General features: G+C 46.8%; 2 protein-coding genes across 4 annotated transcripts; one reads left to right on the top strand and one right to left on the bottom strand.

Annotated features, from left to right (window-relative positions):
- Nucleotides 1-27,539: 27,539 nt before the first annotated feature.
- Nucleotides 27,540-51,462, bottom strand: Dbo (Kelch-like protein diablo). The gene is made up of 9 exons (XM_077682298.1): nt 50,742-51,462; nt 47,040-47,312; nt 41,870-42,028; nt 38,404-38,614; nt 36,442-36,625; nt 34,464-34,607; nt 33,003-33,136; nt 31,461-31,669; nt 27,540-28,542 (listed from the first exon to the last, which is right to left on the bottom strand). Exons 1-9 carry the CDS (start codon nt 51,018-51,020, stop codon nt 28,351-28,353), a joined length of 1,785 nt encoding a protein of 594 aa, XP_077538424.1. The 5' UTR covers nt 51,021-51,462; the 3' UTR covers nt 27,540-28,350.
- A 142-nt stretch (nt 51,463-51,604) lies between these two features.
- Alpha-spec (alpha spectrin) lies at nt 51,605-125,923 on the top strand. Of its 3 annotated transcripts, XM_077682295.1 has the most exons (48): nt 51,605-51,746; nt 59,186-59,469; nt 59,967-60,092; nt 61,074-61,214; nt 62,019-62,102; nt 62,225-62,329; nt 64,292-64,383; nt 64,596-64,740; nt 64,856-64,972; nt 69,202-69,375; nt 69,449-69,550; nt 69,667-69,915; nt 70,049-70,126; nt 70,265-70,420; nt 71,143-71,285; nt 73,528-73,702; nt 74,751-74,819; nt 76,169-76,412; nt 79,926-80,116; nt 81,185-81,334; nt 86,399-86,491; nt 86,632-86,766; nt 87,186-87,446; nt 87,532-87,723; nt 89,025-89,261; nt 92,145-92,326; nt 92,756-92,855; nt 93,692-93,733; nt 98,221-98,369; nt 100,002-100,191; nt 100,701-100,804; nt 104,745-104,907; nt 107,417-107,686; nt 109,030-109,343; nt 109,853-110,081; nt 110,912-111,058; nt 115,172-115,430; nt 116,158-116,234; nt 116,318-116,454; nt 117,508-117,580; nt 118,125-118,421; nt 119,176-119,288; nt 119,402-119,419; nt 120,920-120,974; nt 121,045-121,241; nt 122,622-122,675; nt 123,281-123,575; nt 125,304-125,923. In XM_077682295.1, the coding sequence occupies exons 2-48, from the start codon at nt 59,227-59,229 to the stop codon at nt 125,430-125,432; spliced, it is 7,296 nt and encodes a 2,431-aa protein (XP_077538421.1). In that variant the 5' UTR covers nt 51,605-51,746; nt 59,186-59,226; the 3' UTR covers nt 125,433-125,923. The 3 variants fall into 3 exon arrangements, with proteins under 3 accessions (XP_077538421.1, XP_077538422.1, XP_077538423.1); XM_077682296.1 differs by lacking the exon at nt 93,692-93,733; XM_077682297.1 differs by lacking the exons at nt 93,692-93,733; nt 123,281-123,575; nt 125,304-125,923 and having other exon boundaries at nt 122,622-122,679.
- The last annotated feature ends 16,915 nt before the right edge of the window (nt 125,924-142,838 follow it).

The following is a 142,838-nucleotide window of genomic DNA, read 5'->3' as shown; positions in this document are numbered from 1 at the left end:
ACAGTGTGCTAAAGCCAGTGGCTTCCAGTACACACGTAACAATTCTCAGCTCCTTGTCGTCCGCCCTCACGACAAACGACACCCCAAAGAACAAATTCAAATACTCCTTGATGGCCAGGCCATCACTCCAAGCCCCAGCATCAAGATACTGGGCCTACATTTTCAGACCAACACCAAGAGTGACGGATCCTTGCAGCGCCTCAAACACACTCTCAGTGAAATCATACACATGATCAGGCGAGTTGACACCAAGAAGCGAGGCCTCAAGAAATACCATACCTTTCGATTAGTTCAAGCATTTGTCCTCTCGAGAATCACTGCGACGTCAACCCTCTGTCTTCTTCTCGGCAAGGAGGACTTAAGATGCTTTATATAATCATTAGAAAGGCGGTTCAGCAAGCCATTGGTTTGCCCATGAGTGCGTCCACCGAAAGGCTGCTTAACACGGGGCTCTACAACACGGTGGAAGAGCTGATAGAGGGCCAACTTTCTAACCAGAAGCTCCGGATGAGCAGAACGGCGGCGGGTCGCAGCATCCTTCCCCAGATTAGCTTGCCAGCACAGAATGCCAATCCGCTTGATATACTCCTGGACTTTTGGCGACAAGAACTAAACATGCTCCCTTTGCTGAGAAATATGAATCCCTCACATGACGAGGGTCGCCGACAAGCACGGGCTCAAGCGCTCAACACCAGCCTCGGTGGGCATCATGCAGTTATCTACACAGACGCCTCCAAACATCGAGGGCAGCAGAACGCCATCATCGTGGCTACCTCCAGAACCAACGTTCTTGCGTGTGCCTCACTAGAGACCGAAGAAATGACGGCAGCAGAAAAGGCAGCTGGTTCTCACTCAACTAGGGATTCGGAAGGTAGTAACCGATTCCCAACGAGCCTACCAGAATAACCAGTCGGGTTTCGTGTCCTGACCTGCACTGCGCGTGCTAAGAAACCACTCAGGAAATGGTTCCAATCAGCTCATCTGGACACCAGCTCACGCTTCCATGGAGGGCAACGAATACGCCCCCCAAGCCTGCACTTTTACCTCCCGTGCTATGGAGCTGCACGAGGGCAGTCACCCGCTTCTCTCCTTCAGGGAGATAACCCAGCATTATCGCCTTCTGAGACAGACCCTACCTTCGCCTTAAACTGACCTCTCCATAGAAAAACAAACTACCCTACGGCTCATACAATCTGGCTCCTTCCCACACCCTACGCGCCTTCACTTAATAAACCCGAATCGCTACGACGCTGAAAGTAAATTTTGCTCAGAAGTAGGAACACTCTGTCGCATAATCGGGGTGTGCGACTTCAGAACTGAGCACCCTCCTGTCTTTCCTTCAATTACAGAGCGAGAGCAATGTGAGATGCTGCTGTCCAGCCCCTCTCTGCCTACCCAGTTTCGGCTGGTGGGCAGAGCACATGCGGCGCGGACTGAATATGCGCTACAGTGAAGAAGGAACTACTCCCCTGGACGGCACTCTATGCCGTTCAGAAATTTGAATAGAAGTATTTCCTTATGCTCTCCCTCCTCCTCTTGCTCCTCCCCCGTCTCTGCAGCCGATCTCACCGATTCCGTCCGCGACGGCAGAGACGGAGAATTCCGGTCGTCTAACCGGGTTTGAGCTTTAATTTTATAAAAAAAGAGTTTCCACTCATGTGCTACACCAATACAACTCAACCAACCACCGTTCATGCATCGTGCATTAATTTAACCTTACCAAGAATATCTCTTTCAAGTAATAGAGGGTGTGGTTAAGTGCATTCCACTTCTCTTTGGTTTCACTATTTGTAGAGCGACGTTAGTGATTTAAGTGACGTCGCATGGGTAATCATTGTGGGTGTCATTTACAGCTTTGCTTTGCAACCACATTCACAGTGTGGATTGGCGCTAATTTTTTTCTGCATCCGAAGTTTTGGGTGATTAGCACCGTGTGTCCTGAATAAAAGGTTGGCGGCAAGATATTATGATCAGAGACAGCCGTAAATACGTCCAAGAGAACTGGAGCAAGGATACTAGAAAACGTTTGATAGAACTCCCCACCAAGGCCATCTGGCCCTGGGGTCTTGTTAGTCTTAAGCGCGGAGATGGTGTAATAGGCCCTGACACCATCATGCACTCGTCCTCTGTAAGCCTGGGAAGTAAGTCAATGAGGGAATGGAACTTTAATTGCCGAGTATTAATACTGGACCCCCCAAATAACGTGCTGTAATGTGCGTGGAAAGCACTATTTCATGAGCTTCAGTATACCTAACACCGTTATAATAAATTTCAATTATCTCCTTTGCAAGTGCGGATAGGCGCTCATCACTAAGACACCGGCGAGAAGGATAACTATCAAAGAACCTTTCAGTTCTGGACCGAATTAAGGCACCATGATACTTTTCAGTTACATATTTTTGCAATTGTTCTTTAAAAATCCCAATTTCTTCCAAAGTTGATCCCGCATTGACTGCTTCCAGTTCGTGAAGCGCCACCAATGTACGGGAAAGTTCACGTACATGAAAGCGTTTTAAAAACGAAAGCCGAGCTGACTCCTCTATTGCGTCATTCCTAATTTCCTGTTAAAGAGATCCCATTTCTGATAAAGAGAGAGAGAGAGGGACATAAACTTTATTGTAAAATGCAGTTAAGAGGGCGGGGTGGCCGGTGGCATGAGCCTGGCGGCGACAGCGGTGGCTCGGTTCACCAGGGAGATTTGGATCCCCGGATCCGAGCTACCCAGCGCCCCCTCCCACTGCTCGTCACACGCTATGGAGGGGAAGGGATCATTAGGACATGCCCACATGGAGTGCGACACGGTGGCTAGAGCACCGCACGAAGGGCAGTTGGGGGAGGGAAATAGAGAGGGGTGAATATGGTGCAGCACTGCACGACATGGAAGAGTGTCGGTCTGCAAGAGCCGCCACGTGCGTTCCTGGGAGTTATTAAGGCTGACATGAGCGGGGGGAAACGCGCGGCGGGAGAGACGGTAGTGTAGGACCAAGTCGTGATAGCTGAGGAGGCTATCTCGAGCCGATCTGGCACCGTGGGAGGGGACAAGGCTGGGGCCCGCTCGGATAGTGAGTTCTCGAGCAGTAGCGTGGGCCGCCTCGTTACCCCCCACACCGATGTGGGCTGGGGTCCAGATCAGTTCTATCGGGGTGGTGGGTGGATTTTTGGAGAGAATTTGGAGGGCCTGCGGGGTTATTAGACCCCGGGCGAAATTTTGAACGGCCGTCTTCGAATCAGAGATTACGATTGCGGGGGCTGGCCGTTGAGTTAAGGCTAGTGCAATTGCCGTCTCTTCCGCCATCGCGGGACAGGTGGTACGGACGGAGAGGGAGGTGACAGGGGGGGCATTTGGTCGGTCGACTACTGCCACTGAGTATGCGGCGTGGTGTCGATAGTCGCCCGCGTCGACATAAAGTATGCCTGGATTTATTGGAAAGCGCCGGCACAGCTCTCGTGCTCTATGCTCCCTGCGACCCTTGTGATGAATGGGGTGCATATTGCGCGGTATGGGGCGGTCTATAAGACACGCATGCGGATCGCGGGGAATGGGGAGTCTCTTATCAGTAATTAAATGGGCGTGCAGCTTCAGACGATCTAGTATGTGCCTTCCGGTGGAGGTGGCCGAAAGCCTCCGCAGTTGATTAATATGATGGGCTTCCACGAGTTCCTCCGCGGTATTATAGACCCCCAGACGTTCGAGTCGAGCAGTGGATGCGTGCATGGGCACTTGTAACGCCGCCTTATAAGCTTTTCTAATGAGGCAATCAATTTTCTGCAGTTCGGTTTTTGTTACATAAAGATAAGGGGTTGAGTAGGTGATGCGGCTTATCACGAAAGCTTGTATCAGATGGAGTCTTTCTGTCTCCTTAAGTTCTTTGTGACGGGTGGTTATTCGTCGAATTAGACCGATAGTTTGGTTTACATGCGATGTAATTTGCGATATAAATTGAGTGTTTGATCTGTTACGCTGTATGAAAAGAACAAGAATTTTAACACTTTCTACTGTTGGGACGGTGTTGGTCCCAATCTGAATTTTTATGTCCGGTGGGGCTTCCGATCTACGCTTCGCGGGTAGAAGAAGGAGCTGAGATTTCTTAGGTGAACAGTTGAGTCCTGCCGCACCCGCCTCCTCGACAACCACCTGTGCACCAGCTTGTAGGGTTTCTTCTATGAGGGCATCGCTACCACTCGGTACCCAGAGTGTAATGTCATCCGCGTACAGGCTAAAGTGAAGGTGCGGGATTCTTTCTAACCTCTTGGGGATGTTGAGGAGGGCGAGATTAAACAAAAGCGGAGACAGTACGGCGCCCTGCGGAGTGCCAACTGAGGGGAGTTCAACAACGTCTGATGTGACGTCTCCGACCTGAATAATTGCAGTGCGAGACGTGAGGAAGTCCCTGACGTAGTTGTACGTACGTTCTCCAGGGGATGCTGTTGGTAGCCCTTGCAAGATTGCCTTGTGTGATACCCGGTCAAATGCCTTCGTGAGGTCTAGGGCAAGTACAGCGGCCGTGTCCATTTTTGACGGAGGGGTAATTACTTCCCGGGATAGTTGAAGAAGAATATCCTGAGTGGACAATCCTGATCTAAAGCCAATCATGGAGTGAGGAAGAAAATTAGTAGAGTTGAGATAATTCGTAAGGCGAACATGGATGATCTGCTCTAGTACTTTTCCAATGCATGAAGTGAGGGAGATGGGCCGATGATGTTCAATATTGAGCGGCTTCCCTGGTTTAGGTGTCAGGGCAATTTTTGCGTGCTTCCAGGACTGGGGTAGAACGCCGAGTTTCCAAAAATGGTTATAGTATTTTGTAAGGGTTGAAATAGATCGGTCGTCTAGATTACGGAGCATCTTATTTGTGATGCCGTCTGGTCCTGGGGCCGACCCTGGGCGAATGTGGAGGAGGGCGGCTCGTACCTCCGCTTCCGTTATTTCAGCATCTAGTTCAGCATTAGCTTCCCCTGAATAGGACGGAAGAGCCTGTCTATCACCTCTCGGGATGTAAAGAGAGCGTACCTTATTGAGGAGTTGCTGATTTATGCCCGGGAAATTATGAACTATGGCGGATAGTCGATTCAACTGAGTTGTCTTGGACCGTACGGGATCTAGAAGATGTCTGAGAAGTGACCATGTGCGTTTCATACTTAAGTTTCCCTTCATCTGATCACAGATCTGGCCCCATTGATCTCGCGCTATTTCGGCAGCGTGGTTTTGTATGGACTCGGTTAACTCAGCCAGCTTCAGGCGGAGTTTGCGGTTGTGCTTATTGTTGCGCCAGCGGCGTTGTATGCTTTTGAATGCTTCCCACATGTGCTGTAGCCGGGAATGTACTACATCCGAAGGAATTTCTGGGTCTAAGCGAGTGCTTACAAGTCGGGCATCGGAGATGATTCTGTCTACCCAGTCCTGGAAGTTGTCGGTGCTAACTTCTTGCGAGGGGTTATTAGCACGGACGTTGCGGAATTCATCCCAATTAGTAAAATAGGTTTGTCTGGTTCGCGGCGGAATGGTAACGTCAAGGAAGATATCCGTTTGAATAATTAAGTGATCGCTGCCCAGCGATGAATCAGTCCAGGTCCAACGGCAGCGCTTGATTTTGTGAGTGAGAGTGAGGTCTGGGGGGAGTCTTTTTGGACGCTATTGCCAATTCTGGTGGGGATCGAGGAATCTGACTCAATAACAAGCCTGTGTGCTTGTATTTGTTCCCATAGCAGGTGACCCTTCTTTGTGCAATGAGAGTATCCCCAAGCAGTATCAGGGGCATTGAAGTCCCCTGCTATGATCAGCATGTGATTCTGGGCTGCCTGCTTAGGGAGAGAAAATAAGTGACCAAATTTGTGCCCAGTATCTTTGGGGCTGCTACATACGATAAGTATATGTATATCCTAAGTGTATCTCGTTTAGGGGGAAATAAGACGACAAGATCATGTGCGATATCAACACTATCGAGCTGGCACATTGAGCTGGCACATTTGAGCTGGCACATTCCGTTGAACCAAGACGCCGTTTTTGGATTGGTTATACATTGGAACGCCTTGTAGCCCGGGAGCTTAACTGCAGTGCCTGTTTCCTGTAAGACAATAACTACAGGGGGTAACTCTGTAGACTGAATGAGCATCTGCAGATTGGGGCGTTTCCTGCGGTACCCTCTGCAGTTCCACTGCCAGACTCGGAGCAACTCCTTATTGTTGCTCATACGTGGTGTCATAAGGGGGCTGGTTCACCGCAGGAGGGGCTGTGGAAGCGTTAATACGGGCAAAAATTTCCCTCATGAAATTGTGCAGTTCTGTTCGTAGTTCTTCAATGTTGGCCTGAACAACGGAGACATTGCCTTGCAGAGCTTGATAAAAGTTGGAGTATTCTGCCTTTTGCTCCAGGAGCGCCTGCTTACATGAGTCTTCTATAGCGGCAAGGTGCTTGCCCACCAGTTCCTCTCTGTCCGACAAGGCGGGAGCGGACTGGGAGTCGTCTGAAACTGCCTTACGCTTGGGTGGTGGGGGATTGGGAGAGGGAGAGGGAGCTTCTTCCACGTGAGGAGTAATTCTGTTTCAGAGATTGGTTTTCCTGCCTGAGTGCTGCGTTCTCCTGGCGAAGGAGAGTAATTTCCGCCCTAATGGCGTTAAGCTCTTTAAGGATGTCATGGGAGGGAGGGAGGGGCGGGAGCGCGTTTGACGAGCCAGGGTGGGAGGCGCTCGGGTAGCTTTGCGGGCCGTGTGCTTTGCGGGCCGTGTGCAAAGCACTATTCGCCGCGAGATCAACATATAGGTGGCGACCAGTGGCGTTGCTGGGTAAACTTGCACCCGGGGCCCAGAAAATTTGTCACCCCCTCACATATACAAAACAATTATTAACAATAAAATCAGTGTTATTGTTGTTATTAATAATATGAATGTATTCCATTGTTACGATATTAAAGCTTGTGCACACTTACGACTGGAGCTACCGAAAGCGATTTCTGTCGCTCTTATCGCTCGGCATCGCTCTCGTCGCGCGAAAAGAGCGATTGGTCTCGACAAATTTCGTATCTTTCATTTAGATAAAAAAAAAAAAACTTTTCACAAATACTGAATGCGTGGGCTTCAAAATGTCAATGCAAGCATGCATAATATGCAACATGCGATGCGAAATGAAGCCGCAGGATAATTGATGTGTAGTTATTTATAAAGAACTGGCAATATATCAGAAAAGTAAGCAGAAAGATAAGAAGCCGTGTGTTATTTAGGCAAACTAAATTATAGCTATGCGAGCTTGGTTTAGAGAACCCCAGACGCCGACTCATGTGCGTAAAAAAAGCCACGTGGAAAGCCGCCGAGGACACATAACCAAAGTCTCGTTGGCCCTTCACCCCTCCCTTGTCCCCCACCCGTACTGCTCTCGACCGCCGCCCCAACAGTGGTCCTGGACGTGATGAAGGGGCTTTGTTAGCCCCCTGTCGTCCCATTAAAAAACAATTCTTGCTCGCTGCACCCCTCCGAGCGTCGCAGTCATACCGACGGCACCCCCTCTCCAGGAATCGTTCCTTGTTCGCCTCCGCTCACCCTGCAGCCAATTAACTCCCCAAGCCGCGCCCATCCTCGACTACCGCGACATTCCTGGATGCCAAAATTATACTCGCTTTCTTCCATTGCACCAGGAAACAAATTTGAATAGACTGGTGGGGACGCAAACTGAACAGGCCAAAGCTGTGGTCTCGTTACAGTCGTCTTCCTGTTTTCGACGTCAGCATTACACATTGTAGGGGCACAAGTGGCACCCCCCCCCCCCCCCCCAACCCCTTAGCGACGCCACTGGTGGCGACAGCGTCGCTTAAGAACGGCACCAGAAGTTGCCGCTGTGCCTTATCACCGTAGCCGGATGTTTCTCCGCGCGGCGCAAGTAGGGCGTTACTGGGAATATTTTGAACATGGCGTGAACCGTTCCCGTGATTTTTTGGACTTAATATGCTTATAAACGACTGTAGTGACGACAAACAAACTGCGTGAGACAAGGCAGACGATATCACGCATTCATAGCAAACACCTTTCAAAACGCGCGCGCACTGACGTCACGGGTCACGTCACGGCGCTTTGGCGGAGTGATACACTACATGAGGTGGTGCCGTTCTTGAGTTGTAACCGAGTATAGTGTGGATGCTCCGCTGAGCGGCCTTGGAGGAGTGCACACTGTGGGCACACTTCGTGCTTTTTACGCGCCATATGTGAGCATGGAATTAAGGCGCAAACAAGAGTGGTATGCTGTAGTTCGGTTCCTCAACGTTGAACGTATTGCATGGAAGCGGCAATAAGTTTTCATTACTAGGCCAAAAAAGCGGCGACCGATCGGGAATTCCAGAACGGCCGAAATAATAATGAACTTGTACGCCGTGGCTCGTAGCAAGCTCGATCTTTCCAGACTATGGCATCGAGCCTTCAAAAAAAGCATGAATAGAAACAAATCAGGAGGCGATCGATCTCTGGAATTCAGTTTATAACAGCAGTTTCAATCGCTTTCATTGGTAGCATGACGCATTCTTGCATATGTGGGATGATATGGTAACACCACTTAACTGCCCCGACATTTTTTTTTAAAGCTTACGATATTTTTTGTGTGTTCGAAAGACAACATAAAATTAATGGATTTTAACCAGCGCAGATATAAATGCTACCGTTCTAACGGGTCTTTTGCGCGCAGCTTTAGATTAATGAAATTTTAGTGACTCTGAAGGCAGGTTTGATGAATAACGGTGCCGGGTCATTTATTTAAGGCTTTCATCGCAAGTGAACTTGCTAATTAAATTGCTAATGCGCGCAGTACAATCAACCTCTCATGTTTATCTTGACTTGCAAAGTGACAAGCAGGTTTACAGTGTGTAAACCAAGCTTCCGGGACTTGACAGTGCGCACAGATTTTCTGTTACGGCTGCACTGTTGACCATTTGCGTTCCTTTTAAAATCTAACAGGTGCCTATAGAACAGCGAGATGTGTTTGCATTCTTGCGTAATGTCGCTTACGAACCATAAATATGGCAAATGAAGTTGCCCTGTTGCAGATGTAGTAAAACGTTTCTTTTTATTTCTCGTTGCGAAACAGCGCAACGGGTTCCCGGTAACTGCTTTGTGTTGTTAACTGAAACTCGCCTTTGTCTTGGCATTTAATTCTTGAGGATTGGTTAAAAAAGGCACGGATAAAAGTCTTCCGTGCATTTCGATTTTTTTTTTCAAACGCAGCGGGAAGAGAACGCATGTAATGCGAAAAGCCAAACGTTGGCTATCAGTATTACTTGCAATTGAAAGCACACTAGGCGTCGTCTTGCGTAGCGGTGAAAAAGCAGTACTTCAACAAGTAGCCGCCAGTATTTTCAAAACTGACCGCCAGCGTATAGCGGCTAGCGGAGGCTGACGCCACGGCGGCGGGTTACCGGGACTATAGTGCCTAGAATAGTATAGTGCCTAGAATAGTATATTCTAGGCACTATACCGGGACCCGACTGCGCGCGCGGGCATTGCGAGAGCCGGCCCGCGGAACTAATCCACCCTACCGGAACGAATCCGCAAGTGCCCAGTCGAGTCCCGGTACCCGCCGCCGTAGCGTTAGCGGACGCTACCCGCTATGCTGAAACTATCTTCACTCTACTATCTTCATTCGATTGACGGGATCGGATCCTGCTGTTGCTCTGTTCGAGTCATGCTGTAAGCTCGCCCGGAAGGGTGTTTCCAAACGCCTTAGAGTTCCGGGAGAACTCTAAAACGCTTCGCTGCCCAGCGCCCCACGTAACGTGTGATATCACTGCCCGTGCTATTCTACTGAACTGCTGCTAAAACGATCCCGCCGTTCGGCCACTGTGGCTTCGATGTAGGGTTCTGGGTACTTGCACTTAGTTCGAGCCTCAGCGGGTCTAATTGAATTTTTTATTGCAAATTTGTTCTAAACTCAATTCTTTTTTTTATATAGCGGAATAATCCAATTCGTGTTGTTTTTGTTGTTTAGGGGCACAGCCTATAACCACGTTTATTTAACATTCTGTATCGCGCGAGGACATGTCACGTGGGGCGATGTGCAGTAAAGCGTTTGGAAATACGCTGCCCGGCCGCGCTTCTGCTCCGGCCAGGCCACGGTCGCCGTTGCCTAGAAAATTTTGGCAAAGACTGTACGCCCAAAGCTCGAATACGTATCGTCCATTTGGAATCCATCCCAGGCATATTTCGCTAACGAACTAGCATCAATCCAAAACCGCGCAGTTCGCTTTATAACCTCATAGTTCTCTAGAGAAATCAGCGTCACTGCACTAAAACACTCAATCCAACTGCCGTCTCTCGTGTCACGCCGCCTCATTTCACGCCTGTGCCTCCTGCCCAGTTTCTTTCTGCCCGCCATCAAGACACGAACTTTTAAAGCCCCCAAACAGAACTTCTTCCTGCGTTAACCATTCCAACCTCATTGCACGAATCGACGGCCGTACATCGGTAATGAACGACTCCTTTTTCCCCCATGCAATTAAAATCACCTCCCCGAGAGCATTGTTGCCACACCTGACCGCATATCATTCCGCGTAAAACTGGAATCCCACAATGATTCCATCCAATAACCCGTGACTGTAGATATATTCTACCCGCGTACTGTATATGTATATATGTTTTAAGTTGTTTATGTTCTTCAAGCTCTAATTCCCAGTTCAAGCGTTTTTGTTTGTTTGTGTCATCCTTGACCAAACTACCATATGCGTATTTATTACTGTAATGTGTATAATTTGTTCACATTGAATTGTACACCCTCACAGAGTAATTGTTGCCCCCCCCCCCCTTTTGCAATGCCAACGGCCCTTTAAGGATGCAATAAATGAAAAAAAGCACCCTAGGAGCTCGGGCTGTCGGCGTCTCCTGTCGTCACGGTATATCAAGTTGTCAAATATGCTAAAAAAACGAGTGTTTAATATAAAACCGGTTCAAAATAGACTAACAGAATTTCAACTAATTTAAATACAGGAATAATAAAGATTTAATTGCATTAATAGCACAAATTTGTTAAATTCTGTCTCAAAATTGGTTTCGAACGCCAGGTTTTCTCCTGTAAAGCATGCTTCGTACCAAGCAGCGGCGCGTGACACGAAGACAGCTTACGGCCAGTCTGTCTCTCATTTAATTGCTTAAATCCAGATCAACACAAGAGAGGGCGCCACCGCCTCAGCAAACGCGCGATTGCTCCTTCCACCGGCGTTTCTCCGGCGCCCAATCAGCGCGCGCTGTGTGGCAAGGGAGAAACTTAAAATCTTTGAATACACTTATACACTGCATGGTTCGCCCTTCCCCAGGTCTCACGTTAGTGGAGATCACCCGGGATTTTTGAGGAACACAAATTTCTGCGGGGCCGGAATAGCGCGGAACGAGTTGCCAAACGCTATTACTTTCAAATAAAACAAAGGCACGGTCGGTTTATGTTGCTTTCATGGTTGCTTTGTACTCCCATGCAGAGCGTGTAAGTAGACGCAGCAGGGGAATCGTGCCAACCATAAACTTAGGCTACTTCAGTGTGGAGCTGCCTTTCCCGCCCAGAAAAAGCAAATTCTACCGGCATTTTTATACCACTAACAATCTACAAAAATGGTACACAATTTGTGACAGTTGTCTACTAATGCATTGTCTACTAATTTTTGCCCGTACAGAAAAATTCAAATCATCTCCTCTTGTCTTGTCAATTAATAATTGGAACCAGTTACCGGGCAGTATTTTATCTGTAAGGGATCCACCTTTATTTGAGGCCGCTTTACTCAAATACCTTCACGGGGGAAGTGTTGCATAATTTCTTTTTTTCAGATGGTTCTTTCCGAAAAAATTTGTCGTACTGCGTTGTTCGCCTTGTTTACTGTTTTTGTACTCACACAGCACAGACACGCAACACATACACACACAACACACGCACACACACTTCTATGACATCATGTTTCATGGTTTTTTGACAACTTAGTCCCAGTGTGCAATATATTGCACATCAGATAACTTTTCAACGAGACGTCATAGCAAATAAAGAATGACATCAGTATTATCTCTGTACTCTAATAAATTGAATTATTTAGAAAAAATAACTGGTTTTTACTACGTCATGTCTCGGGTCTCAGACGGGTAAAAATATTCGGTAAAATACAGTTACACTGTTTGTTCAGAACGGGAAGGATATTTCGTTACATTTCCCACAGTCGTGTCTTCCCAGTATTCAGATATGCGTTACTGGAAAGCTGCACTCAAGAGGAGGAGGAGGAGGAGCAAACTTTATTTAACCGTAAAATCGAGATGATTAGTGGGCCGGGTTAGCCGGCCCACTAATTAGCCGCCTTATCATTAGCCGCCTTATTTCCTGCTGTGCGATGCGCGTGTAGGGGTCCGCTGCTTGGCACGCATAGCAGTGGACTGTTGAGTCTTCAAAGAGCATTTCAAAAATACTGCAGGGGAGCCGACGCATTTCGAATACTTATCGAGGAGTTCTGAGCGCTGAACTTCGCGAATAAGCTAGAAAGGACGAGTTACACATGGTCTTCTGACCGATGCTCTGAAGAAAGTTGTTGTCTCTCTCTTCTTGGGTTGCAAACTTGTGGAGAATACAGCTTGAAATTATTCAGATGGGTCAGAAGCCGGCAAAAATTACTGAATTACTAGAAATGCGATTTCAATGCACTAAAGCATCAAAGCGGGGGATTTCTAGTGCAGGCACTGCTGCCTCTCGCTAGCGGAGTGTAGCAGACGACAGCGGCGCGAATCCCTAAGCCGACGTCAAAGCCAGGGGGCGCCACTCGAACATCTCACCGCCAATAGAGTCGGCTTCGCCTCTATACAGAAGTGAAATGGCGGCACGACATTTTACGAAGAGTTATGCAAGCAGTTTGATACCATAGTATGAAAGCACTATGTATCCCTCTGTGTTCCCATGAATTTTAAAATGCGACAAGTAGGCACCGGCAGGTTCTGAACCTTTTCTGTCAACCGTGCCTTTCTGACCTTTTTTGCCAACCGCGGGCAGTAGGTGCGCTTCTCACTGAGATAGGCCAGGGAACGCAGGAAAATGTACCATGAGATAGTTCTGCACTACTGCCTGGACATATGTGAATATCCCTGTGCATCTTTCTTCGATTCGCTTCTGCGCGAAGAACTACAGCTAGCTCCCTGTTTCGTGTATGACATGGAAGCAGGCTGGAACTCTTTTTTTTCTTGGGCCCCTGGCCAATAGGGATGATAGTACCTTGGGGAATAAAGCTAGCTGCTCTGCTTCCTACGTAGTTCTGAACTGGATAAATCTCTTTAGATCTGAAACACTGCAAGTGTATCGAGATATGTACTCGTTCGGGCTGTGATATTTATATTGTTCTTTTTCTTGGCTTGGTGTTCTTCCCTTTCTTTGCCCCGTTTACTTTCCTTTTCACATTCACCACTCATCACCGCGGCCATTGCCCATCTGGCGTAGCAAGTCCTGTCACTAGCAGGATTGACCTCACCAGTTAACCTTAAAGATCTCTCTCTCTCTCTCTCTCTCTCTCTCTCTCTCTCTCTCTCTCTCTCTCTCTCTCTCTCTCTCTCTCTCTCTCTCTCTCTCTCTATCTCTCTCTCTCTCTCTCTCTCTCTCTCTCTCTCTCTCTCTCTCTCTCTCTCTCTCTCCATATAAATCCCCCAGCAATGTTCATCGAGCCACCTGGAGGCCAGCTCCAAAATAATAAAATCTATACCGCCTGTAAATGCCCATTGATTTATCCAGCAGCTTACTGACCCTAATTCTCCCTATGTAAGGCCAAAAGAGCAGATTTAGTTCATATATTTCATGGAGGCCCCGAAGGCCCCCCTTCTAGAGGTTTGCAGCACCTACCCGCTGATGCAAGTTTGACCTGTGTCAAGAGCGCTGGATGTTGCTGATAGTCTTGTCACCACCCCACATGACCATAACCCACCATCCCTTGCCCCTTTTTGACGAAATTAGTTTTATTCTTTTATCCATTAAGAGGGCCAATACACAAAACACCATTGCCCTGCCAACAAAGCCTAACGGGTGAAGTAAAATGGAATCTTAAAATTTCCTTTTTTTGGGGTATGCATAAAATTAAAATATTACGCAAAATGGTTACCAAAAACATATTCTTTTTTTATTTTAGCGTTGGATTTGTGTTGATGCACAATGCTTGTATAGTGGCAGCGAGACCTGCACCTGGAAGCGCAAAGCATATGTTTTATATCGCCTGCACGCAGCCAGTAGTGGGATATTCTGCGCGCGGCCAGCAGCAGCACCATACATTTCAATATTGGTGGGCATTTCTTTCCCCGAGTTGCGACCACGAATAGTAATGGCGTTGATGATGTCGTGATTGGTGTAAGGGGTAAAAGTCCGTGCATGATTACTAAGCTGATGGTACGTGAAGGAAAATCCTCGAATGACAGTTACCGCGCTGTATCAACAACGGATGGTCGAATGGCTTCGTCGTGAACCGGTAGCCATCATTTATTTTTCGATTCAGTCCAGGTTCGGATTCAGCGTGCTAAAAAAGGGTTCGGGTTCGGGTTCAGTTCCGGAAAACATATAGGTTCGGTTCCAGTTCGATACCCTATATACAGTGAACTCCCGTTAAGATGAACTCGGTTAAGACGAATTCTCGGTTATGCCGAACAACGTGGGAACGTTTGTTTGGTTTTCCATAGACCCAATGCAAAAAAAAAAAAAATCCGCTTAAGTCTAACAGCCTTGCATGTAGTCTTCGGTTAAGACAAGCAGCTTTCGGGTGACCACAACTGCTGGCGATTCTGGGTAGCGAACATGGCAGTCTCGGTGGGGTGCGGCGGTGCGTTCACGCGACCAGAGGGAGGAGGAGGAGAAAACTTCATTCCAGCAAGTGGTCACAGACGCGCGGTGGCCACCGGCCTAAGGCTGGTGGCGATTTCGGTGGCTCTTTTGACCAGGGCTTCTTGTGTAGTCCGGTCGGAGCTACCCAACACCTTTCTCCACTGCTTTCTCCACTGCTTGCTGCTGGTGATTAGAGGGCAGGGGTCTTGGGGGCACTCCCATAAGGAATGCTCTCCACACAGGGGGCATGCTTTCGAAGGGAATTCTGTTGGATGGATGTGATGGAGGCGAGCTCTGCATGGGAAGGCGTCTGTATTTACGCGCCTGGCTTATCGTAAGGGATGGACGAAGCGGGGGAAATTGTCGACGCGAGAGGCGGTAGTGCTCTGTTATGTCAATGTGATTAGTCGGTCTCTGACGGAGCGCGCCCCGTGGTGACAAACGATACTCACCCCGGCTCGGTGTGAGTTCGCGAGCCATAGCGTGTGCGGTTTCATTCCCCTCCATGCCAGTGTGGGCTGGGGTCCATATGAGCTCCCCTGAGTCCTCTGGTGGATTTTGCTGGATAATTTTGAGCGCCGTGGGTGAGATATGTCCCCGGAAAAAAATTTGAAGGGTCGTTTTCGAATCTGTGAATATAATATACGGGACGTGGCCCATGTGTGAGGGTTCTGTCACACGGGCACTTTCAATGGCGGTTGAAGTGAATCGCGATCGAGTTTTCGAGCGCGCTCGACGCACTGCCGCTGCTACACGACCCGCTTCAATCGCGATCGAAAAGTTGCACCGGTTGCACTCGTGTACGCTAGATGGCGCTAACATTGTACTTGCGGCTAGGGTGCCTGGATGTTCCTCCTCGCCGCCCGGAGGGGCGGGCGAGGAGGAACATTCAGGCACCCTAACTTGCGGCCGGCGTCTGGTAACTTCTCGCGGTCGTAGGTATACGTAACTATGTAAATCTTACCTCACACTTATTTGGGTGAAGTTATTTGACACAGTTGGTAGCGTTAGTTGAAGTTTTCACCTTCTGTGTCATTACTGAGCGGGGACGAGAGTATCGCCGCTTTCGTTCGATCGCGCTTGGAAGCCTCGATTGCGCTTGAGAAACCAGGATTGAGTTCGAGCGGGATCGAGCTCAATCGCGATTGAAACTGCCGTGTAGCACGCGCCCGATACGGATTGAGCTCGATCCGGATCGACTCAATCGCGATTGAAAGTGCCCGTGTGACAGGGGTATTATAAGGCAGCTGCCGCCTCTTCCGCCACAGATAGGGGAGGTGGTTATGACTGTGAGGGTGTTGAGTGGAGCACTGCTTTTTTGCCTGTACTCCGCTGAGTCAGAGTATACTACTTCCGAAATATTTAATTCTGACCTGCCTGGCGAGAGACCGGGCTCTTGCTTGGCGTCGTGCCGAATTATGAACCGGATGCATGTGCCTTGGCAGAGGCTTTATGATTATTTGCTCTAGTATATCATCAGGGATAGGCAATGAGTCCTTAGTCTGCTGCAAGACCGCGATGTTTTGCCGCGAGAGAATCTCCTGTCCCGTCCGAGTGAGCTCTAAGCGTCTTCTGAGCACAAATGAGCTTCAATGAGCTCTTCAGCGGTATTATACACTCCGAGTTTGTTCAGCTTGTCGGTGGACACGAGGGGGGGGGGGGGGGGGAGTTTAAGGGTAGCCCTATGCGCTTTCCTAATGAGGCTATTAATTTTATCCAGTTCTCTTTTGCTGGCTTGAATTTAGGGTAAAGTGTACAGTAGTCGGCTAATAAAGAAGGCTTGGATAAGCCGAAGTCGGTCACTTTCGTCCATCCCGCGATTTCGATTTGTGATTCTTTTGAGGAGTGCAATGAGCTGGTCCACGGGGGATCTCAGCTGCTTAATGAGCTCCGAGTTAGACCTGGTCTGCTGCATGGTAAGACCCAAGACTTAATTTTAGGGACCCGCGGGACCGTGTGCCCCTGCACCTTGGAGTGTCATAGCCGTTGTTTTCTTTGGTGAAAGCACCAGTAACTCGAATTTGGTAGGTGAGCACTAAAGGCCAGCCAGGGCTGCCTGCCTGTTGGGATACCACATCGGCTTCTGCTTGGAGGGTGCTCTCAATGTGACCATCGCTTCCCCCAGCCACTTAGAGGGTGATATCGCCCGCGTAAATACCAAAACGGAGATGCGGGATCCGACTTAGTGCATCGGCGACCGGCAGGAGGGCCAAGTTGAAGAGAAGGGGGGAAATGACCGCCCCTTGAGGAGTGCCCCTACTAGCCAGGTCGTACGGTCCACCCTCGTTTTGGCCCATACGGATAGTAGCGGTGCGGTCGGTCAGAAACGCCCTTACATAGACCCTGCGACCCGGGTTGATGGAGGTTAGACCATTCATAATTAATGGCCGTGTGGTCTACCGTATCAAAGGCATTCTGTAAGTCTAGTGCAAGCAGTGCTGTGTTATCAACTTGACTGGTCGCCCGTATGACTTCACTCGAGAATTGCAGAAATAGGTCTTGCGTCGACAACTTAGGGTGAAAGCCTACAATTTCACATGATAGTGCATCCGTCTGGTTGATGTGCCGGGTAAGCCGAGCTAAGATAATATGTTCGAGGACTTTGCCAACGTAGGACGTAGGGGATATTGGTCTGAGGTGTTCTAGAGCTATGGGCTTACCCGGCTTGGGAAGGAAGGATATTTTGGCTGTGCGCCACTGCTTTGGTAGGGTGCCCATTCGCCTATAGTGATTGTAATACTCAGTTAATTTGGCCACAGATTTATCGTCTATAGGTTCGTCAGCATTTTATTAGTGACTAAATCTGGACCGGGAGCCGAGCCTGTTCTGAGATTTTGTAGGGCACCTCTAATTTCCACTTCGGTTATGTCCGCATCTAGGGCTTCAGTTTCATCTCCCTTGTAGTCTGGGAGAACCACTCGCGCACCAGCTGGGATGTAGATAGGCGTTCCATGAGTTTGGAGATTGTGCCAGGGGTTTGTTGGACGAGGTTTTGGATGTTATGGGTCTGATATATTTTATTATTTTGGTGGTTGATGAGGTGTCGCAGGGAAGTCCAGGTTGTCCTCGTACTTAGCGCGCCGTTGAGCTGGTCGCAGATGTGGTGCTATTGCTCTCTGGCCAACTGTTTGGTGTAATTTTGTATTGTAATTTCCAATTCGGCGATCTTTCGGCGGAGGACTCTGTTGCGTTTGTTGCGCCGCCATATCTTTTGCATGCTGCGGTAGGCCATCCATAGATGCTGCAGGTGAGAGTCCACTCTTCCTGACGGTACACCGGGATCAATTTTACTACTGTCTGCTTTGGTATCCTTAATTAACTGTTGCGTCCAGCTCTCTAAATCCGTCTGCTATAAGAGGTCTTCGGATGTTTGCTGATCTCTGATTTTGCGAAATTTGTCCCAGTCGGTGATGCGGGTGTGTCTGATCGGAGCTGCGTATTGACTTCACGGAAAGGATGTCAGACTATAGTGATCACTAGCCAGCGTGTGCTCCGTGCACGTCCACTGCATTTGCTAGATTCCGGTAGATAGCGTGAGGTCTGTGGAGGTGTCTCTTTACACGCTAGTGCCGATTCTGGTGGCCGTGTATACGGGCCAGACTCACGAGTGAGGTGGAACTTCTGGATCTGCTCCCATAGTAGCCTTCCCTTTCTGGTCGTATATGAGTAGCCCCAAGGCGTGTGAAGAGCGTTGAAGTCCCCAACTATTAAGAGAGGGAAAGAGAAGTAAAGGAAAACCACAACGCGCAGCGAATTCGCGCCACGGGGGAATGGAGGGAACGGGGCAAGAAGACACGCTGATAAAGATCTTCTCCCACCTTTCAACCCGCGGATCCTGCGGCAGCAACGGAAAAAAAGAGTGAAGGCGAGTTTGTGGCCGCTCTGCTCTGGAGGAGACAGGCGCAAAACTAGGAGAATAAAGAACGTAAAAAAAATCACGCCATATCCACGGAATGAATGATGATAAGTGGGGCGAAGCTCGAGAGGGGGAGATCATCGGTAACCGTAACTCTCCCGTGAAAGTTCGCCCATTACATCATTAAGAAAGACGTAAGACTGTGTGCGTACATTGTACAAATCAACTTTTATTTTCGGAGTCAATGCTCCCAGGCCCAGACCTGGTGAAAGACCCCGCGCCATCGAGGACTACCCCGCACCTCCACCACAATTTGTCACGTAGGATGGGACACAACGGTAAAGAAGGAACTTTTATTTAGGGCGAACTTGTGCCCGAACAAGACGAGAGGAAACGAGCAAAGGTCCTTGCGTCTCGTTCGATCTCCGAGAACGACTGCCTGCGTTCGTGGCGTGATCTCTTGCGTGATCTCCCCCTCGCAGTGAACGTGCGCTCGCGCCTCCGTTGGCGAACACAGACAAGCTCGCGCTCCCGGGGCCGAGTTTGCGCTGCCGGTTGCAGCCGGTTCTTGCGCGTGCAACGCGGCCCACTTTGCGACATCTCCGAAAGCATGCGGCGGTCACGTACCACGAGACACAAGGGATGGACAGACCCATGGCTTTAGGAGCTTCGCCCCTAAAAAAGCGACGACGGAGGCTTCCTGTTCGCGAACGTAGCAGCTCTCCTGACCAATGCCGTTTCTCAGCCGGAGCATGTGAGTTCACGTCGGTTCGCGTCGTGAGTCCCACCGCGTCACCACCGATAAAGCCAGTAGTTCCCTCTGTCTCTGCTGCGTTGTCAATTGAGGCAGCTGGTGTACGCTCTCCGCCACCGCTTGGGCTGGATAAAACCAGGCAAGAGAACTTGAAGACAGTCTTCTGTCAAGTTGCGCACTCAAATAAAGTTTTTTTTTCCTTTTCTTCCATTGAAAGTCTACTTTAGTCACCGTCTTGAAGAAATATATTTGCATGCACCTGGGCATGTTGCCGATTCTTTTTTTGGAAGGGCTTCTGATAAGACGAACAACCCATCACGGTCTCTTCAAGTTCGTCTTAACGGGAGATATATACAATTTAAAATTAGGGAGGGGGGGAGGGGGGCGTTATGGTGAAACTTTGCTCCCGCTAATAACCCTGCGCACGCTTACGGGGAGAAATGACTGGGAGAGGTGAATGGGAGAAGGGGTATGAGAGGAGAGAGGAGGCGTCCATCATTTGCAGCGAAGCAGGCAGACACGCGGCCAGTCCTTCTTGCACCGTGGCGGCCGGTGATGATCCACTCTGCTGATGCCTGCGCAGACCCCACCTTCGTGACGTCAAATTTTGGCGTTTGTTTATATGTGGCACGTGGTAGAAAGGCCTGAACTAGCGTCACTAAATAAAGGCTGAAGCTAGCCTGAACTGCAGTGTTCAGTGAAAAAAAAAAACTTAGGAGGTCCTGACGCCACCTCTACTGAAGCCGGAAACGCCATTTTAGGCAGCCTCCTTTAAAAAGCGGAGCTGTTTAAGCTTGAGTTCCAGCCGTGCCGGGCGTCGCTCAAAACTCGACGCAGAAAAGTGGAGAGGGCGAAAATGCTAGGCCAAGTGTGAGGGGAAGAGGCGAGGAAGAGTGCGCGTCGTGGCACAGATGCCATGAGGAGGCGGGCGTCAGGGTGTGGCTGAGCCTAGCGATGACGTAAGCTCTAACGTGCAGGTGTTGTCCTAGTTCAGACAGACGGCGTGCGCTCGGTGGCATCAGTGTCAGATCTACAGATAAGACGGGCAGACCTAAGAAAAGCCAACTTAAAGCTAGTAGAGACCACCAGCTCCGCTGTTTGCTGTCTTAATTCGCATCTCAATTGCGAAGGTGGCCGATTTCTTTTTCTTTGTATTTTGCGCAAGTTCGCCACCTTTTCCTTCTCTAGCTGATCGCACCGCTGTCATCTGCTCCGGCTGCGCCATGTCACGCCATGTGGACGATTGGATATCGGCTGGGCCGCGCCGTAACGTAGGGCCTCGGTGGTCGGCCTTCGCCGCAGTTGCTACGGCGCGGTTTCCAGTGTCATCCTGAGTGCGTGAAAAGCCACGTGACTTCCTACGCACTTCTCCCAATGAGCCGATGACTAGCGGGGTCTTTATTAAACTTTCTTTCCTCCTTGACCTCAACTCATTGTTTGTCTTACACAATTGTCCTCTTCTCACGAAAAACACTTCTACGATTTCCCTTTGTCTGGTTTTGGAGAACAACAGCCGTGCTTTAAGGGAGAGAAAGAAAAAAATAGAGGCCTTCCACTACTGTGAAGATAAGAGACAAGCGAAACTGCTATAATTCTTTCGAATTAATTTCGAATTAATTGTCACATAACAATTTAAAGCTGTTTTCTGTAACAATACTCGATCCCTCCATAGGTGGTCGTATATTGGCAGCTGGGAATTCTGTGACTTTTACAACTTTCTGCGAACTACCTAATTATGACAAGTAAATGAAACTCGGCGTAACAATAGAGTCGTCTTAGCGGCCGGCCAATGTAAGTGTGATTTTCTTCCAATATACCTATATATTACACCAGCTCTGGAGCAAGCGCGTCCGATTCTTTGTCGACGCCACCTGATAGACGCACGCATTTTTGGTAAGAACCTGGCGCAACACAGAGTCGCTGTAAAATATATTCACGTAGGTCTCCTGTTTCGAGGTACTTTGAATTACATCGACGTGCTGGATGAGACATTACCACCATTTCTTCTCATTCTCTGGTGGTGGGACGAGCCATGCAGCTCTGCCAAGAAGGGGCAAAGGCGCACGGAAGTTGAGGGTGTGGTATCTGGAGGTGCTAAAAACTGGGCTATGCGCTGCATTGTTCTGTAAGGCGAGCTCACGAGGTTTCAGGGGAGCATATCTTAACTGGGATACCGTGCAACTGGACCACCTATTCAGCGCCGCCCTCTTCAGCCCCATGCTCGTCCACCGGTGGTGTGGCAAGTGGATTGAGTATCGGGGTCAGAATCCCGGTCTTCACGGGGGAAAGGGGCGTTCGCTTTGGAACCACCTCTCGAGATGCGACCGTTGGGGTCGCCGTAGATGGGTAATCCTGGTGCTGTCAGGCCGAACGAGGATCATCGCCTGCTCGTGCTCTGTGTGTGCTGGCTGTCTACGTACAGCTCTCTCGGTCCACGTTATGCATTTGGCGGACACGCACTGGAGGGAAATGAGTTCACGGTCCACGTGATGCAGTTGGTGGGCGTGCACTGGTGAGGGGCGGATTCTGCAGGGCTGGTGCCGTATTGGTCCCGCCTTCCCTTCCTCCCGAACAGGAACCACCTCTTGTGATGCGACCGTTGGGGCCGCCGTAGATGGGTAATCCAGCTGCTGCCAGGCCGAACGAGGATCATCGCCTGCTCGTGCTCCGTGTGTGCCGGCTGTCTGCAGCTATCATCGGTCCAAGTGATGCATTTGGCAGACGCGCTGAAGGGAGATGCGTTAACGGTCCACGTGATGCAGTTGGCGGACGTGCACTGGACGGGGATGGATTCTGCAGGGCTGGCGTCGTATTGGTCCCGCCTTCCCCCCGAACAGGAACCACCTCTTGTGATGCGACCGTTGGGGCCGCCGTAGATGGGTAATCCAGATGCTGCCAGGCCGAACGAGGATCATCGCCTGCTCGTGCTCCGTGTGTGCCGGCTGTCTGCAGCTATCATCGGTCCAAGTGATGCATTTGGCAGACGCGCTGAAGGGAGATGCGTTAACGGTCCACGTGATGCAGTTGGCGGACGTGCACTGGACGGGGATGGATTCTGCAGGGCTGGCGTCGTATTGGTCCCGCCTTCCCTTCCTCCCGAACAGGAACCACCTCTTGTGATGCGACCGTTGGGGCCGCCGTCGATGGGTACGTATTTACCCGATTCTAACGCGCACTTTTTTTCCGAAAAAAATAGGCCGAAAAATCGCATGCGCGTTAGAATCGGATACAAAACCGAAACTGCCGAAACAGGGGAAATTTCGTCCCACCCATCGCCATCACCATCTCAATATGGCGCCAAAGCTTCTAGCAACGATTTTTCGGACGCAGCAAGCCTAGGCGCCTAGGCTTTTCTATCGGCGTTCACACAAATCGTCAAATCGTTTCACTTGCGCGCTTGATAACAGCAATGACAACAGCGGCTACCACGCGTTCAAAACGAGCGGTCGGCTGAAGCGTGCACCTCTGGAGAAGCTTTCGGGATGGGCGTGCGAGGCGTGGGCCACGATCCCATCGACCATGGTTGAACGTTCGTTCAGAAGTGTGGCATCGCGAACGCACTTGAAGGCACCGAGGCCGAGATGTTGTGGTCAGAGGAGAGCGACGAGGAGTGAAATGAGTGAGATTACTAATCACCTGTTTCTCTCGCCTTCGTTTGTCAGGGTCACAAAGTCCCGTGCGCGTTACAATCGGAGGTGCAAGTTTTTTCGGTTTTTTTGCCAGGAAAATCGGGTGCGCGTTAGAATCGGGTAAATACGGTAATCCAGATGCTGCCAGGCCGAACGAGGATCATCGCCTGCTCGTGCTCTGTGTCACTGTGTGTGCCGGCTGTCTGCAGCTCTCTCGGTTCAAGTGATGCATTTGGCAGACGCGCTGAAGGGAGATGCGTTAACGGTCCACGTGATGAAGTTGGCGGACATGCACTGGAGGGGGATGGATTCTGCTGGGCTGGCGCCGTATTGGCCCCGCCTTCCCTTCCTCCCGAACAGGAACCAAATTGTGATGCGACTGTTGGGGCCGCCGCAGATGCTGCCAGGCCGAACGAGGATCATCGCCTTCTCGTGCTCCGTGTGTGCCGGCTGTCTGCAGCTCTCGCAGTCCACGTGATGCACTTGGCGGACACTCGCTGGAGGGAGAAGAGTTCAAGGTCCACGTGATGAAGTTGGCGGAGATGCGCTGGAGGGGGATGGATTCTGCAGGGATGGCGCCGTATTGGCCCCGCCTTCCCTTTCTCCCGAACAGGAACCACCTCTTGTGATGCGGCCGTTGGGGCAATCAGCCTTAGCAATCAGCCGGTATTTAGGCCGCGTCGTCAAAGTGTAAGTTCCATGCTATTGTAGATTGATTGTAGGGTTTAACGCGCCGACGCAACGCAGGCGATGAGGCGCGCCGCGGTGGAGGTCTCTGGATTAATTTTGACCACCTGGGGATATTTAACATGCGCCGATACCTCGTACACATGGGCGTTTTGGTTTTCGCTTCCACCAGAAAAGCGGCCGCCGCAGCCTCCATGCTATTATAGAAAATCTAACTATCCCTTCTCTTTACCGGGCCTAACACTGACCCGGCCGGACCGAAGCATTTAAATTTGGCTACAAAGGACAGACACTTTATTCCACTGCTGCAGTTCTTTTTTGTTTACTTGCAGCAGGGAGGCACGGCCGTCCTTGCCCCCAGGCGGACCGACCTCGCACAATGCTAGGCAGGGCTGCCCTGCTCCTCACCACTAAAATGGTCGCTCCCCTCTACAGCTCGAGGAGAGGGCTTTCGCGGCAGGGGGAGGCGCAATACGTGGAAAGAAAGACAGGGATTATGGACAGTGGGATTTTGACAAGGGGGAAACGGGGCGGGAAAACTGCGACGGGGGGAAACGTACTACACCCCTAGTGGAGCATTACTATTGCTTTTACATTATAAAAAGTTTCGTTTCAGTGAACTGTAGTCATATAGAGGGATATTAAGGCGAATATAAAAATTTCTGGGAATTAGGGGTAATGGAGCGTCAGGCCTTGTAGCCTAAATACATTCGGTGCAAATTTAAAATCTTTCAGACGCCTGCTACAATGCAAACAACGCTTTATCGGATACGAAATTAAGGGTTCTTTTAAGTGGATGGCTCATTCAAGGGACCGCGTTGTCTTGCCGATATCATAGTGTTGAAATTTTTACATCTCTGGAACTCTGGACATATTTTTGTTGTTTTTGTGTTTCTGGTTCCAGATGCCAGACCTTTTTCCAGTAGTGATCTGCACATGCACGGGCCACCGGTCCGCCATTCTTGGCAGGAGCCTCGGGCGAAATAAACCAAAGGGCGCCCCTCAGCTTGCTGCTTGGGGAGCAGCGGCTCATGCTTCCTAGGGCTGCACGTCTTTATTTCCTCTTTTCGGGCAGTTCGCAGAGTTCGTACGTGCACACTAAAAGGCTTTCAAAGGAAAGGGGCAAAAATGTTTGAGGCTGACCACGCTGCGAGCACTTTGCTACCAGTGAGGCAGAAACGAAAATGAAAAAAAAAAGTGAAGAAAAAGGGGTGGTTCGGTCACTGCAAATTAGTCATGCCAGCGTGCGCCTGCTACTGTGACATTCATGTGAAAGGCACGGGTGATGTTGGGTGCGGGAGGGATTGCAGGACCAGGATATTTTGTGCACGGGTTCCCCAAAAGCCAAACATTTCTTGGGGCGTGCCTTACTGCCAGTTTAGGTTCGCCGTGGTGGCTAAAAGGACCGATACTGGAAAAAGGTCCATTGCAATTGAGAAACGAAATTTTCCACTTCCCCTGAACCGGAGGTCGAAATAGGGTTTACTCTCCCTCTCTCTCCTCGAGAATGCTTTCCTGAGAGAATGGGGAGAGGAGTGTCTCCGCGTCCAGGTAAAGCACCGATGCTACAGTCCACAAGTTTCCCCGTATACATCTTTGTCAGGTCTCACGGAGGGCAGAGGACAGCAACCCAGAAATTATTGGAAACGTGTGTGTCTCCCTTTCTTAGATTCGAGAGGAGACTCACCTTCGTCGTGCCTTCACGCGCAGTGGAATGCAGACACGCCCAGCATCAGACGCACTGCGTTACCGTGAAGCTCAAGTGAATTCTTGTGACAATGAAAGCCCAGCTGGGGTGGCTGCTTTTCAGGTGAAGGCCGAAAGCTAAATGCCAGCGAGTCGAGATTTCGGCGCAGCAAAGCACCGCCGGGGACTGTCCCCCCCCGGAAGGAACAAGCTTGCTCCCCACACCTTCCGGTGGCATCGCGGTAACTCTTCACGCCGCGCACATTATCGGATAATCCCCCACACATTTTTGAATGCCATAATTCTCCTTGCCTTCCCCCATTATACTGAAAATGGAGGAGAGTTTGAATAGGCACCGGCAGTTTAGTGGCAGTCGTCTTCCAGTTTTCGACGTCCACTAAAGACACTGGAGAGGCACGAGTGGCACCCCCCCATAGTGACGCCACTGTTTCGGATTCAACTGTAGGCTGCCATGGTGCTCAGGGAAGTGCGCAGTTTGAAAATGTGGAAGTCATAGGGGAAAACTTGCACCGTAGTCGGATGTACCAGCTACGATCGGGGCCTCGACAAATCACCATGCGAGTCTCACTGGCCGCAACTTCCCACAGACTGTTTGTGTGTGCGGCCTTTCACAATGCACTGCTTTCCACACAGTGAGCGCAACACGGAGACCAGGCTGCGCTGGATCGCCATTCTTCAATGCAAAAATTTTGTTCTAAGAATATTGGCAAGGAAGACTTTTTCAGACCATAATAGAAGGCTGCTGGCAAGCGTAGTGTAGTGCACACCAGTCTGCCTTGGCACGCTTGTTAAAAAGCATGCCTCCTGTAGTGTTTACGTGTTGTGTGCGCGTCGTCGTGACGAAACGAGTCAGCCTGGCTGTTTAAGCCAATCGGAGCGATGACTCCCAGATTCTTTTCTAGTTTTCACTAGTGCATATCAGCTTTGCCACGGAGTAGAATATCTAATCACGCGTTACTTGAAGTGCACCAAACGCCATTCGTCGCACCGCCGGCATTCCCGGAGCCCCGTCGTTCGGCGCTGCCGTTAACCCATCCTTCCTACTCATGATGAGCGCAGAAACCTGGCTTCAGTAAGCATTGCATGCGTTTCGTCACACTGCAGGCCTGTATTATGCACGTTGATGCAACTAGAGCTAAGCCGTAGTGGCAGTTGCCTTGCGCCAGAGGTTGCAGCTTCAACGTTATTTCCAACTCTGTTAATAATCATGTGCAAACGAATCCATACATGCTCATGAGATTTGCATCAGGGGTCGGCAACCCTTTGAGGTGAACCGGTGTGGAGAAAGGACGTAAAGACATTATCTGGCTAAGTGTGAAGATGGGGAGCAACGACAATTGGAAGTGATCTTATCTTGCTTTGTTCCTGTCTAACTCCATTTGAGGTTCAAATTGCCATGTCAGCCTTCAGATAGGAAGTGACAAGGGGAGGGGGGCTCTGACGTGGCAATGGGGGCCCCATAATACTTCCCCGTGGGCCGAAAGTTGCCGAACCCTGATATACATGAAAAAAAAAAAAAAAAAAAAAAAAAAAAAAAAAAAAAAAAAAAAAAAACCCGCAACCAAGCAGCTATGAAATGCGTGAACAGGAACGTTTCTAACAGCGTTCAGAAGCTTTGTAGGCCATTTTTCGGTACTAAGAAGTCTCTGAAGGTTGGCACACAGTATGTAGTCGTCCGATAAGTGCCCGTGCACACTGACACTTGAAAATAATTGCACAGTTGACCCATACAGCCGCTCTAGCACTGGCCAATGTGCCCCGGCCCCATGGAAGGCCATGGCGGGAAACACGTTCTTGAAGGTCAGCGATGGTGAGTGATGTCACACCATCCTGCATGGCTGCGCTCAGGCCACTGCTCTGTAAATGGTGTGTACTGTGAAAGCAAAGCCCATGTGAGGATTCTAAACTGCGTGGTTCCGAGAAAACAACCCTTTAGTAGCGTAATTGTAACAAGTGTCAAGCTGACGTACAGCTGCCTTAGCTAATTTCACCACTAGCAACAGCGGATGTAGATAACACAACACTCCTTTTTTCAGCACTTCCATAATAAAAACCTACCATGCATGTTTAATAAAAAGAAGGAAATACCATTATTCAGCAAGAGACAAGGACAAATGAAAATGCATAGCACATAAAATAAATTTAATTACAGTTGTCAATAAGAGAACTGGCACAGAACTATAGCACTGTTGTTTAGTTTCTTCTTTTGAAAAAGACAAATTCATCGTTCCTTTCATGCACTACAGAGTGAATGAAAAAACTGGTTGTGCATAGTGGGGCAACCTAAGAACCTTTCATGCATTCCTCAAAATTTTTTTTATGAACTAGTAAGTTTAAAAACACTTCATAAAAGAAATAGTAGTCACAATTTTGTTTACAGTGTGCTTCGACGCTCACATTAGAGGCACTAACAGCTTAGCTGTAGTGAGTATTAGACATCACTCGCCAGGCTGATGCGATCCACACTTGTGCAGCTTAGATTGCCACTGCCAAAGCAGGTGCAACCTCCACATTCAGAACAGACCCAATCACAAGAACATGGTTTCCTGAGACGCACAACTGGACAAGACGTTTGAACGATCTGTAGTCTCAAATGCACACTCACTCAAACTGCACACCTGGTAGCAGAGAATTTTACAAAAATCTTGCGCAGATGTCGTACAACAGTGGAACCACTTCTCCGATGGCCAATGCTTGCACATGATGGTACGCACAACTGGTGCACGTGGCCTGTAAAGGTGGCCACTGAGTGGCAGTAGGAGGCAGCGTCGGTCTACACTGTACCAGGTGTCAGAATTTTGCAATGCAGGGAGGGGCCAAACCTCAGCTTAGCCACCCAGATAGCTCGCCCTGGAAGATCCAAATCTTGCAGCACTGTGCCGAGTCCTTGAACACACAGCTTCCAGGATGTTTGCGCCCGTGCCCAAGAGCTTCACCAGTAGTGTGCTTCATGCTGAGGCAGCCTCACCACGCCGACTCCGCCTCCGAGGCGCCTGTAGTTCATGCTTCCACAGAGTTTCCACTGGTTCTGTTCGGGGTCATACACTTCAATTGTCTTCAAGTAGGTGGTACCGTCAAACCCTCCCACAGCGTAGAGAAGCCCATTCACCACTGCGAGCCCCACCTGAAAAACACATAGGGAAGACTGCAGCTGTCACAGCAGTTTTCAAGACATACACCCCACTCCAAAGAAAGTACGCTGAAACACAGAATCCACCAGTTTGAACTGGTTTGAATGGAGTTATTTGCATTCAAAATAAAAGGAACTCAGACAAAGATAGCTGAAAATGAAAAAAAAAAAAAAAAAAAAAAGTGCCCATGCACTCCATACAGATGGTTAGCCAGCGAAGCTGTGACGTGCGGCTGGTGTTTTATGTATGGCGCGTGGTCTAACCATTTCGAAGTAATGTGCACCCGGTGTGTGCCACTGCCACATTGAAGCTGCCCCGCCCGCCCCATCCACTGTTATCACTGGAGCTGTGATTCACACAGGAGCTCCAGACAATCTCTCTCCCCTTCTAACTCTTCTCTAACCTGGGTTTTTCCCACATGTGCATGGGGTTGCACTGGAGGAGTTTTCTGCGTACATGGGACCACCGGAATTTCCTTTCACCTAGCCATATAAAGCTTCCCTTTTAAAAAGTACACGTCAAAGTTATAAAGGTTGACAAAGATTAACATTTTAATTTGCCATGCAGCGTTTACTAACCTGACACTAACCAAAGCAGTTAGTGTCAAGTTGCTCATGAACCACATCAGTTATCAAGTTGCTTTCCATTTTATCCACTCAGCATTTGAAGTGAACAAAACTGAAAAACATTTTGTATTACATGCTGCACCTAACATATTAAGCACCCCATTTACAAAACACTGCCACTGCAAAAAACTACCTTTCAGATAAAATTAGTTCAGTTTAAATATTCTAGTTGGCGGACTTTCAGGTGAGTTGGAAGCTGCTTTGGTTCGCAGAACGGAGCATTGTAAAGCTGAGAAACTCTGGTTCTCAAATACATATTGCTATTTTCGACAGCTTTTCAAGCATGAGTGACTGCAATAGGCACCGTTTATTTAGAATGCAGCCAATTTATTCAAGCCAATTCTGTGTTGCTAGGTGTTTTGGTTTCCCAATTCAATGTATTTCAAATGACAAGAGATGGTTTGGGCTTAAACTATTCATGCAACTCAAAAAGTGTTTTTTAAAGGTACAGTAATCCCTCCTTATAACGAAATCGCTTTAACTCGAAATATCGCTTTATTCGAAATTTCTTCTGGTCCCAACCCAAACGCATGCAGTTTAGGCCACATGACTCGAAGCACCCGAAGAGCTGGACCCGCTTAGAGCGAAGTGGCGAGCGGAGGCATCGCCGAGCGGCAGCGACCCAGCGGCGAGTCAGGTTGTCAACATGGCGTGTCAACACAAGCAGGTGTTCAACGGCGATTTTCTCAAGCCGGTCAGGCTCGATTCGCGCGATGCAGCTTTAGACTAAACGTTCGAAATGCATGGTATGGTCATTGAATTTTGTTCCTTGACATTGGTCAACACGGACACTCGAACCGTAGAATAAGCTATGTCGACGACAATGTGGCACCGAAAAATTCTTGTTTTGCAAATTTCACGGCTGCACACTTCGGGGAGAAGTTGCGTGAACATGCAAAGCCCCTAGTACAAAACCGATATGTTTTCATGACTGCACTGCGTACCCACAATGACTGGTTAATTGTTTTTTGATGTAAACAAAAACAACCTCACACTAAAGCCACAGCATTTGCGGCAATTTCCAGCGCAAAACTCTCGTAGCGTTCCGTGCGCTCGCCCCTCCCCGCCTATAAAAGTGGCCACTGCCTTCTCCTCCTCATTCGCTCTCCAGTCTGCGAGGTGCTCCGACGCCAGTCACTGCTCTCACTCGCCTTCATGTCAACTCATCGCCACCTTGCTGCCAGTGGGAGCAGGGGTTGCTCGCGCCTGGCAAGGACTTGAAACAGCCAAGGCTCACTGCCTTTTTTGCATCTGAATAAAGTTTTGTTTCACTAAATACATTACATTTTCATTCCTCGCAGTTGGGGCACAGTTAAACCTCAACCACTTTAGCTTTTCCCGAGTGGACGCTTATATCGAAATACCGCTTATTACAAAATTTTACGAGGGATTACTGCATATATTTAGCCGCATTGTTTTAATGAGAGAATCTGTGCACAACCAAAACTTTTTAGGTGTGCAACTACACAAAAATTAGTACTCTAATTAAATCCATGTGTTTTCTTTCAACGTAAAAGTAAGCGAGACATGAAGGGCTTTCTTACATTCATGGTAAATATCTGGCAGCACATGAGTGTTTGATGGGGTGAAATGATGGCAGCATACTGGCAGTAAATTTGTTGCATTAAAGAAGGAGTGTACTTTAGCAGCTGATTGGAGCAGAACTTTACGTCAAACTCCCAATGCTCAAACAAAAAACTACGAAAATTGCAAGATTTCACATTTTGAAAGCAATTATATGCATGCATTGCGTCACACTCATAAAAAATATGTATACATATAGATAACACCATCTGTCAGGGTATGAGGTGACCCGCCGCAGTGGCTCAGTGGCTAAGGCGTTGCACTGCTGAGCATGAGGACGCGGGTTCGATTCCCGGCCGCGGCGGCCGCTTTTCTGATGGAGGCGAAAAGCAAAAACGCCCGTGTGTGCGAAATTTCGGCGCACGTTAAAGGTCCCCAGGTGGTCAAAATTAATCCGGAGCCCTCCACTACGGCGCGCCTCATCGCCTGCGTTGCGTCGGCACGTTAAACCCTACAATCAATCAATCAAGGGTATGAGGTGAAGCAGAAAAACAACTTTGTGGACAAGTTGGAGAGTGCCATAATCACATCCACTTTGCCAAAACAAATGCTCATCCCAGATTTTTGTTTTTTTAAAATAAACTTTGGCCTTGTATATGTTGACTTTTTAAGGTTTACCGTAAAAATAATTCCACTTACCCCGAACTATGGCTATATAACAAACAAAAAGTTGGGTGGGTACTGTTTCTGCCAGAACTTACCCCCGATCGCCGTGACGTCATGGCCACAATTGGCTGCCACTGGTTCAGCTGCGGGTTGTAGCGTTCGGCGCTGCTTAGTTCCGTAGTGTCGTCGCGGCCCCCAACGGCATAGATCATATTGCTGTAGACGGCAGAGCCCAGATGCTTGCGCCTGGTGCCCATGGATGCCACAGAGCTCCAGCGGTTGGTCCGCGGGTCATAGCGCTCCACTAAATAGGGCAGAGGAAATTTTCACAAAACTCAGGGGCCCATCGCAGTGGGACGGGAGCCACATGTACCACAAGTAGTAAGCATGCACTTGACGGTTACACTTGCTTAAAATTAAGGTGCTTGTCAAGGCCTTGTTTTTGTGTGTAGTACTTGGAACGTTCCACTGGTTCTTGAGGAATTTCTTGAACTCTGATGTGCTGTAGCATTGCTGGTGCAGATAAGTGTTGACAAAAAAAAAAATTGTCAACTGCAGACAAATCTGAGCACAGCAAGCAGTATGACAAGCCTGATGAACTACAATGAAAAAAAAAAAACAAAAACAAAAAACAAATGGAGAACGTGCCATGACACAGGCATTAGCATTACTTGTGATCTGTTTAGTGCCAGTGAACTCGCAAAAAGTTTTATAAAGTCAGTAACATCACAATTTTCCTTATTGGAATTTCAATTTTGTCTGCCAATTTCTCAATATATTTATTTTGGATCCTGTCATTTGAGCTGAACGTTAGATAACCCAAATAACTGTCACGCTTTGCACTTGTCTAGAAGAAAGTCTACTGCACTAGTGCTTCATGTGAAGGTAGCATGCCGGTTTTAGCAACCCTTTTTCAAGTTCACTTTCCCAAACAACAATTCCCCGAAGGTGTGGCCTGCTTAATTGTTTAGACAAGAGAAGTACTGAGGACACTGTGGCCATCGCAGAGCAACCTATGGCATTTTGTTGCGACATCACAAAAATCACACGATAAGGTCTTTTTGGTGCTGGGAAGTTGCCATCATTTGACGCGTGTAACCTGCACCAACAATTAAAAAATCTCAGGAGTAAAGCCAAGGTGTGAGTGATACTATGTGAATTTCCCCCCCAAATGAAGATTCAGCTGAATCTTACACCTGCAGTACTCTAGCCAGCTTACTGTCAGTCTAGAGCCCGCACAAACCTATCCTTATTGGACAGCGCTTGCCATTCTAAGGTCAGATGCTATAGTGTGGCAGCGTCGAAGAGGATAAGCTAGCAGGTGCCACCCTGGTGCAAGCAAGACAGGAGCTTCTGACAACCTCCAGGCTTTGCTATACAGCACTACGGTTTTCGGCTTCATTTTTTTTTTTTCCCACTAATGCTTTCTTTGTGTACAGTGTGTGAACAAGTTTTATTACAAGTACATTCGTTACCTCCATAAACATGGCGTAATTATGTGGTACTTCAACGACGAGTAAATGTCACATTACATGGTTAATGGTGTCCACAATATGTGGGGATATATTTTTTCTCCTGGAGCCCACTTGCTAAGCTTTTTATAGATGTGCCCCAATGTGCTATCGCCAATATCTCACCTGTATTAAGTGGAGAGGTGCCATCTGAGCCACCCATGGCATAGAGATAGCTGCCTAGCACTGCTACTGCCACTCCAAGCCTCTTGGTGCTCATGGGCGCCACCTTTGCCCATCGATTTGTCTGTGGGTCATACCTACAACCACAGAGATGCACAACGCCATGTGGAAACACACGCACACACACTTGAGTGTAAAGACCCGTACAGCATGACAGATTAGCATAAGCAACCCAAAATGGAAGTAGGCAGCTGCATGCTTCTTAGCCCTATGGTCACACTACACTGGAAGCATTACACAGGGTTTCAATACTGCATGGGAGAGAGAAAAAAAATTTGGGGTTTACCATATAGAGGCTACACCTTGACTGTGAGCTGGTATCAAAAAGCTTAGAGACAAGTTTTGTGACACACTAACACAGCGGGCACACGGCTGTATGCACAGACCCAGAAAGCATCAACCTCCATCAACCAGCGTGCCATAATACACCGCCTTGCATACATTGGGAACGGTGTGTTTCCATGTCTGTGATTTCATCGTGACCAGCAAGTTGGAAAGAAGAATGAATGTGAAGTGCTGTGTGATAAGGAGAAAATCTTCCACAAAGATATTTGGAATGCTTCAGCGAGTTTACAGCAATGCTGCAGTGAGATGCCCAAGGTGTTCCGAGTGGCATGAGCAGCTCAAGAGCAGCAGAACATCACTGGAAGGTGAGGCGAGATCAGGAACAACATCAACAGGCCCAACCCCCGAAAATGTTGAAACCATTTGGCAATTTGTGCATAAAGATCACCGGAGAGCAATTCTCACGTGCAATTTGAACATGTGCTGCATTGCTGCCCAGACAAGCTCATGCATTTATAAGAAACCAGGAGTACACTACGTGTACACAAAAGGTTAATTTTGCCCTGCTTGCCACTGCAAGGACTTAAATAATCCTGAAGAGCACACTTTCAATTAAACAACCACTACTCCACATACAGCTGACACCAGCAGCATCGAAGTCAAAGGGGATCGTTTAATATAAATAATACTTTGCTATACAAACTGCATAGTGTGTATATACAAAAAAATTCCAAGTCAATGTTATAAGTTGATAAAAGCAATAACAGGGTTGTCAATGAAAACGATAAAATAAACATCAGAGTTTGATATAAGCAGACCCTACTGTTACGTACCTCTCGAATGTGCTCACAATACGGTAAAATTTGTGTCCATTGCGAAAGCAGTGATGTGCAGGTACAGGTAATAAAAAAGCAACCTACACAACAAAATTGCCACAAATAGACCTGCTTGGGAGAGGATATGCTACAAAGAGTAAAATCAGACTGATGAATGCGGTGCAACATGCAAAAGAGAATTTGTCACAGCAAAAGACACAATAGGGGGCATGTCAAAGTATGGTGCAAGCTAAAAAAATTTCCACAGTCACCATACATTTACAGCCACATGTAACCAGCATACCTCTCCACAAAGTTGAGGCAGGAAACACCATCCTGGCCACCAACAGCATACAGGTAACCGTCAAGCACAGCTACTCCAACACTGGTTCGGCAGGAACTTGTAGGGGCAACATCGCTGGACCACTGGTTCGTTTGTGGGTCATACCTAAAGCAAGTCGGAAGAGAAGCATTAGCAGGCATCCAGTGCAGCAAAAAACTTCAGGCAGGACGGACATGACATTGCATGGGCAAAAGTTTGCACAGCACGGATGAAGTCGAAAGAGTCGTGTCAAGCAGTCCATCACCATGCACAGTGCCTTCTAAAATCAAGCTTTACTATAAAGGGACCTGTTAGTACACCTCCTAAAAAGGTAGGTTCCAAGGTGCTTTGGCGTAGAAAATGCTATTCAATGCTACAACATGTGCTTTCCTGACACGATCTGGAGTCCAGACTGCCAGTGTAGCATCAGAACAAGGAAGAAAATGAAGACATTAAACGTTACTCGAAGCAGTGAAGAGCCACGATTCATGAATTCGAAAAAACATTTTTCAGGCTGCCAAATTAGGCCTCTCTTGAACTTTGGTTTCCTCTCCAGTGCTCATACCTTAACATACACAGCCTTTTTTCTTGCTTTGCCATGGCATACTCTGTTTCTATGCTGCACACGGTGAAGTGCTTGATACTGCCACTAATGCAAATGCTAAAGTACTCAAGGTTAAAGCTTTGGTACTACGGGCCATAGTAAATCTGCCAATTTAAATGTTAAAATTGTACTACAGCTTCTGCAAAAAATATTTTATACTACTAGCTGAAGAAGGTGAAGAATAGCTGCCGCACTGAGAATTGCTCGGGTATATTTTTACACCTTTTCCAAGGAGGGAGTACCTCCCTTGCTGGATATGTCTTGAACGACTGTGGGCAGTTCCACTTTGCAATGTGCAATGTGCAGTGTTGTGGCACGAAAAAATTAAAAGAGAAACAGGTGAGAGATTTCTTAACTATTTTCATGCAAACAAAACACTGTTCGTTGTCAAACAGAAGCTGAAGCCACCTTGCAAGATGAGAACTTTCAGTTATAACAAAAAAGTCATCCAGCATTCAGTGGTTGTAAGAGAACTCCTACACAGTTTTGTTTTTGTCAATTAGCCGTGATAAAAATTGGCTCAAAATGAGCAAGCTATTAGGCCTACATGTTGTGTAGTCCCAGAGAAGTACAAGGTTAATTTTCTGTCCACTCGACAGTGTGAAGCCGGCATAAATGAACACCTGCAGATTACGATGAAAATGATGAAATCTGAACATAGTGATACCGAATACCAAACTGTGCCCAGCAATGCTATGAAAGCTCAGAGCACCTGTATGTCCTAAGACCGTACACACGAACCCTCCCAAGCAGATGTTAGCCACGGAGGGCCTCCTGTCTGACCACTTACAAGGATACTGTACTTCATGTCTAGGCTCAACCAAAGTGGTTTTGCTCGCAATGCCACAAAACATTTGTAAATGTAAATTATAAATGTTTGAAAGGGAGAATGGAGGGGGGGGGGGGGGGGAGAAAGAGGGAAAGTGTGTGCGTTTGTGTTGCTTCTTATGCAGTGGCAGACTCTTTGGTTGTTACGTGGCCAGACACACTGTGAAATCTGAGTGAGGTAGCCAAAGAATGTTTGTTCACCATGTTCACATGTTCACACACGCCTAAAATATCACTGACGAAGAGCCGACACTGGCAGTGTGACATCTGTAGAAAAACCCGATGCCGAAAAAGCAAAGTACAGTAATGTAGTATGCTTGGGAAAAACCTTTCAAAATGAGCAGACCCCACATATACAAACATTACAGCCCTCCAAAGCATTTCAGTAAAAAATGTGTCAGCTATGCACAGACAGGAAAGATCAAGTCAACACTACGTCATCAGAGCCAACTGTGATGTGTCAATGTGCATCACGGTTGAAAAGCATGAGTAAATTGTGGAAGCTTTGGCCGTACACGCGGTACTCACCGCTCAATGCTGTTCAGGTACGACTGGCCATCATGACCACCGACAGCATACAGTAGGTCGTTGAGCACCGCAACACCAACACCACATCGGCGCTTGCTCATGGGAGCCACCATGCGCCACTCATTGGCCTGGGGATCATAGCGCTCCACGCTGGCAATGGCATCCCCACTGCACCATCCACCAACTGAAAAAAAGAAAAAAAGACAAGTTGTACATTAACATCTACCTTAATCTTACACCAACCACACAACAAGATGTGCATTTAGCTACCCGCACTGATACAACAGAGGTGTTACAGGTCTGTTGTTGGGGTAATATTTCTTGAGAGTCTGCCGTGACCCATGGGTCGCAAAATGATCAACAACAGCTACAAGATAGCATGTGTCTTCACAGGCAATGATCAAGGATGCTAAAAATGGTTAGTTTAAACTACACGTAGCATGTCATCACAAGAAATTGGATAACAAAAAAACAGATACCCTTTTTCAATTATTTAGTGGAAAAATTTTTGCACAATAAATTTAGTGCTGATCTTTAGAAATTTTTGTTTGCTTGTTTCAAATTTCATACAGAAAATCTTGGGGGAAAAAAAGAAAAAGGCTACCGGACAAAAGAAAAACCAGACGCATATACAATGAGCCACATGTTATTGGCAATGTGATGCACCAGCTACAGCTTTGCCATGCAAACCATGCGTGCCAAACAGGTGTAACAATCTTAACTTTGAACCACTTATCTTGTCCAATGACTCAAAAGACTCAACAATCTGGTGGGCTACACAAAACTATTCAGGTAGGCAAGAGATTGTAAAGATGGCAAAAAATTGACTGAGAAAGTGTGGTCAAGTGAACAGCAAGATGGTGAAGAGTGAAGCAGAGCACACAAAGACCAGCAGCAATGCAGACAACAGTGTGGCAAGAACGATGGAGGAAAACAGTGTGTTACATCAGTGCAGCGGGAGAACAGCAGTTGCGCACCTAGAGTGTGCAAGGTCCAATCGCAGCTTAGCACTTGGGACATGAGAAACTCGAAGGCTCGGTAAGCTCTCCAATCACAAGTGAATCGCTTTGTTTACGCTGCCGTCACTACTACTATAGCTAGGGGCCGGAAAGGAAGAATAAAAACAAAATAAAGTAACACCCCTTCTCCCCCGCAAGAATCCACAAGCAGAACACCACCAAGATGGTAGTGCTAGGTTAGATGGCACGGGCTTGTGTGAGGTTGGGGCTTTTATGGTGCTTGCTCACTGCTGGGTAGCTGCCACAGCTTGAAAGGTTTTATGTTATATGAGAAAAGTCGAATATGAGGTTTTCGACTTTTTCACAGTGAATTAATTAAGCCGCGACGGATTCAAAAAGGTGCTTCATGACTTACACAGCCCAAATATGTGGCTCTTCAAAAACTGTTCCTTTTTGCGGTTTTTCAGCTAGTGAATGCATTTTAGTGGTTTCTTGAATGTGATTGGTTTGTAGCTGTTAATGAAGAGCAAGTTTATGTGGATTGTGCTCTTCATCAAGCCATTAATGTGGAGTGAAATCATGCGAATATAAATGTATTTGAAGCAGACCCTTTTTCTGGTGCGCACTATCATCCCTGCCTTTTATGGCCTCACATTTATGGCTACGCTAGGATTCTCATAGAATCCAGTCAATCTCCAAGACGGGCTTTCGGGCTTTGTGCCATCACAGTTTGTGACATCACTAAATGTAGGGCAGAAAATGGTCTGTGGTGGTGACACTGAACTCTGTGTTCACCATTTTTTTTTACCTCACCAGAGAGTTTCTGCCTCTGACTGCACTACAGTTGTACATCGGTAAAGCTAATCAATGAATACAAATGAACTTGCTTCTGCAGTGCCCCTTTCCAATCACAACCTAATTAACCAGCTCCGCTAAAATGGCATAATGAAGGCTTACTGTGATGTAAAAGATGTAAAAGATGAAAAAATGTCACAGCACTCACCTGCAAAGAGAACTTCCCCTCTGCGTACAGGCTTCCTAGGCCTGGTCCGTGGGCCTTGCATTAGCGGTCTCTCTTGAGGCAGCAGCAGGTAGTTTTTAGCTTCATCCACCAAGTCTCGGCAAACCTCATCGCTCTTGATCAGAAGGTCTGAGCCCACCGTGCCCACCAGAAACTTTGGGCTTAGCAGCGGAAGGCGGACATGCTGAAGCACCTGAAACATTTCCACAAGACCCTGGTGGTTTGGTTTGTGCAAGGGCAAAGGCATCACGAGGCACTTTCTCACACCTAGGGCACACTGTAATAAAGCAACATTTGCTGCTGGGTCACTAAAGTTAAAGGCTGCCACCACACGCACTTAAAATTTGCATTGCAGTGACCAAGCCAACAAGACAGATCTGCCGCCCTACCGCATTGTGCCTGAAAGCTTTTCTGTAAAACCATGTTACGATACATTACAGTAAAAAATGGCAACTGTGCATAATTTTAGGCATAGTCTTACTCTACTTTGGCGACATAGCCCCTACATTCAAAACGGTTGCACCTTTGAGTTTGAGGTTGTGCTTCATGAAAGATGACAGCACAAAACAGATCTCAAAAAATCTTTCTGTGGCCTTGAGGTCAAGAAACTAGAGGGTTCATGAAACAAAATACGTACAAGTTTGGCTTATGCGAAAGATTGCCTCGCAGAAATAACATGTCCCATTTTTAACCCAAACTTCACTCAAATAAGCTGTACCATGAGGAAAACCGAGGACATGCATGCGATTCACTAGATACTTTCCCCCACTAAACATATGTCGCATTACAGTCCACTTGTGCGACTGGCTGAAGCCATCAAAATCAAATGCAAATTAAACAGATTATAAGCTTGCAAAATGAACTATATGTGCTTGAAAGTGCACATTAGTATGGTAGGGTAAATAATAGAAGTTCCAAACTAACACATAAGCATGCCCACACCGTGTACGGAACGGTTGGCGGCCGACGCTTTGAATCCCCGCTGTCCTGCAGACAATTTTCAGGCACAATGGGGAGCACGTCTGGCCCGACACCAGCCAATTACATGACCCGGCCGGTCTGTGGAGTCATACCCATTGTTTCACAACGTTATAACTATGAACCGCAACAAAATACGGCACATGCAGGTGCGATCAGAAATAAACTGGCGCCTGCAGAACTAAGGCTCCTGGAAATGCATTTAGGGGCCTCAAGGGGAACAGCACTGCTGTGCCACCTGGGAAGGCCAGCAGTGACCAAGTTCACCTGGCAATGCCTTGAGCGGTTCTTGTTGGATTGCAGCATATAGATGCTGCATGGAGTCAGAATACTAATTCTCCGTTTTAGGTACCTCCCACTAACACATCATTGCTGACGTCACAAAACATGCGATGTAGCAGGAGATTTAAAATCTTAGTGTTAGTTAATTTCTCAGTGAATAAAGCATCATTTGCTGCTGTAGTCACACAGACGGTACTATAAAACACCCAATCTTTTGAATAGAACAAAGTTGTATGTTTGTCTTCAAGGCCCCTGTAAGCACCAATTACAACTTACGGGTACCAGCAGACCCGTACTAATTTTCTGGGGCTGGTCAAAAAATATGGGCTCACCCTTGTACAGTCACCAACAAATGAAATGTGAACAAGAGAATAAGAACCAAAACATACAAATAGCACAATTTTTTTTGCATGAAAGCCAATTTGTTGCGTGGCTTTATTACACTAACAAAAGTTTGGAAATGTGTCTTTTCAAATATACCACTAGCGGGCTGCTGTTTGACCTCCACTATCCATATTCTTTGATTTTGCGTGTTTTGGTTGATATTTTCAAGATCACATTTCAATGCCCATCACTGTACCTCTCAGAATGAAACAGTGGGGTTCATTTAAGGCCCATGCCATGCTGCATGAACTGCAAGCTGCGCTATTTCATATCCTATTTTCAACAAGAAGCTTCATAAAAATGATGTGTATATAAAGACTGCAGATCCATAATGCAGTCACGATTTTACTATGGGAAGAGGGGTTCCTGTCCTTGCCAAGAAATATTTAGACTCTATTTCTGAGATAATTCCATTATTCAGGCCAGTTTCTTATTCCAGCAAAATAAAAAAAATTCTCCGACAAGTGTGTGCATGTGTGTGTGTGTGTGCCTGCACATGCACACGCAAATGTATGTGTCTCATTCAAGTGTCATGCACCGCAGTACGTGGACCCGATGGGCATGGAGCAAGAACAAATTTAGGAGGCGAAACGTCTATTGTGGGGGGCACGAGCAAGCGACCAGATAATGTCGCAGTGAATACGAACGCGGATTTTGAAGCTTTGCAGCTGTGAGAAACGAACAAGATTCTAATGACAACCTGGTGGACGAGATGGTAGCGGCCACGCCCATTTTGTGGCCATGCCACGTTTCGGCAGCCCAGTGAAATGCCGACTGCAGTGTCTGCGCAGTTTCTTCTCCCGCCACCAAGTGCTGCACCAAGTACTCGTGACGTATCTAGCCACCCCAGAAAGCAAAGCTTCCCCTCTTTTTACATTCCATACTGTGTGTCTATGCATCACATGTGCACAGTTACCGTTATGAGCACACACAGGTGGCAGTTTTTCACAATTCTGGCATTTTCCATTTTGTTTTAAGCATTATTATTATATCCTGCTCCAAAATGTTCACATTTCACTAATTGTTTGCTGCTACTTAATGCGTATAAATGTGGTGGTACGATGAACAGCACTATGCAAAGAACACGAAATGTTGAAGAATTTTCAAATTTCATACTATACAACGTCAGCAGTAATGTAAGAGGGGAATACTAAAAATGAAGTTATGTGTATTAACTGCACATTACCTAGTATTCACGCGGTATGACCTCACGGTACTGGAAGCATCACTACAACCACAAAATCGTTTCTTGGCAGTTGCCTTAGTCGGCAGCTGCCCATTGCACAGATAAGTCCCTGTGACATTGTAAGGCACCAGCGAGAAAGTGACTGGTCAGCCGACACTGCTTTATCTGTTTTCCTCATTACCTGGATTGTCTGTGTGAAGTTTGCTATAAAATTGGCCCCATTGTTCTTCGGACAAAGCGGTAATTGGAATAAATCGAATATGTATGCTGTCTATATGGCCTCTTTGGCACCTTTAAAAACCTGTACAGAAGTACTTTTTGCAAATTATACGCTGGTGCACAAAGTCACACTATGGAGCTGCTTTCTAGTTGCCTGAATCAAGCAAAAATTTAAATCACGGGTGAATAAACGAAAGGCAGAAATCAATCCCAATGCTTATTAACCTCTGACACACACATCATGGACATATCACTCATGAGGAAAAAGATTGTGGAGTCCAATGATTTCTGGTTCCAGATCGGTTCCAGATCCTCAAGTTTTCAAAGACAGGGAGGCAAAATAATTAACCTGTGTTTCGTGATTTAAAATGTGCACGAATGCGTGGTCAATGCAATTACCTGTCCCAAGTTTTGCCTTCTTTCCGTCACATTGTACTTCACCCAAGACATGACAGCTGAGAAAACCTGTTCTTCACTCCGAACATTGAGTTCATCACTTGAGATGATGTCCACCAACTGGTTGACTGGCAGCAGAAGAAATTCTTCACTCTCCATGACCTGCAAACACATAAAAATTACCATTAATGAAGATTTATTGCAGTGAAATTTGCAATGTTTTCCAGAGTGAATTTAACCCCTTAAGGGCTTATGACGACCTGAGCTCGTCATGAGCAGTTGCCAGTATTTTGCTTATGACGAGCTGTGGTCGTCACGGGTCTTTTGCAATGCTACAAGAGGCTTTTGATGAGCCCAGAAAACGATGATTTTCTATTTAAAACATAGATGGCAGCATGGGTTCAGCCATTGGCGCTTGTATTCAATGAGAGGTTCCACACTAGATGGCGGAATGGGTGGCTTGTTTCCCGCACATTTTACAACCATGGCTTCATACGTGCGGTGTTCTGGTGCGAGAAATCTGTCTTCTTCAGATGATGAATGCGAGAGTGATGAGGATGTTAGCGGTGTGTTTGATTCTTCAAGTAAAAAAGATAGTGATGACGTTTTTACGGACAGCGACTCTGAAGGGGAAAACAGCCGCGATGATACGATGACCAGCTCCCGTGAATGGTACCGGATAGACCCCGAGGCTCTCTGCGCAGTGCCGCGCTCTGAACGCTATCACACAGATGGTAGCCTCACCTTGCTTCAGGTGAACTATCGAGGAATAGTGCATTATCTGCACGGCAATTGAAACCCAACCTTTACTTTCTGGATTCGCATAAATTTGTTTGTGAATACACCTGATATGCCCCAGGTATAGCGTTTTATTATATGTCATAAAATATTTTCGATAATACTTTTCTGTTTTCAACACGTTACTGAAGTATATCACATCATTAAAAAAATTGGCCATTTTGGAACATAATTCTTTCGTTTAATGAGCCCTTAAAGGGTTAACCATCTAGCACATTAATTTTTATGTTCCCACATTTCCTAGCCACTGCTGCGAATTGTAGGGAATTTGGCAATTTTTTTAGAGATTTTTTAATGCCCTGTTAAGTTAATTAAAATTGAAACTGTAGCAACTTTCAAAAGTTCTGTTTTTGCAATTTTTGAACAACTATTTTTTCTCAAAAAATTGCCATATTATTGAACTATAAACTTCATAAGAAAATTTCCACCGTAACTCCGCAACACCTACGGGCATCAAATGGCATGGAGTGGCACAGGCATCAGGTTTCACAAAACTTCTCTGTAGTACACAATAAATGAGAAAGCAATAGTACATGGTGAGCACATTCTTTGAAGCGATGTACAATGTTTTTTAGTTCTTATCAATCAACAATAGCCCTTACTTGATGCTAGCTACTTGCAGAAAAAGAAGTTTGTGACAAGCCCAATACTGGGTGGACTTATGCCTGGGAAGACCTAATGTGATGGCCTTCCCTCAATGGTTATGTTCTGAATACACTGCAGTTAAGAAATGGCTAAAACACAGCAGAGATGGTCGATCACAGCGTAAATAATTATTTACTGCCCCGTTTATTCATGTCAGTTTCGGTTTCGACAAAACGAACATCGAGGCGGCCGCCATGACAGGAGGGCCCTCATGACATCACTATTCTCGTTGCACCACGGCCGGTCTGGACGCGCATGCGCATGCGCCCTGACCGGTTGTGGTCGCACACGCCCAGGCAGCATGATGTCAGTCCAAAAACTGTGGCATCGTGTGCCAACAGCGTGTGCCAAGCAGCGTGTGGCAACAGCTGCACAGTAGCCAGCACGTTGACTACATCACGGGAGCGCTGAGATCGACAGTTTGGGGGCAAGGCGCACATCGAGTCATGCTGATGCCGATGCCGAAAGGGTATCTGTTCTGAGCTTTCTGGTGTGGGAAAAGATTAAAACCGATTTAAAATATGTTATACTGAATGGTTACGGTTGAAGCTGCCTGTGCGATATCTCCATATGCAAACGAATCTTTGTATGCAGTTATCTCAGCTTTGAAATTTTGCGTCAATACTCAATTAAAAAAAAAAGAAAAAAAAAAACGTAATTTCAAAAAGAGAACCTGTATATCACGTGAGCATACTTTCTCTAATTTCTTCCATTGTTGCTTACCTAACTGTTTTCTTGTTGTTTACCTTATGGCTAATCTATTTTTCTTATTTCCTTAACAAACTTCAAAACAGTCGAATTACAAATAATATTCCGCCATGGGAGCTGCACCGCTAACCGGCCCTGAGCCACCTGTTACTGCTGGGCTTCATACACCCGTGACACAAACCTTCAAGGTTAGGGCATATGGCACCCGATAGCACATACTAAAGGAGGATTAGCCAATAAGTTAAACAGGCCTATTAAAAGCACATCTCCTAAGATCCCCTAAGAGTTATTCTCCTAAAGCACATCTTTAAACGAAGCACCATCTGCCACTGCCAACCGTAGAACACTAAATGATCATGCACAAAAAAAAAAAAAAAAAAGAGGGGGGATACTGGTCTTGAGAACCACAAATTTGTTAAAAAATCAATTTTCTGCCTTCCCGTCATTTATAGTTCGCAAGTCACAAAGAATTTACCTGCATTATATTGCAGATGTATTTTAAGTGTTTACAAAAGCGTCACATCTTGAGATTTTTTAAATGACCACTTCCACCTACATTTACAAATTTAAGTTTATTACCTTGTTTTCGCACAACTATTTTTTTCCCCAAGAAGTCGACTGACACCATTTTAAAATATCTTGAGATGTTAGGGTCAGATTTGCATTTTTGCTGAGTCAAAAAGCTTGTGAATTGAATAGCGGGATAAATCCCCAAAATACATATTCCATTTGTTCTTCCTAGTATACAATTTTGTTCAGTTTATTTTACAAAAATATTAATATTTCATGATCCCTCATCTAATATGTGGCTATATATTTTGCAGAAACAATGCTAAAATTACTGCTGCCACATAGTTCCATGCCCTGGCCCTTCTAGAGCACAATGGGGATATAAAGTATTCCAACATTTAGTGGATAGAAACATAAACTATGGGGCCACGTTGGCAATTCTTATATGTAAATGCAAGAATTACTTGTCACTGAGTTATGTCCTGAGCCCTTACATCCTTTTAGTGCTGCTGCATTAGGTTTCCAAGAGTAATGTGCTGCAGGCCAGGTTGCGCCACCTGCCTAGTAAAGCGTCCATGAGGCAGAGGTATAGAAACAGCGCCATACTTCAGGTTCAAGCTATGTGCCCTGGGCCAAGTAGCAACAGGTAGTGAATCGCATGTGAGGCAGTTGCACGATGCATTCCAGCGAAAGGGTGTTTATCTGCCGTATGCCTGTTAAGGGTTTGTGAGGAGTGCAGGGTTTTCGCACAATGGGTGAAGTAATGCTCAGCATTAAAAAGACACTACACTGAGCCCAAAGATGCTGGTTTTATCCCGCCCTTGGCAGCTGTTTTTCTGGTGGCAAAAAAAATCAGAATGCCAATGCGTTGAGATTTCAGCGGATGTTAAAAAATCCTCACGTGGCCTAAACTAATCTTTAGCTCCCCACTACAGCATACCTCACAGCCCAAGCATGTGCGTGAAACCTCAATATTTGAATTCTTTATAGAATGATTTGGGTGCAAAGGAAAGGTGTAATGTGTAATGTAACTTCGGGCTTAGGCCACATAGCTGAAAACTGGCTGCATATTTCTGCTCAGGATAGTAAAATACACTTCATATGAAAACGTCAAGTGCATAAGTAAAAAAAAAAAAAAATTTCTTTAAGACCAGTGTCTCTCCTCGACACAGTCATTTTTTCCTCTTTGGCATGTTCTAAAAAATCAACGCTGTGCTCTCCGGTCAGGAACAAGCTTACTTGGCAATCAAAGAGAAGCTACAAGAGGTGGAAATTCTCCACATGTATCACTTTGCCAGTAGCGCTCCATTTGTGCACATGCCACTGTGGAAGCAAGGCTTGAAAGGCGTGCTCCTTCTCGCCTATATGAGTGCTGTTTGGTCAGCTGGCTGAACAGGGCCAGGCCAGGCCAGGCGCATACTAGGCTCACCTCAACCCACGAAACCAAAAGTGGCAAGAGCAGACGCCTGGTTTATTGCACTGCAGTGAAATGACAAACTTAAAGCACGCGTCTTCCTCGCAGAATGGCCTCTCCGCTCATAACCATTAAGTACGCCGCTAGCTGCTGCATCCAGTTGCCAACTGTGTTCCCTTGCCAACAGAGACGGCACACTCCAGTTGTGTAGCCTTCCTGTTCATTGCCATGAAAAGCAGTTCCCGGCTGTCCCGCACGAAGATCCACCTGGGGATTTAATTACACGCACTTATTTATGTACTGCTAATAAACTGAAAACAAAAGGTCACAGGGCAATACCAAAACATAGCATTCAATCTGTAAATACCAAACCTTCTTACCTCTTTTGCGTTTCTGTGCATACTATTGTATTTGCTCTTAAATTAGCCAAGAGCATAGCCAGTTATACTTTTTTCAGCTGCATTTCTGAACTGGATAATTCCCTTTCTGAAATGTCCACTGCATAAAACTGATCCATCCACTCGCCCACCCACCCACAGAAATACTTTCAACCCAGTACTGTGCATTGCTGAACTAATAACCTGACTCCTCTGCTTCCTAATTAACTCAATTTCCAAGCAGTGTTGACTACTGAAAAGCACCACAACTTTTAGGAACCTAAAATACGTGTTGATAGATGGCACGCAACGCTCAACTTTTCGCAATACCTTTGCACTGTCGCCAGCTGAGCGGTAAAAGACAAGTGACCTGCTTAACGAAATACAATTCCAGTGCAGTTAGGGCATAAAGCCAGCTTTCAAATTTGCAAAAAAACATGCATTCACTATTTTTCAATTCCAGCGTGGGTCATTCATAAGCATTTTCCCCTCCATTCTTCCTGAGCTTTTAGATGCCCTGAAGCAGAGCGATTGAACCCAGGGTTCTCCAACAGGCACCACTGCTTAACAAACAGGCTGTGCTGCTTATCATCTCCACCAAAGACACACAAGATGTTTGCCAACGGCACAGCCAGCAAAAACGAACATTTTTAGACCAAATCAATTCGCAGGTCCCATTCCCCCTCGCGGCTTGTTACAAGAACACAAATATTCAACATGCCTCTTGGAAGTTGTGCTGCGTGAACTTGTCCGCAATGCGCAGGAGCTCGCGGCAGGAATGTGTGTCGGCAAAGGCGCGGATGCCGAGGCAGTTTGTCGGGTCGAGCTGCCGCTTGAGGAACTCGCAGCAGACGTCTTGGATCTCGGCCATCTGCAGGAGGCAGGCTGCTGGCAGAAGCATCTGCACGTTGCCCTCCTCCACCACAATGTGCGATGTGTAGGCGAAGTCCATTAGCAGCTCCATCGCGTGCTCGTCTATGTCCCTTATGGTCACCTAGACGGACAGGGGCACGAAGCAGGCAAAATGACGACCACATCACGACACTTCGTTTTAAAGCGGCTGGAAATTTACATGCCTGTGCAGCACGACTGATTTCAGACCACCAAGCTCTAATGTCTGGCAGACATCACAGAACTGTCTAATGTCCCCATCACATGGGCCATATCAATGAACTTCGTGGCGGCGAACGACTAGTAAAGGCTTCAAACATCATCTGCCCATGTGACATGGGTACAAGAAAAGGTCAGCCGTTACATTACCATCATCCTTCGGCATCCTGCACAGTGTCTTTGATGGCAACGTGAAGGATGCTGAAAGGTAGCCTTGAAGGGCTTGCTCAAAAAGGTAACACGGTGCTGAAAGGTACTGTCTCAAATGTACTGCTCAGGAAGGTAGCACAGCATCATATTCGCCCCGAGCGCGAACACAGTCGGCTCCTGGCGGCGGCAGGACGAACCGCTCCTAGTGTGGATGGCGCTCTCGTGTCGTCTGCTTTTTCACGTTGCGTGCGGCGCAAGACGCGTGCTGCACACGACAAAACAACCAATATGTGTGCTCGTTTGGCAGTAAGCAATGACATAGTTACCTCTGCTTGCGCATTTCGTCTAGAAACGCAATAATCAGCGGCCGTTGCGGGTTAATGCGCTGGTTTAATTCCACGAAACATCTTCGCCGTGGTCACCGCTTGAGTGTGAAACGTGTTATAAACATTGCTTCCACACATTGCACTTTTCTTATGGTTGAGTGCAGTCGTCTGCCGTTTCGGGAACGTCGAAGGGTGCTTTTTGAAGGTGGCATGGTGATTATTTAAAGGATAAAAGTTTAGTACGCGAAACGGGTAAGAAGCGACAAGACCTGTGCATGCGCGTGCAAATTCCACATCCTTGTAAAATTGTGCTGTGTCCTTATAGAAAGCAGAAACAAACAAAAACATTTACACTGCACACGACCCGTGCGCTATCGCCCATACATTACCGGACACGTATTTTACACCCGCAAGCGCCTGTGTGATCGTGTCCTTCCCGTGCATTTTCTAAAATAAATACCATTTTTGGACAGTCGTCGTTTATACTAAGGAGGAGGAATAAACATTTATTCAACTGTATCGAGTTGCTAATTTTACGTATTATTTAAAATACGTTTCTATGGATGCGCAAGAGTATTTAGGGGGGATTTTTCGGTAAATTAAGCAGTTGTGAGTTTGCGTCTGTCATGTGGCATTCCGTGTGTCATTTTCATATACCGACATGAATCACCTTGTCCAGAAACGTGTCTTACTCAGCATAACCAAATGCCTAATATGGTCACGTCTTAACCTCTTAAGTTGGACCTAAGTTTAAAGAAAGAGGAGAAAACGCGTAATATAATGCACGTTGTTGCCCACATGGGTGAGGGGTGTGTGCCATGACTCACTGTTTTTTTTTTTAAATTTTTTCCCACAATGCTTGCTTTCAATACAATTTTGAAAAAGGCGAGCCACAATTCCTGGACAATCTCGGACGAAAGGGGGGTTAATCAGTTTTGAAAATACGTGTTAAAATACTGCTCTTTCACCGCTACAGAACACGACGCCTACTGTAGTTTCGATTGTAAGTAATAGTGATAACCATAGTTTGGCTTTTCGCGTTACATGCATTCTCTTCTCGCTGCTCTTGCAACGTTGGCAGGACCCCCCCTTTCCTGAAAAAAACAAACGAAATGCACAGAATTTTATTTTTTAACCAATCCTCAAGAAGTAAATGCCAAGACAAAGGCGATATTCAGTTTACAAAACAAAGTAGTTACTGGGAACCCGTTGCTCTGATTCGCAACGAGAAATAAAAAGGAAATGTTTTACTACATCTGCAACAGCGCAACTTCGTAAGCGACCTTATACGCAAGAATGCAAACACATCTCGCTGTTGCAGGCACCTGTTAGATTTTAAAAGGAACGCAAATGGTCAACAGAGCAGCCGTAACAGAAAATTTGTGCTCACTGTGAGGTCCCAGAAGCTTGGTTTGCACACTGTAAACCTGCTTGTCACTTTGCGAAAACCTAGCTAAACATGAGATGTTGATTGTACTGCGTGCGTTGACAATTCAATTCGCAAGTTCACTTGCGACGAAAGCCGTAAATAAGTGATCCGAAACCGTTATTCATCAAACCTTCCTTCAGAGTCGCTAAAATTTCATTTAAAAGACCCGTTAGAGCGGTTACATTTATATATCTGCACTGATCAAAATTCAGTAATCTTATGTTGCCTTTTGAACACACAAAAAATATCGTAAGCTCTTAGAAAGAATTTCGGTGCAGTTAAGTAGTGTTACCATTTCAGGGCATCCCACAAATTCAAGAATGCGTCATGCTACCAGTGAAAGCGATTGAGATTGCCGTTGTAAACTGAATTTCAGAGGTCGAGGCTTCCTGATTTGTTTCTATTTATGCTTTTATTGAAGGCTCAAAGCCATAGTCTGGAAAGATCGAGCTTGCTACGAGCCACAGCGTACAAATTCATTGTCACAATTACGGCCATTCTGAGATTCCCGATGAATCGTCGCTTTTTTTGGCGTAGTAATGAAAACTGACTGCCGCTTCCATGCTATACATTGAACGTTGAGGAACCGAACTACAGTATACCACTCTTGTTTGCACCTTTCGTGCGCACATACGGTGAGAAAAAGGCACGAAGCGCGCCCACAGTGTGCATTCTTACGGGCCGCTCAGCGGAGCATCCACACTAGCAGCGCGACGCTGTCGCCACCTACATGTCGAGCTCGCGGCGAATAGCCACCAAATATGTTGAATGAAACGGTACCATTTATTTTGACCAACCAATGCACAGAAACAATGACTAAACTATTGTTACTATTGTTTTTGTGTTGAAACAGGGCGTGTGAGCAGCATAAATATGCTTAGCATCAGGCTAAGGTAGCTGGAAAACTGTACAGCCCAAGTACTACCCTTATCGCTGTGCTTTCGCTCCTTGCATACAGCTTATTACAAAAAAAAAAAAAAAAAAAAAAGAATGACGACTTTTTTTTTTTTTTTGCGTGTTCACAGCTTTTCCTGATCCTTTCTTGTTTTATTATTTTTTTTTCATAGTGCTTAGGGTGCCGCTGGTCAACCAGTGCGAGCATTACGGCTCACGTATTATGCAGAAATCTGTCTCGAACAGCGCTTTCCGTACTTCCGGGCTTCTGCTGTCTCAGGTCCAAGTAGCTGCCCAATCGCTGCGCATCTCTCAAGACTGAGCAGGGCCGCTCCGGTGCCACACATTAGCCTGAAGTGTTTGCGCCAGCGATAGGTAGACATGGACTGCTAAAGTGGAACTCGCTGCTGCCGATAAAAAGTGCGTGGACGACTGCGCTACTTACTAGCCCTCCCTCTAGGCGCAGCTTTTCATTTTTGCAACTAGAATATGCGTAGCAATCGGCAGGTTTCACCTCGGTCTGCCGACTTTCTGCCAGCTCTCCAGTGAACATGGCATGAAAGTAGGGGCTGCATGCCGACAGCACGATGCGATGAGCGAAGATCTTCCTGTTCCCCACGAGCAGGACGACGTCGCAAAGTTCTCGGTGCAGTCGCAGCAGGTTGATGGCTTCTAGGGTGTGCCGGGAATGTTTCTCAGAGGTGTACTCCAGCCTTGCGGGCGACGTCGAACTGTCCAAGTCGGTGTGCAGGATTTCGCCCATGGTGCTTCGAAAGCAACGGATATCGTTCATATTCCCTCACTGTTACATTGCACAGGGCATTCCTCCGTGGTCCTTTTGGCGGTCATCCAGTCGCTTAGAGACACGACAGCGCGCAAAGCCTCGACATATGGCCTCCCTACGATAGAAAGCTCTTCGCTACTGCTGAAGAAAGCTGCGGTAGCACCGGAACACCACGAAGAGAGCGGCCTAACAAGAGCAATAGGTCAACGCCTCTCGTGCTTCCCAGCACGGGCAGCACGATCGTGGCACGCGATGGGCAGGTGCGCTTCCCGAGGAAGAATCCACGCACAAATTAACTGCAATTACGATATATTTACTAGAGAAATAGCTGCCGCGACAGTTTACACGCTAGTTTATGAAGACACACACCGATCAACATTACATAGCTTGCAATAAAAACCAAAACACAAGCTTCCTTCTTCAAGTACATGGTGGCCAATCACCAGCTCGCAAGTTCAAGAGAAAAATGATTACTGAAGTCAAATAGATACTATTTATCACCGTAATTCTGAAAGATTAAACTCCAAAATTTATCGTTTTTCTTGAAGTTTGAAGTAAAATAAAGGTATTTTATGCAGCTAGCGTCATCAAGCGGTGCATTCAGAAAAAAAAAAAAAAGAAAGAAGAAAAGAGACGGCAGACGGGCACAGCGTCGCCAACGTCGTTGCGCGGTTGCACGGCCGGTGCTGCGGATTGACCTCGCCGAGTGTCGCCATTTTTCGGTGATCAATACCGGTGGGTATTTGACGCTTGGCTTGTATAGTAAGTGCATGTTATTCGTGAAAGTTTGCTGGTATTCGCTGAGAAAGAGAATACTGTGCCTTAGAACACTATTGGTGTAAGCAATATCATCGGCGGGCATCAGCACTGCACTCCTAACGGAATAGCAGTGCGGCTGGCAACGCCCTGATCGGATACGTTTTTACGTGAGCATCCGCATTGGATCCCGGATTCTAGTCCTAGAATAACGCCTCTAACAGCTCCGCTGCGCGACTGTCTTTGTGCAGTTGCTGCATGATCGGCTTGCAGCTTGTGGGAAGCGTTTGGGCGTGTCAAATCCACGAGGACTCACGGCAGTGACCTTACTCGACAGTTGCTCAGTTTTCGAGTTCATCCGGAGCTTCTGGCGCTCCATTTTGTGCTTCCACGGGCACCAGTCGTTTTGCTCTCGGCTTATAGCGTGGAAACTACATGGCACATGGTCTGCACGCAAATTTTGCGGTTTAGGGTAGTAGTAAATGTGCTGGAGCCGATACCTGGTACTACTAACCGGCCGGAATCGAAATGGGGCGCCAACTCATTTGGAGCGGAAGTGCGAACTCGCGATTAGTGCCGTTAATTAAGCTGATGCGCTCAAAATTTATTTTGCGTAATATTAAAGCGGAATAAATTCTGATGGCGGTCAGCGTAATGAAAGAAAAGAAAATAACCCGCACGGTCGCACGCTGTGTTTAAAGTGGGGCGTGTCCCGTAAGGCCCTTGGATTTTGTGCATTTTTTCGTTTACTGGTCCTATTACGAGTTCTTAATACGTGCTCGAAGCTAGCGATCGAGCTCTGCAAGGCTTCTTCGCGGGAGCATGGAAACGAAGACATGTCGATAGAAATTCGAGTAGCGCTCTACGCCCTGGTTAGGCCAGTTAAGTAACGCGAGTGCAGGTGAGCGTAATCAGCAGTTGTGGGCAGAATGCGAAGCAGCATATCGCGGATACCTTGAGCGGCGGGCTTTCCTGCCACTCACGGCATCTTGATAACGCGGCCCATCCTGGAATGCGGCTGGTCTCGATGGGACGGCGTGCGGCAGCGACCCCTCAGCTTCCTCCTCGTGGGTGTGTCGCGTGGGCGTCGCTTATTCTAGTTGCCGCTTTGGTGGAACCTTCCTTTTTATTTTTTGGTGCTGTTAATTATTCACGTTCAAAACTTCTTTTTCGTATTGCATCCCGTCCCATATTCCGTGCAAGCGTGGGGTGGGACCAAAAACTAGCCCGTGCGATACAGGGGAGCCCGCTTATGTAAACTAACTTGTGATGAGCGCGCCTTCCTGTGCAGTTAATACATATTGATGGGCTGGCAGGCGCACTTGAGTATAGGTAGTCGCCTTTCTGCACAGCGCTGCACGCCGTTCCGAGTAACCTTTGTATGTGCAAACAATTATTGCACAAGCGCTCGTTGCTCTTCATGCAATTTACGGTAACGGAGCAATCGCATTCGGTAACAGAGTAATAATATAAACCAGAAAAAATTCTTCTGTATTCCTCGCAGATGTTTCAGGTAGCGAAAAAAAAAAAACAAAAAGCTTTTTGTCACTGATGAAATTTTTATAGAACTTTTTTGCAGCATTTAGAATTATTGTACTGTAGACTGGGCATGTTTGCCGCATGCACGTCTTGCGGGCACTGTCGATAATCGGCTAATTTTTGTAGTTGTTACATGACTTGTGTTTATCTTCATGGACGTTTTGTGCATAGACGAGGCAGAAAGAGAACTAGGAGACAATGTAAACCTCTGAAGTTATGCACCTTAAGGAAGCTGAAAGCTGAATTGAGAGATGTTGGGAACATGAACTAATGAAGGTCACTTCACTTAAAGGAGGTTTGCTTGATGACATCTTGTTGAATGAATCTGGGGGTAACTTTGAAAAATAGTTATTTGTACAGGAAAACTTTAGTAGCAGTGGGCTTAAATATGAAGACGTGAAAGCATACATTTCAGACAGCCAAAATAGTGCCTTTCAGTATATGAAAGAATATACTAAAAGGGGCGGTAAAATTTCACTTATCTTGGACAATGTTATGCAGAAACCTGGACCACGAGACTTTGTTTACGGTTAACTTGGGTGGTGGTGGAGGGAGAGGGGGTGGGATATTTGGGAAACACTGAAAAGGGTAGCTTGAAGGGGAAAGCAATTAATCAGTGCATATTAATGCTCAGTGCATGTGTTCGATACTCAGGAAAAAATGAAAGTATCGTGTTGACATTTTGGCTCGCGTTAAATACCTCCACGTGGTCTAAATTAATCCATAGTCCTCCACAATGGTGAACCTCTTAGGCCATGTACAGCATTGGCATGTAACCCCCCCTCTCACAGTTTTATATATTTTCCACTTGCAAGGCAGCAACTCGGCTTTCTATGATTGACCTGAAAGAAAATGTAGATCAACATGAAGAGTTATTCGAAAGAAATAGGTTTGCGTTTCAACAGTTGTGGGTAGAAGGACATTGAGGACTAGGAAGTTGAGTACATGGAGAACATTGCAACTCAACTTGAGAAAAAGCGTGATAGGCTGGGAATTTGATGGAAAGTGGACAACTCCTGGATGACACAAGTTATCTTACTGGGGATAGAAAAGCCAAGGAGTGCAGTATACTGAGAGCAAAGAGATCGGAAAATTATTGCACAAGATATGGCCTTTGCTGACGCAGCAGAGAAATGTGGATTGAAGTCACTGGGAAGTCACTGTGGAAGTCTTCATGTAAGTTTAGTGAAGGCAGATATCTCCATCAGTTGCATTCCTTCGTTGTACTGACATGCTCACTTTTTCTATGCTCACTTTCTAGACCCCACGTTGCTTTCGGTTATTGCATATATTTAGTGACTTTTGCACTATTGTTACAACCAAATAGCATCAGCTTGACTACTAGCCTGTCAGCACGCACCTTGTCATAATTCTCTGTGCATTTGTACATTCTCGTGAAGTGAATCAAAGAAATGGTCTTCGTTTTAAATGTGAAGTGCTCCTGCGCAAACTCTTGGTTTCTTGGGTGGGGCATGTGACGTGGGAGGGGCCATCTCGCCCCTCGTGTGCTGGGGAGAAGTCAGGCTAGGATTATGAATCTCCATATGATCAGTGAGTAGGATGAGGATTGGAATTGTGTGATCCTGCTCCTCACCATAGCGAAGGGTCTAATGAGGGATTGCCCTGTAGCTCATTCTGTTACAAGATTAGTCCCTCCCCTGCTGGTCTAAAAATATCCCGGGCCATCTTCACTAACGTGAAACCTCGGGAGGGGTGAAGCATGCAGTGTATAAGTGTATTTTTGGCATTTTTGCCAACGGAGATGAAACCGTTGGGAGGTAGAGGTACACAGCTTTTCTGTAAAAGTCTCTTGCCTTCGAAGCACGAAGCTCTCTAGCGCGAGGCGTAAACGAGTGTCCCGGTGTTTTTTTAGTACGTGTTACTTTCTAGCGCAAGGCGTAAATGGGTCTCCCGGTGTTTTGGTACTGTGACTACATGAGACGACGATTGTGACGACAGGAGGCGCCAACAGCCCAAGGTGTTCCATTGCACCATTGTATTTGGGTTTGAATTTGTGGTTAGGGTTCTTTTTTAATTACCTAAAGTTTATTGCTTTACAATATGCCATGTGAGAGTATTCGAATTCTGTTAAATACATCCACTGTGGATCACAAGCAGCTGTAGGAACACATCAATGCTTCCAAACTTACTTGCTTGGCAGGTGGGATGAAAGGCTGGGCATATTTTTGTTTCTGTAGGGTAATATATGCTCTTTGTTGGTGGCATGTAGATGGTCTTTTTTAAATATTATATTTAGCCTTATTGGTTGTACCGAACTGCTTATTTAGTTAAAGGGTCTATGAAGACAGCATGCAGCTTCACTCCATTAAAAAAAATTGCATTACAGCTAGCATGAATGTTATTCACACAAAGCGAAGTTCAGTAAAATAAGTTATATATTGAGGAAAGTAGGAGTGGTGGCAACAAACAAGCTACTTTCCCACACTTATGACACGATATATCTACCTTGTGTGATTGGCTGATGCCAACCGGGCTGACTGATTCTTAAAATTTACTCTGGGTCGCAGCTAGAACTCGTAAGCGCTTCAAATAATGTTATTTTGTAATGACACCATGATTATGAAGTGGATACAGTGAAAACACTAGGAAAATCGATGTGAACCGGAGGCGAGCGCCACAAGTGGCGGTGACACTGCACCATCTCTTGTATGGCTCTCACAACACCGTGACAGCTTTTCAAGTCAAAATAATTGCTTACAAATCACACCTGCTGTTTTCTCAAGTCACTGAGTACTCAGGTGAGCTCAAGTTGTTTCTATTCTGGTTGACTGCATTGCCTGAAGCAAGTACAAGGTCCGTGGCTACACTGTTAGGTGGTGTAGAGTTACTGCTCGGCAGAACATTTCACTAGGCTTGATCAGCAGTTTCAAACTTGCGGTATCTTCAAAACCCAACCGAGTTAGTGTACTGAATGCCTGTTTTTGGCTGCTGTTCCTATTACGTTATATAATGGCACAGTAAGCAAGTAATTTGAAATCCACACCTTAATCGCTAATTTTTCAGTGATGGCAAGAGTGTTTCTTGTCTAAAAAAAATTGTAGCGAGGTATGGGCGGCCTAATCTTCCCAAGTAAAGCAAAGTTGTATGTTGGTATGTAGTCTTCAGGGTCTGTTGAACAAAAAAAAATTCTAAACCATATTTTTCTTTTGAAGGGGGGGGGGGGGGGGGAGGGCATTGTATGGTGCCAACCTGTTTGACTCGCTGTAGAAGGTAATTATCACATAAGCTCTTAATTAACTAAGATCATGGGGAAGCCATAGTTAGATCGGTTTTACATTAGGGCTGTGCCTAATTAAATGAGCAACATGACTCAAACATTGATGACCTTGAAATTTTCTAATGCCTTGGCAAATTCACCCCTCTGTCTTATAAGCAGAAGCATTGGAGAAAGCTGTACACTGGTAGGGGCAGTGATAGGCAGGTTAATTGCAGCCTAACAACACTACTGACAATAAAATTCTGAATTCTCAGCGTGTGAAATGTTCGAGCTAGCATTGCCTAGAGAGGTAGTCTTAATGCTGCTGTTGAAGTTACTGTCTTGTTAACAGGCAAAAAAAGAATGTTTGTTCTGGCGGTTTCATGATGGTCAGTGTGCGTCTTCAAGGTGCTGAGTGGGATCTTGGCCATCTAGCTTGTTGGTTGCAATGAAGAAAAGCTTGAGATGGGAAGGAAACTGTTTTTCCAAAACTCACATCAAGGGCATTGATTTCAGTTTGTGTTTTGTATCAGAGTTACAACCAATCCAGATTTATACAGTAGATGTAGAATAATGCAGGAAACCATGAGACTCCAAGATTTCTGTACAGTGTGTGTATAATTAGTTGGTGATCAGCTAACTTTCTAACATTGTTTTAGTTGCCCATAAGGTGTCTGTTATGCCATGTTTTACACACTGGAACTGCGTTTGGAAGCTGTGTGGTGAATCTTTGCTTATAACATAGTATTATTGTAGTGGCGCATTTTCTTGATCGGTTTTCGACATTTCTTGGGTACACAGTTAGTGAACATAAAGCACATTTTCTTTAATTGTACACAAATTGAAAGGTACAGGGTTTACGAGAACTTTGGTACTTTTTTTCTTCTTTTTTTTTGTACTCTACTTATAAATAAATCTAACGTAGCAAGTTTCATTCAGGCCCGAAATGTCGCTTTAACAGGTATGATGTTTTGAGTAAAAAAATAAAAAGCATGCTTAATCTTGCCCAAAAAGCAAACTGTGGCTGTGGACATGTGTTCTGGGGTCCTTGTTTCACGGATTTGTCTTTCTCTTTCGTTACCGCGCTTATTCAAAATTGTTCAATTTGAATGCTATGTTGGGAGCCCCTTTTCATAGCGTTCCACGAACAAGTAAAGCTATTTAGAGTTAGCTCAGAAAATGCCCTTTCAAAACCAGTCCTGTTTTTTTTTTTTTTTTGCAAGAAAAATGTGATTTTTGACGCGCGTTTGCATCACCTGGGTGTGGAACAGGGGCGTGGTCATTGCGCGTCACGGTGACCAAAAAAGGAGGCGTGCCGCTCGTAATTACTCTGCATCAGTGTTTGGTTTTTGTTGTCAGGACATGAATGGTGAATGAGTTGATTTTCAATCAGGTTTGCACTCTGATGGTAGCAATCCCTGAAATCGACTGAAAATATCAAGCAGTGCCAGTGTTTGCAGAGTTATTTTATGATCTTAGGCAGTTTTATTGCCTTTGCGCACATTGCTCAAAGTCGTGTTGTAGTTCTACTTACTACAGGACCATTTACAAACAGTTTACAACAGTTTCGGTTTCGTATCTGCATCGGGAAATTCATATTTGGCGCTACTATGCAGTTACCCAACTTCAAGCCTATCTGCCATGGCACCTTCAGCGTCCGCTACTGATCCTCGAAAAAAGCATGCTGCTCCTGATTTCACCCCACCCTAACCCAATTTTCACGATAAGAACTTCTGATGCAAGTCAGAAGATAACACCCAATCACCAGATATCAGTTACAATGAGGAGAGCGCTTCATACCGGCATTGCACACTGCGAACCGTTCGCTGGCCAGTTTCTTTTCCATGCAAGGGTATCTCTGGAGGTCTAGTATCGCTCCTTAGAATTGTCTATTCGGACGGAGTCTCTAACAGGTTTGCTATTGTTTCTTTTCGAAAATGCTAGGTGGTGCCACAATGCAGGAGGCTCGTAATGAACTCTTTTATCGCCCAACAGCCACTCGGTTGAAGCTTGCAGGGCACAATTCTAGTGCATTTCACCGCATTCCTGCAAGCAGGGCTATAATAGTGAGTCAGAAGATGATAATAAACGGCAAGTGTATGTTTTCATTCGAGACAACTGACAGTGAATGTCAACAAGCCTCAACCACCGAGTTTCGCTTTCAACTCCATGCAGATTTTTCCGCATCGCATGCTTGTCCCCAATACTGTGCTGGCCGTACATGCAAAGTTTTTGTCACGTGAAGATAAATTGGGGCTTCTGATAATGCCAAACTGCCAGATTTCTTCCAGGGAACCGCCCAAAATTGCGCATTTTGAAATGGAGGTTTGACTTCACTGTGTGACGCGGGCACCGTGCGTGCTAACATTTTTATTGTATTTGACAAACTGTTCTGCACAAGTCAACATTTTTTCTATGACGTATTTGTGGAATGTTTCCCTACTCAATGTATATTCGAAATTTTTTCTGCTTCTGGTGGTTTGTTACACAGAACTCCTTTTTTTTATCAATTTCTACGACGTGACAAAAATTTTGATTTTGATAATTTTTTTTTTTTTCACAACTTTGATGTATGAAAACATTTAAAAAACTCGTGTTGTATTAGTTTGTTCACTTGTTGCTCTTTCTTTTCCCCGAATGGTGGCGGGTTCTTTTCTTCCAGGTGATTCCCTGGCAGGCTGAAGCCACCCGACGGAGGCAGCCATGGATGTCCAGCCGAGGGACATCAAGATACTGGAGACGGTGGATGACATCCAGGAGCGGCGTGAGCAGGTGCTGGGTCGCTACTCCCAGTTCAAGAGCGAGGCCCGCCACAAAAGGGATCGGCTCGAGGAGTCTCGCCGCTTCCAGTACTTCAAGCGCGATGCTGACGAGCTCGAGTCTTGGATTCACGAGAAACTGCAGGCGGCCTCGGACGAGAGCTACAAGGATGCCACAAACCTACAGGTCGGTGATGGCCGAGTCTATGGAGCTGATGTGTATGTTTCCTACTTGCAACGATTGACTCGGTTTATGTTGTTCAAAACCATTATCAGTTCTGCATAGTCTAGTAAAAGCATCGGGACTTGCCTGTTCAAGAATTGCAGGGTGTAACCTCAATTTCTAGGGTCATAGCTGTTGTGGTCTTTGTAGTTTCTTAGTGTTTAAAACAGCTTGCAATATTATGCCAGCTTTGGTTAGAACATTTAAAAAAAGCTTTCAACTAGGGATCAGAAACAATTGATTATTTCCATCACTACTGTGCTTGCAGATGCCTACATGCTGGGTGTGGTAGTGCCCAGCTGTGACTCGCACAATGCAGTTTGGGTTTAATCTGTCTCTGCATTCACATTGATTTATTTTCTTTTGTGGCATGTTCTGTAGAAGTGTCAGGGAATACAACCTTCTTCTTTCCTTTTTTTTAAGGAAAGCACTATGCGTGGCTTTTTCTTTCTTTCTTACAGGCCAAAATTCAAAAGCATCAAGCTTTCGAAGCAGAAGTTGCCGCTCACGGCAATGCCATAGTGGTGCTTGACAACACAGGAATGGAAATGATTGGCTATGGTCATTTCGAGTCGGAAAAGATCAAGGTAAGACGTTCACTTTCTTGATGCCTGCAGTTTTAATAAGCATGTCGGTTACATTTTTTTTTTTTTTCAAGTTCTGTGCTCTAAATGAACTACTCATTCATAACAGAGCAGCCAAATTTACTTATTTTTTGTAGAAGCTATCTCGAGATATCAGTAGAAATTGTACTGGGCTAGAGGTCTAATCCCTTCGCTGCTCGTTTATCGCATTTTTATATCGCGTGTCATTGCATGCATGACAGTGCCCCTCTTCGGTCCTTCCACGCTGTGATCGTCTCAGCAAATTTAAGCGCCCACTACGATGTTCTCTTCGTTCCGCTCCATCGTTTATCCCGCGCACCATAGTTGACTGGAATAGCATGACAAACATGCACACCGCTACTGAAAAAGATGTACTTTCAGAAAAGACTCAACTGAAAGGACGTACTAAATAAAATTCTGGAGATTGTGTGCACTGGGGCCACAATTTTTGTGAAATAAATCTCCTAACATAACGCAATTAAGTTCTCTATTATTTGCTTTTCGGTTTAGTAGTGCAATTGAAAGCTGTTTGCACTGTACGTTGTTGTATTGTGCTTCCTAACGTTTTCACGCCATGTTGTCTTAGCTCCTCAGATCAACGAATTAATTTTGTGTCAATGAAGCTGCGTTATAATGAATTTAAATGGCAGTCTTGATTGACTGCTTAGTGCAGACTGCAATGCTTTTTTTTTTTTTCCCCCATCTGGCCCGAGGAGGAAAAAAAAACAGTAATGCTTTTTGAGGGGGTTGCTTCCACTCCGCTCTTTGAAATTGCATAGCCAAGGCTGGTTGGGTCAGTTTTGCCAGTTGTCATTCTTGTTGAAGGGTTGGAGGTAGGCAGTGTTTGCAGCTCCTAAGCATCTACAGGCACTTGTATGTCATTTGACTTAAAAATATCCAGTTGTCATTGGAGGGACAAGAGGCAATGTCTAATAATTTTGTTTTTTCTTCTGCGTTGTACAGCAATGCCTTGATGAGCTTCATCGGCTCTGGGAGCTTCTCCTGAGAAAATTGGCGGACAAGGGACAGAAGTTGCAACAAGCGTTGGTGTTGGTCCAGTTTCTGCGCCATTGTGACGAGGTCATGTTCTGGATCAACGACAAGGTCAGTGGGTTGTACTGCTGTCAGAGGTTGCGGTATAGCCTTACTGGATGGTTTTAAATAGAATTCTTGTGTTTCTTCGTTGACGCTTGTTGTCTGACTGAATCATTACAGTTATGTACGCTGTTGCATTCAGTTCAGATCAAATAAAAAAAAAACTTCTTCTGGGCTGTGCATGTCATGTCAACTTTAGTGCTCTTTTTTATATCTTGTACTCTTTGAATGAAATTTCAAAATGAAATTGCAGAAACCTGCTTTCCTATGGCATTTAACTTCCCTATTGCGTGCATGAGCACATTTACTTAAACATAATTGCAGTTTCAGCTCAGGTGTGTAGCCCTAAATGTTGATTGCAGCTGTTTGGTGCAGTAAAGGGCAGGAAGAACTTAAGGGCAGAAGCAGTTTGTAGTTGCGCGTAAGTGCTACTGTGGTGATACATAGCTTGGGGTGCTTGTTTATGTAATATGTCACAATTTGCCATTCTTCAGTTTAGCCCTTTTTTGTCCTGCTTTTAATGCTGGATTCATTACTGGTGTACTTGTCAAAGAATTTGGGATTGGTATCTGTGTTGTGTGCATCATCATCCCGTGCGGTGAGTGCATTCAGGATTCCGCTCAATGCTTCGGGTGATGAGGATCATAAGTGGGATTGTGATTCTTATGGTACCTCTCGCATTACTGAGGAGCAGATGTTTGGCTCAGGTGTAAGGAGAAGGATGAAGAACCGCTGCCCCTGGAGCGGCAAGAATGTCATTGCGTCTATTCTGAAACCCTGCCATGTGGGTTGTCTTTTCTTGGTGTTTTGCAGGAAACATTTGTGATGGCTGACGAGTTCGGTCAGGACTTGGAGCACGTTGAAGTCCTTCAACGCAAATTTGACGAATTTCAAAAGGTACTATTTGCACGGTCCTGTGGAGAAGAGCTTTTATATTTGAGGCTATCCTGGCATGTTCTTATTATTTGCTGTCAGTGCAGTGGAGTCCTTGAAAGTCACACGTGTTCACTTTGTTGCAGGACATGGCCAGCCAAGAGTTCAGAGTGACTGAAGTGAACGAACAGGCGGAGAAGCTGATCAATGACGACCACCCCGAACGAGAAACTATTCGAAAGAGACGAGAGGTGGGGAACTGCATTGAAACGAGCGCTCTGTCTTGAGCTCGGGTTCCTCCTGTGGGGAACCAAGCTGTATACTTTCCCTCTCTTATGGCTGGGGCATCTGGCAGCTGGTGTTTGAGGTAGCATTGAAGTTCTGCTGCCCACGTGATGAATTGTATATACAGGCTTGGTAACACTTCAGTGCCTCAGAGTTGCACTTGAAAATTGAGTGGCATTCTCTGTGGCCAGGCATACAACTTTATTGGCTAAAAACATGGGTGTTAGTGCAGGTAGTACAACAATTACAAGAAAGGGGACACAGATAGGCACTACTTCCAACTGTTTTATTCTAAATATTTTTCATTGTATGTTTGGGCCCAAGCCCTAAGAGGAGCACTGAGACAATGACCTACACATGCCAGCAGGACACTTAATTAAAGGGGCCATGAAGACAAAATACAAGTTTGTTTTATTTGAAAAATTGGGTGTTTTATGGTGCCCCCAGTGCTTGTCCGACTGCAAACGATTCTTTATTCACTGAAAAATAAACAATTTAAGCCAATTTTAATTCTTCTAAATTGTTTCGCAACGTGAGTGATGACGTATCCAGGACAGGTACTTGAAACAATTGTTAGTACAGTGACTAGGGCTGCAATGAATGGCCGAACATGTTTTGTTGCCTTGTTTAGTGTTCTTCCTCCAAGATGGCGCCACGATACTGCTCGGGACTGCTGTCTGCACTAGTTTGTTTTTGACCGTATTTGTACCTGGCTAATTTTTTCTTACTGTTGATAGTAATCGTTTCGTGTAACATTGGGTATGCTCGACAAACAGGGTCACGCAAGACAATGTCTCTTATGCCATTTGGCCATTGTAAGCTTAACACGCCGGATGGCTGTGCAGCTATAACCGGCATAGTGCGCACAGTGTGCACTGGTGCTTCTTTGTTTACATGTGCGTTCGTAACCTCCATTGTTTACACCATTTTTACTGCTGTAAGAAGAATATGCATTAAATCTAAGTGCAAAGATCTCGTTCTGCAAGCTTGTAAGCCATGCCTAACTTGCGTTTGCTTTTGACAGCCTCAGCAAATTGCACAGCTGCCATAAGTCATGGGTTCTCGTGAGGGAAATTAGCTAGTGGGTCGCATGGCCATTACCTCATCATTGTGCAACACTGCTGATGCCTCGCTGACAGTTACTGCCTTTTGTCTTGATGGATGTGATAAACTTCTGTCAGTTCTCAGGCCCTCTGACATTTTTTTTTTCCCCCCCAAATTCTCTGACCTCTTGGCCCAACATTTGGTGTGCCTCATTTGCACACGATAACCAACAAGCACCGCAACAAGTTCTTGTAAAAGTTATTGACAGCTTGCTTCCTTGCTTTGAAATGTGACTGGATAATATAAAATATTTCTGAAGAAATTATTCCCCCCGGTAAACCTAGGGAAACATGAATAAAGTAATTCTCAAGTAATGTTTCGCAGACACTGGGGCTCTTCAAGGAAGTTAAGGTTTCCGAAATTCTCTCCCCTTTGAGGAGCTTACCTCTGAGGAGCTTAACTATGTTACAGTGACCTAGTCCAACTTGTCTAGGCTGCAATGCTAGCTCTGCTCGACTGCACCATGTGGCGGCCAACTGGTGCTTGGCAGAGAACAGCGGGTATGCAGAAGACGTGAGGATTCTTCAAACCGCAAATTTGGAGAATTGAGCCAGTGCAGTTGCCTTTTCTGTATGTGGTACTAAAAGTCCATTTTACTTTAGGAGTTGTTTAACTGATCCATGGCCATAACCTTCCTCCTCCTCTTCCAGTTTCCCATGGAGCTTAGGTCAAAGGGTCTCTTTCCTGTGTGTTCATGGTCAATAAGCAAAGGTTCATCATCCGCTACCTGTAACAGTGTATTTGTATCTTTGAGCGTAGTCTTCACGATGCCGCCACTTACGCAAACGGCAGATTAAAATTTCTTGATCTGCTTCATGTTTCAGGAGTTGAACGAGGCTTGGAACAAATTGAAGTCCCTCACTTTGCTGCGGCAGGAGAGGCTGTTCGGCGCACACGAGATCCAGCGCTTCAACAGGTTCGCACAAGTTACCCACCAGTTGGCAGGAAACGGCCCTGCTTGTTGTTCATGTATTTGCTCCTGTTGAAGCAGCTTTTTGATAGCCCACTTTCTTTTTGGCTTTTGTGCCAAGGAGACGGGGAGGGAATAGCCAATGCGGGAAGAGTGCGAGGAATGTGCAAGCCTTGTGGGAAGTGCTCCTCTCTGACCCTGTGGCCCCGTGTGTGCAGAGATGCGGACGAAACAATAACCTGGATCACCGAGAAGGACGTAGTGCTGTCCTCTGATGACTACGGCCGGGATCTGGTGAGCGTGCAGACTCTCCAGCGCAAGCACGAGGGCATCGAGAGAGACCTGGCTGCCCTGGAGGACAAGGTACGGGTGCAGCTGCCTCGCGTGTGCCGTCTCTCTTGGTCTGCTTGTTTAATATGGGCTCGTTGTGGCACAGCTGGTTGGCCGGATGAGTCAGACGTGTCGGTTTCCGTTGCAGGTGATGACCTTGGGCCAAGAAGCCGACAGGCTGTGCAGCATCCACAGCGACCTTGGGGACCAGATTCGAGGCAAACATGCAGAGATCATGGCCACCTGGGAGATGCTTAAGAAAAAGGCAAGGACTGCTTCTTGTCCACTTCATTCACTGTGTATGGCATCAGTGTACAGCTTGGGTGCAAAAATTTGAGGACCACTTTAGCGACGATTGACTCCAGTTTTTGATTAACAAAAATGAGTAGGCAATTACTCGCACACACAAAAACTGTGTGGCCACTGCGGGAGGTAGTCTCTCAAATAGCTGCCCTTAAAGTCTATAAACTTTTCCAGCTGACTGTACATGCTGTGCAGGTGGTAATACACTTGAGCTCTTATGATGTACCTGATGGTCATGTGTCCTGTATGATGGGAGTTCGCAGTAAGTAGACGTTCACTGCTCTATTTGATACTGTGACTGTCATGCTGCCGTAATTTGCAATAAGCAAGAGTTTGTTATAGCTGCTGCCATAATTAGCAATCTCAATGTTGTAATGGGGCTATGTTAAGGTGAAATAACCAGTTGATGGTCAAGCTAGCCAATAACATGCAGCTAACAGAAATGAGAAAGCAATTGTACTTGTAAGGCATCACTTGTTTGATTTCTTAAAGATTGGCTTTGTTGTGACAGTGCTGTCGTCCTTTTCAGAGTCCATAGTTCACCTTTTTCATCTTTATTCAGGCCAAGTCTTGCATTTTATCATTCAACACCCAAGTGAATGCTGGGTGGCATTGAGCGCAAAAACTTGTATACATATTTCCAAATATGGCCTGCTTGCATGTGGGTGACTCCATTGATGGTTATAGAGTTTCAATAATGTGTTTTTTTTCGAAGATGTGCTCAAAACAAAAGGAGAGGAGATTAGCTTTCAGTAGGTTTTTACTGTGTGTGGCATGGCAGGCACAGAGTGAGGTCACAATGCTGTCACAACGATTTGTGTAATTAAACCATCTAGGGTCTTGTATCATAGAGGGGGCAAATGGGGCATACCCTTAGTTTGGCATTTTTGCAGTCATACCACTTGAAAGGGCAGGTGTTATTTAGGGGTTTGTGAATATTCGAAACATTCGAATATCGTAGTCAGTAATGCAAAATTCGATTCGGCATCGAATTGGATGGCACTATTCTAAAATTTCAAATGAATTTTCGAAGTACTTTGGAGTTCGGAAACATGCACCTGCTTTCTCTGCTCGCGGCGACAGGCTTTCCTGCACTGCTGCGGTGATGTGGGGGTGGTGTGTGGCAAAATGGGAAGAGGAAGGTGCTTTAGGGAGCACCGCTCATCTCCTTGGCATTAGGCCAACGCTTCCCACGTGCTTCTCTTAGAGAAAAAAAAATTATGTCTCACAATGAAAAAAGTCAAGCATTTCCCAAGTAAGAGGGAAGATGGCAAAGTACGAATGCCCGAGTTTGCCAGAAGTTACCCGAAGTTACCCGATTTGATCCGGAGGGGCGCTATGTTAAAGTCTTTGGCATTCGCACGTTACGTACCTCTCACTTGGGAAATGCTTGGGAAAGCGCCCTCGAGCGTCGGAATGCGGAGCCGACGAGCGAGCTACCTCACGCGGACGGAACGCGAAGCGAACCGGCACAGCGGCGCGCCGCCCGCAGCTAAGCCGAGCAGGAGACCGTTGCTACGCCGAGACCGTTGCTACGCACGCTCTCTCTCCTCCTCCGCGCCGTTGCTAGGGGAGAGGGGGAGCGCGGACGGCGGGAGAGACGCGCGCGAAGGCGCAGTACCGGCGAGGGGGAGATGTCACGCGAGGGGGAGAGGCACGCGCCGAGGATGAGTGCAAACCTAGCAGGGGGAGAGGCGCGCCAGCTGCAGAGCACGTGATGTCACGGCGCGAGGGGGAGGGGGGAGCAGACGGCAAAGGCGCCAGCGCGCGGTCACGTGGAGTGTGACGTCACGGCGCGAGGAGCGGTGCGGAGCCGGTGCGGGGCGCGCGCAGCCACGGCGCGGGAGGGCGGAGCACGCGCAGTCACGTGGGGTGTGACGTCGCTGCGCCGTTGCTACAGACGCTCCCCTCCGCTCCTCGCGCCGTTGCTAGGGGAGAGGAGGAGGCGCACTGCGGACGGCGGAAGGTTCGGGGTCGCTTATAAAGTACATTCGTACTTAAGAGGAACATAACAGGTTTAAAAAAAGAGATCAACTTCAGTAAACTTCAGGGGACTGTGTTCGTAGGCAGCTGAGTTTTCTTAGTGTTTTCTTAGGTCATCTTGAACGGGACCACGTTATCAGGGTGCGAAAAGAAGTCTTTCTTCCTCTATGCTTCTCTCTTCACATCCTGATAATCTAGTCCGTTCAAGCTGCTTTAGTCAACACTCTCCAGATAAGAAAGCCGAGCTGCCTACTGACATAGTCCCCGAGTCGCTGGTTTGCTTAAGTTGATCTTTCATTTTTTAACTTGTTTTTTTTTTTATTATTATGGAACATAAGAAAGAACGATGAATTTGTGATGAATTTGTCTAGCGTCGTGCTACAAGACACCGAGATAATGCTCTTTTGACAAGGAGGTGTTGACACTGCGGCACTCTTGCAGCTGCCCCCAATGTGCACGTGTTGTCACCCACTTGGGTTTGTTGTCAGGCACTTGTCTAGTTTTGGTCTGAACTGTTTTGATATGTTCATTTTAGCTTTGACATGCCCCTCCCTCAAGACTAGCCCTTTGTGGATCCCATATTTAAGATCCTTGCATGTGCATGTGTGGGGGACATCAGCAGCACAGCTGTGTTAAAAAAAAAAAACAACTTCATGAGTGTGTAGTTCTAGAAAAGAAGCCCGCAAGCAAGCGCAAGGCAGGCATGATACCACTGCGCCATGGAGGCATGCAGAGGAGGGTTTGAACACCAGGTTAATTTTTCATGCCCAAAACTGACGTGAACGTGCGAGAAGCTGCCTTTTTTCCTTTTTTTTTTAAAACTAGCAATGTGTTACTTTCAACTTGTCAAATTATGTACCCCCATTACACTGATACTAGACCACTTGTGGTTGAGGCCATCACATGTGATGAAAGTTGACCCCATATGCAATAAAGTATCATAAATAAAGCTAAAAACTGCAGGATAGGTTCCACATGTTTGTTTCGTACCATAGAAAAATTTTGCAAGACTTTTTATACGAGCCTTGTATTTTTTACAGGATATAGTTACTAAAGCATGCTTGAGAAATTGTAAATTTCAGCATTCCTATTAGAAATCGCTAAATATTCACTTCAATTTGTAATTATTTGCTTCGATACGTTTGAACAAAATCATTATTCACTTCGAAACTAAAAATCAATATGTATTTGCACACCCCTAGTGTTATTACTGTGAAGATAATTTAAATTGCAGTGAAAATATTGATTCGTGTATAGTGTGCTCTTGCTGTGCCACACTCGCCTGTTGTCTCTACAATGTCGGGCCCACAGTGCTATAGAACCTTGTCTTTTCCATCCTTCAGCAAGTAGAGGAGTGCAGAGCACTGGCTGGTGGGGAAGAGGGTGAGAATAATGAAATTAAATTACTTTATTTCCATAAAGCATGTGCAATTTTATGGGGGATATTTAGGGAAGAAAGTAGCAGTAGGCAACTTGACTGGCCCTAAAATCTAAAATTTGGTACAGAGGCAAGTGAAGTCACTGGGGTGATGCCTTCATTCCACATACTGAGGGCACCAAGTGGATGGTGGTGATGTATGAAAAAGCACTTTAAGATCATGTGTGTTCTCATATCCTTGCATTGCTTATACAGTGCATTTTAAATTCCCTGCATGCTTGAAATGAAAAAATTAGTTTTCCTTAGTATGCCTTGACACATGTCATAGCTGAGTACTGTAGTGGGAAATCTGGAGAGAAAACTTTGCGACATGAAAACTTCCTGACTAAGTGAAAACAAATTATGATGTCAAGGTGTTGATGTTGATGGTGATTGTGATAATGGTGGTGGTGTTGGTGGAGTCTTTTTGAAGAAAAGGAGAGAAATGGAGGAGGGGCAAGTGTAAGCTCACTTTCACGTTATCTTCTGCCTCGTTCATGGTTGCAAAGACCATATTTGGCACTGTCTAAAGGCACTTCCACTACAGGGCAAACATGCTTGAAAATAGATAACACTTGCAATATGAACACGACAGTACGATTAGATTGAAGCAAAATGTCGCAGATAATTTTTTGCTTTGTTTATGCCTTTTGATCTGTAGTAATGAAAGCATGGCCAGCCCCTTGTGAAGCTGGTTTAACTCACCTGATCTCTCTGAAGGACACTTAGTAGGCCCACTGCTAGCAATTTTGAACTTCCCCGCAATTTGGGCCTTTTTGTTTCCGTTTTAGGCACAAGAGAGGCGGCGACGCCTGGACGAATCGTACCTGCTGCACCGCTTTCTGGCGGACTTCCGAGACCTTGTGTCCTGGATCCATGACATGAACGCCATTATATCGGCTGATGAGCTGGCTAAGGACGTGGCCGGTGCAGAGGCCCTTCTGGAGCGACATCAGGAGCACAAGGTGCCCAGGCGCTTCTCTTTTGTTTTTGTGCTGCCTGACAGGTGGGCAGTAGTACTGAGGTGGCTCTTTGCAGGGCGAGATTGACGCCAGAGAGGACAGTTTCCGTTCAACTGCTGAAGCTGGGCAAATCCTGTTGGAACAGAAGCATTACGCTGTTGACGAGGTGAAGGAAAAGGTGAGCGTCGCGTGGGCCAGGTGTGTGTGTGCGTTATCTGGAAAAGTTCTGGATTCCATTGTGGTGTGAAGCCTGTGTGTGTGGCTTCCGAGCAAGCTGTGGGTGCGTTCGTGCAGCTGGGCGTCCTTGAGAACGAGAAGAGCGTGCTGTTGGCCCTGTGGGAGGAGCGGCGCATCCTGTATGAGCAGTGCATGGACCTGCAGCTGTTCTACCGGGACACTGAGCAGGCAGACACGTGGATGGCCAAGCAGGAGGCCTTCCTGGCCAACCAGGACCTCGGGGACTCGCTCGATTCGGTCGAGGCCCTGCTCAAGAAGCACGAGGACTTCGAGAAGTCGCTCAACGCGCAGGAGGAGAAGATCAAGGTATGTCGGGGCACTAACTTTTGTGCCATCTCACTACACGGCTGCCTGGCAGGCTGTGGAACTGGTAGTGTGTACCTGGATGTCTTCAGCAAGCAAGGTTCTGAAGTGACAGTGATCCATGATTGTTTTTCAGGCTCTGGACGAGTTTGCAACCAAGCTCATTGAAGGGCAGCACTATGCCGCAGACGATGTTGCTCAAAGGAGAGCTGCTGTAAGTGTTTACTTCACCATTTATTTCTCTCACTTTCTTTTTATGTGGTATTGAGAAGCTTTTGCATTGTGTTCAGGGCCCTTCCCTCATACCTGAAATTAAACTCCTGTACCTTGTGACTTTGCTTTTCCTTCACAGTTGTTGGAGCGGAGGAATGCGCTGCTGGAGCGCTCCCACACTCGCCATACCATGCTGGAAGAGTCGTATCGTCTGCAGCAGTTTGAGCGTGACTGCGATGAGACTAAGGGTTGGATCAACGAGAAGCTCAAGATTGCCCTGGATGAAAGCTACCTGGTTAGTCACATTGTTTTGCTATTGATCTAAGGATTTATTTTGCTTCCACATGGCAGAACTGCCCTTTTAAATTGCCATATACAGTAAAATCTCGTTACAAGAGACACTGTTACAAGAGACGTTTGGTTATAAGCGACATTTGAATGATAACGGTTTGGTTGGTTCTCATATGTTTGGCGTGTTAGCAACACTGCATTCTAGAGACCTTGGTTACAAGAGACATGATTTCTGGGTGCCTGAGTGTCTCTTCTAACGAGGCTTTACTGCATTGTGTTGTCTGAAGTGCTTGACGTGTAGCATACATGAAAATATCACTAAAAAATTATAATAAACATTGGTATCCTGCTGCGGTGGCTCAGTGTCATGGGCATTTTGCTGCTGGGCCTAAGGATGTGGGTTTAACTCCGGCTGCGGTGAATGTTTTTCTTATGGAGGCAAAAAAATGAAAATGAAAATGCCCATCTATGGCGATTTCGGCATGTGTTAGCTTTTCCAGGAGGTCAAAAATAATTTACCCTCCACTACGGCACTCCTCATAGTCCAGCCGTAGCTTTGGCACATAAAACACCTCAAAATATGAAGTTTAACTGATGAACTGATGGTAAGTGGCGTGTACTGGAAGCAGGTCTAACAACTTTATGAAACATGAACACTAAGCACACTGTTTATCAGGTGCCAATTCACTAGCCTCTTAACTTTTCCAATGTTTCCTTTTTTGTCAGGATCCCACCAATCTGAACGGCAAAGTTCAGAAGCACCAGAACTTCATTCAGGAGCTCAATGCCAACAGGAGCCGCGTGGAGGACATCACAAGTACCGGCCAGGAGCTTGTCGAGGCCAATCACTATGCATCGGACCGTATCAGGTGACTGTTCCTGTCGCAATCTCTTGCTGAACACTCTGTGGACATTGATGATATGCATGTGTCTTGAAACTACACACGTCCCCTCTTGAAGGCCAACTGCACTCAAAATTTCAGCCTCTTGAAAACATTTCTGTATAGTCTGCTGAAAAAGAAAGCAAGATGCAAAACACGACAGCTGAAATACATGCCTGGACGCCGCAAGCGGCCAGCAAAAATCGACGATTTTGAAACTGAAATCGAGAAGAGCGCGGCCGTAGAAGTGACGCTGCAGCCATCCAGCGAGCAGCCGTACGGTGAACAGTTCGGGAGCAAGCCTATGTGCAAGCTCTACGCACGCACGGGGAAGCCAATGGGTGAAGCGTTTGCAGCAGAGCTCGACCAGTTCTCCAGCTGCGTGGCTGGCCAGAGGAAGAAGCCCCCGTCGGCTGCAGCGTCAGAGGCACGTCATGGCTGTTTACGCGATCTGCCGGCATGTGCAGCGTGGTCTGCAGCGGAGCTTTTTTAAACGCTTCTGACTGATTAACGCGGCGTTTCACAGGGCTACCACTCGTGTCCCAGCTGATTTGTTGGTACTTACTACACATAAAAAATAAATTTGGTCGAGGTGAAATTTGCATGCAGTTGGCCTTTAACATGTGCAGATTTGTTGACCGTGACTTCTTCTTTGCTAGCAACAATTCACACAGTATTTGGGAGGGGGGGAGGGGCAGGGGATTTCCTGTCTATTATGCATACTGTCGAAAACTTGGGCAGAACAATAGCTCGAATGAGTGTGAGGGATGTGTGCAGCAATGCAGTTAGTAATAGCTTCTAAAACAGCTTCATCTCTGCCTAAATGAGTGTTTCAGCTGAGGGAAGACAAAACAGAAAGTTGGTCCACTGTCTGGTAACAACTTAGCTACTCCTCTTCTGCCCTTCCATTATTGGATGGTGGCTGGTGGATTGGTGTAATGTCCAACTTGAAATGGAACATGAAGTAATCGCTTACGGGTATTAATTCTTTTATGTGCAGCGTGAGAGTGGGAGTGTTCGTTTTTATTTGTACCACGGCAAGTTTTGGTTTGCCGAAGGAGCTGGTTTAATTTGTTGCAGACAAATATCTCATGGGGTCAACTTGCTGCGTTGTTGGTACGGTCTGTAAGGAATGTTGGGCCAGACCGCGTAGGAAGTCACGAACCCTGACTACGTTCTCGCAAACGCACACACAACTATATTAATTAACTCAATAATGTGCAAAGCGGGAATGGCACTGAAGCACACAGACGGACTAGATGTGGGAACACTCAGGTGCAGAAGATAGTGGACAAAGTCATGAAAGAAGTCATGCGCTCACAGCCAATGATCGCTCGACGAGATGATCTCTGATGCGACGACTCGGAGACGTACTTCTGTCTGGCCACAGAGTAGGTTGCTGTAGTCGTTGAGGAGGTGTCTCGCTGGACAAGGACTTGGCGGTGGCCGATGGCTAGCAGTGGGATGGAAGGGCTTAGGTCTGTGCCACGGTTAGGCCTCGCTGCCCGCGCTCCACGCCACCGGAACATCGCTCACTCAGACGGGCGCAACAGCTTCTTGTCGTCTCGTCGGGTGTCGTCTCGTTGAGACTCGACGGGAGAGCCGGCGACGGTCCTTAGGTCTACACCGCGAGGGTGGCCATCTTGCTGCCTCCGAGACCTAACGGCTTCTCCCCTTCTTCTTCCTCGTACCTTACGCGTGTAGCATTCGGCGGATTGACCGCTCTTGATTTGCTGCAGCAGCGACACCTCATCACACGGTCATAGGTTAACACTGCATGCTTCTTTCTCCTGGCTAGCCTGGTCTGGTATTGTTGGTGATGGCATTGAGATAAGTGTGCGTGTGTTGTCGGGCTGCGCATCTATGGTGAATTGCCATGTTTTGTCATAGGCACTGCCAAATCGTACTAAACATAGAGTACAGTTCTTTGTGTGTGAAGAGAGAATATATAGCGAAAGTACAGGGGGCAAAAATCAACACAAGAAATCATTGGTGTGTCTTGTGTAGACCAGGACCATAGGCGGCAAAACTTTTATCTTGCAGTACAAATGTCAATTCATGCACGTGCCATTTGTGAGTAGAAACAATGTACTACAGTGAAATGATAAAAAGGCTGTACATATAGACTGCAGTAGTAACCATGGAACTATCTTTGTGCAGTGAAACTTCTTTGAGTTGTAGATGTGGTGGAGGTGTAGCGTTAATCTGTCTGTGCGCTCTTGGGTGGCAGCCAGCGCATGGAGGAGATCATCACCCTGTGGCAGTCACTCAGCAAGGCAGCTGACACCAAGGGAACCAAACTGAGCGAGGCCTCGGCTCAGCAGCAGTTCAACAGGGGCGTCGAGGACATTGAGCTCTGGCTGTCCGAAGTGGAAGGGCAGCTGATGTCCGAGGACTGTGGAAAGGTGGGCTGGACTTGCCTCTTAGCCATCATTAGTGAAATCGTGCCTAGGAAAACGACTGTTTTTTGAAATCGGGAACTGGCTGTATTGATGAGCATTCAGTGTGTTCATTGGGGCTGTTGAGCACTGATGTGTACACGAGTTTTCAAGGGCATTCTTGGATCCGTTTAAGCTGATCATTAGGTATTATGTGGTTCTCTCCTAGCGAGATATTTGGTGCAGCTTATAGCAACAGATTCTGTTATAGTAAAGTGTGCTCTTTCCCACTGGTAGAATTCAGTTGATGTGAACAGGTTCAGACAAATGCCAGATATAGATCCTTTGGCTGTTGGATTTGTGGGTGTAACATTTTTCTCGTGTAGGGGGGAAGAGGAGAGTGTAATTCACGTGAAATATTTAATGCTGCATCTAATGATCAACAGTGAAGGCGTCTAAAATCAGAAGCATAATCACTTGGTTTTGTACTTGTAGTGTAAGCGCCATGATGGTTGGCAAAACTGTATCATCAGTGTTCTGCGCTGCATTTGCATGTTTATTTCTAGGTGTAACATTGCAATGCATAATGTGTAGTTTTTACTGTACTTTCGTGGCTCTACTTTTAGCTGTGTTATTCCTTTAAAATTTATGACCCATCATGCATTGCACACATAGACAATTTATAGAACGTGCTGAAATGGTGACACGAAACAGGTACACAGCAACTTTGCAGCATGTTGTTGCACCACATGGCATGTCAGCCTTAATAAACCGTATTGGAGGGGGGGGGGGGGGGGGTTAAAGCATGGAGTGCAGGTACTGCCTAGTTGGGTGGGGGGCATTTATTTATTTATTTTGCATGTTTCGGCTTTGTTGTCACAGGGAAGGTGACCTGTTGCAAGAGTGTTGAACCTGTTCTTGTTTGAGGCAGAGTTTTTCTGCACATCCTTTGATTGTACCTGTTATCAAAATGGAAAACCTACAGTTCATGCATGCTGCGCATAGTTTTGTACCTTCTGCTTTCTGACAAAGGAGGTTTGAGGGAGATAACGAAATTCATTCATGTCTCCTCTAGGACCTCACCAGCGTCCAGAACCTCCTGAAAAAGCATGCACTTTTGGAGACTGACGTTGCCTCTCATTCGGTGAGTAACCCGATAGTTTTTCATGCCAGTTAGGCTTAGATGTCTGCACTTGTGCATGTGTGCGTGTGTTTTGTGCTGTAGTGGCACTTAACGTTCTTTTTAGCTTCAGGAAAATTGAGCCACTACCAGGCTTCACTGAAATCAGACCATTGACTGGGAGATACTGCAGAGCCATTCATAGATGCATGTATGCCATTAGCATAACGGGCAGAAAACGGTGTTCAACAGATAGCTTACTTGCAGAACAGTGAGCATAGAACAGAATTTATTAGGGAATGGTACTTTTACACAACTTTGGCTGTATTTTCTAGAAGGAAAAATGTGTTGGAAGCACATGTACATGCCCTAATCAATTGGACTAATGTAACAATAAAAATCAGTGCTAGTGACTAGGCAAAAAAGAAATGTAGGAATTGGTGCAGTGTGGTAGACTTTGTAGTGTTCATGCTGATGACCTCTTCACTCCCTGTCACAACTGTATGGTATTTATTTGCAGTTGTCTTAATAAGAGAAACGGCCTGTATTACAAAGAGCTGCACTAGTAGGGCATAAGTTCTTTGGGCATTTCGTTTTCCATGGAACATTGTTGTGGCCACTTTTTTTTTTTTTTCAAAACAAATAGCTGTTAGGCCCGAAGAAACCGTGGAACTGTAGAAATACATCAGAAAACTCCGCATTTGTATAACTTTGACTTCAATCAGTGATCAAGTGAAAGCAAAGAATGTAATCCATAAGTGGGCTGAATTAACAGCTCAGAGACTGGAAAAAAGAGAGGTAACCCATCTTTTGTTTATAAAATTGCATGTACTTGCATTGCTTGGGCCTTTTTAGTTACGCAGCATGGGGGTGTTGGACCCCCTTGTCAGGGCATTGCTCGTAAAAAGAAATTAGTTATCGTGTGGAATAGGCCTTGCAAAGTTCATGAAAGCTTTATAAACTGCAGATTGGAAAAAATTGACATTGCTAAGCAATTGAGAGAGCACTATGTATTAAATTTAAGGCACTGCCTGCCTTCTTACAGTTTGTGCTTAACAGAAATTTTATTAAATAAGAGTTAAAAACTCAGCACTTCATTAAATGTTTACAGCATTGCTATTTGTAGCAATGTTTTCTGTAACTATGTCCTCGTGATGGATGACATTCTAGAAAAACATTGAGTCACCAGTGATATATAAGAGCTAGACCTACTTCAGTTAGAATGCATAATGGCTGCTTATTGTGTGTGTGCACCGACTAGACGTTTACCAGCCTGCCATAAGTTGTCTAGGCATGGTGGTGCTCCAAGTCCTCGTGTGGTCAGCAGGCAGCACTGATGTGTGTGCGTGGGGCCCCTCCCCTTACCCTTGCAGGACCGTGTGGACGGAGTGATGATCCAGGCTCAGCAGTTTTCGGACAAGGGCCACTTTGATGCACCGGCCATCGTGGCGAAGAAGGCAGCCCTGGTGGAGCGCTACAACGCCCTGCAGGCACCCATGGCCACGCGTCGCCAGAAGCTGCAGGACTCCCTGCGCGTGCAGCAGCTGTTCCGCGACGTCGAGGACGAGGAGGCCTGGATCCGCGAGAAGGAACCCATCGCTGCCTCCACAAACCGAGGTAAGGGGGGCCCCGAGGGAGGGGCTGCTCGAAACGGGCTGAAGGGTTCCCCAGGATAACTCGCATTGCTCATGACTTGGCAACTCGCTGGCGGGCTCGCACAATACTTGCGCCATCTACCGTATTTACACGATTGTAGGTCGACCCCCTTTTTTCAAGTTTGACAATCCAATGTTGGGGCGTCGACTTAGAATCGAAATCGAACTTTGTGCCGCTTGTAACGGCAAGAGAAATGAGAAATCAGGGGTGCTACGAGCTGGGGAAAGCGTAAAATCGTGGTTTCTATGGTTACGGTCAAAGCGTAGCGTTTACCATTCCATACATTCTAGCGTCAATGAAGCTGATGCCGACTTTGAAAGTTGGCGTTTCCGATCTGTGCGCTTGTCCACCATATCTAGAGCGTCTAACCTTCCACCATCGTGTTCGGATGAACGTGATATGATTGTGCCTACAGCACCGTGCATTGATTCAAGGGATTCGGTAATACTCATTTTGTTTATTAGAGACGAACAAAACGCTTCTTGAATGCGAGTAACGTACTCACGAATCAAAGGAAATTGCGAGCTGCCGCTAGTAGCAGCCGCCGTGTTGTTTGTTTTGATATTGGCCGCGAGGGCCACCACTGGAGATGGCAACACTGCGATCGTTTTGACATGACTTGTAGGATCCCCGTTCCTACTTTGCTGTGTAGTTGGCTTGCAGCACGTGACTTTTCGTTTCGGTAGCGCTTTCTAAGTGTATTTTCGGGTTAATTTTCGGTGTTTGAAGTTAATTATTAGTGCGTGAAGCGTCGTTTGACCTCATGGGGACTTCATAACTGTGTCAGCCGTGGTACGCTGCCCGCAAACGACTTGAGCGTGGTGGTGTATGCGGACGTATGCGACCGAACCCGGTGTAAGCGTAAGCTGCGGCTCGTTTCCCTGATCAACATTGTGGGCTACGATGATTGCCGAGCTAAATTTCTAGATTTCGCTTGTTGTTCTCAAGAAAGGGATGAAGCAGGAAATCATGAAGCGTTTACTGCTCGCAGAAATGCTCCGCGCACACATCCGCCGTGCCTGCCCGCCGGCGGCTCGAACCGACGCAGGTCGCGGCAACAACACCTTGTTGCCGCTTTTTAAAATCACACTGATCGTGGAAAAGGAGTTCCACATTCGCGAAAGTGGATGTTAGTGGGGTGAAAAGTTGTGCTAGGTAGTGTCATCAGCGGGGATTTTCAAAGCGATGCTCAAATATCTGCCGCGATCTACGCCGACCGACTGCGATCGTTGGTCCCGGTACTGCCGGCCCGTTCATGCACGGTGCGGCGAGCGGTAGAAGGGTGGCGATACCTGCGCGCGAAAATCGGCCGAGGCCGTGGCAGGTATCTTGATCATCGATCGCTTAAATGTCAGTCACCGGGGATACAAACTTCCACATACGAGAAAGGGGTGACAGTGTGGTGAAAAGTTGTGTTCGGGACTATCATTCGCGACTAACGATAGCGGCAATGAAATATCTGCCGCGACGCTAAGCCTAAAGTTCCCAACATCGGACTCGGGGCATCTGAAACCGGCGGTGAGTTAGCTGTTGAAGAAGATCCTCTTCTAAAACTCGCTGCGTGCAGGCGTGTTGCTTTGGGTTCTCCTAACTTCTTGGGGGTCCCCAACGCTTAGTTCCCCAATTCTAAAACTCCCCATTATCCCACAATGTGTTTCGCCTCGTACACAGCCGCGCCGCGCCGTCTGTGAGCAGTCGTGAGTTCTCGAACTTGATGCTGGAGAAAGGCGCAGGCTCATTGTAAACAGACAAAAGCCCGTGTTGCAATTATAAATTTCCACGGCGATGCCTTAATTAAAAATAAACATAGGCACGTCTAAACCCGCTCGAAGGCGTTGAAAACTCGCGTAAATACCATTCATACATTGCGGACAAGTTGTCGTGAAAAGTAAACATGTCAGCAGTACAGAGTACTAGTGATCGTTAATCAAATCAGGGCATAAATATATATATAAAAAAACATTGCAGGGGAAATAGGCACTGCTTATTAAGCCAAACTGCAGATCGTACCAGCCCTTTTAAGCATGTGCGGCGATGCAATCCGATCATGTTCTCACATAGTCATTAATTTACAAGGCAACGCGCAGTACACGTGGTGAGATTACAACTGAGCGGCACGTTTCCGTCGCTGCTGCAAGGTCTATTTTCTTTGCACACACAGTATCGTACATGTCACGTCGCAAGTGTTTCATAATGAATTAACAGTGTACTTTTCTCGGCACCAGTTGCATCGTCTTTGGCGCTAGCTGGCTGCGTAGTAGCTGTCGGTGGTGATGGTAGCAACTACCTAGCTGCGGCGGTGCCGCCGGGAACAAGCGAGTCGCTGATTGCTTGCCTGGATTATTCGGTCTGCAGACTTTTTTCATCAAAACTGCGAGGAGGTGGCACTCGGTGGCCACAACAAAAAAGCGTGCAGTCGTGTAAGCACAGGAAATGTGTTCTAGCAAACGACAACATAACCCGGCGTCCTACAAGTGACGTCTCTCATAGGTGGTGCCACGGCATGTCCTCGAGGCCAATAGCGCGACAGTGCCTCCTACGGTTGCTCTCTTTTTTTTTTTTTTTTTGTTTGGAGACAGAGAGATGCAATTTTGGGGGTCGACCTACATTCGAGTCGACTTACAATAGTGTAAATACGGTATTTCTCTTTTTGTGGCCCAGTGCTGAGCACATCATAGCCCAGGAATAGCTTTGACACGTAAAACACCAATGTGATCTTTTTGTCCTAAACAAAAACTGCTCATAAAATGGGTGATGGGTGTAGTCAAACCTCGATATAACAAAGTCCCACTTACAGCCGAGAACATTGCTGAACAGCAAATTTCGGTAAGTCAAGGTTCGTATACTTCAGGAGTCCAAAGAGTTTTACATGTGTTTATAGCACGCCTGGTCATTGTCAGCCACATAACAAAATTGCCCCAAAATTCTAGCACTGCAACCATATCGCCCTTACAGTGGATACATGACATAAGGGGCACCAACATATCTTTGGCTGCAATAACTAACTGACACAGGTAGCAGGAGCTGAAGCTCTTTATTGTTCGCCAGGATTGGACCTCTTGGTGATAACAGTTGCCCAGGTTGGAAGGAGGTTATATTGCGGGCAAGCATTGCTGTAGGAATCCTTGCCCATGCACGCTGTAAATGAAGTGGTCATTAAATATTGAAAATTTTCTTTATGGGACAAGGGTTGGGAAATGAAAAAAATGTTGCATTACAAATTTTGTGACATTGTGAATTTTGTTACATTGAGGTTCATTAAATTGAGGTTCGACTGCATTACCACATAATGGCAGTACATTACATACATGACAGGGTGGTCTCGTCATGAACTAAGAAAATAGCCAATGGCATAACTTGTTTGAGGGTAGCAGGTGTAGCATTACTGTGCACACTGTTCTACCAGGATCGAGCACATATCGGGGGGGTCTTTCTGGTAGTAGGGTAAACCTAATGTTGGCTGTTCCCTCCCAGGACGTGACCTGATCGGCGTGCAGAACCTGATCAAGAAGCACCAGGCAGTGCTTGCAGAAATCAACAATCACGAGAACCGAGTGCGCAGCGTCTGTGAGGCGGGAGAAAACATGGTGGCTGATGGTCACTTTGCCCACGATGAGATCAACAAGCGAATCCAGAACCTCAGTGAGAAGTGGCAGCAGCTGAAGGTGAGCTTTTGGGAACAGCTGGTTGGACAGCTTGCCATTCCTGCGTACCTGCATCTGCTAACTCAAGGCCAGGTGTGCTGTCTTCAGCAAGCACAGAAAACCTCGGAACAGTCACCTTTTTATATAAAATAGCTGTGGTTTTGGTGTTTGATGAAACGAATTATTCTGAAGCTATTCATCACTCAGATACAGTGGAAAGGACAAACCTGGCTGGTCGTGCTGCAGTATTGTCACGTCTGCTAGCACTGTGGGTTGCTGGTGCTGAAAAGTGCCTTTGTCAGCGGGTGAAGTGTGCATTGCTATAGTAACCAGAGTGTCATAATTAAAGAAACACCAATTCAGTTTCGTTCATTCTGGTGCAATTGCGATTTGTCTAAACTTAGCAGCATAATGGTTCGTGAGCATTGGAGCCAAGGGCGTACCCAGGCGGGGTAGTTGGGTGTCGGAACACGCCCCGAAATTTTATAAGCGCATCCCCCCCCCCCCTCCATCTTTTCTCAGACGCCCATGCTCTTTACGCACTCATTCTCGTTTTTGCACCGTTTATCTTTTTTTAAATTTTTTACCAGCAGTGTGTACCACCCCCCGAAAAATATTTCTGGCTACGCCACTGGTTAGAGCAGTTCGTGAACTGATTCAGTAAGCATAAACTTAGCACCAGTTTTGAAAAAAATTCAGGGTCTTCAATTTTTCAACAGCGGCATGCACTCTCAGGAGAGAGAGTAGTGAAGTATTTCAGGTTTGGCCAGCTAGACAGTAATTTTCCACCACAAAAAGCAAAGCAGCACTAAATCGAATGAAACATGCAGAGAGGCAGATGGGATGACCGCTTGGCAAATGGCACAGTGCCTACCCACCTGCCTTCCTGCATGATTGGTCTAGCACTGCCTTTTCTTTGAAGACGAAGTAGGCAGTGTCTGCAAGGTTAGGGAATTGTCGTTAGTGTATTTCTAGTAAAAATTGCAATTTTGGCTTTCTTCTTGGTTCCACTTAGTTTCTTGTGTGACACAACGGCCTCCGTTGTAATTATCTGTGGTTTGCATCTAACATGTTGTGTTGCCATTTCAGGACAAGGCCCTGCAGCGCAAGCGTGACCTGGAAGACTCTCTCCAGGCGCACCAGTACTTTGCTGACGCCAACGAAGCGGAGTCGTGGATGAAAGAGAAGGAGCCCATCGTTGGCAGCCAGGACTATGGCAAGGACGAGGACTCGGCAGAGGTCAGTTCTTGGGGTTGGGCTAGGTTCGCAGCTTGTCTCACCAAAGCACTTCAAGTAAAAAAGGCTCGCTGAAGTTGGGTGGGAATGGCTAACCACACCTGTGTGGAGTGTCTTCATACATCTTTTCAAAAGAAAACATACTAGGTTTAGTGATGTAAAAAAAAAATGGCGTACAAGTCAAATCAATTTTTTCGGTCTCAGATGCACTGGCTGGATTATTTTGTCCTATGCTGCCCTACAGTCTTGCTTTTACGTTATGCCTGACAAAATTTTTATAGCATCATTACGGCTGCATTGAACGTGCAACACCATTTTCCATACTTTCTTGTTTAATGGAATCTTTAAGTGTGACAAAAGCTTCACGTGCAGGACTATTTGTTTGCTTTTTTTTTTTTTGAAATCTTAAGGTTTATGATAAATATTGCTAAGTTGGTTTCAAAGTCACTTCTTTTGTCTTCCTTATCAATAGTTTTACTACTACCAACACTGAGTGTGTACACAGTCAAACCTTGATGCAACGAAATTCAATGTAGCGAAACCCCTGATGTAACGAACCACAGAATTTTTTTTAACTTGAAGTGCATGCACACCGTGTATTTTCACCCTCTGTGCAACGAAGTCCTGTTTGCTGAAATTTTAGTGTAATGAAGTTTCATGCACAATTACGCACAAAATTTAGTTTGTAGAAACAGATTTTTGGAGATGCAAATGCTGAAATGGGGTCTCAATAAAATACGTGGTTGCGGCACGGGCTGCCCAATGCTGCGGATGCAGAGAGCCACGGAGTCATTGAGCAAGCTTCTTACCTTCAAGCTCCTTGCCTACAAGCTGCATATTTCACCGCCGCTGCCGCCGCACGTTGCCACTTTGCCCTTCGCTCGAATTGTTGGGTTCCACCGTTCCAGCAGGAGCATGGGGAAGCATTTGTGGGTCGCTATGAGCCTTGCACGCGCGTTTTTTTTTTTTTCACGCCTGCATTCGCGATTTCGCGGTGGCGGCGGCGGCTTCTGCCTCGGCCAGAAACTATGCGAGAAAGCGACTCGCGGAGCCCGCCTTGTGGAGGAGCCCGACGACCTGCGCCAATGGGGAGGCGCTCACCGTATGGTGGGAGCTTCGAAGTGCTCGGGGATGCCAGATGGCCCCGCCAGAGACGATTAGGCTTACAACCGCGGGGTAAATTTGATGGGCGCTTTCCCAAATGGCACGTATGACATTTTACAGTGCAGTTTTCGCCCACATTATTAGGTTTTTTTTTCTGCATGAACAACTTTGTTTGCCCCTCATGTTGCGTTACAGCGAGCGGTTAGAAGTGGTCGCTGGAGCTACCCACACTGTGCGTCTCCGTGGCTGTGTCAGTGTGCCTGTGACTTGTGCGGCGAATTCTTGCATGCAGAAAATGCTCCATGCAATTCACGCTGATGCCCGTGTAGACGATTAAAGGGGTACTGACACAAAATTTTGAAGGCAAGATAACTTCGGAGATAGATTGGTGTGAAAATATTTACATCATCTGCAAAATATCAGCGGCGAATACAGCCTAGAACATATGTAAAATCAATTTTAAAGTGTGCGAAATGCAAACGAGCAGCCAGCAGAGGACCACGCGCAATCGACATCCCGTGGATATTGTGGAAATCAACAACATCCAAACACGTCATGAGTTTGAGTTTGCCGCTTCCGCACTGCCGGCGTTTTTCGCCGGCTCGCCGCTCCAATCGGAAGGCCGGAGGGCGGAGCTTCTGCTCTCGAGAACGAACGACCCGATCGTTGGCGGCGGAGGCGCCGTGATTTCGTCGGCTCATCACGCAGCTGGCTGCGACCCAAGTTCTACAGCGATTCCAGGCACTCTGTTTCTACTATTACTTTTTATTTACATTAGATGCGAAAACGCGCCAGAGACACGAAAAGCTTACTGAGCGAGCCGCACGGTCGCTGTGCAGGCGGCGGCCACGGCCGCGAAGTGGCCCAGGCCGGCGCAGGTAGCTCGAGGGTTAGCTTGTTACCGCTGCCAAGTCCCAACCATGGCAGCTTGTATGAGAAAGGAGTTAGTGATGCGATGGCGGGTTGCATTAAAAATTGTCACCTGCACCGCTTACGAGAGCGGCAATCGAATATCCGCCGCAGTGCTAAGCCGAACACATCTGTAGGCGGACCTGTAGGCAGACCGGCCGGCTGCTCCCAGCGCGCGTCTCGCCACCCACTGTCTCGAGCGTCGCGCGTCGTTCTTTAGCCGCGGTAGCATTTGTACTCGCAGCGCCTGCGTCACGTCCACGGTCGCTTTTTAATTAAGCGGATCACCCGCCGCAGTGGCTCAGTGGCTAAGGCGTTGCGCTGCTGAGCACGAGGTCGCGGGTTCGATTCCCGGCCGCGGCGGCCGCTTTTCTGATGGAGGCGAAAAGCAAAAATGCCCGTGTGTACGAGATTTCGGCGCACGTTAAAAATCCCCAGGTGGTCAAAATTAATCCGGAGCCCTCCACTACGGCGCGCCTCATCGCCTGCGTTGCGTCGGCACGTTAAACCCTACAATCAATCAAATTAATTAAGCGGATCACGAGATCAGTACGTGGGGGCATTCGTAGAAACTGTCGGCGATGCGGATTCGACAATGCTACGGCAGCTCTGCTCTGTGATATCCCTCCGGCGGTCACGTGGTCAGCTTTGTTCACACAAAATCCATCGTTTCGCGGCACCCGTTGAAACCGAAACTGCGACTGGCCGCGTTGAAAATGCCTCTAATTAAACAACCGTCGCACGCTGAAGCAAATGAGGTTTCTACAGGTTATAAGTAGGTCACTAGCTACTTATTGCAACAAAAAAAAAACAAGATGCAAAATTTTTGTGTCAGTGCCCCTTTAAGCTCTGACAGAAGCAGAAGCAGTGCGCCAGCCATGTATGCGCACCACATCGTTTGCAGGATCCGCTTCACGCAGTTAACGCTTTATTTTAACAGCGAATTTCAGTGTAGCGAAATTTCAATGATGAAGTAAATTACGAATTGTACCGACTCCGTTACATCGAGGTTTGACTGTATTATTACCAGCATAAGATAAATTTTACCTTCCTAATGGATTCAACAAGGTTGCATTCCTATTGGGTGTTCTAGTCTTAAGTTGGGGCTCTAATAATAATGGCATTTTGAGAACTGAAGGACAGAAACCCCAGGGTAGAAACAAGGCACTTTTTGTTATAAATCGTAAAATGTTCACTCATGTGTCTTGAAATAAACTACGGAACAGTGCCGTGATGCGCTTTTCTATTGAAATGGCAGCTTTGAATCGTTTTGGTAAAACATTGGTAAAACATTGCCCATCCTCTACAGGCATCTTTTTTTCACTGCACATGGATTTTGTAAAAAGTAGGGGTGTGCGAATATTCGAAACTTCGAATATTTGATTCGAATTTTTTGGTATTCGATTCGATTCGAACGACACTTTTATTGTTCGAAATATTCGAACCACCCAAAACAAAACAAAACAAAAAATCAGAGCGTGTCTGTATCGGTGTTTATTTACAGTGGACTCTCGATAATACGATTCTGGGGGTGCGAATTTCGGGATGATACGAATTTCCGGAAAGTCCCGGCGAAATTGCATCGTTTGCAATGGAAAAAATTTCGGCTGTTACGAACGCACCTGCGCGGCCCGGCGGAAGATACAAACGAGCCGGCGAGGCACCCGACTGCCGAACGAGCAAGTGACGGCTCTCGCCTCCTGTTTGTCACTCTTTCTCCAGAAACGGCCGGGATGTTGTTTTCTGCTCGCGAAAACTCTCTGCGCACGCCCAACGCGCTGACACCGCCGCGAAACCACCCCACGCTGCGCGCGGCGCGGCTGGCGGCGTCACGGCCTCCGCGATCGGCTGCCGGCGGCGCGCCTTTGAACGGCGCGCCGCCGGCAGCCGATCGCAGAGGCCGTGGCGGCGTCAACATGGCGTCGGCTCCAGCCCGAAGTGGCGCGGGCGCTCGAGCGACCGCTTCTAACCGCTCTTTAAAATGCGGCTCAAGGGAGACACGAAGTTGCTTGTGCGGTAAAGGAGCTGATAATGCATGCGAAAACGGTACTATAAAACATCATCCGCGCCGCTAGTGAAAGCGCCCATAAAATATTTGCCGGGGTGCTAAGCCTAACCATCTCCGGCGGAGCCAAGCCGGCTGTCTCGATCCATCGATGCTCGATCTCATCGCAAGTAGGCTCCTCCATTCTGCCGCGCGCGTCGTGCGTCATTTTCTGACCGAGGTAGGCGCTACCGCGGGGGCTAAATCGTCGATGTGGGCGTGAAAATACAGCGCTCGCAGAGCCGAGGCGAGCGAATTGCATGCAAAAACGCACCATGCGGTTCACGCTTGGCTGTGTTGCGGCGTGTAGCGAGCTTGGGCACAGCGAGTGAGGAGACGAGCGCGAAGCTTTACGTGCTCCAGAAAGGACTGCTTTGCGACACGGGGGTTAAAAAAACAGAAAAAATCACGAATTTCTTCACGCGAAAGTAGGAAAAGAAATAAACGAAAACTTTTTTTCAGCGCTAAATCTTTTGGTCTGCATTGGTTCATACGAATTTCGGATGATACGAATATTTTTCGCAGTCCCGCGAGATTAGTATCATCAAGATTTTACTGTATCAGCGCGCGGCAATGTGCACGGGCTCGGGCATGCCAGCTACTGTGTCTCAAGTGAGCGGCTGTTTTCGGTATCTGGTAAAGTGGTGACGAGCAGGAGGTTGTCACTGCTCCCCGAACATGTCGAGCAGTTAACCTTTCTCCATGTTAACATTGAAGTGAGTGCAGACCTTAACCTGTTGAGTGCAATGGTATTGTGTAATTCCTAATTTTACTTTGTGTAATTTGTTGTGCAATAAAGTTGCAGTTTTTGTGTCTCTAGATGGTGAAAACATTAATTTTACAAAAAAGAAATAAGTATTCGTATTCGAAAAATATTCGAAAAATATTCTATTCGATTCGAACTTTGTTTTTATTATTCGAATTCGCTTCGAAATTAAAAAATTGATATTCGCACACCCCTAGTAAAAAGCAATTAAAGATTTTTGTTTCTGTTTGTGCTTGCTTGTTAGGCCCTCCTCAAGAAACACGAAGCATTGATGGCTGATCTCGAAGCATTTGGAAACTCTGTGGAAGCCTTGAAAGAGCAAGCTCAGTTGTGCCGGGTACGTACTCTTATTGTGATCTTCTAATGGGAACTTTGCATGTTTCAGCAGTGTGTATTTGCACATTACACCTTGTTGTGCTAGCTGTGTTGAGTTTTATTAAAGGCAGTGTATTTTTATTGAATTCCACCTTATTGCAGCAACAAGAGGCCCCAATTGTTGACCAAGCAGGAAAGGAGTTCGTTATGGCCTTGTATGATTACACGGAGAAGAGCCCTCGTGAGGTGTCCATGAAAAAGAATGACATTCTGGCGTTGCTGAACAGTAACAACAAGGTTGGTGAATTTTTTCGGTCTTTTTTTTTCTTGTGTGTATTCTTTGTCCAGCACCTAGCCAGCGGCATACAATGAGAGATGTGCTGGAAAACCAGCAGTGCTGTGAAATTAAAAACTCTCTATTTGGGCATTTAGTAATTGTGTCTAGGAACTGGCCCTTATTTGTTATTAGTTCTTATTGTTTAAGATTGGTCTTATTTTTGTGCTCTCATTTGGTCTGCCATTTTGGGTACTCCATTATTTTTTATACCTTGTGGAACACTGTGGAAAGGCCGATTGAAGCTTTGCAGATATAAGGATAGCTAAAAAAACAAGTGCTGCCTTGGTGCAGCCTTTGCCTCATTATTAGATATTTCCCAGCGGTAGGCCAGTCCCTGGCATGTGGCCAGTGCTGCAGAGGTGTCCTTCCCCTCCCGCAGGACTGGTGGAAGGTGGAGGTGAATGACCGGCAGGGCTTTGTGCCCGCGGCATACGTGAAGAAGGTGGAGGCCGGCCTGTCGGCCAGCCAGCAGCACCTGGCCGAGGGCAACAGCATTGGGGCCCGGCAGGCCCAGATTGAGGGCCAGTACGGCAACCTGATGGCCCTGGGCCGAGGCCGCTGCGACAAGCTGGCCGAGTCCCTGCGCGCCTACCAGCTGGTGCGCGAGGCCGCCGAGCTGGCCCAGTGGATCAAGGACAAGGCGGGTGGTGTTCCCCTTTTGTCGAGCGTGGCATGCTGTCTCTTGGGTGCTGACGCTGTCGGTCCCTCCCCACCCCTGCATGCAGGAACAAGTGGCCCAGGTCCAGGAAGTGGGCGAGGACCTGGAGCAGGTGGAGGTTCTCCAGAAGAAGTTTGACGACTTCATGGCCGACCTGAAGGGCAACGAGGTGCGGCTGGGCGAGATGAACAACATTGCCAACAAGCTCATGACCCTGGGCCAGACCGAGGCTGCGGTCAAGATTCAGACGCAGATCGAGGTACGCACGCCGGCTTTGCGGCCATTCTCCTTCGCGGTAGCGCTATGTCGGGACTGTCAAAGGAGAAGAGCAGTGTGCTGTAGAAGCTCGTCATTACAGGCGTCGTCATTTAAGTATGTCAGTGTGGTCTTCGGGATTGACACCTTGCTCAATGCATACGTTGCTCACTGAGGCAAAGAGGCTATAAATGATAGGGTTAACTTCGGCAGCAGCCTTTATTGCGCTTGCAATCCAAAACACCACATATGGGCTGGTGGTAGCCCAAATGTTAATCAGCAAAGGCATTGAACAGCACTGCAAAGAGCAAGGTTGCTGGTGCTGCCTGGCACCACCCTTATCGGCGGTTGGGGCTCGGTCCAAGCAGGATGGGCAGGTGCTCCTACGAGACTGGGTGGAGCGTGTGCCCAGGTTGAGAGAGCCTTCCCAGTACTCCTTGCTGTCCCTGTCCACTGGTGGTGCTGGGTTTGCAGTGCAGGAACTGATTTCTCTCAAGGGAACTTTTCTCGTGAGGTTGAATCATTTGGACACTTTGACTGAGAGTGCTTGCAGGAAGTTGGCAGTAAAAAGGCTCACATGATGGCCGCGATCCCCTCAGGTCTTCGAAGGCCTTCTGCAATGGTATTTAAGCTAGGGTAAGCATTGTAGGGAAGGCAAGCTGTTTCTGGGGCACACACACACGCAATACATGTGACTGGGAACTGCCGTGTTCACTTTTTTTTTTCCACCGAAAACTCAGATGTTTTGCATGTTTTGCTTTTAGCTTGCAAAAACGTAGCAGAGATGTATTGTGCTTAAACAGTACAGTATAATCAAGGTGCTGTTGTAGTTGGGATTCTGACCAAATAGATGCAGCATAATAAATAAAAATTGTTTTCAAACTGCCATTGATTGCGCTTTTGAGTTAATTGGTATAATATCTTTTATGTTTATTGCTTCGACTTGGCAAACGAAATGCACTAATTTGTTCTCTCAGCTAGCATGCAGCTGTGAAGGGCTGTGTTGTCTTGTCATTTATCTTTATAAACTGGTGTTTGTAGTTGCATTTGCTGATTAGTGAAATTAAAGTCTACACAGTAATAGGGTTGACTTAGTGACACAGCGTGGTATAATTTGATACACGTAATTGAATGAGAGTTACAGCTGCTTTTGGAACTTCACTGGAAGCCGCACAGTATCTTTTGTGCAGCTGTCCCAGTGAAACTGCGGGGACCAGTTTAGCCCTCTTGCTTGCTGTACTGAGTGCAGCGTTTTCTTCAAGTGACCTGACCCCCTCTTGACTTCTCGTTGGTGGGCAACTGCAGGACCTGAACCAGAAGTGGCAGCACCTGCACGAGGTGACGCAGGAGCGTGCCCAGCAGCTGGGCTCGGCGCATGAGGTGCAGCGCTTCCACCGCGACGTGGACGAGACCAAGGACTGGATCCAGGAGAAGGACGATGCCCTGCTGGCCGACGACTGCGGCAACGACCTGCGCAGCGTCCAGACCCTGCAGCGCAAGCACGAGGGCCTGGAGCGGGACCTTACTGCGCTGGGCGACAGGGTACTGCTCATTTTCCATGCTTCGCCCAACGAGTGGTGGGGTGCCTGGCTGTAGGGGAGCCTACACATATTCCAACTTGCTCGGCAAGGGCGAGAATTCATGGAGGTCCTGTTTGGATTGGGTATAAAAGCTGGGCTTGTGCGAAAAGGATTTTCGCTTTCAAAATGAATAGAACTGTCTTACTCTTCAGCTTTAAAGGCTTAGAAAATGCACATTGATATCTTCACTTTTCATGTTAGCCACACGATAAACACTCTATGCAAGGCAAGTCTTTAGATTTTTGTTTGTTTGTTTGTTTCTTCTGCAATACCGGCTACGCATGGCTTTTCATATGCCGTACCCATACTTACTGAAAGCAACTATTACTGTCTTACATGTGGTGCTGCCATGTTTTCTTCATCACAAGCTTGCCCTCATTGCTCAAAGGTTGCGATTAGCTCTGTCAAAAAGTTATCAGGCAAGGGCTAATGAACTGATGCAAGTGGCAGGAGAAACATAGCACCAAGCAAACGGACCAAGGTGTTTCGTAAACAATTCTGATTACATTTTTTTTAATCGAAAATAAGAACTGTTAATTATTTGAAGTTACTCATCACCCTCATTGTATGAAAAAGTGGCAACAAGTGCTATGCCATCTTAGTGAAATGTGGCCAAAACTATCTGGATGCTGTCATAGTTGTAACCAGATGTGATCATTTTGAAGTTGTCTTAAAATCTAGCATACGTCTGAGTTAGTGCAGTGAAACTTGTTGCTATTGTTTTATAGCGGCTGTACATACTGTAATATGTTTTTGAAAATTCGCGTTACAGCTTGTTTTCACAGCCATTTTGTTTTCACAGTCGCGTCTATTTTAAAACTGTGATGAAAAATTACCTATGGGAATGAAACAATATTCGGCATGATTGTAGAATTGTTGTAGTGTTTGTTTTAAGGTAGGTCACCACCTTCAAAAACGCATTTTTTGAAAAAAAAAAGGGGGGGGGGGGGGCTTTTTTTAAATTTAGCGTTTTCAACATCCCTGTCTATTGAAGAATATTTAGCAAAAAAAATTGTGCTGTTATCTTAATCGGTTCAAAGGTTATCATTTCTAACTCCTCCTAGATGCATCCGAAACCGGAACTGAAGGTTTCAATTCCATAGCATCTGCCATATCATCATAAATGTCTCTGGTATATATGTTACGTAATGGTAATTTGTTTAGGTACATTCTAAAGCTTTTGGACGCATTTTGCGGGACATTACACATTGGATTTATTTCTAAATTTCCACTAGAGTGCAGTGGGTGGCACTCCTGTTCACACTGCGCGCATTTGTGTTGCATTGCGTTTGCGTCTGGTTGTCTGTGCTTTTTCGTATGCCATTTTGAGCTCGCGAATTTAGTTCTAGCCTTGGAAGGAGACAGTTATAGTAAGAGGATGGTGTGCCTGACCACTGACTGTCACCGCACGACGAAGGCCGCACGTGAGCCAACTGTAACACGTAAAACGGGTACGTAACAAAAAATGTGCGCTTCAGCTTGATCAGAAGGAGATTGTGCCGGTTCCGAGGAGGGCACAAGCTATGAGCCTGGCGGATTTTAGGCGCATTGACTGTTGTTGATTACATGTACAATTTGTCTGAACCTTTGAAGCCATTTTTCTCAGAACTTGTTTTTTTGCATCCTACAGTTACGCGAACAGTGATAACTTTGCTTGCAGTAAATGTTTTCGTATGAAAATTTGCGGGCTGTTGCTTTACATATAAAACCCGTCATTCAAGCAGAATGACGGAAAAATATTGGTAACTTTTTATATTGTGGCCAGTTGTGTGAAACCCAAGCTTGCCGAATATCAATTTTTTCTGTCTTTTTATGATTACGCAACTTAGCTTGAACATGCGATAATCGTGGAGGTTGGATGCACAGGTTATTGTCCTCATTACGTTCCTGCCAAGTCGTGTTTGAATCGCACTTACCGTTTTGTCGTTACGACTGTTCGCGCACATGCATATTTTCCTGCATTTTGATTTATATCAATTTTTTGTTAGACATTTCTAGCAATTTTACCATTTTAAAGTTTCTAACTGCATACGCTTTAGAAGCCAAAAATATAATTGTAAAGTTTGGGCTACACTTGTAAATATTTTTTTCGAAGGTGGTGACCTACCTTAAAATGCATCGATTAGACTAATTCTGAGACATTTTCTGGGACCATGTTATTGCTCTAGAAGCACTCGCTGCTTCGTATCATCCATCGTGGTTCACAAATGCATTTGTAACAGCAAAATTAATTCACTGGGCACAGTGCACTTCGGCTGGGAATTTTTTCAAATTTGTAGGATCCTGAAATATGTATCAGCCGTGTTCTTATCATTGAGATTCCCACGTACTGCTTGAAGTTTTAGAAATAAATTATTTTCTCGATGTCCTGAATACAAGGCGAAAAAAATTATTACCAGGCTACAGTGAATACATACAGCCCATCATTCGGTGTGAAAAAGTGGGTCTATGAAGCCGTGCATGGGATTTCGTATTTAGAAGATGTTGGCAGGTCCACTTGGGGGCTACTGGGTTGTCAGTATAGGTGCGGTTGGCCCAAAGCCAAATGGAAAAGGTGCGCCAGAGGCACTTTCCCTTTCATCCTTCAAACGTGCAAGAAAGGTAGTTTACCTTCAAAATACGTGGAAGTATTTGGCAAGTTCAAATACAGCTGCTGCATGATTCAAACCCAAGTCAAATATTGTACTACTTGTTCCGACATTCAGACATTTCGAACGTTTGCACAATCCTAATCAGGGCCCATGTGCAGCTTACTCTGGATCAGTGGTTACCCTTAAGTCCTCTAGACTACATGTGATGCATCGCCATGTTGCCCCCCCCCCCCCCCCCCCCCCCCACCGTGCAGATCCGCCAACTGGACGACACGGCAGGGCGCCTGGTGAACACGCACCCAGAGTCGACGGAAGCCATGATCACCAAGAAGCAGGAGATCATACAGGAGTGGACCAGGCTGACTGCCAAGGCCAAGGCACGCAAGGAGAAGCTGCTCGACTCCTACGACCTCCAGCGGTTCCTTGCCGACTACAGGTGCAGTGGCTGCTGCTTGCCGAGCGGACCCCTTGCAGGCACTGAATATGAGCTGCCCACTAATAGCGGCATTGGCAGGGTGGTTTCGCAATAGAACCCCAGCCCACCCTCCATTGCATAAGAGACTTGTTGGTGGGAGGTGGACAAATCGAACTGGGCAAAGAAATGCAAAAATGAAACTTGCATCTTGAATGCAAACTCTTCATTCCTTACTGATGCAACATGTTATTGGAGTAGCTTTAAGATTCGATATATTCAGCCATAATTAAAAATGTAGTGCAGTTACTTGGGAAGTACCCATTTTATGAAGGTGGCGGTTTTCTAAAATTGAGAGGAGTGAGTTTTAAAGTTCATTAACTGTCTATGCCTCTAAACTGGTCACGGTAATCTGCAGATCGTTGTGTGAAGTACATTCTCTATCATTTGCAGAGACCTGACATCATGGATTAACAGCATGATGGCTCTAGTGTCCTCTGATGAGTTGGCAAATGATGTGACTGGTGCTGAAGCCCTTTTGGAAAGACATCTGGTGAGTTTCACCTTCATTTCTGCACAATGTGCCATGTTATAGATATGCCATAGGAATGGACACTGCATGGTCATTTCACATAGTGAATGCATGTAAATTGAATCAATACTTAATTGGTGTTTTTTTGTTGTGGTTGTTGTCTTTGCCATTAGGCTGTTGCAGCACACCATGTAAACATTTTAATTTAAGTCATTTGTACCAATATTCTCAATTCAGTCTCTTTTTTTTTTCTTTGCAAAAGAATTTTGGTGTTTTCATGTGAGCACAAATGCAGTTTTTTGTGATTACTACGCATATCTCTAGCAAGTTTTTCTTGTGGAGGCAAAGGCTGTGAATGAATGACAGTTCTGCATCGTAGGTTGCAATTACATTGTGTAACGCAACTCCTCGAGGCTTTGCCAAAAGCTTTTGTGCCAAGGTGCCTGGTCTGACCACAGGTGCCTTGGCTCAAAAAGTAATGATGCAATTGCATTCTAACTCTGAGATTTGAGGTTTATTATTGTTTGTTACATCCCTTGCCATATAAGGCTTCGTGGGGGGGTTGAAATACTGTAATGGTTTAATGACTTTAATGCATTGTGTGAATCCTCGAAGCCTTTGTAGTGCCAGCTTGTATGTTAAACCATAGCTGTGGCTGTAGGGCTTTTATTGCGTTGTGTTCCTGTGTGAAGCTGTCGTGCTCCGTCTGTGTTGCTCTTATTTGCAGAACTCTTAAGAGGTATTGAATGGTTCTGTTGTTTCATGTGTCACCTCAAACTTTTCCCCATTCCCACTGTTCCTCGTTGTCCCCCCCATTCCACATTTTTTTCGTCACGTCGTTCTCTCTTTCACGACAGACGTACCGCTCTGAAATAGACGCCCGGTATGGCATTCCTCAGGTACATCAACTGCTCTCTCCGGCATTTCACATCCGAGGGTGACATTTTTCCACAAGGAGTGCCTCTCAATGTGCTTACTTACCCCACACTTCGGTTCGATGTCGTGCTACGTGCAGGAACAGCCTTGCTTCACTCTTATTAAGAGGCTGCGCTAAATTTCTCCATTTGCTGTGGCTTTTATTACCCGGAGTTTGTTTTCTGTTCTGTTACTCCTAATACATTCATCGGCTTCCCTTCATTACTCTGTGTGCGGCCGTCGTGTGCTTTACTGACCACCCTCGGCTCCATCTGCGTCCTGCCACCACTGTGCTGAGCTCACGGTCGTGAGTGTGCTGCATGAACGCTGGCAGGCACCACTGGAGACCTGCTGGGGAAAACCCAGTGGGGAATGCATCGCCGGCTGCTGAGTGGTGTCTGTGGAGAGGTTTTCACACCTTGTCGATCTTGCTTTGGAGAGAAGCATGGTCGCATTTTCTGTTCATTTTGCTTATCTTTCTCTCATTGGAGGTGCAGTGAACCAAAACATGTAGGGCTGCAGTAGCAGGCTCATGTTTCAGCTCAAGGTGTTACTATCGTAATGTTCGCGTGGAATAGCTCTGGGCGGTTACTCTGTATGGCTGGGAACTGAGTGCACATCATTCTTTCGTTGCTTCGGTGCACATGTTGTTTTTGAGTAGGTCTGCCTTAGAATACTAGTTTGGCTGACTGCCTGATTAGGTGATTACAGTTGAGCGCACTTGAGACTGTCCTGAATATAATGAACCTCTGGCCATTCTTGAGTCCTGGTATGCAGTGAGGCCTAGTGTTGTGTGGATTGTACAGAAGAAGGAAAACAGGACACCAAACTGAGTTGATTTAGTGCAGTGTAAAAAAGCAGGTGAAACTGGGCTGTGTTACAGTAGCTAAGGGGCATGGATGTTGAGTGCACAGGCAATGGTAGGCCGTTTGTTCTTTGAGAATATAGCGTGGGTGTGCAGATATTGGCATGTGTCAATGGAGGGAAAGTAGGGGGAGGGGTGGGGAAACAAATGATGCTTTGCAAAATATATTTAGCAAATGCACATGGGGAACTCTCTCTTTAAGATGCTGGAGATGCATGCATGGCAGGCCATTCCGTATATTGTGGGCCTCGCCATATAATAGCCTGGGAAATGCAGGGGCCTCACGGTCAGGTACTGTGTGCCTGTAATCCACCGTCAAGGCATCGCCCTGTATGAACTTCCCGTTGCTTGAGTGATGGTAAAGGCCTAAAGAAACCAGGGTACTGACACTGAACCATCTGAATTGGCTTCCGTTCACGTCTTGAGTTGCGCTATGAATTTGATGTTTCATATTTCACTGGACTGTCACATGTTGCATAAGTGGGCTCAACTGTACCTATAGTTTGCTTTTCAATGCCTTATGTGGCCTGATTGGATAATTAGGGGGCTGAATTACTCGCACAGCACTGGGAATAAAGTTACCTGGTCAGATACACATCACTTTGCACGTTTTCTTTTTCTTCTCTTTTTCTTTAGCACTAGTTTTTTTGGAGGGGCCGTGTATTGTCCAGTAGCACTGTTTCAGTTTTATATTTTGTAGTTGTGGGACCCCTGTAGGGCATATATATATAATCTATTTTTCCGCTGCTTCTATCGTGAGTTAACATTTTAACCACGTAGTAGCATGTTTGTTGTGTGGCTTTGTGTTGTTTGTAGCACATCTGCACCACATGCCCTTTGCAGCGCACACAGCCACCCCAAGTCTGCACAGCATGACCAGAGTTGTTCCAACTGGCACTGCCTTCGTGCTGATTAAACAGCCGTGAAACTCTGCTGCAGTTGGCTTCCCTTTAAATGCACCTTCTGAAGTCCAAGTGCTATACCATAGCGCAGGTGCCCGTAAAAAAAGGCTGTCAGAGCAAGAATTTGTTATTGCGGTAACTGCCAAATATGACCCGAGTGTGTAGAGCACTTAAGTTTTGGCCATATTATTGTTGATTCACTCTGCTTACTGGCGACACATTCCACAGCTCCTAGTTGCGATTGCTTTTAATCTACCAGAACAAAAATCGGAAGCTGCAAAGCAGAAGCAAGGCGTCCTGGCTGGCACTTGTAACTGGATCAGTGCACAAGTCGTGTTACCAATGAGGTTCCCACCTACTTATGGTATGAGTAAATTCCCAAATCTTGTGCCAGTTTTTAGTAATTCTCACTAATGAGCCTGGTCATGTTTTTCTTCTTCTTTATGGGTTAATGTGACGGGTGTCACTGAGGCAGACAATTTTTCTTCGAGATAGAGGGAATTTCAAAGCTGCAGGCTAAATCGCTTTTTATTAACAGTGCTCATGTTTTTTGTAATACAGTAGAATCTCGATGATACGATTCTGGGTGATACGAATTTCGGGATGATACGAATTTCTGAAAAGTCCCGGCAAAATTGCATTGTTTGCAATGGGAAAAATTTCGGCTGTTACGAACGGACCTGCGCGGCCCGGCGGATGATACGAACGAGCCAGCGAGGCGCCCGACTGCCGAACAAGCAAGTGGCGGCTCTCTCTCTCTCCATTTGTCACTCTTTTTTCTCCGGAAACGGTCGGGCTGTTGTTTTCTGCTCGCAAAAACGCGCCCCGCACGCCCCATGCGCGCCGCGAAACCTCTCGCACGCTGCGCACGCCGCTGCCGGCGGCGGCAACATGGCGGCGGCTTCGGCCGCGAAGTGGCACGGCCGCTTGAGCGACTGCTTCTAGCCGCTCTTTAAAATGCCGCTCAAGGCAGACACGAAGTTTCTTGTGCAGTAAAGGAGCTGATAACGTTGGCGAAAACGGTACTATAAAACACCATCCGCGCCGGTAGTGAAAGCGCCTATAAAATATCTGCCGGAGTGCTAAGCCTAAACATCTCGGGCGGAGCCACCGCGGGTTGTCTCGAGCGTTTCGCAAGTCGTCAGCGTCTTTTTCTGACAGGCAGGAGATACCGCGGGCGCGAAATCGTCAATGCGGCCGTGAAAGTACAGCGCGCGCAAAGCCGAGGCCTGCGAATCGCGTGCAAAAACGCACCACGCGGTTCACGCTTGACTGTTGCGGCGTGTAGCGAGCTTGGACACCGGGAGTGAGGAGACAAGCGCGAATCTAGGCGAAGCGTTACGCGCTCCATAAAGGACTGCTTTGTGACGTGGGGGTTTAAAAAAAGCAGAAAAAATCACGGATTTGTTCACGCGAAAGTAAGAAAAGAAATAAACGAAAACTTTTTTCAGCGCTCAATTTTTTGGTCTGTGTTGGTTCATACGAATTTCGGATGATACGAATATTTTTCGCGGTCCCGCGAGATTCGTATCATCGAGATTCTACTGTAGTACCTGTTTGGGCAAAACTTCTTGTAAAAATAGCGATTGGGACAGAAAAGAGGTACCTTGGCAATTTTTTTTTTTTTTGCACCCTAGTATTTGTTTCATAGAACCTTGCTCCAGTTACGCAAGTTGCAACGGTGTCTGTACCACTTAATGAGGGATGATTCTGTATGAAGTTGCGTATTGACACAAGCACTAAGGCTGTACGGAAAAAAAACTGCCTTTGTTGCAAACATGCAAGCAGTTTTGAGGATATTTTTTCTTGGGCCATTACTTAAATGCACTGCACCACTTGCATTTCATTACTAAAGATTTTCTTTTTCCCACATTAAGCTTGGTTGCTACCTTATTGAAAACTTCAAGCAGAGCACTGGGGAAAATGCAGAAAAGTCAGCGTTTCAACACCCTTGAAACTCATTGTTCAGCATAGTGAATGGCACACAGAGCAAATGTTCACAGCAAGCATAATTTCTTTAGAAGGTGCATTTTGTCTTGTGCTTTACTGTATGCAACTGTTGTGAAGATTCTGCTATAATCTTGTTCTATAGAGTTAGAGTGGTTAGTATAACTGTATTAGTGTTTTGTCATTGTTTTCTAGGTAATTTAATGTCAAAGCACTGTAGAAAGTTGCATTGACTTCTGCTTTTAAAATTTTTGTCACTACTAAAAGCATTCGGTGATAATGAATGATGGCGAGAAATTTGTTACTTTTAATATGCCTTTTAAAATTTTTAGTTAATTTCTCTAAAGTTTCTCTCACAGGCCAAGCAAATTGTTAACTAGTCCTTTTCTATCAGAACAATGATATGCTTGTCTCAATTCTTTATTGATATGGTTGTCCTCCTGTGTACTATAAAGCAGGTTACACCCTTTGAGAATATTTTGAAAACCAGGCAAAAAAGTAGTTTTTTAAAGAGATATAATTGCATTGCCTAGGAATATTTATTACTATTTCTAGAAACTTGCTAGGTGCTGTGACCTGTGCCCTTGCTGTAATATTATAAGCAAATTTGCGCCTTCTGTTGTTGTCAGTTCCCAGTAAGGTACTTCAGGCGAATTGTGCTCTTGCACTATCTGTGCCTGTACCACCCTGGGTAGTTGTGGAAGCATTCAGCCTGCCGATAGATCTAATGGTTGCCCTGTTGCCCCTTTCCCTGCAGGAACACCGCACCGAAATCGACGCTCGTGCCGGAACCTTCCAGGCCTTCGAGATGTTTGGACAACAGCTGCTTCAGAATGGCCACTATGCGAGCGTCGAGATTCAGCAGAAGCTGGACAAGATGACCGAAGCCCGCAAGGAACTAGAAAAGTGGGTTGCTTGTGCAGACTGGCCGAACTTTTTCCTCGGTGTCTGTGGCAACGCAAGGTGCAGGCTTAATAAGTGCATGATGTGCACTGTGCCCTGATTCAATAGCTTATCGCCAAATTTCTCATCTGTATCTGCTGAGTGTTGCTGATTAATTACTTCGTGACCAACATAATTTTAAATATTGTAGACTGGGAACAATTTTTTTTTTTTTTGGTGGCAAAAACAGCGCAAGCACAACTCCCAGCATTGTCCCTTGGTCCTAGGCCACTGCTATCTTTTTTTTTTTTTTTGGTTAGCTGCAGGTGACCCAAAAAGCATGCGCCATTTTTTTAGTGGGGGGAGGGGGAGGGGGGGTTGGACTTCGACAGTAGAAGCTGGAATTTGCATAGCATTAGGCTCGCTAGAATCTGCACTTACTCCCTGCTCGAGTTGCTCTTAACGATCAGAAGTGGTCCGTGGACTATCAAGTTACAACCAAAACTTCTCGAGCTTTGCCCGCTGTAAGCAAGAACTTGTGAATAATTCTGTGAGACTAGTAGATAACAAAATAATTTGAACTTGGCACCAAATATTGTAAAAATTTGATGGTGGCAGCATGTCTCAACTTGTCACTGTGTCGTGATCCATTTACTTATTACACAGTTCAAATTTTAGTAAAGCACACCAAAAGCAAACGAATGCAAATATTTGTAAATATTTTTATTCTTGACTTCATTTCAAACGTTTTGCGATCAAAAAAAAGTTTTGCGATCAAAACATTCGTGGACGTTCAGGGTATTCAGGGTTAACTACCTCCCTATAATGAGTTTCACAGTTTTCACAAACGGCACACTCGTAGAGCTCAAATTTCACAGGATCACATTTCATGGTGTATTTCAACATAAATGTAGGCAACAGCATTTACCTGGCTATTTATGAGTCCGAGGCTAGCCTTCATCTCTGCAAGTTAGACCTTGCTTTCTGCATGGACTGGTGGAGCCTTCTATTGGTAGAAAATTGAAATTCATGTCACAGAAGGGCTAAAGACGTGGCGGGTTAAATCCCGTTTATCAGTTTTTGTTTTTAAACAGTGTTTTATTCTCATGTACAAATAGTGGCAAGTTGCATTGTGGTTTGGTGTCATGGTTGCCAGCATTCCTCTTGGTGGCTGGGAAGCAGTAGTAGTAGTAAACTTTATTCAGAACAAAGGGGGAGGGGAGGGGGGTAGAGTTACGGGTGGAATCCAAAAGCCCCTAGCTTGGCTCTTGCAGCAGTTCTGTTCCATGAGGTTGCCGGGCAAAACCGCTCCACTGTAAGTTGTCTACGGGATGCGCTTTCACTTAGGCATACAGGTCACTTCAAGAGGAGCATACACTGTCAAAATTTCAGTTGTCAGTCCCTTCTTGCAGTGCATAGCTGTTGCAGCCTGCTACATCATCAGCAACACTTCTGGGGATCTTGATGGCTGCCCATCAACATTTCCAATGGCTGTCATCTCTAGGCACTTGCCATAAGAGCAGAGATTGGCAAGCGTGCACCTACCAGTGCCTTTATTTTTTTTCCACTGCCATCTTGGGTCCACTGCGGCCCAGTGACAGGGCAGGCGTTGAGTGGAGTGGAGACCAATGGCATGTACCGTGTTGTCTCTGGCAGGGCTTGGATTGCCCGGCGGGTCAAGGTGGACCAGTGCCTGGACCTGCAGCTCTTCTACCGTGACTGTGAGCAGGCCGAAAACTGGATGGCCAGCCGAGAGGCCTTCCTGGGCTCCGACGACATGGGTGGCGACAATGTGGAGGCCCTGATCAAGAAGCATGAAGACTTCGACAAGGCCATCAGTGCACAGGCAAGACCAAGTGCCTGCTGCCAGAACTGTTGTAAATTTACTTGCATGACAAGCTTGTTCCTTGTTTGTCAAAGGTTTAGCACTAGCCGGCCCCATTTTTTTATCACTTAGCATTTGTAGGCAGCCAAGCTGACAATGAAGTTTTTCTCAATTTTAGGTCACAATGAAAGCTTAGTTGATAATGCTTGTCATGCTGAGCAGTAGGTATTGACCTCTTCACAGTAACAATGCTAACAAGAAGTTTGAGGCTAGTCAATTCACATGTTGGAATGATGGGACCACATTTTGTATGTTTTTATTTTTCCTTTTGTTTCAAGGAGTTTCTCAAAATAAATATGGATGCACATCTTGATTAGGATGACTTGGTATTTTGTGCCATGCAGCAACATTTTCCCAAGGGCGATTTGATTGAGAAAATGGACAGGCTACAGTAGCTGCCACTGTATTTTTGTGACTTGTTTGTGTGTGCTTGCTTGCAAGACAGCCATGCGGAACTTGATGCATTGCAGGAGGAAAAGATAGCTGCTCTGGCCGCTCTTGCTGACAAGTTAGTGAGTTCCGACCACTATGCTGGCAATGACATCAAGGACAAGAAAGATCAAGTGCTGAACAGGTGAGTGTCCCCTATAAGTGTCACTGCTCTATCCATGAAAAAACACCCCAGCAGGCTGCACTGCAAACAGCTGGGCCTACTGGCTAAACTGTCTACCTGCAAACTTCATGAAAAGGCAGAGTATACAAAAAGAAGTCTCTGAACAAAACAAGTTGGCTGAATAAACCGTGGTGAAGGCATCCTGCAGCTAAAAATGGCTTGCAGGTCTGATTCCGGTCGGCAGCAGTCGTGTTTTGAAAAGAATGAAAATATAAACACCCCAGTATTTAAATTCAGAGAACCGCAAGTGATAATAATTCAGAACCCTTTGATAAAATTTGTTGGAATGACGGTCAGCATGGGCACTGGGATGAACGTCACGTGCTATCATGGTCTATTGCTTGTTTGGTGCAATAAACATGTTTATTTTAGCTGCATTTTAAAAAATGCACATTTGCAGACCCTGAGAACGACAATTCTGCAATGCAGTGAACAAGGAACACGATTGCTAGGGCCTTACAGGCACGTGCATGTTCATGATTGCGGTGCTGCAGTCTACAGCAGCCTGTACAGTTGGGCAGTGGTTGTGTGTGACTGGAGTTCAGTATATCCTGTGTGTAGTTCTTGGAAAGATATACAGAGTGCCCTTTTTTTTTATTGGGTTGTTCAGTATAGGATGTTGCTTGCTACATCTGGCTATTCAGAAGAATGAAACTGTGAGAGATGCCCATAAAATGGTGCAAGTGGCTTGTTCTTACTTCAAGAGGACGCACGAGTAAACGGCAATTTCGAGAAGCCATAGCTTGCTTGTTCTGGTGTGGACTTCTGTACAGCCGGCTGTAACCTTGTGTGCTTTTGTGTAAAGGAGGAAAGGCTGCGGAGATTGTAGTTGGGCCGTAACTTTTTTGTCAAGGAGTCCCACGTATACCTCAAAATTGAACCAAGTGCTGGTTCTGCTCACCTCTAAAACTTGAAATGTTGGCAATGTGCAGCGAGCTGTGTGAACATTGGGGCAACATTAGGCAGGCCATGTTTTTGGGAGCTGTGTGGTTCTGGCACTGGTGAACGCCATCACTACGACTAGATGTTTTATCTAGGGGTGTGCAAATACTCGAATATCCAAATACGAATCAAATACAGTCGAACTTAATTATATTGAACCCGTTTACATCGAATTGCCCTTTATATCTATCTATTTCTGGACATGGTACATTTACAATAAGAACATATAACAAAAGCTACGGTTACATTGAACAGAAATATCAACGACAACCGATATATTGAACGTCAAATGCTGCAGAAGTGCCCCCCCCCCCTTAGGGGCAGAGGAAAAATTCTGCCGGCACAAGTCTAAAAGAGGTTTACCCCGCCGCGCATGGGCAGTGGGTGGCTCTTTCCCCTCCCTCCCCTCACTATCCCTATTGTGACTGGGCCATCGCGTGCAGGGCGAGCTGTCGACGCCCCCCATTGCAAAAAATTACCACGGCCCACCCGCTATGCTTTTTTTTTTTTTTTTTTCATTGTGTGTGCGTTGTTCGCACTTTCTGGGCTTTTTCTGAAGTATAGCTGTGGTGGCTAGTGCTAGTGTCACTAAATAAAGGCTTATTTAGTGGTCGTAGTTGGTGCGAAGCAGCCAAATTTACCTTTCGCCGTGAAGCTGGCAATTGTAAATAGAGTCGAACTTGGTGAGGAATCAGACGTCCCCATCAGGCACTAGGTTCCCGAGAACACCTTGTCGAAAGTAGGTTCTTGGTAGATGTTACTAAATAAACCCGAAATTGCGTCAAATCTGCTGGCTTGTGCGTGCTGGTGATGAGTGAAAATAGTTTTAGCGCTCCGTATGTTCCGTGTTGTACGTAGTCACCGTATTGACCGGGACCCATCTGGGCACTTAAGGCATTCGTCGTGGTAGGGGGGATTAGTTCTGCAAGCCGGCCCTCGCCATGCCCGTGCATTCGTCGCGGTGGGGTGCACCTCCTCGCCCTTCCGCCCGCGCAGGCGCAGTCGGGTCCCGGTCAACACAATAACTACTACGTAAACGACGGAACAGACGGGCTGCTAAAACTCTCTATTCATGAGTCCAACGAAGCCACCGTTTGTGTTGCCGAAGTGTGGAGTGAACTGCCAGGATTTTCGCACACAGTTGCCAGATCAATGTTTGGCGAGTTTGCGAGTGTGGATGATGGTGTCATGACCATGGGAGAGTTTGTAGTCTTGGAAGACTACATTGCCGACATCGTACCGAGCGCAAGTGAAAGCGGGCACAACGAGGAAAGCAACGGCGCAATCCTTTACCCACAATTTCTGAAAAGATTGGTGCACTCGCACTAGTCTGGCACTTTGTCGCAAATGTGAAAGATTGCGGCCTCAGCTGCTCCAACCCTTTAGACAGTGGGGAGAAGTACATACCATCTCGTTGTTCAAGCAGAAGGTACAGGACTATTTCGAGCACGAGGACGCGGGTTCGATTCCCAGCCGCGGCGGCCGCTTTTCTGATGGAGGCGAAAAGCAAAAACGCCCATGTGTACGAGATTTCGGCGCACGTTAAAGATCCCCAGGTGGTCAAAATTAATCCAGAGCCCTCCACTACTGCGCGCCTCATCGCCTGCGTTGCGTCGGGGCGTTAAACCCCACAATCAATCAATTACAGGACTATTTCGTGCGAAAGTAAGGCAGTTTCACCAATACAGCGTTTTTATAAATGTTATGTTTTTTCATGACTTTCAATTTCTCGCTGCTTATATTGAGTTATCCCCTATATCGAACTGATAAGTGTTTTTTTGCGAGTTCGATGTATAACCAGGTTTGGCTTTAATACCTCCTTGAATAATTCAATTTGTATGAATCGATATCTGCTATGAGGTTTTTCGAATAGTCAAGTGGATTTCCGGAATGTGCCCGGCTCTGCGAAAGTGAGAGATATCGGCCTATGCTAATGCACTGCTGGTACACCATCTGCATGACAAGTTTTATCCAAATCTTGTTTTCGATTAGCATGCCTTGCAGAGGCCATAAATTTTATCTCGCTACACGGAGTAATTTGCGATTGCGGCGATAAGATCTTTCCTTCGTGCCGTCACCGTTGACTCTGGCCGCCATTTTGAATACTGCGACCGGATGCTTACATGTAGGGCAGCTTCTGGTAAAGCAATTGTTGCCGCTTTTGTTGTTTTTGACAGCACCTCCGTCGGTATAAAATGCAAAGCCGCTGTTGGTTTTTTTAATGCAGGTGGTGTATATTTGTTGCATGTTTTTTAGACCACAGGGGATAGAGCAGGCTTGCGCACAGCGACTGTAGTGTGAGCTTTCCTTCCGCAGCGTATTGTTCACGCTTCACACTCGCCATGTGCTTCTGATGAAGTGCCTTATCGTGGTCCATGGTTATGGTTGTGCTGTGTTTTCGTGTCATATTGTTCATGCCTGCAAAGTGCTTGCTTCGGAGTTGCAAGGCGCTGTTTAGTCATTGCCTACGGTTGCAGTACAGCAGCTCCAGTGCCAGTCTTCTTCCCCCCTCCTTTTCAAATGCGTATTGTGCTCGCTCGAGATTCCTGAAGTACTGCCCCACAGGGGTTCATCGACTGGACTGCTGCGAATTAGAGTTGAAAAGTGCGGTCTTCGGGTTGAAAAAGAACCTCGTGACTCCCGAACGTGCGAAGTAGCTTCTGTTCTTGCACAAAAACCTATGAAAAATCGGGCCTGTAAAAACAAATTGATATTTGATTGAAAGTTACGATTCAGTATTTGCACACCCCTATTTTTATCTTATTGCCGCATTGGCTTTGCGCAGGAAGTACCACTGCTTGTTTGAAGAGTGTGGCTTAAAAAACATGCAGTGCCTCGTGTAGAAACAACTTTTGTTAGTTGTAATTATGCTAGCCTATGCTTTAGGCGGAAAATTTTCAGCATGGCTCTGGATTAGTGGCTTGTTATCCGGATGCAAGCTTTTTTTTTTTTCTGGCAGATGGAAGCACCTCAAGGAAGCCTTGATTGAAAAGCGGTCGAGACTCGGAGAGTCTCAAACCCTGCAGCAGTTCAGCAGAGATGCAGATGAAATAGAAAACTGGATTGCCGAGAAGCTTCAAATGGCAATGGATGAGTCTTACAAGGATCCAGCTAACATCCAGGCAAGTTCTTGTTGCAACATAGTTGCTAGCTCTGGGCTTGCACTTCAGCAGGGGTGTAAATTGACAAAGGGATGACAAAGGGATTTTACCTTCTAAGGAATATTTTCTATTCTTACGTAGTGTAGTTCTTACTGAAACTTTGCTCTGAAGATGTCGAAAACACAGTTTTAATGTTGTAAACAAGAGTGACATTCTCGTGGACCTGGTGCAATACTTTGAATAAATATTGCAGTGAAATATTGTGAGCACACTTGATGTGGCTGTCTCTTTAGTCAGCATTTTACATTTTCGGCGCTGTCTGTCTTTTCAAGACTGCTAGCAATGCTTAATGAGGTTGATCTTCTACCTGAGTGTGGCCAGAAGTGATTATGCGACGTTTTGCATGCCTTTTTTTTCTTCTTAAGTTCATTCTAGTTGCTTTCTTCCAAGCAATTTAAATTCTTGTGTTATAACTAATGCATTCACTCGAACCTAGGCTGGCCTCTATTCTAGGCCGACCCCCGAAATTTGAAAGATCAGAAAATAAAAAAAGCTTACCTCAAATGTCAGCCGAATGAAAAAAGGGATTGGACATGGACTAGAACATGCACCTTGTTACGCTTGCAGCGCTTGTCGTAGCATGTTCAATGCTCACTTGTGGTCGTCAACATCGCTGTCCTCTTTGTTGCGGTCCTCTTCCCATAGCACTCTGTCTTCACTTCCATCCAGTGCGTTTGAGATGCTGCACTTACGGAAGGCCGGCAGAATTAGCTCGGCCGGAATTTCGTCCCATGCCACGGCGACCCAGTTCGTTACTTGGCTGAATGAAGCGCGCTTGATGCGCCCAGTCGGTGCGAGTTGGTGGTCTTGCAGCGTCAGCCAGTTGTAATGCTTCTGCAGCCTGTCCTTAAATGGATTGTTGATGGCCACGTCAAGCAGTTGTAGCTGGCTTGTCATACTGCCAGGTATCACCGCAATGTCCGTACCACCCTCTGAAAGCTGGACTTAGTGGCATCTGTCAAGTGGCCGCTGTAGAAGTCGAGAACCAGGAGTGATTCCTTAAAGCAGAGCCCCGGCACGGTGCTGCCAAGCAGTCTTAACCACTAATGGTTAAGACTGTTTGGCAGCGTCTTAACCAAGCACGGCGCTGCCAAACAGGGCACCACTCATCCACCAATTCTCATGGGCTCATATGACGTTTTTAGGGAAAACGTCCCTGGCTGGAAGAGTCTTCCTCCTAAAAATAGAATACGGCGACAGCTTTTGCCCATCGGCTGTGCAACACATCACAGTGGTACGCTGCTTCTTGTAGCCTGCAGTTTTGACTTTCACTTCTTCCACACCCTTCTCATTCCCTTCTCATTACCGATCTGGCCCAGTCTGTACTCCTTTTCCAACCACTTCTTGATGACAAAGTGCTGAAATGCGACTAGCTTCTCCTCAAAGTTACGGGGTAGCTTTTGGCACACAGATGTCCGCCATCGCTGGCTGAACCCGAACTACTTCCTAAAATGAGTGACCCAGCCCCTGCTGGCCTTGAACTGAGTCCGCGCAATGCCTTGAATGTTTGCGATCTCCCTCGCCTTCGCCTGAATTATATCCGTCATCACAGACATTCCACCCTATCTTTTCTGCTGGTTAAAGTCAGCGACTTCCTTCTCCACCTCGTGATGTGGACCTTTCTTGGGTCCTGTGAAGGCCATTCGCTTGGCAACGCAGTTGAAAAGTTTGTTTTTCTGCTTCCGCCATTGGCGCACGTTCTTCTCATCGAAGCCGAAGTCGCGCTGTGCCTGGAGGTTTTAAGTTCCCTCGGCCTCCAAGACTACCTTCCGCCTAAAAGTCGCAGTGTAACGGCACCACTTGGTGGGTGCCATGAACGTTCAAACAAAGCCTGCAAATCTGCAAGCTGCAAGCCTGTGGCCGTGAAATGGTGTTGAGTGTCTAGCGGTGACAGGAAAGCGACATCCTCAAATCTAAGCCAACCTCCGGCTTTCGTAAATGAAGCTACTTTTTTAAAAAAGTATTGGCATAGATTCGAGTGAATACAATAGTTTTTCTGTTGTTGTGGGGATGACCTAATGTATTGAAAAAAAGTATTTTTTGTATTTCTGCAACCAGTTTGCAAAGCACTTTATATACTAATGAGTTAAGTTAGGCGAGGGCAAGTTGGAGCATTACGATGACGTGAATTGGCGCAAAGAACGGGACATTAAAGTTGCGAGGCTCATTTCAAAGGCACAGTGTATACGGAAAAAAATGAAGCAAACAAGCAAATGTGAGCCAAGACCAGGGGAGGGCAATCGACTTGGGCTCAGAGGGGAGCATTATGTGAATCTCCTCCTTGCAAATGATGCTGCATGCAGGATGTGTGTTGTAGACTCTCGAATATTGTCCTTGTGTTGTTCAGCTTGGGTCAGTGGGAAACAACTGGGTGGTGAATTACTCGTCGTCCAAGTGCAATGGTCCAGAAAGGAGTTATTGAGCTGCTTCCATGCCCTCTTTTTTTTTTTTTCTTTTTCTACCTGTGCAGAGCAAGCACAAGAAGCACCAGGCCTTTGAAGCCGAGCTGGCTGCCAATGCTGACCGCATCCAGGCAGTGCTCGCCATGGGGCAGAACTTGATTGACAAGCGCAAGTGCGCCGGCTCCGAGGATGCCGTGCAGGCTCGCCTGGGCTCCATTGCCGACCAGTGGGAGCACCTGACCACCAAGTCCTCCGAGAAGAGCATGAAGCTCAAGGAGGCCAACAAGCAGAGGACGTTCAATGCCGCTGTCAAGGACATCGACTTCTGGCTGGGAGAGGTGAGTGGTCGAAGGTGTGCCACCCCTTGTTATCTGGTGCATTTTGCGTAGCACATGGCTGGCTAGCTAACGCAGAGTGGCGTGGGGTGCGCCAAATTTGTCAGTGGTTTTTTTTTCTGTCCGGCTTGAATGGTTTTAGTCACGAACTTTCAAGTTACGCGGTAAATATAGTGGTCCTAAAAGTTTTTAGCCAATCTGTCATGCGAGACCGCGTACTAAACTGGTGGCTTGTCATACCGCCACACACACCTCCATCATACGTTTTCACACTGTCCTGAGGAATCGAGGTTCCACATTATCTTTTGCAAGCACTGTACGTATTGTCCCATTTTTGAATCCCCATGTTGCTTCCAAGGGAAAGTTTATTCTGTAGGGTCAGGCCTTCTATAGTCCTCATGCAGAAACACATCTGAGAAGTTTTGCCAGTCTGTTCAGGAGAGCTATGAGGGTTGAGTATCAATCAGACACATCACTGAGTACATTCCTTGGCTGTTAAAGTATTGGGAGGTCGTAGACGTATGGATGTGTGTGCACAATGGACGTTACGTCTTCATTTCTACCAGTAAATGTGTGATGTACCACTCTCAGCCTGCTGCACACAGTAACCCGATTGATTTGGTTGATTATGGCGTCGCACCAAAACTACACACGTTATGAGGTGTGCCATAGTGGAGGGCTCGGTATTAATTTTGACCACCTGGGGATCATTAACATGCGCCAAAATCTCAAACACGCGGGTGTTTTTGCTTTTTGCCTCCTTCGGAAAAGCGGCCGTCATGGCCGGGAACCGAATCCGCATCCTTGGGCTCAGCAGCACAACGCCTTAGCCACTGAGCCACCGCGGTTGGTCACACAGTAACCCGCCATCTGATATCTGTACACCTGTTGTAAAGATTATTTTTAACTTATCAGCACTTAAAGGCTGTTTGTAGAGCCACTACCCTGAGTAAATCATCTGACATAAGCAGTTAGATGAAGCCTCAAAATCTTCCTTGTTTGGTTGCTGCGTTTAGGTTAGGTTTCTTCATTTAGTCACTTGAAAGCAGCATGGTTCAGAAGGTGTAGGCAAGAATGAGTGGGTTTGAATAAATGAGCAATTTTAAGAATAACTAAACTGATGTCCTTTGAAGAGGCTGCAGCAGCTTTTGTGAGACTTCTTTTTGCTTATATGAAGCTTTGGTTAAACTTTATGCCAAACTTTTAGGATGCTCTGAGTGGTTCACAGGCCATCTTTAGACTTCTTTGGATGCACTGTTTCACTGTTGCACTCCTTTGAATGCACTGCCTTGACGACGAGCATGTGAGGGGACTTAGTGGTGGTTTGCTGCCGTCCATCTTGGCAGGTGGAGTCCCTGCTGAAGAGCGAGGACAGTGGCAAGGACCTGGCATCAGTGCAGAACCTGACCAAAAAGCACCAGCTGGTTGAGGCCGACATTCTGGCTCACGAGGACAGGGTCAAGGACTTGAATGCGCTGGCGGACTCCCTGGTCGACTCGGGCCAGTTCCACTCGGGCCCCATCCAGGAGAAGCGGTCGTCGATCAACGAGCGCTACGAGCGGCTGCGCACGCTGGCCGCCTACCGCCGCTCCCGGCTGCACGAGGCCAACACCCTGCACCAGTTTTTCCGCGACATCGCAGACGAAGAGTCCTGGATCAAGTGCGCACCTCTCTCTCTTTCTCTCCCTCTCTGGGAAGTTTGGCTGCCTGGCACGGTTGTGCCTGTTGCTTTGCCTGAGGGCGTTGTTTTTCACCGAACCGTTTGGATATGGGGCCGAGCTTGTGGTGGCATCTTTTGTACTGCGCGAGGTGGGGGCACAAGGTTTATTGAGAAAATTAGATTTGTAGAGAGATACCAGACTGTCACTCGCACTACCACTAATGCTTAGTACAAAAACTACCAAGTCTAAGCTACTCAGGGCCTTTGAGCTACCCATTAATCTTGCTTTTCTTTTTGGTAAATACTGGGAGCAAAAAAAAATTACCTTTCACAGTATAGCAACAAAAAAATCTGTTTAGTGTTGTGCCTGTGAAAAGCCATCTGTTAAAGGCATCTGGCAGCGTAATGAGCTTACTTGGCTGTCGGTACCTGCCATGGTCCTCCCAAGCCTGTTGTGAGCAGGCATGCGGCGCTTGTGGGCTGACCAGATGTAATTGTGCCCCTTTCAGAGAGAAGAAGCTGTTGGTGGGGTCGGATGACTACGGCCGAGACCTGACTGGGGTGCAGAACCTGCGCAAGAAGCACAAGCGCTTGGACTCTGAGCTGGGCGCCCATGAGCCGGCCATTCAGGCCGTCCAAGAGGCGGGGCACAAGCTCATGGCGGAGTCCAACCTGGGCGTGCCTGAGATTGAGCAGCGGCTGCAGACCCTGGAGCTCTCATGGCGCGAACTGAAGCAGGTAGGCTGTGCAGGCCTCTCCTCATGCCATGCCAGACGAGAGAGCAGTGGCAGCCCCTGTTTCGGCTCTAATATCGCAGACCTGTACCATGGCAGCTGGGGCTGTAGGTGTGAATCCCGAATGTTGCCAGTGATGATGCAGCTGGTAGGCCCAGAGCTTGCTATTGGTGTACCTCATAACTGAGGCACCGTGGAAGTTGACTGTCACTTTGCAGGGGGAAATTAACTATGGGAATGAATATTTAAATTCATGCTGCAAGCCACGATTACATTCTGCAAAGTGCCGACTGTTCTTCAGGAGTGCCTAAATGTCCAGGAAAGAAGGCAGCATAGCCCTATTTAAATAGCAAGTGTCACATTTGTCATTTTCTAGCTTTGCATTTTAATAGGTTAATGGGCGCTCTTGTTTCATAGAGACGTGTGCTTTTGCGAGCCATGTAGCGACATTAAGAGACGGTGAGGGGCCCCAATTGCCTTTGAAGTAGTGTGCTCTGGCCTAATTACTAATGAGCTATAGACAGGTCCTGTATCTGGTGGCTGCTGCTGTTTCTTGCAAGCATGACAGGTCAGTTTTTGCTCTCAAAAAGAGCTGTCCCCTTGCCTGTAGGGTCTCAACAGGCTTTGCCACAGTGTAGTGGTGTAAAGCAGGCGTGCGTAGCAGAGGAAGCTGTAAGCTGATGGCGAGTGGCTTTTACCTTTTGTCCCATCGTGTAATTTTGGGCGATGAGACCAGCTTTGTTTCTGGCACAGTTTGCTTTCGTGGAGTGTGCAATGGCGTCTCCACTAAGCAGCTGCTCTCTTCTTCCCCCTGGCGTGTTGTGGATGTTGTAGATGGCTGGCGACCGTGGTCACAAGCTGGATGAGTCCCTGGTCTATCAGCAGTTCCTCGCCAAGGTGGAAGAGGAGGAAGCCTGGATCACGGAGAAGCAGCAGCTCCTGTCTGTGGAGGACTGTGGAGACACTATGGCTGCCGTGCAGGTGACTAATGGCTTTGTTTGATGAAACGGTGCTGCTAATGGCCACATGATTGGCTTGAAATTGCGAGGGGAAAAAACTTGCAGCCGGGAATTTTGTCTTTGGGACTTACCTCATTCATTCCTTCAGGCAGCATGCCACGCTGGCAATAGGTATTGTTAGCTGCTACTCTATCCACCAAAGTAAAGGTGTTTTGTTATCAAAAATCTTTTACTCCCCTGTACGTGCACCCTGCATTTACGTGCCAACACGCTGGAGTAATGGTGTGCCAAAATTGTTAAGTGTGGAAGTGGAGGCAGGGAATGAAGTTGATCATAGCCAGGTACTAGTCGGAGCACCAAGACTGGGAGCTGTCAATTAGCCATGCCCCATTCTCTTGTGTATGTCCAGCCACTAATTAAGGTAGTGTCATAAAGGGCATTGTCTTTCTAGAGTGCACGCGGCAGCTGTTGCCTACTCATGGAGAAACTAGGGTGTTTCCTCCTAGCTGTGTGAAGGTATTTTACGCAAGAATCGGAACAGCCATTTAGGGGTAGAAATTCTTGTTGAAAGGGCAGGATATTTTGTTTTAATCCTCCTGCCCGAGGTGAGGCAACAGGGCACAGGCTTTTCTGGGTGGCAGCAGGGGAATCTTCCCCATTCCTTGCGGGAGCCTTGGTTGGCAAGCTAATATCGCATGTGGACCCGGAGCGACCGTGACTTTAGACTGGCTTTACGGGGGGGGCACTCTGTTGGGCCACGCAGCACAGCAGCTTTACTAGGCATATGCGAATAGGCATTTTCACCTTTGAAGCAAATTGAAGTAGTTGCCAAAAAAAGCAACCAGAAACTGCCATAAACACTGCAATAAGAACTCTGCTGGCCATTAATTTCCATGCACTACATGCAATGGTTGATGAACTTAACAAATGCAAAGCAATTCTCATGACCCTGGATGCAGTCTAGAGAATATCTTGGTATTTGGTGCACCGAGCATAACCGAAGTGCATTTTTTTTCAGCCATTTTTTATATATTTTTTTTTTTATTTTTTCACTTCTGTTTGGTTCACCCAGTGCATATGTAAAACTAATGAGCTTCAGTGTTAGTGCTTATATTTGCTCTAATGTAAGCACGTTAGAAAGTTCTTGAATGGTGTGCTTGCCACCCAGATTGCTTACGGGTTTGGTCGTATACAGTGCTCCCCTGTCTACCATTCGCTGCCCCTTCCACGCCTGTTATTGCCATCGCCACTCGCCTCTTGAGCACAGCAAGGTCTGACCTTTTGAACGGCAAAGGTGCAAGCTGGCGAAAGATATAACAGGCTGTGTGAGTGGAACTCCAGCCATACAAAGTAAAAGGGGGGGGCCCTGGATTGAGTTTGTGTTTCTTACATTACTTTCTGAAATTTCACACCATGCTTGACTGTATCTGAGAGATTGTCATGGCATGTGGGCTTGACTTCATTCTGGTTACGTTTGCACCAATCTTTCAGCATTTCAAAGAAGCAAAAGGTGGATGTCATGAAAGTGAAGGAAAGGAGGGGCTTAGACTTACCTTGCACTGCAAATGCACCCCCCTCATGCCACATTTTCGCAGGGAGAAAAAGCAGTCTAAGCTTTTATATATGTTAGCACTGAATGTTTTGAACTTTTTAGATACTGAAGTTTTAGTTGAAGCATCTATCGAATACAGTAGTAGCAGACCGTTTTTTCGGACTCCGAAAATTCGTACTTGCTGGATCGGACTCGGACTTCGGACTCGTACTTCCGAGGAACCGCCAGTTGTCCCATAGGAGTAATGTATATGAACGGATATTTCAGACAAAATAAAGCGAAAAGTTCGATTTTGCGGGCAAAATTTTCCTCGACAGAGCCACGGTGCAACTCCAGAACGATGCCATTTTGATTCCTAAGCCACCCGGCTAGCCTCAGATTGGATGGGGATTGGCTTGGCTCCCACCAGGGGTAACAAACTGTGATCTTGGAGGCCATAATTTTGCATGTAGCCTGCGGTGGAAACAAATTTTGAAAGCCAGAAACAGGTCATACTTGGCCCTTTTTTTTTTTTTGCGTATTTTTTTTTAGCCGCCAGGTGGCGCTGACTTCATCAGCAGCAACATCATCAGCAGGTTTTTCCTGAACCATTCGCAACTTCTTCAGTCCTATTGAATGAAATAAAGTTCGTTTTTGCGACTCGCGGATTTTTCAGACTGCTCTTTTATTCGGACTATTTTTCGTTCCCCTCCTTGTCCGAAAAATCAGTTTCCTACTGTAATGTATTATGTGACCAAATATTCAAAAAGAAGTGAATATTTGCGCGTGCCTAATCTTCACGCAATTCCCACTTCCCAAGTTTCTTGGATGCTTAACACAGGAGGAGCAGGATTACGATCTCGCTTCTCGTGTGTACAGAGAGGAGCAAGGCTATGCTTTAGGGGTGAATGGGTTGGCGGGGTGGAAGCGCAAAAGATGCATTGCATTGGGACCTTTCGAACCTTCCAAGAATGATCATTAGCTCATCTTTTTTAAAAACCTTACTATTTTAATTAAAGTTCTATTGGAGCATGTAAAGTAGACAAATTAATACTGGGTGTCTGGCTTACTTGGGTTTTGCAACAGATAGTTACAAAACACAGCTGCAGCTTAAGAAAAACTTGGAATATATTAGTTTTGGGATGAAATGAAGCAATCTGATAAAATTCTGCAAAGTAAAATTTCAAAATTTCTCACACTTGCTCACACTCGCAGGAGATTGTGAAAAAAAAAATTGTGTTGTGTGGATATTTTGAACTGTGTACTCTTGATATACAAACTATGTGTAGCCATTTCGTTGCCTGATATTAGCAAATAGGTGAAGAAATGGAGTTAGGTTTGCCGAAGTTTTCCTCAAGTCGTGAAGTGGCGTCATATTAAGAAGCCAATCTCATCAATCATAGCTCCCCCTTGTCTGCACTGAACATTTCAGGTGAGTGGCGTGGGCAGAAGTAATCATGTTTAATGTAAACTGGGTATTTGTAAACTCTTTGTGCTGTTTGGTACTAGTCTAAACTGTCTTCTGCTAGCCTTTATTCTTGCTCAAGCTTGCCACCACCTGTCTCATAGCCTCTAATGTGCATGACGCGAGCGTGAACTTTCTGACTGAAAGCTTAAAATGATTACTTAGTGCATGGACAAATTTATCAAACGAATTTGGAGTAGTTGGAGAGTAAAAGATGGGTTGGTTTTAATTTCCAAGCATAAAAATGAGCGACAAGCAGTGATACAGTGCGTCGCTGAGCCCCACCATCCCGCAGTTCGAGTGCTTTTCTGAAGTAAATGCTTTTAACGTTATTTCATCAAATATATATACTCGCCATGGCTTATGCTAAGTTGGCGGTTAATGCTCTGCATAGATCGGAATTTATGAAAACAAACCAGAGTGCTGGATTACAAATAGGGACCGGCTTTAATGCCACATGTTTTGCCCAAGTGTGCTCTTTATGGCTGTGGTTGAGTGGTTTTGAATCACATGCGCAGTAGCGTTCGTTTGTTCTCCTTCCCCACCTCCCCGAAAGAACGTGAGCTTCAGCGGGAAAATTGTGTATGAACAGCCAGTACACACGAGTTCTACAATTGGCTGCCAGACAACTGCAGCCACGGAGGTCGCGCCGCTGGTCACGAGGATAGAAATTGTTTATGGCAACTAATAAAGGATGCATTATTTTTGAAATGCTGGGTTCACAGCTTTACAAAATGATTAACTCAAAGAGCGTTTAGTTCTCGAGAATGTTCTTACAAGATGACGTCACTGCTAGTTGTGCTGCCGACCAACAGTGGTGGCTTGTGATGCACCGCAAAATGAGCATTTCAAAGACGTCTCCTAAATTCTAGAAGCAATGAATTGTGAAAAAATTTTGGATTTATGTTCTCAAAAGGTTGCTCAAGCAGATAAAATTGAGCAAAGGCAAGTAAATTTTTTCTTCACGTCCCCTTTAAATGATTTGGGGGCTTCACTGAAAGAAGCACTGGCAGGAACTCCTCGAGTGTTATCCTTTTAAATGCAACCAGCTGAATTCTGGAACCTGGTGTGTGCGAAGGGGAATGCAGTGATGCTGGGGGCGAGTGGAAAGCTGAAGGGACCACTCGCTGTGCGTGCAGGGCCTGCTGAAGAAGCACGAGGCGTTTGAGGCGGACTTTGCGGTGCACCGCGAGCGGTGTGGCGACACGGTAGCGGCCGGCCAGGGGCTGGTGCAGGAGGGCAACCACCACAAGGAGAGCATCCAGCAGCGCCTGGACCAGCTGGTGCAGCGGCTCGAGGCGCTGGAGGCCAGCGCCGCCCGCCGCCGGGCCAAGCTGCAGGACAATTCAGCCTACCTCCAGTTCATGTGGAAGGCTGACGTGGTCGAGAGCTGGATCGGTGAGGCTGTAACACCGTGTGCCGCCACCTCTGCGTGAAAGTGCTTGGGCGATGACACTGCACTCCAAGCACCGTCAATGTAACGTTCTGGGGCCTGGAGTATGTGAGGGTTCTGGCACTCTTGGGGTGCTGGCCAGTTGCCTGTACGCACCATTTTGGTATTGGCAGGTTTCATTTCAACGCTGAAGACGCTTAACTCTTCGGTTCCTTGTTGTTTGCTCCGAGGTGCTAACAGTATGAGCCAACGCACTATCAGTGACTGGGTGTCGTCGAAAATGTATTTGGCTTTCCGGTGACTGAATAAGTCTGCCACAGTTTAAGCAGTTTCCCAGTTTCTGAATTAACTTTCAAACAAAATGACACCCACTCACATTTAGCACCCGACTGGGCACTCCTGTATTTTATGCAGCTTATGCGGCAAGTGTCACCACTGATATTTCGTCCACCATGTGTCGTGTATGAAAGTTGCAGAGAATGTGCAACCATGTGTTTTGTAAAAATGAGACACAAGGTTAAACTCATAACTCTGTAAATGTGGGGCTTCTAGCCTCTAGTCATTGCTGTCTTCAGTGGGACCAAGCTTTAAAAATCCGTGGTAATGTATCGCATGGCTGTGCATATGCTTGCCAGCAGGGGTTTATTGTTTTTAAATTTCAATGATACAACCTGCTGAAGCGCAAGGTTTTTTTACTTTGATGCTGAAGATTTGCTCCTATTTCTGTGACAGCTGACAAGGAAGCCCACGTGCGCTCGGAGGACTTCGGCCGGGACCTGTCATCTGTTCAAACTCTGCTGACGAAACAGGTATTGGAACATGCAACCATTGGCCATAGCCCACAGACACAGTTTTGTTCCTTATATAACAGTGTTTTGCGATGTTTACGTAGGAAACCTTTGATGCTGGCCTTGGTGCATTTGAGCAAGAGGGCATCCAAAGCATCACCCAGCTGAAGGACCAACTTGTGGCTGCCAATCACGATCAGACAGCAGCAATCATGCGACGCCATGATGATGTTCTGACGCGGTAAGCCTAATCATGAAGGGCTGCAGGATGTATTAGGTATGGCTGTGAAAAATTGTGGTGGCAGTTGCCGTTGTTTCTTTCGGATCATTGTGGCAGTGTTGAGGGCACTAGGAAAATGCAAAGATGTGCCAGTGAGGATAAATTTTTCAGTGAGGATAAATTCTGTAGTACTCTTAATCAACTCTCCTAGCCGACAGTTTAGCTGGGCGATTATTATCGTCATCAGCTGGGTGATCATTATCATTACAAATGCTGCAGTGGACTGGGTGCTGATAAGGGTTTGTAGGGTGTGAATAAGCTCAGAACTTCTTTATTGAGCAATGTCTCCTGGCTACATGAATGGTATGGGGGATAGCAAACTGCTGCGAGGCACATGCATAATCTGTGAGTAGTGCTTGTGCAAGTTATGCAAGTTTATGCTGGGACAACAAGGGGGACTCAATCGAGCACCATGTTCTTAAACTGCTCTTGGATTTCTTCAACCTCCACTTCTCAAAAATGGTGCTGTTTTTCTTTTGGCCTTTGTAGTTTCTCTCCTTAACAATACATATTTGTGTTGTAGCAATTAGCTTGAATCCTTCAGAGTTTGATGTTGAAGCGCCAATCTTTCTGGTGGATCACAGCTCCTGTTCTACATGGGGGATCGTAGGAATCTTAATTTTTTGAAGAGAGCTTTTGTTCATCTTTTATTTCCTGCCAAAAATGCTGTTTTATCCAGAAGGCACACAATAAATAAGAGCAGAAAAAAGTTGAAGTACGTAGTTCCGAAGCGTTGCTGACAGTTTCATTTTTACTGTAATCCTGTAGCTTTCTTTTTCTGTTACCTGTTTTTTTCTTTTCCCGTGAAAAATGGTAGATATGTTCTAAATATCTTGTAAACCAATTAGCCTTGCATAAGTGCGTGGTAAACATCAGCACAGCAAATGCACCAAAACTGTGCATGCCTGTACAAACTCGTGCTTGTTCTTTGTGCTCTCCTAGGAAGAATAAGCTTTAGCACAACTGCTTTTGGTGAGCGTGCCTGAGAGTGACAGGTTGCCATTTTATTTCCAGCTGGAACAACCTGCTGGCAGCATCTAATGCCAGAAAGCTGCGTCTTTTGCACATGCTGGACCAGTTCAAACAGGTAAGCTTTGCCCCTGGTGTGCATGCCCCTGGTGGCCACCTGCTGTGCATGCCATTATTTGTGTCAAACTTAATACCTCAAGTTGCTATGAATTTTGATGCAAAATATAGCATGCACTACAGGTGGCCATGTTTTGAATGGGGGCAAGGAGTAAGAACAAAACGAAAGGGAAGCGTCGCTTCCTAGGGCAGCCATATAATGTCACAAGCACTTGGCCAAGGTTAAGCTAGCAACATCTGTGGTGGGAGAAAAAACTGCCCATTCGCCGCAGTTGGCATTTTGCTGGCAGCCTGAGAATGAATTGTTTCCACTATCATTTCGTCCAGCAAGTGCTGCTACGCTACTCACCCCTTTGCTGTCACAGCTACAAAGCCTTGTTGTGCATGCTAGTTTTCACTGATGTTATTTGGTTGCTTGCCTGCACCCACTGCAATGGGCCATTCTGCCTACTGTCTGTATTCTTGCTCTGTGGGTGGGACCATCAAATCGTCTGCGTCGTCTTGCTCACTGCCTTAATGATAGATTTTTTTCTCTCTGCCATCAGATCGAAGACCTGTTCCTCACTTTTGCCAAAAAGGCATCGGCGTTCAACAGCTGGTTTGAGAATGCGGAGGAAGATCTGACTGATCCCGTGCGGTGCAACTCTGTGGAAGAGATTCGTGCCTTGCGAGAGGCCCACGCCCAGTTCCAGAACTCTCTGGGTTCGGCGCAGGCAGACTTTGAGGCCCTTGCGGCCTTGGACCGGCAGATCAAGAGTTTCAACGTCGGCCCCAACCCTTACACCTGGTTCACCATGGAGGCGCTGGAGGACACCTGGCGTAACCTGCAAAAGATCATCAAGGTGCCTCTTACTTTGACAGCTGCTTGCATTTATCATTATCTTATGGCTTGAATTACTGTAAAAATCATTGTATAATACAGAGCTGAATATATGAAATGTAATTTGGGTATAGCAAAAACGAAAAAAAAAAAAAGTCAACATATAATGCGAGTGAGGTAAGCTCATAGAAAGCAATTATTCTCATTCCGGCTCACATTCAGTCGTCTGTTTCAATGCCACTGCCTTCCGAGGAAGTCCCTCGTCGGAGATCTTTTTTGGTGTCGACTGCGTTTGAAATGCGGTATTTTTTTGAAAGAGCAACTGGCCGGTTCTGCTTGCAATCTGTGTATAACATGAGGCAGAAATTTCATATGGTGTAATTTAGAAAAAAAAAAAAATAACTTTGTTTATGCGTGAGTTTTTACGTTATGGTCTGTCACATAGGGCCTTTGACAATGATGAAGTCGTGGCCCAAAGCAGAAAACATTAATACAAATGTAATCCAGGTGGGATATTTTCTTGTTGCAGCTTTTACGCCACATATTGGGCTTAGAAATGTCCCAATCTAAAGTTTAATGCAATGGCCAGTACTTGGTGTAGAATGGACGAACACAGATAACAGCCTTCTAGTTTTCTTGATGCACTCCAAAGCACAGACTTTGTTATAGCCCCTGATGATTTCGAAACGAATGTGAGCAGAGGCTTTACGGCGTGTTTTTTTTTTTTTTTTTTTCGTGCCTCTGTTGGTGAATTTTGTTTGTTTGTTTGTTTGCAGGAACGTGATATTGAGCTCACCAAGGAGGCCCAGCGGCAAGAGGACAACGACCATCTTCGCAGAGAGTTTGCCAAGCATGCTAACGCCTTGCACCAGTGGCTGACCGACACGAGGTGAGTGGGGCAAAAGAAACAAAAAGACATTTGACTTCTTAAGCATTGTGTCTAAGTATGTGCGAGGAGTTACAAGATATGTACTTTTTCTTTCATGACCCTTGGGCACCCAGGATGTGGCTGCTGGACGGGTGAGTTTTGAATGAAGTTCACATCCCAAGGTCGCGGGTTCTTTTCCTGGCCGCGGCGGCCGCTTTTCTGATGGAGTCGAAAGGCAGAAATGCCCGTGTACGAGATTTCGGCGCGCATTAAAGATCCCCAGGGGGTCAAAATTAACCCGGAGCCCTCCACTACGGCGCGCCTCATCGCCTGTGTTGCGTCGACGCGGAAAACCCTACAATCAATCAGTCGAATGAAGTTCACATGGCTAGTGCCTATGATGCATTTGCAAATACTGTAGGAAGGTTGTTTGAGGTAGTTGAAGTTGGTTGCTTTCTTCTGGCGCAGCCGGTATGGCTTGTACGCATTTGAGACAGACATTGCCTTTGTTGAAACCTGTACATCAGAGTTGTTAGTGCTAGCAAGTTTTAGCTAATCCAATTATTGTTACAATTATTCTCTTCTCTCTGTGCTACAAAGGCCCTTAAGTGCACAGTTAAAGTTATATCCACATAGCTTCAAGCCCCTTTTAATTAAAAACGTGGTGTTGTTTTTATTTTAATATCACCAGTTTTCAGAACCAAAGTGGCTTATTACTGCACCCCTTATCTTTCCTTTCCTTCAAGCAACAGATGCGTACCAGTCCTGGAATTTCCAGTCATTAGGATATACTTGTTATTGTATCACATTTAGTTTTTTATGTAGGTTATATTACTTTTGCTGGAATAAGCTATGAGGAAAGACTGCGGAAAAATACTCAGCTATGCAGTTCTTTTTATAATTCTGTTGTAACAATACCTTGTGAGCTGGAAGCGTTCTTAACCATCCGTGTGTCAGTGAGCTCTTAGGACTGAGAAAAAGGATGGATAATCCCACCTGAAAATGAGTGTTGTGAGGATCAGGGTTCTTTGGTGAGCTAGCTTGCACTCCAGGCTAAGCAGCAATGCTAGCTCCGTTGAACTTCACCACGGACCACCAGCTGGTGTAGTGGCTGGGCTGGAGTGCAAGCTAGCTCCGCTGACTTGAACACGGACCACCAGCTGGTGTAGTGGTAGAGAACAGCCAGGAACACACACGACACAGGAATGGCCTGCACCAATATTTACTGGCACTCCAATAATTCACATCGGGCTTATCACTCATTGGTAGCGAACAGCCAGGAACACACATGACACAGGAATGGCCAACACCAACATTTACTGGCACTCCAATAATGCATGTTGTGTGCGTCGCTCATTCACCGACAAGACCAACCGTATGTTTCTGCTAATAGTGCAGGTGCAGTCCCAACAAGTGGTATCTGTGGGGAAAAAAAAGATGCGAAGGGGAATGACATGACACGTTTGGCCATTGGACACTTATGCTTTTGCATGCGCTACATCATAAGGAGTGCATTAGGGGTCCTTGTAATTTTTGTTTGTTTGGTAGGATTAAAAAGTAGGAAGGAATTGCACTGTTGATCCCATCGCCCCCTCGGTGAAGCATTGGAGTAAAGGCATCGCACTCCATCATCGCCCCCTCTCTCGTTCCAGATCTTCAATGATGGAGGGTTCGGGCTCTCTCGAGGCGCAGCTGGAGGCCACCAAGGTGAGTGTGTGTGGTGTGTGCAGGCAGAGGGAAGGGTGGACCAAGCGGGCGTGTCCTTTCCCCCTCCCAGCGCAAGGCGGCCGAAGTGCGGGCCAAGCGGGGAGACCTGAAGCGCATCGAGGACCTGGGGGCTCTGCTGGAGGAGCAGCTGATCCTGGACAACCGGTACACCGAGCACGGCACGGTGGGGCTGGCTCAGCAGTGGGACCAGCTCGACCAGCTGGGCATGCGCATGCAGCACAACCTCGAGCAGCAGATCCAGGCCAGGTGGGTGGGGGCTTTCGTCTTCAGCTGGCAGGGTAGTGCTAGTGGTAGTACTTGTGGGGCATGCTGGGGGGACAAAGGGCTGTTTTCTTCCGATCAGTGCCACATCAGGGCAAGAGACACCGGCGAACTGTGGACTTATTATTCTGAACATGCCAGACCTTGACCTGTGCTCTCTCTTTGTGCTGGCATTTGTTTGTTGATGTAATTGTCCCCGAACTTGTTCTGATTTGCCCAGCTCTCAGAAGTTTCAGCAGTTTTTCCTTCTCATAGCCCGACATGAGGCATTGTGCTGGCCGCTGTGGCGGTTCATGTAGGGGCAAGGCTTTTGGCTTTTTCTGAAAACTTTTCAGTGCAACGAAGAAAAATCTGATGCAGCTTTATCACGTTTTGCATTTCTTTTTCTCTGCTTTTAAATAGAGAAGTGTTGCAACAAATTAAAATTACCGTATTTACTCGCATAATCCTCGCACTTTTTTTTTCGGAAAAGTCAATGCAAAGTTAGGGGTGCGAGAATTATGCGGGGAAAAAAAATCCGGTGCACAGTGTTGCCAATTTGCCTTATGCCAATCCCGCTAAATGTAGCGGTCGTTTTTTGTATACGTAAGCGCAGTGTTGCCAACAGCAGCTATTTCTTTTTATTTTATTATTTACAACGTAAACAGTCTCCCGTCGATCAGCGATCATGAAATTGCCGCCTTTGCTTTCTGGCGCGCGCCCTATCTCGTCGTCGTATGTGCGTGCCCTACTCCAGTAACGCACGTTGAAGTCGGTGACGCCGAAGTGCCTGCCTGCGGCACGGTTGTCGTGTTCGATCGCGCACTCTTTCGCTTTCAATTTGAAAGCGGCGGTGTAGCTGGCGTTCTTCCCCATGGCGAAGCGGCACCAAGCAGAAAACAAAGAGATCAAAAAGTTCTCAAAATGGCAGCGAGCTATCCACCACTGACGCGAGTGACTCACTGACTGCTGCCGCTTAACGACGGGACCACGACGGCGACACGACAGCGGGCTGCGCGAACACCGTCTAGTTGCGCGCACGTGAAACATGCGCGAAACCGGCTCAAGGACAGTGTGAGTAGCGTGTTAGGGCGCCTGTTAGGGAGTAGCCATGCAGGTTGTTAGGGCGCCTGGATAGCCTTGGGTACACAGCGCTCTCCACCGAACGGAGAGGCGGCGGGGGAGGGCGTGCGTTGGAGAGCGCGTGCACCATGCGGGTTTCGCGAGCAGGCAACTCTCACCGCTGCAAAGTTGGGGGTGCGAGGATTATGCGAGGAACCAAAAAATCCAAGTTTTGGTGGCTCACATTAGGGGTGCGAGGATTACGCGAGTAAATACGGTATGCGCAATCTCGCCGATCAGTAATTTTTATTATTCTGTCTTCAGGAACCAGAGTGGTGTCACAGAGGACGCACTCAAGGAGTTCAGCATGATGTTCAAGTAAGCAGCAGTTTTTTTCTCTCTACCTGTGCTTTCGCACCATGCAGAAGTTTGTGAGAACTGTGCTACCCATTTCTGTGTAAGTTATTGCTTTTGTACCCACGCTGGTAACTTCATAGTCGTCATCGTAAGCAGTGCGCTGTCATGAACAAAATATTAAGGGACCGTTCACTCGGCGTGTAAAAAGTTCTGTGTTACAAGAGTGCTATGACGTGCTGAGTCTTGTGTTCCAAAGCCAAACTCTGACAGCATTGTTCTGTAGAAATAATTCTAGCAGTTTTGCGTAAGCGATTTCTGCGAGAGCACAGTGTACGAGGCAGTTTGTAGGCCAAATACTCTCTGTCGCACTAACTAATGTTTCACTGGAACATTCCCCCAAAATTATCACACGGCATGACTTTGGCTGGCCACAGCACTTGTAGTGGCGCCCAGCCTACACTGCTGACTGCACCACCCCATCGCCTCTATCAATTCCATCAGTGCTCAGGTGGTGAGATGCTGCTAGCACACTCGGTTGTGTAACGCCCCCGCTCATTAGCAGGCGCAGGGTACTCGGCAAGGTCTTGGCAGGTGTGTGGGAATGTGGTCTCGTGGTCCATGTGCAGGCACTTCGACAAGGACAAGAGTGGGCGGCTGAATCACGTCGAGTTCAAGTCGTGCCTGCGAGCGCTGGGCTACGACCTGCCCATGGTTGAAGAGGGCCAGCCAGACCCTGAGTTTGAGGCCATTCTGGACCAAGTGGACCCCAACCGAGACGGCCAGGTGTCGCTCCAGGAGTACATGGCCTTCATGATCTCGCGCGAGACGGAGAATGTGCGCTCTTCGGAGGAGATTGAGAACGCCTTCCGCGCCATCACCTCTGGCGAGCGGCCCTATGTCACTGCCGACGAGCTCTATGCGGTGAGTTATGGGGCCAAGTTTCCCTGGTTTTTCACTGTGACGGCGGTACAAAAGGGATTATTCGATTTAGTTCTCGTAGTTTAAAGTTGGGTACATTGCAGTAGAGCTGCTACTTCTGCATTATTTCAACTTGGAAATAAGGGATCATGGCATTTCAGCTTCGGCCCTTCAGTTACTGGCCCAACCGTAAAAGCTTCAAATCAATGTCAAGTTCTTTTTTTTTTTTTTTTTTTTTTTTTTTCCCCTAATCATCGGTGTGCACATCTTTTGATGATTGCAAGAGCGAAGTTTGGTGTCTTGTATAAGTAGTTCGCCTAATACTATACAGTCGGACTCTGCAATAACGAAACCGCCGGGGAAAGTCGAGAAACTCGCTTTTGCGAGAATTTCGTTGCTGCGAGAATGAAGCATAAATGACAGAAAAATTGCACGCAAACCAAACATTTATTTCTGAAAGTCTGTTATAATACTTTGTGAGCCTTACTTTGTAGCAACTTCACAGCTAAGCTCTCGCACTACAAGTGGTTCATTGCTAGTTGTCGTGCACGCCTAACGACCGAATCGTGTCAAACCCATCCGAGACATCCCGTAGGTTCACCTTCTACATGCTTCTCACCTTGGTATGTCCAAGCATGCAAGCAAAAAGTCCAGCTTCTTCTGTTGACGAACTTTGCCAGCCGGTGGCACCTCGTTCTGGTGCTGTTCTCTAAACTAAGTGAGGACTGCGTTGTTGAAGCCCAGAAAGGCCACAACAGCCGTCACTGTTTTGTTTTGTGCACATGCGCCGTTGAAAAGTGGTGCCCTTGCTTTTCAAAATGGTTGAGTGAGCTGTAGGCAGTTCCTAACTCGTCGGCGCTATCCTTCCTTCCTCCACTTGGGCCACTGACTTGGGAAGTGATGGCTGCCTTATCTTGCAGCGAGAAAAACTTCCACTTTTAGGCTGGCGGAGGCATCTTGTTGCGAGCAAATGTGCCAGTCGCTGCACACACAACGAACGCAGGCGTGCTGTTCAGTGGTAGCCGGCTAGCGTAGGTTAAACCAAAGCCATGCCGTGAGTCACCATGGGTCACCCCCTGGTGGTGTCGCTGCAAGGCTGCCTCTATGGCCGCCTGCTACACGTTCTTTTTTGTAAACAAATATGGCGGTGGCCATGCAAGCACGCTGTGGGAGGAGTTTACGCACTTTAAGTCTGAAAAAAATTCATTTGAGCACTTCTTGGTCACTGTTACTAGTCTCAAATGGGTAGATAAGATGCCAACTGGACTTGCAGCGAATTTCATTAATGCGGGATTGCTTTCCAAAAACATTTCGTTGCCGCAATACATGAAATACATGGGCGTCTACAGACGTTCACCGGGGATCCGAAAATATTTCATTACCATGGGAATTTCATACTCGTGGGATTTTGTTATCGTGGGGTTTGACTGTTAGCACTGCCTATTTATATCAGCCTTGTTTGTTATCTCTTATCACCCAGTATGTAGGAGTCCCCCAAACTTGTTCTTTTTCTATGTAGCTAAAGGAAGCAAATTGGTTTACTTGGTCTTATGTAGCTAAAGGAAGCAAATTGGTTTACTTGGTCTTTCCTTTCTCGTTGAGTGCTGCTTAATATGCTCGCAAAGTGGTCTCCTTAAATCTACATGAACACCATCAGTGAAAGAACAATAGGCCATGTCTGTGTTGTGCAGTGAGAGGAGATCGGGACTGAGTGGCTTTTCTTGTTCGCAGAACCTCACCAAGGACATGGCCGACTACTGTGTGTCCCGTATGAAGCCCTACGTGGATCCCAAGAGTGGCCGATCTATCTCTGGCGCCTATGATTATATCGAGTTTACCCGCACTTTGTTCCAGAACTAAGCACTGCCTTTCATGTGTTTCCCATGTTTGTCTTTAGATGGAGCTGTGCTTCTGATTACGCTAGCAACAAGCTCTGGCCTAGAGTACAGAAAAGGACATACCTGCCTCAACTGCCTTTTTAAAGATCGCTCTTCAGGAAGCACATTCATTGACTTTTTTTTTTTTTTTTTTTTTTCAATTTCAGTTTTTTCATTTTTATTGCTCTACAGGGTTTGCCAGTTATATAAACTTTTTTTTTTAACCTTTCGGAAGCAGCTTTTTTCGTAGTCGTAGTCTCGGCGTGTTGGTGTACTGCGTATATTTGTTTTAGTTGCCTAGGTGGGGACTCTGCTTTTATTTTACATTTTACGAGCTTTTAATTTGACGCCGCACTGGCTACATTTGGGGAAAGTGGTGACAAGCTTGTGGCCCTGGCAGCTATCAGAAGTAGCATTATCTGTTGGTATTTATGTGTAACAGGCTTTTAATAAAGCAAGCTACGTTTTATTGGACGATGCATTCTTTCGTGACTGTTTGCTGTCCAGTTATTAGCCAATGTTGTTTGGCCCCTGATTGGTGTGCATGTGGGGTGGGCAGTTGTTTTGTTGCAAAGCCGCTTGGAAAACTGTCTTAGAGGGCTGGACCATTTGACTGAGCTCAATTTTGTTGCTCATTAGTGAATGGCATTGCTTTGAATCCAGGCACCTATAGGAGTACATACATTGTGATCAGGCCATGAAATGGAGTACCTCAGCATCAGTTCCATAAGGGGAGACCACAGTGTACAAACCAGTTGGCCTCGATTGGTAGAGCAATGCTGGGGGGGGGGGGGGGGGGGGAGAGAGAGAGAGAGAGAGAGAGAGAGAGAGAGAGAGAGAGAGAGAGAGAGAGAGAGAGTGCGTGCACGCGCGCTAAAAATGTTAGAAGTGGGAAAACAAAATTCTATCTCTCACATTTCCCCTCCACAATTTGGAATGTCACATGTAGAGAAGGCTCAAACGAGACTGGAGCAGTGAGTGCCATATGTATTCAGTTCTGATACAGAAGTTGTTTTCACTGACGCAAGCAATGCACGTGTCCACTCCAGTAGCTTTGCCTCCCCTGTGCTTACGAGCAGGGCACATGTTCGGCACGGCACTGTTCAGGCAGTTGTTGCCCCCTCACCTCACCTGGCAGAAGATGGGGTTCTCTCAAACTCCCTTCTCTCGTGCACATCTTGCATGAAGTAAAACACTGTTCTCTGCACCTGTGGCGAGTGGTCTTCACTACCCAGGCTCCTCGAGTCAAACATAACACTGGCAGTAAAAAGTTGGATCTACAATCTACACAGCCCAAGGTTGTACCATGGCTACTGAAGGACTGCACAGTACCATTGATCCATTTAACAGCAAGAACTGGTCAGCGTGGGTTCAGTGCCTTGCCTTCTACTTTGTGGCAAACAAGTTTCCCAATGGTGGGAAGGAGCGTGCGCTTCATTTGCGCAACATTCCCGTGGGTGGGTGTGTTGATGTTGCAGCCAGATACAAGAGAAAGAGAGACATCTTTCAGAGTGCAGTGATGCAGGATGGCGAGACCACCGGCTCTGTGGGGGGTGTCCACCAGTCCGGGACGCCCTGGTCCTTGCTGGCGGCTCGTGCTCTCTATCAGCATGTGCTGGGTCGAGAGGTCTGAGCCAGACAGCTGGTCCACCCACTGCTCATGCGTGGGACAGGAATGGGTTTGAGGGATGGGGATTGTTGGCATTTCCAGATGGTACAGGGTGCCAGGCTGGGGGCAAAAGTTGCAGGTACTGTAATATTGGGTGCGGTAGATATGGTGGAGGACGGTGGAGTGGGGGTAGGAGTTGGTCTGGAAAGGTGGGAGTGGGGGGAAGGGAACCGTTGATGTTCGTGTCTGAAGTGGGGGAGGAGTAGCCTTTGAGTGTGTAGGGGGTCTTCTTTTGGTCTTGACTCTCATCGGAGGTGGTCTGGAAGGTGTGTACTCTGGCAGCGGCGTGCGCCACCTCATTTCCATCGAGGGACTCATGTCCAGGGGTCCTAACTTCTATATAGATGTTGGGAAGCTGCTGGATGGTCTCAAAGGAGTACTGACACGGAAATTTTGTTCCACTTTTATTGCTTTTATCGATGCTTAATGGTCTGGCGAACCCGAAACAGCACTTCAGCGTGCGATAATTAATTGCATTGAACGACTTGAAAATTGTTTGTTTCAAATTCCCGCGCTTTTATCCCGAAAGGAGCATATGACAGAATCCCGGCATGACCTCACTGCATTGTGCGGACATCTGGTGGGGGCGTTGTTTCAACAACGCCGCCGCCGGAGCTGAACGGCTGAGCTGCCTGGAGGTGCTAGGCTTACCATTGCGGCGGAGATTCGATGACCGCTTTCAATAAAAGTCCTGATGGTGACTTCTATTGCGATTACGGGCTATATTATCGCTTCCTTTCCCGTGTGACCGCGAGCCCCGTACCGCGGTCACACAGGACCGCGAGCCCCGTAGGAGAAGGGCGCGTGCGCAGGTCGCTATTTATAAAGCCGGTCGTGCTCCGGCACACCGCGCACTCCGGCGCCGCTAGAGCCATCTTATTGGCCGGCGAGTCCAATGACGTCCGTGCAATGCTTTTACTTTTTTTTTATTAATGCGTGCTCGATTCGAAGACGTTTGTTGTGTACTTTCGGCATTGAGAGGCCGCCTTACGGATTTACGCGAACTTCAGTAGTGTGAGAGCAGTCTGGAAAAAATAACCTGACCTGGGCAATGGTCGTGCTTGCGCGAGAAACGCGCAGCGCCCCGCGTCGTATGTTGCACCTGGGCGTCAATATTTGTGTAAAGCACGAAGCTACATAACAAGCTGCCAGCCGGCGCCCGCGCGACTGCACAAAGGCAATCGTAGGTAAAAACTGTCGGCAGCTGATTTTAAGCAACGCACGTACATACCGCGGTTTGCTTGTGCATGTTTACGCCATTTGTTTAGATACCTTTATTTATCATCGCTAGGTAGCTACTCCAGGATACTGATTATTAAAACCAAACAAGCCGCAGATCTCGTTAGGGGCGAACGGATCTGATCGTACGGTGAATCTAGAAGTGTCTAGTTCATATCGTAGCATCGCCCCCGCTCTCCCGCCGACCTCCCGTTTGTCATATTCGACCCGCAGCCGCAGGACACCTCGGGACGCTGCCGCTTCCCATCATTTATTTAGCCTCCGCAGGAATTTAGATCAAGGGTCATAATATAGTTTTAAACCTACAATTTCATGACCCAACAGCGCTTGCGCAAGTTTATTCAGCTTAGATTTGCACTGACCCCAGTTTGCGAACTGTAGTGAAGTCAGTCAAATGAATTCAGTCAACTGGGGCGGGTGGATTGCCATATCCCCCCCCCCCCCCCCCTAACAACAAGTACCCATCTTCCAGCCTCTCCCTCACACAAACCCCTAACAACTCCACAATTCCATAAATATTTTAAAATGACTGCAAACCAAGCAGCCTCATCAAGAAATGAGCATGACTAAGCCCTAGGAATACCCATGTACGCTCCAAACGAAAAATATGACGCGTTGGGTGCGCGCAACACTTTCGAAGAACAAATCAAAGCGCAAGCCGTGCAACACACTGCGCACCTAGAGCACCTCATTAAGATATCAGCGCGCAGACACCTATTCGACAGCCTGCGCATTTTATATGAGAAGACCGTCGGCGACAAGATCTCCACCCCTGCGGAGAGAGCTGCGAGTCCAGGAACTTGAGGAAATTCGCACGTTGTTTGTATTGACACAGCCACGTGGAGCTATGGTTTCAGCCGCTATCGACTGCTCGAGCAAAGTTCTTGACCCCTGCTCCACCCAAACACCCGAAGGAGGACGAAGAACAGGCCTTTGTCCTAGCCCTATATAGCAGCTACCCAAGTGTGGAAAATGATTAGCGATTCCCATCAAGCGATCTGCAAAAGGAAGAATTTCCAGCGGAGGGCGCAGGATCTTTACCCGCCACGAGACGAACCAAAACACCAGACCCCCGAACATGTGGCACTACAAGGCAACGAACGGGCCAATGAGACTGCTCGAGATCTCGCCCACCGAGAGCACCAGCGCACATTCCACAGACAACTCGAAGGATCGCGTCTGTACTTGCCGGGACGTGCTTGTTCACTACAAAGGGGAAAGACGAAGCCACCTGGCTGCTGACCCATCGCTCACCAAGAAGCAAGAAGTGGCGTGTAGACGTCTTTAGATGATCACTTATCCTAACCCAAGGCTCTACTGGCCCTTCCATTGGGAAATACACAACGCTGGATGTAAACACTAGCCTAAGCTTGCGACCTTGGCTCGCATGCTATGGGAACGCCCCAGTATACAGAGACATGGGCTCGAAAATTCGAAAGGAACATTTATTATCACTAGTAAGGAGCAATGGGAAACAGTGCCGCACAGTGAAAAGCCTGAAATCCAACAGTGGGCCATCCAAAGGAAGACATCGCCAGGAGTTAAGGCATCTTGGCTGTCGTCTAGAACGCCACAGGCCTGAATAGGCTTCCCCTTTCGACCGAATAAAGTTATTTTCTCCTCCTCCAGACCGATCGGAGTTCTAAATTTTCTAAACTAGCCATAGGATTTACTTGAAGTCAAGAAAAACAGCTTTGTTATCTAACTCAACAGCCCGCACAAGCACTGTTTGATTTGCCTGCACAGTGGACGAGCAGATATCACCCTCATACCGAAGATCCACAAACCTCCAAGGACAACGCCTGTACCTCTTCTGTTGGCAAAACATTTGAACACTTGGTACATACACAAATCACCACGCACCTTGAACAAGCGGACAGTATCCCTATGCCATGTTTGGCTTTTGTACCGGACTGTTCGCTCAACACGCGCTGTTACAGCCAAAAAAGGCGGAGAAAAAATTCTGGAGGCTCCGTTACATCACCTCTCTTTTGCAATGCTAATTACTCCACTCACCCATAAGACTTCACCAAATCTCAGACCTTCATTACACTCTATGCCGACAACATCATACTGTGGACAATTCAAGGTCAGTTGGAGCCGACACGACACCCTACAGCAAGCTATAGATACTATCAACACGTATCTCATACCAAAAGGGCTACGCTGCCAAGCCGAGAAGACTGCACTACTGATGCTTCGCTTACGCACGCGAGAAAGACCTGCCGAAACCCCATCAAATTCTACTCTGGCGATTCAATACACTCATATCCCCCAAGTTTCTGCTCTGTGTAATCTTGGCGTTCCTTTGCATCATGATGGCCCGAGTGCTGCCCTTAGCCTCCAACTCACTAAAGCATGTTCGTAACTTACTTGTCTCACTCAACGTCTAAGACACCAACACGCAGTACTCAGAGAGGATGAATCTTGCAAGCAAGCTCAAACAGGCCCTGCTGCTCAGTCGCATCACCTACAGGATGACTTATACTCCAGTCGAACCCCCTGACTTAAGAAAATTTGATATGTTAAGGGGACACATGGGTCTTTGGGACCAAAAAATTGCCCAAAAAAGCATTTTTTAGGTATCACTTTTCTTTTGATTTGCAGTTTTTCCTCCAAGAATTCCGTATGTGGAACAGTGCCACCGACTTATAAAAGCCATAGAGGCCCGATTTTAATAAAGAAATAATTATTTTCCCAAAATTCCACGCTTTTTCGCCTCGAGTGGTATCGCAGTGATACAAAATTCTCGATAGGTACTATGGGCGCCAAATGAAACGCGAACACGAAAATACGAACCTTCACACACAAATAGCACGATTTCTTTCCATGCAAGTTAAAATGACGCGTCGCTTAGTTACAAAAACAAAGTTGGAAAAAGGGGATTTCCAAACATACCAATAGCAAGCCATTATATGAACTCTACGAACAGTACTTTTCAATTTTGCACGTCTGGTTCATATTTTCATGTTCGCGTTTCATTTGACGCCGATAGTACATCCCAGCATGTAGTGCAGCTAAAAATGATCATTTCTTTCGCACTGTGAAGCTGAATGCGTAAACCATGCGATATGGGAAGCAGGTTTTGCATTTTGTGTTTCCGTAGTTGTTTAATTAGCATTATTTTTAATTGGTTAGCAGTAGTAGTTCAAACCTAGAAGTTAGAATTGGTGTAAACCTGTATGTGATTGCAAAACAAAAAAACTGCTTCCCATGTTTCATTCTACACAACTTCTGGTATCTATTCATGTCTTGCTGGCAATCTTTTGTTGAATAGTTTTTTTTCTACTGTTCTCATAAACAACCAAGGAATTTTTTTAATTAACACAGCAACTAGTTGCCTCACATCAAAACTAATTAGATATTTGAAATCAGCTAAAAAAACTGAACAAGCCTATGAAGTTTCATCAGAATTGGTTGGAAAGCAAAAAAAAAAAAAGACGTTTCTGGAACCAGTATGTTTCCTTAAATGGAAATCCTACAAAACGGCCCTTCACCTGCCCACCTTTACACCCTCACAAAAACTCTTGGGCACCCACAACACAAACTCACTCAAGTTCACCTTCAACTTGCCACCTAGCATAATCAGAAGTTCCAAGCAGGAAAATTGACCCAGAATGCAATACTGCACCGGCTAAGGAAATGATTACACACATGGTGAAGGGGCGTGTTGGCTATCAGTGTTGCGGAGTTACCACTCCGGAATTGGAATGACTCCGGATTCATTCCATTTTTTTGAGATGCCAGAATGGAATGGGAATGGAATGAGAACAACACTTGTAGGAATTGAATGGGAATGGAATTAAGCGCTTTTTGACTGGAATGGAATGGTAATGGAATGGGAACGATAACGCGTACCCAGCATCTCGAGTAACTGTATCCACGTAGCCTGCCGCAGCGCGTGTGAAACTGAACTTCGAGCGGGGCAAGCGCATCTGGCCGGTGACGACGTTAGGTCGGCTCCGTGTTTCGGCAGGCTTTTTGTGGCAAAGCGTTCTCTGTACAACTGCCCGTGGCTCCTTTGGCAGACCGGTGTCTCAGTGACAGGCGTCGTGTGGCCAGGCCAGCTGGCAGGAAATAGCATGGGAAAGCAGGCGGGGCGGAAGGAGGGGGGATAGAAACGGCGCGCATCCGATGCCGCGTTGTTTGTCACCGCAATCAGATGCTGCGAAATCTTGGAGCCAAAAATATAAAATGTTCGCGCATGAAACGTGACAAAACGAGTCTGCTTGACGTTCTCCTCCAACCCTCCGTACCCGGGGCTCAATGAATAGCCTAGTAGTTTGTAAACCAACCTGGTGAGCATCTCGCGGGAATATGGCGCCAACCTGTCGACCGTTTGTCCGTGTGTTGCAGTGAGTCCCAGGGATTCCAAGAAATAAAAACCAAGACAGCAAAGAGATGTGGGTGGGGGGATTTGCGTGCCCGACACGTGCCATAAGCGTAAGAAGCGAGCACGCTCTGTTACAGCGGCTACGGTAGTGGGCAGCTGGGATATACCATTACACTAGATATTATATAGGACAATGCAGAACAAACAGCTTCCGAAAGGCATTTGTTTCTAATAGTTCCGGCTCGAGTGCTTTGACAGGCCTCACATTGCGACACCATGCTTTGCCTCTCCTACAGTCGTGCAAAACTTGTTCGTGGTTTGGTTACTGTGTTTCTGTGCACGTGGCCTTCGCACCTGGGTACAAACGTACTTGAATACTGAAGCCTTAGGCGTCGGCTTGAAATTTGGAGCACCTCGACTATTTAGGTAGGAAGGGGTTACTTCAAAATTTTGATAAGGTGCATATTGGTTGCACGTTCACGGAAACAAACTGTCTGACCACACTTCTTTATTTTGACAGGGCTCCCGTGACGATATGGTTTTGTCACTTGAAAGGAGGGGGTCATAAATGTCCTGTATTGAACCCATTAGGCTAAGGCAGTGCCAGGGCAATAACAAGCGCAATGGAGGTCAACGTGGAAGCGGTGGCGTCTTTCCTACGGTGAATGCAAAAACTGTTAACGGTGTTTCGTGCAGCTGCCCTCCCGTCTCTTGCGTTGGTACAGTATCATTAGTGATCAATGCTGTAAATTTATTTTAAATCATTCAAGTAAGCATTTTAAATGCGTTTATAAAGGGTGATCAAAGTTAAGGGGACAAGTTTTTTTTAAAAATAGGCGCTTCTATTTACGCGAAGACCACCTCTAGAGTGAGGTTATGCGCCCAGGGGGACACATAATTAGAGGGTAATTGATTTCGCGGGCTTAATTAACTAAAACTGAATACTTTACTTTTTAGTGGCTGCAGTAACCCGGCGTGTTTGTTTTGGGAAGTTAGACGCAATCGTGTTTATACGCAGTTTCAGTTGGCAGAATTCTTTTAGCGCATCCGTAGCCCAAGATATCAAACGGCGCAGTTTAATTGCCGTTCGCATGATTACGCATGCTAGAAGTCAAGACCGGCGCATAGCTCCTCCCTCTTGTGTGTTTCGATAGCGGTTCCGAGTGCTGCCGATTGTGATAACGCCAGCCAAGAATGAATGGGTGCCAGTTATTTCTTTTTCATGTGCCTCCACCCGTTTGTCCAACTAAGCACCGTACACAGCCGGTACATCACAGAATGGAGGAGCTTTGCGCCGGTGCAGACCATCTTGCATGCGTAATCATGCGAACGACAATTAAACTTCGCCGTTTGATATCTCTGACTACGGATGCGCTAGAAGAATTCTTCCATTTGAAACTGCGTAGAAACAAGATTGCGTCTAACTTTCTAATACAAACATGCCTGGTTAATGCAGCTACTAAAAAGTTTATTAATCAATTTTGGTTAGTTAAGCCCCCGAAATCAATAATTACCTCCTATTTACGTGTCCCCCTGGGTGCATAACCTCCCTGTAGAGGTCGTCTTCGCGTAAATATAAGCGCCTATTTTAAAAAAAATCTTTCGACTTAACGTTGATCACCCTGTATGTGAGCAAGCTCCGCACGACATGGCTGTGGGTTATCCACCGTAATTACTCTGGTGTGACGGCACGCAAAGCATATAGCACGTCATAGGCTGTGCAACAAAATGGAAAAAGCACACATCAGCGTAATGGCTGCTTAATCCCTTAACAAACCGTTAAAACATGCTAACATGCAAATATTATAAGTTGTGGGATCTTCCTACTTATTACGCGAAAAGTGGCTGTGTGTGCGACACTGCCCGTTTTTAAAGCGATAGCCTTTTTTTAAAAGGCGCGACCGCATTCTGTGAACTGATGCATTCCCCCTTAGACCGGCTGCTCGACCAAAAAGCTCTGAGAAGGTCTCTACACACACGGCGCGGGCATGAAACCTGGGACCACAAATTCGGTCTCTCTCTCTCTCTTTCTCTCTCTCTCTCTATCTCTAGAACTGACTCCATTTTGTAAAAACGCTTACTTGAAAACCACAAAAGACGAACGGTCCTAGGGAAGACCGCAAACGCGTCGATCATGAAGAAGGAGTACATTAGTATACCTTTATCTCATAAACCACGTAATGGTGTACATTTAGATCGTTCGTGTTGCGTTTACTTATTGCGCGAAAAATCGTTGCATAAGTTCGTTCTTTACTTGCGGTTTTGGTGTTTGAAGGTTTGACGTTCGGTTAGACGCACTTTCAGCGAAAGTTGGACGCACTTTTAGCTTTGGCGCTTCCCTCTACTTTCGTTCGGAAGGGACGGTAATGTTTCGCATTGGGTAGTTGTTCTCGACAAGATATGTATCCAACCTGCTACTACCTCGCAACTTCAGTGACAAGTGACACATTTTGCAGTTTTCAACCTTTATGACAACGTCAGATTCATGGTGCGTTCCTCGGTAACTCGATAGAGCACCTGAGGCAGTTTTTACGTTGAGGAATTAAAGGAATGGAATTGAGCTTCCCGTCCATTCCAGGAATGTGAATGGGCTAACTTCTGCCATTCCGAGGAATTGAAAGGAATGGAATCATGACAATTTCTAATTCCTAGGAATGGCATTGAAATGGAATGGGGATGCCCATTCCGCAACACTGGTGTGGAAGCAATGTTTATAGCATGTTTCACACTCAAGCGGTGACCACGGCGAAGATGTTTCGTGGAATTAAACCAGCGCATTAACCCGCAACGGCCGCTGATTATTGCGTTTCTAAAGGAAATGCGCAAGCAGAGGTAACTATGTCATTGCTTATTGTCAAACGGGTACACATATTGGTGGTTTTGTCGTGTGCAGCACGTGTCTTGCGGCGCTAGCAACGTGAACAAGCAGACGACCCGAGAGCGCAATCCACACTAGGAGCGGTTCGTCCCGCCGCCGCCAGGGGCCGACTGTGTTCGCGCTCGGGGCGTCTGTATTCGGGCGCGGCCGAATACAGACATCACGACGCTTATGATGTAACGGCTCTGTATGACCCCAACACCCCACCCATCAATTCCCTTACTGTACGCACCCGAAATCCGGCAATGGCAGAAGAGGCGGCTATTGCGCTGGCACTAGCTCACCGGCCGACCCCTGCAATCATAATTTCAGATTCGAAAACGGCCATTAAAAACTTCGCCAAAGGGACTATTTCCCCTCAGGCACTCAAAATTCTCGTACAAAATCCTCCTAACACCGAAGTGGAATTGATCTAGACTCCTGCCCATACAGGGTTGGGGGGTAACGAGGAGGTCAACCAAGCAGCTCGAGAGCTCACGACCCGAGCAGGACCAAGCCTCGTCCCCTTACATGGAGCCCGATCAGCCCGAGACAGCTTACTAAGCTATCAAGAAATCACCGCACACTACCGCCTCTCCCGCCGAATGTATCCGCCCGCACATCGGGATCTTACTAATGCCGAAGAACGTCTGTGGCGCCTACTACAGACGAACACGCTGCCATGTCGCTCCATACTGCACCATATTCACCCGAATTTATATCTGTCTGAAAGAGGTGCGTCTGAAAGAGGTGCGTGTGGTGCGAAGGACGCATTCGCCCATCTCATATGGGCATGCTCTGAAGACCCCTTTGCCTTGATCCCCTCAGAAGAGCTCTGGGAGAAGGCGCCGGGCAGCTCGGACTTGCAGACCCGGAAGAGTCTCGCGGAAAGAGCTGCCGTGGTCACCGGCAGGCTGCGGCTGTCGGTCACGGCACGCACTTAACCGGGCTTTTCAATGAAGTGTTTTCGTTCTCTCTCTCTCTCTCTCTCTCGCCGCCTTGTGCCGTCAGTTGCACACACTTTCTTTTTACTTTCACGCTCGCGCTCCCGGTGCCGGCGCGCCAGCGAGGCGGCTCAACGAAAGGAAAAAAAATCGCCCTTCTGATGCATTTCTGACGCCGCGCGTTTTTTTTTTATTCTTACTTTCATGACGTAGGATTTCCGTAATAGCTCGAAAGCGCGGCAACGTTTTAATCGTTGTGTGCTCCACTGTACATATAAATAATGCACCGTCGACGCCGGTAGCGTCAGAAAGCTCACAGCTGTAGCCAAGCTTGTATGGCTACGGTTCCGTGTATAATTCATGTCTGTAAATAATTACTCCCGAGACTCCATGTGTCTTCGAAGCGCGCGGGGTGCTGTAGCCTGAGACTTTCACTTTCATATCACTTTCGTATTTATGTTTGGGTTGAAATATCCTTAATGTTTTATTTTTGTCGAGGGAATATTTTGCCAATATGAAGCTCTCGATCAAGGATTATTTTAACTTTTGGCCGAGAGGTTGAATCGCGGGGCAGTTGGCCAGTTGTAAAGAGGGAACATTATGTACCGTAATTACCCGATTCTAACGCGCAAATTTTTTTCGGAAAAATAGGCCGAAAAATCGCATGCGCGTTAGAATCGGATACGAAACCGTAACTGCCGAAACACAGGAAATTTCGTCCTACCCATCGCCATCGCCATCTCAAGATGGCGCCATAGCCTTTAGCAACAATTTTTCGAACGTAGGAATTCAAGCATAAGCGCCTAGGCTTTTTTTTTATCGGCGTTCACACAAATCGTCAAATCGTTCCACTTGCGCACTTGATAACAGCCATGGCAGCAGCGGCTCTCACGCGTTCATAACGAGCGGTCGGCTGAAGCGTGCGCCTCTGGAAAAGCTCGCGGGATGGGCGTGCTAGGCGTGGGCCACGATCCCATCGACCATGGTTGAACGTTCGTTCAGAAGTGTAGCATCGCGAACGCTCTTGACGGCACCGAGGACGAGATGTTGTGGTCAGCGGAAAGCGACGAGGAGTGAGATGAGCGAGATTACTTCGGGAAATAAATCGTTCATTTCTCCCGCATTCGTTTTGTCTGGGTCGCAAAGTTCCGTGCGCGTTACAATCGGAAGTGCAAGTTTTTTCGTTTTTTTTTTGCCAGGAAAATCGGGTGCGCGTTAGAATCGGGTAATTACGGTACATAAAGCTACTTAACGGCGACCCCAGTAGCTCCCATGTATACAGCGGGGCGTGATATTAAGTTGCAATAATAAATTATCTTTATGACGGACACAGACAGACAGACAGACAGACAGACAGACCAACATTGTCGTGCTCAAGTGGCCAAAGAAAGGCTATCGTCTGTAAAACCAGCTGGAAAGAGACGCTGCCGCATTGCGCAGCCGTAACCCTCGCAACCGCCGCCAGCCCGCAAAGTAAGAGATAAACAGAAAGACGAAAACCGGCTACCGCGCGAAAAGCCAAAGAGGGAGGTTCTGCCGCGAGAAAGGGACATGACAGGGGCGCTACGCGTCGTTGTGTCTATTTCCGTTAACAGCACGGTCAAAACCCACACGGGTCTGACCTTGATCACTAATTTTTGTATGCGTGCGTGTGCGGTTAACCAGAGCGCCCGACACAAATTTGCTGCACCTGGCGACGCGCGGACGGTGGGCCCGATTCGCGCCTCGGTCAAACAGCCCGCGCCAGACGAGCCGCAACTTGGCGGCACATGGCGCCGCCGAGTCTCTCTTTTTCCCATCGAGACGGCCGCACCAAATCATGCCTGGGACGACCGGCCCAAAAAAGACACGCAGCGAGTAGATCCTGGAGACGGCGCCGCTGAGTCGCCTTCCCTTTCCTGTCGTCCATGGCTCGGCTGACGCAATCACTTCGCCTTCAAACTGCGGCCAGTGATAGTCCTGATTGGGAAGATTCGAACTGCACGCGGCTGCGCCGGAAAACCGGGGGTATAAAACCAGCCCTGAAGCAGCGGCTGTGCGGCGGCATTTCATCGGAGGCACTGAGTTGAGAAGTGCTATCGCTTTGTGTGAGCCATGTAACGCTCTTGTAAATGGCACTACACGAGACCATATTACTAGCGAACCTGAGCAAAATGTTTCAAAACGGTAACCTAATAAAACCATATGGGCGCACGTACATCGGCCGAATTGTCGCTTGAATACGCATAGCGGAATGGTGCCGACAATTTCGGTGAGGCAAACGTTACAAACCACGCAATCGGTTTGACGTGAGTTACGTAAATTAACCGAGACTGTTGAAATGAGCGGTTCGGCTCCCGAAACGACTACACAGCGTGACATGCGTCTACGGAAACTCCTGAAGACCGAAAAAGAGGGACTTCAGTACGCCTACAGCGTGCATTGTTAGCAGCCTCCACGGCCTCTCCCCTAAAACAACTGGAAGGGAGCAAGCGCAATGAAGCCGCCACGTGTTTACAGGCCGCGTCAACAAAAATAACTGGGGCAGTCAACAAGTGCCATAGGAGCAGAGCAACTGCGGCGGCGTTTCCCGCCGGGCCCTCACCCCCTCGTTTTTCCCTCTTCACCGTGACCCCTTTGCCAGCGACCGCCGAGAAATGCTTACAGCGCCAAACAGGGACCGGGAAAGGAGGGAGGTGCAGTTTTCGTTGTCTAATTTTACCATCCTTGACAGTTAAGCTGCACAGCGGCACCGCTGTTTGCGACTCGTACACGCGCGTCCGGACTTGAGCTCGTGATAAAACTTGTTTGCACTACTGTACTCACGAGTGCATACACTCCAGAGTGCAGGCACTCGCAAAACCAGTACTCACGAGTACTGTGTACTCACGAGTACTGTGTACTCACGAGTACTGTGTACTCACGAGTACTGTGTACTCACGAGTACTGTGTACTCACGAGTACTGTGTACTCACGAGTACTCATACTCACGAGTAGTGGACTTACCCATGTACTCACTCGTCATCGTACTCACTTTTTTTCTGGGTGTGTACTCACTCATCATCGTAATCGCGAGTTTGAGTACAAATGAGTGTACTCACGAGTGAGTACGCCGACCTATGCTAAGGACGCATGCACCTATTGCTTCTGTAAGTCAGGTATGAATGAGCACAGCAAGAGTTACATAAACTACGCAGCGATTTGTGCTGGCACGCATACGAACAAATCAGGAGCAAGGATAATCAAACGGCCCATATTCAAAGCTTTCATAGCTTGAGACTTGTCATATGGAACTACTCTTTTCAGAAGTTGCTTGTAATCGGTCGGCCTGAATTCGTAGTTAGGATTACATACTCTGCACGCGAAATAATGCTATCACAGCCCTGATAGACTAATATAGTTACAAAAACAACACTGTAGAAATGACCAATTAATAAATGTAGGTACCACCTCCAGGGAGGCCAGGAGCCGTTGCGCATTACTGGCTCTATGGAGTGGAATCATGGGCATATATACAACACATACCGCAGGCATTTTTTTTACAGCAAAGCTGTATACCTCTACCCCCCCCCTAACGGTTTCATCGACGCGAGCAAAAACGATTCCTGTGGGCGAAAAATTCCCGCCAATCCACCCTATAAAGGGGGTTTGAAAACGAAGCTGTAAACGACACCCACAACGATTACCCATGCAACGTCACTTGAATTAACACACGTGGCTCTACAAAAGATGAAACCAGAGACAAGTGAAATGCACTTAACCATACCCTTTCTTGGATGCTCTTTGTTAAGGTTAAATGAATGCAGGATTTATGAACGGTGGTTGGTTGAGTTGCATCGGTGTAGCACATGAGTGGACACTTTTTTTGCAAAATGAAGGAAACTCAATCCCGGTGTTAGACGATCTCACTTCTGTTTCTGTCGCTTCCGAGGGATCGGCGGCAGAGACGAAAGAGAAGTGCGATGCCATGCGTTGTTGTGAGCTTCCTTTATATTTACATACCCACATCCTAGCGCATGCACAAGGCGCGCACACGGCCGCCACACGTGCCGTCAGCGGAGCGCACAGCGGCGCGAAAGGTAGCGTGACGCTATCACATGGCATTCAGCGAGAACGCAGGGGGTAAACCCGCAGATGTGCTCGGTGAGCGCACCGTCTGTCTCCCGCGTCTCCGCGTTGGCTCTCTCCGCGTGATACCTATCCCTTCGGTGAGCAACATTAGGTTGGGTTTTGTTACCGACGTCTGCATCATGACTGCAGATAACAAAAGTTCCGCTCTTAGATGTACTTATATCTAGCAAAGTCAAAAATCCTCGAATACCAAGCAAATTGCGTTAGTGCTCACATGAAGTGAGGACTCTTTGTTCTCAAATAATACTGCTGCTCTCTGGCGACATCGAACTTAACCCTGGCCCATCAAAAAACAGTGAAATAGTCGCGGTGCTACATTCTATTAAACGTGTCGAAGACTATCTAGAAACCATCCTATGAGAGATAGACGACCTTAAAACTGTTCAAGCTACCCAAGAAAAACAAATTTCTGCAATTAGCAACCGACTCGATAACCTGGAATCACCAAGGCCCCAAACCAGCAACCCTAGCGATAATAATTCATCCCAGACAAGTGAAATTTCCGTACTAAAAGCCGCCACTACCGACGCCAGCAACCGTCTACGCCGAAATAATCTCTTCATGGCATAAAAGACAACGCAAAAGAATCATGGGAAGAGTCGGAACAAAGGATACTCACGTTTTGTACCGACAGACTAAAACTTTCACTGGACTCAGGTACAATGGAACGTGCGCACCGAATCGGAACTTTTACCGAAAACAAAAATAGACCTATCATTGTTAAACTCGCCCACTTTAAAACGAAAGAACAAATCCTGGCCTGAGGACGTATGCTTAAGGACACTGACTATGCTATAAAAGAGGACTTCGCAGCTGCTATCCGCCTTGCACGGTCAAAGCTGTTGCAGTTCATCCGCCCTCAAAAATACGCATTTAAACTCAGCCTCGACAAACTTCACGTCGATAAAAGGTGCTACATCTACGATCACAGCTGCGACAAAATTGTAGAAATGAACAAAAGATCAACTTTACCCACAATAGTTAGTGAATCATCAGGTGTGACCCCCCAAACAACCAAATGACGCTTCTCTAGACATTGTATCCCCTATCAAAGACCTAAGCGTCCATCAACGCTACATATACATGTTTCTTTCACCAACATACGAAGCATGCTGCCTAAACGTGACGAACTACATAGTTTTATTGAAGATACAGAAGCAGACATCGTTGTACTTACAGAAACCTGGTTACATGGAGGCATACTCGACAACGAAATCTTCCCGTCTAACATGAACTTCACTTTATATCGCCATGATCGCACGTGTCGTCGAGCTGGAGGCGTTCTCATTGCTATCAAAAACACTATCATCTTCACTTATCATTCATGACGACATATTAGAATTAACATGGGTACGAATCTCAAACATTGCCCGAAAAGCGATCTTTGGTATCTGTTACCGGCCACCAGACTGCGAACCTTCCTTTTGCAACCTCCTCTCACGTTCACTCACCCATAATAAAGAGAAATTCTCGGAAGTCCCTATATTTCTTTTCGGAGATTCACTTTTCTCAAATAAACTGGCCTTTACTTTCAGTCGCCAGTACCTCCCCGTCCAACGAATCCAAGCAATTCCTTGAACTGACCCTAGATTTTAACCTACACCAAGCTATAACGTACCCCACGAGGGCGATAACACTCTAGATCTTCTAACATCAAGCCCAGACGACATTAAGCGCGTATCAGTTCTTCCTGGCCTCAGCGACCATAACCTGATCCGCATTTGCTTATCGCTGCCCTTGATAAGAAGGCCACCAATAGAAAAATTCATTACTGACTACAAACGAGCAAATTTCGACGCTATTAACAGCAAACTCGGTTATTTCCTCGACAGCTTTCGCGAATCCTACCAAACCCGCACAGTAAATGCCAACTGGCACATATTCAAAAACACAATACTGAACTTAGAGGAACAGTACATCCCAATAATCCGCGTAAAATCAGATTCACACAATCATATTGGTTCAACAAACAATTGAAAAGTCTTCTAAATCGAAAAAAAAACACCTTTATCGGACCGCAAATCAAAGCAATAACACAGTGGCGTGGCGAAAGTATCACCTGTGCGCAAAGAAATACATCGAGGAACTACAAAATGCTAAAGATAAATATTTTTAGTGCGACGTGCTATCAAAACTTCGCTCAAACCCGACTAAATTTTGGCGCATGCTCTCTACAAAAGTCAAAGTAACAACATAGAACTTACAGACCGAAATGAGGAACCAATAGCCACAAAGGA

This window comes from Haemaphysalis longicornis, unplaced genomic scaffold, assembly GCF_048455015.1.
Source record: "Haemaphysalis longicornis isolate Haplotype H1 unplaced genomic scaffold, Haemaphysalis longicornis Haplotype H1 scaffold_1, whole genome shotgun sequence".
NCBI lineage: Eukaryota > Metazoa > Arthropoda > Arachnida > Ixodida > Ixodidae > Haemaphysalis > Haemaphysalis longicornis.
Note: the sequence above shows the minus strand (reverse complement) of the source record. Positions and strands in the feature narration are given on the sequence as shown.

Bases quoted from the DNA above. Each gene is read 5' to 3' on its own strand.
- Dbo (XM_077682298.1), bottom strand. From the start codon at position 51,020: ATGAACGATATCCGTTGCTTTCGAAGCACCATGGGCGAAATCCTGCAC. The intron at 34,608-36,441 runs GTGAGTACCGCG...GACTTGCTTTAG, and splicing joins TACCTGAACAGCATTGAGCG to GTATGACCCACAAACGAACC. The intron at 28,543-31,460 runs GTAAGTTCTGGC...TGTGTTTTTCAG, and splicing joins TGACGTCACGGCGATCGGGG to GTGGGGCTCGCAGTGGTGAA.
- Alpha-spec (XM_077682295.1), top strand. From the start codon at position 59,227: ATGGATGTCCAGCCGAGGGACATCAAGATACTGGAGACGGTGGATGAC. The intron at 100,805-104,744 runs GTGAGTGTCCCC...TTTTTCTGGCAG, and splicing joins AAAGATCAAGTGCTGAACAG to ATGGAAGCACCTCAAGGAAG. The intron at 120,975-121,044 runs GTGAGTGTGTGT...TCCCCCTCCCAG, and splicing joins CGCAGCTGGAGGCCACCAAG to CGCAAGGCGGCCGAAGTGCG.